The following is a 144179-nucleotide window of genomic DNA, read 5'->3' as shown; positions in this document are numbered from 1 at the left end:
CAACAGACAAATGAATGAGATCTACATGAGTAAACTGGGGGTAAACAGGGGAAATGGAGGGCAAGGGTGGGGGGAGAGCTCAGGGGAGTAGGAGGTCCCAGGTGGATCAGGAACAGAATGGGAGAACAAGGAAAGAGACACTATGATGAAGGAAGACCCCATGGGAATAGGAAGAAGCAGAGTGCTAGAGAGGTCCCCAGATATCCACAAAGATACCTCCACTCTAGACTACTGGCAATGGTCAAGAGAGTGCCTGAGCTGACCTGCTCTGGTGATCTGATGACCGAACACCCTAACTGTCATGATAGAACTCTCATCCAGTGACTGATAGAAGCAGATGCAGAGATCCACAGCCAAACCCCAGGTGGAGCTCCAGGATTCCAAATGGCAAGAGAGAGGAGGGATTATATGAGCAAGAGATATTGAGACTATGATTGGAAAAAGCACAGGGACAAATAGCCAAACTAGCAGAAACTCATGAACTGTGAACCAATAGCTGAGGAGCCCCCATGGAACTGGACCAGGCACTCTGGATAAGTGAGACAGTTGATGAGCCTGAACTGTTTAGGAGGACCCCAGGTAGGGGGACAGGGAACTGTCCTTGGTGCATGAGCTGACTTTTTGGAACCTAGCGCCTATGCTGAGACACTTTGCTCAGCCTTCATGCAGGGAGGAGGTGACTGGACCTGCCTCCACTGAATCTACCAGACTAGACTGAATGCCCAGGGGAGACCTTGCCTTGGAGGAGGTGAAAATGGAGGGGTGGATTTGTGGGGGGGGGAAGCTGGGGGGTGGGAGGAAGGAGGACAGGGAAATCTGTGTCTGATAATTAAAAAATTAAATTAATTATAAAATAAAAATATTTATTTAAAAAAATCCTACATCACCACAAATAAAGATTTCAGAGAAACTCTGTTGGGCTCAGTAAAGTATAGCTGGTGGAGAGTATAAATCTTTTTAGGGATTATTTAAGACATTGTTCTAAGAATTTTGATGGAAATCAGGATGGCAAATCTATTCTCGTGATGTCTCAGACAGAAATGAGAAACAAGATATTAGAAATTGAAGAAAAGGTCATCCACCTTACACAGTTGCAGAGAACTTGACAAAATTACTTTCTTGTCCCAGGACTGCAGAAAACATAAATTAAGAATGAGCTAGAATATACTGCATAAGAACTATCTAAACAAAGCATTTATGAACTTCCTGGAATCTTCTTGGCATCTACAGCAAAAGAAGAGAAGGGAAAAAATACTTATAGATGGACTTTATTATCTTAAGTGATGTGAATAACTATAAAACTAAAAGGTTTGATCAAACAACTATTTGTTAAATAAGTTAGTGTAGATAAAAAGAGCCATGGACTGCTGATCAAGACCATTGAGAATGATACTTTTTGGAGATCTTCAAGGCCAAATGGGACCTTAAGGGCAAATTTTCCAGAGAAACATCGATTGGATCTGAGCATTTGTTGCTCTATGTCACCTTGGAATTAAGCTCCATGAACTTTAGGTAGTGTACGTTAGCCATAGCAGACAGCTCAAGTATGTCCGGACACAACTGCTCTAGAAAGTATAAGCCAACAATCTTAAAGGCATTCTTGTGATGTTAGTTCTGCACTTGAGTAGAATGAGAGCTATGGCACTACTATGGGTGGTCTCCAGTAGAATTTATGAGATATCACATGAATTGCTAAACAGTCTTGTTAAATAAAAAAACTCAAAGCCAGATATTAGGGTGAAACCTAAAAGATCAGAGAAATAGAACTAGCCAGCCACGTTCTTACCTCTATGAAATCCTCAGCCTCAAGAGCATAAGTTACTGTTTCCTCACACCTTATATACCTTTCTCTGCCCAGACATCATGAGATCTCAAATGTTTGAATTAAAGGTATGTGCACCACATCTGGCTCTGTTCCCAGTGCAGCCTTGAACTCACAGAGATTCAGATGGATCTCTGTCTCCCAAGTGATAGGATTAAGTGTGTGTGTGCCACCACTATCTGGCCTCTACGTCTAATCTAGTGGCTGGCTCTGTCCTCTGATCCTCAAGGCAAGCTTTATTAGGGTACACAATGTATCACCACAATGAGATATATTGAAGAGCCAGAAAGCCTAGGCAAAGACTTGTTAGAAAGTAGAACTACCACACAGTACAGTTGGCACAGTCCACTGATGGGTTTTCTGATAGATCCTTCAAATGAGCTGGTCTTACATGTTGACCTCATACCTGGGTTTATGCAGGTGGATTAGCTTGGAGTTGAGTTCACTAAGGTATACCTGGAACTTAAGTCCATGTGATGGAACCTGGGATTTTCTATTCTAAACTTTGAACTTACTCTTTAAAAACTAATTTTTATTTCACTAATGGAATTCTCTATATTTTCATTTAAAATGATATAGGGGATAGATTCCTTAATCAGATAATTTCAAAATCAGGGTCATTTTGACATTCTTCTATGTTCATTTACTTTTCCCAAGGAATGAGTCAAACTGTCTATTTATTTGTATATCAGAAAATATCAATATGTACCCTTGATACTCTCAGTGTAATAGACAATGATGATGTATTCATTTAAAAGTATAGACCAGTTTACATTGGAAGACTGTCTTAGTTAAGGTTTTGTTGCTTGGAAAATATACCATGACCATGCAACTTTTATAAAGAAAATCATTTAACTGGGGCTGGCTTACAGCTCATCATCATCATGGTGGGAAGCATGGTGGCATGCAGGCACATATGGTGCTGGAGAGGTAGCTGAGAGTTCTACATATGGATCCACAGGCAGCAGGAAGTGACACACTGACCAGTCTGAGCTTCTGAGATCTCAAAGCCTAATCTCCCCCACAGTGATGCACTTCCCCCAACAAAGATACATATACTTCAACAAGGCCACAACTCCTAATAGCATCACTCCCTATGAACCTATGGGGCTCATTTTTATTCAAATCACCACAATCACTATACTTGCCCAGCCATCGCTAGATGTTAGTATGAGTTTTATCTCCTTTTCTGACTTTTGGCAGCCTGTGGAGGTATATTGTCTTATTAGAGCTTTTTTTTGTTGTTTGTTTGCTTGTTTTATTTGTTCTGTTTCCTTTTCCTGATTATAAAGGTGAATTTATTTCTCTGAAACAGGATCTGTTCTCAATGAACAGAGAAGACCAGAAAAGCTCTACAGGTGGCTTCCTAGTTGTGACCCCCATCCATAGCCTCCCTGCATCTGTTACTCTCCAGTGCTGGGAGGTGGGGTGCCTTTCATCTCAGAAGTGAAGGCTAGATTGAGGAGGTTGACTACCGTGAAACTCAGAACCTCCATGTGTACTGTTATTTTTATTTCAACTTATTTGGTGAGGGTTTCATTCATTGGTAAATATTCTGTTTTCTTCATGCCTGTAGTTATATGAGCCACCTAAAAGTAATTCATGTCAACTATTTCCCATAGCTGCTTCATCTTGAGGATATATTTGATTGATTTTTTTCCTTTAAGAATGTATTCCATTCTCATGATTTCTTTCCAGTGTTAAGTAATTTGGATTATATTCTGGACACCATGTATGTTAATTTGTAAGGAATTTTGAATCTACTGTTTTTATTAAATCTCTCTATCTCGTGTGTGAGTGTGTGTGTGTGTGTGTGTGTGTGTGTGTGTGTGTGTATGTGTGTGTGTGAATGTGTTAGGCAAATAACTGGAAATGGTTTAGGATGATTCTGTTTACTAAGAGACAGCTAGAGTCTCATGTCTAAATTTTTGTCTTCAGGTCTTTCTTCTAAGAGTCTGGGCTGAATATGAGCAATTCAAGAATCCACCAGTGCGTGGAGAATATATTTGTAGATTGCCTCTTGGCACTTTCTTTCCTAAGTCTCCTCACTCTTTGATTGCTTGACTTCAGTTTGCTGGTTCTCTAGGTAGAAGAAGGTCACCAGGGTATTTCACTCTACTGAGTCTCCTTTCTCAGCTCCACATGCCAAGCCAGTTGCACTTAGCTTAGGGATAAAAACTTCAAAAGTGAGAAATCTACTTTGAATGAGAATTTCCCGTCATTCAGTGTCCTCTCATCTAGTCTCCTCTCACTCACTTCATTTTTTTAACAGTTGTTCTTTTATTTTGTCTAGAGTTTTCATTGTTTCTAAAGTGAGAGGCTCTTAGAAGTGGGGAATTGCACATCCATCATTTATATTTGTCTCAAGCTAATCTTTTTAACTGAAGAAATATGTGGGAAAAATATGTGCTATAAAAATGTGCATATTCACAAGCACTATTTGGTTACTTATGTGTATGCTCATCAGCCTTTGGCTACTGAAAACTACTCACCTGACCACAGCTTTGGAAATGTAGTAGTTTTCTCATCTGATCCAATTAAAAACTCATTTCAAAACACTAATAAGTTAATTTTGAAAAGAAATGGATGTTTTCACTTTATGGTACTGTTTTTCAATATATATATTAGTCCACACTCACTATGTTGTGAATTGCATATATTTTTAATATGTATCTAGTTCTTATGTCTAAAACACATTTTTGACATCCAATACTATAAATGTAAAATTGTATTTCTATAGCCTTTTCCTTCCAGGCTTGTGCTGTGACTCTACATACGTCTTTTTTGTGTATTTCAACATTATTATTATTATTATTATTATTATTATTATTATATAAAACTCCCTTTTTGATACCTATTTTGCCTGGTAATTGGATCATTGATCTTTTTATTCATATTGGTTTGTACACACACATTTTTTAAAAACTTATATCTTATAGTTACTTCACTATAGTATCCTGTAAATAAAAAATGACATTCAAAATTAGTCTTCTTATATTTCTAAATTTTAAGTTAAAAGTTTCCACTTGCCCAAAACTTAGCAGTAGTTTATTATGACACACAAGCTAGTCTCCAAAAGTTTAAATTATCTTATTTTATTTAGCAAATTCCTTGTGGTTACCAGACCTTTGTATGGGGAGTTTATGAACTTACTGGCTAGTTTTATATGAACCTAACACAATCATCAGAGAGGAGGGAGCCTCAATTGAGAAAATGCCCTATAAGATCAGATTGTAGGCAAGCCTGCAGGGCATTTTCTTTATTAGTGATTAATGGGGGTGGGACCAGCTCATTGTGGGTGGTACAATCCCTAGGATGGTGGTCCTGCATTCTATAATAAAGCAGGATGCACAAGCCATGAGGAGCAAGCCAGTAAGCAGCACTCCAATGTGACCTCTGTATCAGCTCCTGCTTCCAGATTCCTGTTCTATTTCATTGCCAGTCCTGAGTTCCTTTGATGATGAACTGTGATGTGGAAGCATGAGCTGAATAAACCCTTTCCTCCCTTAGTGGCTTTGGTCGTGGTGTTTCGTCACAGCAATAGTGACCCTAACTAAGACATATGTCATCCCAACCTCAGATGTTTTAGTGAACACATTTGAAACTTATGAGTATCTGTTTAGATAATTACATGGTTATAACCTCACCCAACAAATTTAACAATAATACATTTTCATTCGATATTCACTAATTGTGTTTATCATCTGAAACCATAGGTTCCCCATTGTCTCCATGTCTCTTTTTATAATTTTGCTATTTAAAATAAGCCATAAATAGGGTTAAGGAGATGGTTCAGTCGGTAAATGCCTGCCGCACAAGGCTGAGGACCCAAGTTCAGTCACCAGAAGCCATGTAAAGAACCAGGTGTGATGGTGTATGCTTGTGCTTGTAATCCCAAAGATGAGGAGGATAAAACAGGTAGATCTCTAGGACTTGGTGGCTAATTAGCTTAGCCTACTCCTACTAGGTAAGCTAATAAAGCACCCTATCTCAGAAAACAAAGTGGACAGCTCCTGAGGAATGAAACCAAAGTTGAATTCTGGTATCCTCATAAATATGGACATGCACGCACCCACATGAATAGACACACACACACACACATGAATAAACACACACACACACACACACACACACACGTAACAAAATAAAATAGGTCCCTAAAGCCGGGCGGTGGTGGCGCACGCCTTTAATCCCAGCACTCGGGAGGCAGAGCCAGGCGGATCTCTGTGAGTTCGAGGCCAGCCTGGGCTACCAAGTGAGTTCCAGGAAAAGTGCAAAGCTACACAGAGAAACCCTGTCTCGAAAAACCAAAAATAAATAAATAAATAAATAAATAAATAAATAAATAAATAAATAAAATAGGTCCCTAATGAACCTTCTTAATGCTGCAACCATCTAGTACAGTACCTCATGTTGTTACCCTACCATAACTGTAATTTCGCTAGTTATGAATCATAATACAAATATCTGTGTTTTCAGATGTTCTTAAGTGACCCCTGTGAAAGAGTTGTTTGATCCCAAAAGGGTGGTGACCCACAGGTTAAGGACCACTGGCTTGTTTTATCTTATAACTTTCAAATAACATGTTTGTTAGTATTATATAAACAATGGAGTGGAATTATTAATGTATTGAGTCTTTTGCTACATACCACGGGACCACAAAGCATTTTCAAAATTGCTTCCCTGTAGTTTTTATTATTGTGGTAAGAACATTTACCATGAGATTTACCCACAGGATGTTTTAAATGCAGAAGCAGTACTCTTTAACCACAAGAACAACCTTGCACTGTTGACCTCTCAAAATGATTCATCTTACATATGCAAAGCTTTACACATGTGTAATACTTGCTTCCCCCTTCTCCCTCTCTTACAGCAACTCCTGGAAGATTTCACTCAATGCTCTGTATCTATGAAACTATATTAAATACCTCAATATATAAATAGTTATCTTTATTATCCTATGACTAGCTTCCTTCCCTCAATATGTTGTCTTCTAGGCATAATCATGTTCTCTGATGTAGCAGTATTTTTTTCACTTTTCATTTTAAACCTTGAGAAAAAATACATTATAACGTAGTTAGTTTTTTTTCTCTTTACTCTTTCGCGGCTTACCACCCAGATCCCAAATAATCACAAGGAGACTTATTGTTTTTTGTGAATGCCTGGCCTTAGCTTGGCTTCTTTCTAGCCAGTTTTTCTTAACTTAAATTATCCTATCCACCTTTTGCCTCTGGACTTTTACCTTTCTCTGTTTCTGCATATCTTTTCTTTCCTTCATACTCCATACGCCATGTCTGACAGTGTGGCTGAGTGGCTAGCCCCTGGCATCTTTTCTCACCCCTCTCGCTTTCTTCTTCTCCTCCCATTTATTCTCTCTGCCTGACAGCCCCCACTATTCTCTCTCCTGCCTAGCTATTGGACTGTCAGCTCTTTATTAGACCAATCAGGTATTTTAGGCAGGCAAAGTAACACAGCTTCACAGACTGAAACAAATGCAACATAAAAGAATGGAACACATCTTTGCATCATTAAACAAATGTTCTACACCATAAACAAATGTAACACATTTTCAACTAATATTTTACAACATTACATGTATGTGGTGTTTCTAAAAGAAAGAAAACAATCTGAAATGGTATACAGGATATGGTTTCCATTGACATTGGAGAAAAGGGAAAATTGTAAAGACAGAGAAATGCTTGGTCATTTGTGAAGGGTGAACAGGAATAGATGTAGCATGAAAGGCATCATCTTTTTAGACTCTGAAACTACTCAAGGAAGTTTATTGAGGTTTCAATACACATTTATCACACATTTATCAAAACCCAACAGTGGACAGTGATGCAAACTAAGACCTCAGGTTAAAATACTTTAGTGTCTGATCATCCATATTAGAGAATGGACCACAGTAAGCCAAGGTGTATTAGGATAGAAACTGTAGGCAAATTGTGGAGGAGAGAAGAAAATCTGTATCTTCTGCTTAATTTATTTATAAATCTTGACTGCTCTAAGGTATTATCCAATGAAATAGAATGTGTTCTTACTCAAAGAGAAATTAAAATTTAAACTACACAAATTACATCTCTTTAATCCTTACCTACCAGCCTCATTCTAAAAAAAATAAGTAAGAATTTGAAGAAAAACCCTATAATTTATAACAGGAATGGAAAAGACATGTAGATACTATCTAGGGCCCTGGGGTAATGTTTAAGCAATTAAGAATACATTTATCTTTATTCTGGAATTCATGTGTAGAAATCTGTACCAGATTGAAGGTTACTTGTGTCTAAAGATATTGTTGAGGTTAAATTTGCCATAGCAACAGGCAATAACTCATTTTTTTAGAAGTATTCATTTCTGTCCTTTCTGATGGCATCTGTTTCCACTGGATTTTTCGGCTTTAATATTCTCAAAATTGAATCCTAACGATGCAGTCCCGGGCACTTGGAAGAACTGATTTTATGCAAATCCTGCTAACAGAGCTTACCTCAAATTTCTTGTGAGGTTTCTACACAGGGTTTCTGTGTGTAGCTTTGCGTCTTTCCTGGAACTCACTTACCACAAATTTCTTGCAAGTTTTCATGGGTAAGGTTCCTCTCATGTTGAGCTCACGGCCACAAGGGCAAGAATCAGAAGGATGGCTATCAACAGAAATGACTCACTGTTGGAATAGATCTGTAAGCTCTTAACATCCAGGAATCATATGATAGATCACATGGGGTCAAAAGATTAAAAAGAAGAGTAAGACAGTATTAAAAATTACCACATCATTTTTTGAAGTCATTGCTTAAAAAGGATCATATAATTCTCTAATTGTCTAGAACAATGAATTTGTATTCAGTAGAGCAAAATAATATACTAATTTGTAGATTTCTTTTTATCAAAATAATCCCTAAGTACTATGCTATTATCATTTAATTTGTTTTGTTTTCCACCTATGATTTTATATTAACTAGTATTTACTCAATCTGTTAAAATACTATATTTAGTAAATTATATTTCAAACGTTATATATTTAATGGGTAAGATACATTTAGCACAAGAAATTGGCCCGTGTATTTATGGCTGCAAATACATCTTAAGATTCACAATCAGCATGCTGGAAATGGAGTACAGCCAGTGTGCCATCCTAGTCTAAGTGGAATAGCTAAGAACCAAGAGAGTGGCAGATCCAGTGCACAGCAAGTTGCTCAAGTCCTACAAAGAGGGCTTGTTTCAGTACATGTCCCCAAGCCACAACAGACCAACATCCAGGCTCAAGGAGCCAGGCAAGAGGAATTCTTTCTTTTTCAGTGTTTTTGTTCTACTCGGGGCTTCAACTGTTTGAATAAAGTCCAACTTCCTTAGGGAGAGTTTGCTGCCCTCAATTTAAAGACTCAAAGCCAGAATTATCAATGGGGAGCACTGCTGGGCATCCTGTGCTTCAATCACACTAACACACAAAATCAACTCTCAGACCAGCCATCCTTTATTTCATTGACTAATGAGCTCCAAGGGTTGGGGGAACATCATTTTAATGGATGTGTTAGTTGTAGTTCTTGAAAACTGATAGTTATAATTGGAGCATGACAGGAATCATGAGTTGGCCAGTGTGCCAAGTTACTACTTCTTCCTTGATAATAAAATTGGAGTTGGCTGTATGAGTGCACAGAAGTGATTGCATTTTCACACCCAGTATCGTCTGAAGTGGCTGTTTGACCAAATCATATCTAATGTAAAATTGTGCTGGCTAGTATTATGTCAATTTGACACAAGCTAGAGTTGTCTACAAGGAGGGAACCTCAGTTAAGAAAATGCCTCCAAGAGAACCAGCTGTAAAACATTTTCTTAACTAGTGATTGATGGGGAGGGCCTAGTGCATTGTGGGTGGTGCCATCCTTAGGATGGTGGTTCTGAGTTCTATAAGAAACCAGGCTGTGCAAGCCATGGGGAGCAAGCCAGTAACCAACACCCCTCTATAGTCTTTGCAGCTCATGCCTCGAGGTTCCTGCCTTCTTTGAATTCCTGTCCTGATTTCTTTTAGTGATGAACAGCAATATGGAAGTGTTAAAAAAGATAATAAAATAAAACAAAACAGCAACAGCAACAACAACAACAAAATCTTTTCTTCTCCAACTTGCATTTTGATTATGGTGCTTTGTTGCAGCAATAAAAACCCTAAGACAGGAATGAAATGATTGCTGTTACGGTCCCCCCTGGGCCTTAACACACTGTATTACTCACCTCCATCTCCTTTTCCTATTCGATGAACATGTCTGTGACCTATCCTTGATGAATAAGATGAAATTAGCCTCCCAAAAGAAAAATGAAATTCGAGAACAAAGAACACAATATCCTGCCTAACTTGCCTGCCATTGAGCAGGAGGAAATACATACAATTATTTGCACATTAAGCTAAGAAAAAAATATTATTTCTCTGTATTAAACTAAGCTCCTTATGGTTTTGCCTCTTCCTCATATTAGCTTAATATTTATCCTAATTCCTCCTTAGCATAATCCTTCTATTGCTTAGAAATCAATTATTACTGCATGTTTCTCGGTAGTTTCTTTCCTAATAGTAATTATTTTATTGCTCGTTCTCCAGTTATATCACCATTGGTCAGGGAGATGGTGGTTTGAGGATAGAAAAAAATGGTCTTACACAGGCCATCCATCCACAAGAGCTGCCAGCTGACTCAAATAAAGAGCTGCCACCAGTGGATCAGACTTGGTGCCTTGGTAAAGGGATTTCTGGGTAAGATGGCACCTAAACACAGCCTTGTGTACCTGAAAAGAGTTAGAAAAAGAAAAACAGACTGTACCCAAAGAGAGAAAGGAAATCTTCCGTTATTCACAGAGATTGTGATTAAAAAAAAAATACAAAGAAGACAAGTAGTAGATGGACTCAAAGCCAAGTTCAACACAGTTCTAACCACACAACACCCCGCATTGGTGAGGGGAAGCCTAACCACATCCAGAAGTTGAGCCAGTTGGACTTGATAAAAAGAGATGGACAATTCTTCTCTGACCACAGTCCCATAGTGTCAAAAAAGAGTTATGAGCATTAGTGAGATGGCAGAGCCCCCAGAAGATGGGTCAGAAGAGATATCAATATCATCTTGAAAGGGAAAATATTATCTAAACTGAGCCAATGTGAGAACCTGAGAATGGAGAATAACTACAAGTGAGGGAGCCCGAGTGTATTCTGCGAGGGCCCCAGAATGAGAGACAATCCGAGGGGAAAGGCCAGATACAGACAAGCCAAATGTGCTTTACGTTAAAAAGAAAATTAGGTTCTGAGAGTAAAATGCATAGAGAAAGGTACACCCCCCCCACACACACACACCCAAGAATGCTCACACTGATGCTAGAGTTTGCTAGCCCTGGTGCAGGCGAGTGGGTAGATCAACCTCTGGAGCCACCTACCTGTTAAGATCTCAGATTAGGGAAGTGTATTGTCCCCAGGAGTAAAAGATGTTATGGGAATTCTTAATGTCATAGGTGGCAGCCTGGCAGGATTTCTAAAGAACATTCAGGGCTCATGAGGTAAAGTGAGTTGTAGTGCGGTGACCCTCCCCACTAGAAGTGAAAGAGGTCCCATTGTATTGTGCTTCAGATATGTTGCCCCCAATTCTGACTCCTGGTTAGCAAGAAAAAGGAAGTAAGATTTGTCTCTTGAGTTAATTTGTATCAGTCACAGAAGCTGTGGGAAGCTTGGTAAACTTTCCTTTGGGGAAGTGAGGATTATAGACTAAGGGGCAGTCTCAGCAGGGTACCTACGGGTACCTAGGACTTCCTGACATCCTCTATAGGGTTAAAGAAAAGAGCTCACTGAAGGTGAGCATGGCCTGAGCAGCACCCCACCCCCCTGTCCCCAAACCTAAGGCTATCATTCAGGGTTGTAGAATCTGACAATTCTGAAGCTTCAGAGGTCAGTTTGACACCAGAGCTGCCCTTTGGCAGTCTGTTTGACATCAGAGAGTCTTAAATATGCAAAGGCCGAGGCTGGAGAGACAGCTCCAGGCTTCAGAGCATTTGTTGCTCTTGCAAGGGACCTGTGTTTTGTTTCTAGTGTATGTGGGGTAGCTCAGAAGTACCGGTGTCTGCAGTTCCAGGGAGCTCTGATGCCTCTGGCCTCAGAGAGCACTTTCATCATAGGCACACACACACACATACACACACACACACACACACTTAAAAATACTGTAAGTAGATCTTTAAAAGTTAGACAAAGTCAGGTCCTCTGCCTGTGCAAACAGATCACTGCTGTGGTTACTTGACTCTCCCAACACACTCAGAATTCACACACCAGCTAAGCCTTAGCCACACTGGGGGTAAGATCTGTTGAGTCTCAGGATAGTGACAGAACTTGTCAGGCCCACAGACTGTAAAGCCAACTGTGCTCAGCAGAGGCCCCTGGTGTCTAAAGAAGGGAAGCTATTAAGTGAAGAGAGCTCTAAGGGTTGCAGGACACGTGTCCAGTATAGACTCAGTCACAGCACAAACCGTAGCAAAGACAAGAGTCCACAATGTCCTCCCTTGCTCTGCATATAACCAGAACTGATTTTCAAGGAACAGGAGACCATTGTCCAACACTTCTCTACTTGTGTTGACTCAGAGCTTCTGTGACTCCCATTTCTTGTACAGCAGTTTCTTTAAAAATACATTGATGACTCTGTTTTAACTGACACATAGCAACTTCTTGTCCTGTTAGTGGTGATGGTGACATGTCAATACACTTGAGATATTAATTCAGGATGATCCACATTTCTGTCGCCTTACTTTTTATCACTTTATTTTTTTGTTTGGAACATTTGAAATACATTCAACTGGCAACTGGTACTCAGTTAATTTTGTCAACCACAGTTTTCTACTATGCTGAAGAGAGAAAAACATGTTTGCTAAACCCTGACCCAACCATGGGCTAAAGCTGAGTTCAGCCTGACCCCCAGGCCTGTACAATACTTACAAGAACTTTTGCTACCCTGCATTGTTCTGTTTCTGTAACCACAAGGCGTTCTGTTCCCCATCAAACAGAAAGACCTTGGTGACATAACTCTGCCTTATACTGATTAAAAGTTCATATCCTGTCACACTTGCTAACAGTTGTCATGGCTGCATTAATAAGTGGTACCAAACTTGTGGTTTTTACCTATATAGCCCCTGTGCTCTCTCAGCTCTGGGTGCCTCTAGATTTGTACTCACAAGAGTCCATGCACCCAGCTGGATCTGCATGGTTCGATAAAAACTTCAAATTCACAAAGAACTCACCCTGAAGCTGGGAGGTGGTAGCATACTCATTTAATCCAGGCACTCAGGAGGCAGAGGTAGGCAGATCTCTGAGTTCGAAGCCAGTCTGGCCTGCAGAGTGAGTTCTAGGACACAGCCAAGGCTACACAGAGAAACTCTGTCTCAAATAAATAAATAAATAAATAAATAAATAAATAAATAAATAAATAAATAAATAAATAAATAAATAATAAAAAGAGCTTGTCCTGGTCTCCTTCTGTTGGTTGAGAATAGCCTGGCTACAACAATGCCATACACACACAATAAATACGTATAAAAGATGAATGTCTTCGCTATGCATTAGACTAAAATAGAGAATCTTGTTCAGTAAGCAAGAAAAAAATATGACTAAAGATGTTCCCACTGGCAAAAATTGACAATGTGTGCATCAAAATATGTTGATAGTGATACTGAATAAATTAACAGTGCATGGCTTCACATTCCTACAGACAAGACAAAACAATACAAACGTTTAAAGGAAAAATAGATTTTGTGTAGTCGACGTCATGTACCTACTGTAACAGGGAGCAATGGAGTAAGTTGAGTAAAGAAGTCTGCACAAACCTTTATGTGAGTTTTCTGCTATAAGGTTCCATGTGAGGTCACCGATTCATACGTAGCACAGTAGCTGCGAAATCACAGTGAAAGTCTGCATAGCTATGAAAATGAATGTGCTACATGAACATTACAGAATTTCATAAACCCAATTTAATAAAGCAAATAACAAAACTATGCATGCTGGCTGACCCATTGAATTACATTTAAAAGGATTTTAAAAGAGAAAGCATAAGTAAAGATGTAAGATCGAAAGCTTTTTATGCTTTCAATCAGGAAGAATAGCATGTGGATATTAATACAGATTTTAGCATCATGACAGTCTGTAGGGGAAGAAAGGAGAAAATTAACAGGGACATAAGCAGTTTTCAAATGCAGTAGTGGTATTTTATTATTCAAGTCAGGATGTGGGGATCCATTATGACAGTTAAATAATTATTTAAAAATCATTTATATGTTTGAAATATGCCAGAATATGTTTTGAGAGATTGCTCCAGTTATGAATAGATTGTTGGCAATGTGTTTGGATGAGAAAAAAGCAGCTGGGAAATTACCACCATCGTTCTGCCGGGAGGTAATCCTGGCTTCAGCTCAAGGGTTGGCAGCAGACACCAAGAGAAGTGCATGGTGAAAGTGTGTATTTTGGAAGGTAGAATCAATTGATTTTCCAGAAGAAATGGTGCAAATGCTGATTAAAGGGGAAATTACAAGATGATTCCAAGTTTTTTTTTTTTTTCAGCCATGCTAGCCATTGGGTATCTTAACTGACTAAATTCAGTATAGAGAGGCTGAAATCAAAGAGAGGACATGAAGTTCTTTCAAAAGACCGACTCTTGGTTTTGGTTGCATTTTTAAACTGTCTTTTTAGTCTCTCAACTTTTATTAGGTTTCTCCTTCTGGTAACTGTGTGAAAAATACATTCATTTCATAGTTTAGGCTTTTTTTAAATGTAGGCATTTATTGATTAAAAACTATTCTTTTTCACCCAGTAAGCTTGGGGATACTGTTTCCATTTTAGAGTGAATGAGTTGCAGGCTATAAGTCCAAGGCTGAAATTGAGGTTTGTGGATCCTTTACTTTTGGATGATGTTTGCCTTTAGCACTCTGAGCTTATCTAATGTCATTTTTTAGTCTGTAGCATGTCCTGTATTTTGGCCCTATCAAGACTGGATTCTGTCCATTCACTTTGTTCCTTGAGTAACATACTTCTTTGTTCTCTATTAATCAATTGATTGATTAATTTTGCCATTAAAAATGTGATCATTTGGTTTGTAAATCTAGAAGTCAAATTCTCTCCATTCCATAGTTTTGATTTTTGTCTGTATGTAAATTATTTAACACTGTGGTGGAGCATGAACTTATATACAGCTGTTGTTTGTGTTTTTGTTTTCAATGTTTATTTTTATTTTATGTATACATGTGTGCTCCTGCACCTATGTGTGTGTGCCACGTGCCTAAGAGAATCCTCCAGGACTGGAGACACAGGTGACTGTACCCCATCTGATGTGGGTACTAGGACTGGGATTCAGATCTTCTGCTAGAACGGCAAGTGCTCTTAACCTCTGAGCCATCGCATCAGCCCTTCATTTGTTTCTTTAACAGAGATTTCCTTGAATGTGAAGAGGGAGTGAGAGAGCAAGAGAGACAAAGAAGAGGCCAACGTTAGTCTGTGCAGTGGCTGTACACTGACCTCCTCTTTTGTCATAAATGGCATGTTTGCATGGTGCCTACAAACCAGACAAAAGGGAAAATTGGCGTTGCCTATGTCTTTGGTTGTGGTGTGTTCTGTCTTGATCTGTTAATGACTTTCTTAATTCACTCCTACACATAGATGCTGTTAAATACCCTGATTCTCTCCCCTCAGACCTCCGTCTCTGGATTTAGGCAGGCATTTTCTATTTCAATTGTAATCTTGCACTGCTTTTGAACAACACCCTTTGTTTACCAGGCCTGGGTAAGTTTTAAGTTAACCAAACAAAGAAAGTCACTGTAGACTAGTTCTTTATGTAGCCCACAGATGGGTTAGAATTGACATATCGAATTTGCTTGGTTGTGCACATAGTTTTGACTATTTCTCCATTTTCTGACTGAGGTGGTTGTCAATCACTAAAGTTGTTTCTCTATAGCTTGCAAGAAGAGTAGGGATTATAAATGGTAACTCAAGACAAAAGTCCATGATAGGTGATACAGAAACAATATGTTTAATGAGGTTTTAGAAAACTTGTTGATGGAGATTTCCTCTGATAGAGGTTAACAAAAAGGTTGACATAAGCAAAAGACTGCCAGATGTAGAATAAGCTAAATTCCCTGGAGATCCTGCCCAGGTGTTTGTTTTAATGGCCGTGTCACAAAGTATCTTCATTGTAAAATGCAGGCAGAGTCTTTCCTCTCCTGCCATTGTTCTCTCCAGCCTTGTGCTCCTACTGTAGGATGATACAAGTATGGAATGATGCTCCATGTCCTCAGGCTTCCAGACTCTAGAACACTGAGTCTAATAAGTCACTTTCTTTATCATTGTCCAGCCTCAGATACTCTTTCTAAAGTGGCAATAAAGACTAAGACAGCTCTAGTCTCTCCATTTAAGCAACATGGTGATCTAACACAGGGTATGAAAGCCTTAGAAATGTTTCCTCTTCTCTCAGTTACTACTGATCATAATTAACATTCTTGTAAAGGTATACTAAAAAATAAGCAAAAGATACAATTAAATAATTAATGTATGTTGGTATTGTAATAATGATGATATTACATTCTTTTACCCAAGTGTTGTTATAATTTTCACTGTAGTACATAATTTCTACCATACATTTTACTTTTTATTGAAAGTAAATTTTATTGAAAGTAGATTTTCTCATACAATGTATTTTGATTACATTCCCCCCAACTCCTCACAGATCTTCCCCACCCCCATCTAAATCCAAACCATTTCTTACCTTCGCTCATTAGGAAACAAAGCTCTAGTTTTTTGTTTTGTTTTTTTTTTAAGTCAAAGTAATGTGTCGAAGTTAAGCAGTGTTTTATAGACTAAGAGTTTTATAATGCCCATAACCACAAGAAAGAAATATACGAGAGGAGAAAAGATTTGGCACATTTGTCCCTGAATCTATGAGCAGAACAGAACAGTTCTTCCCAGTTGAAAAGCATTCCAACTTGGTCCTCAGAAAGCAGCAAATAAAGACAAAATAACAAACTGAAGTCAATACTAGTGAATTATTTAGGTTTGCTTCAGAGAAGTTCATTTTAATGTACTGCAAGTTTAAGGAAAACTTTCCCTAAAAGACTTCATATTTCACTAGACAGCTTGAGGTCTTGACCTTATATAGGGCAAACCATTTTCTCTTGTATAAGAGGTAATCAGAGGTCAAGAGGTAAAGGAAACGTTCTCATAACATTTTCAGCACTTAAAATACTCAAGACAGCTGGGTGGTGGTGCATGCCTTTAATCCCAGCACTCAGGAGGCAGAGACAGGAGGATCTCTGTGAGTTCGAAGCCAGCCTGGGCTACAGAGTGAGTTTCAGGAAAGGCACAAAGCTAAACAGAGAAACCCTGTCTCAAAAAACTAAACAACAACAACAAAAAAAAACTTGAGATATAATGTCAATTTAGCAAAAAAAAAAAAAATGTTTGATGGGTTAGGGATTCAAACCAAGCCCCCACTCCTTTATTGTTAGGTGAAATAGACAAAGACCTACAGTCACCAGGTAATGTTGATCTGCTTGAATTCAAATCAAGTAGTTCACCATCACTAAGAGTTGAGCATACCACTGGCAAACTCATACAACACTGTCCCAGTGAATGGCAGCTTTAAAAGGTTCAACTTCATTCAAATTAAAATTCCCTAATCCAGACGACTTCATCACATGACAATGTAGATCATTCTGGAATAGATCCCTACTATTTCACCATTATGATTCAAAATTTACTTCCTTTGATATCCTCTGCTTCTTTTCATCTCCTTGTTCACCTCCTGAAAACCATCTTCAAACTTATACATGCACAACCACTTATTATGAAATAAATCCTAGAAAGCCACAAGGCAATCAAAGAAACACTTTATTTTTTTTTCTCTCAAAAGTAAAGAATATTTTTTAACACAACTGCAATCCCATTACAAGACCAAAACATAATAATTCAATTGTCTTCAATTAGTAGTAAATCTTTAAGGATATAAATAAATTTATATATTTTATTTGTGTGCAGTGTTATATTCATGTGTACATTTCTGTATCCTTCCTTATTGTCCTTTGTATTATATTTATTGATGACAGCATTCACACTTCTTGTAGAATTCTTTGTCATCAGAATTTCATATTTATACACACAACTTTGTGACTTCATGATTTATCTGTTTTCTGTATTTTTCACCCATTTTGACTTCATGGTCTTGAAACGATTCAAGTTGATTTCTATATTCAGGAGTTTGGGGGTTCAACTGGCTTAACAGTGAATAGAAATATCTATGGTATAGACATGTGTGCTGTGGATATCGCTCTGTATAAATAAAATGCTGATTGGCCAGTATCCAGGCAGGAAGTATAGGTGGGACAAGCAGAGAAGAGAATTCTCGGAAGTGGAAAGCTGAGGCAAAGAGACATTGCCAGCCACCACCATAAGAAGACGTTAAGATACCAGTAAGCCACAAGCCACATGACAACTTACAGATGAATAGAAATGCGTTAATTTAAGGTATAAGAACAGTTAGTTAGAAGCTGTTACGGCCATACACTTTATAAATAATATAAGTCTCTGTGTGTTTACTTGGTTGGGTCTGAGTGGCTGTGGGTCTGGCAGGTGAGAGAGATCTCTCCTGACTGTGGGCCAGGCAGGACCAGAAAAACTCTAGCTACAAATGGTGCCCAGCGGGTTGGCAAAAGTTTCCACATAAAACCTGAAAAAAAAGTTTCTAAAATGGAGCTAAAAACAGCTTCTTAGTTGTCTCTCTCAAATTAGCGACAGCCTACAGATTTGAGCTACTATGGCGGGTTCCTGGCATGCATGTTTGACCACCAGTATGGAGAAAATGAGGTGTCTACAAGAGACACATTAAGCTGCGTGGTTGATTTAGCCTATGCTAGGGAAAAAAAAAAGAGGTTTCTGGGCTACACGCTGCTTTGATAGAAGCATAAAACCACTGTTTCTAAGAGGTAATGGCTCCCAGAGCTGTCAATAAATGTACCACCGCTGTATTGGGAAGCTGAGGTGGGTGGAGCCACCAGCCAAAGCTGCTATTTTAGCCCTAGTAATGCTGCAGTTTAAAACAATAGATTTACAATAAGACAGATTCAGATGGAACAAGACTTTAAATGCTTTACAATGTGTGTAAAAATGTACGTAGGCTTAGAAGAAAGAGAAAAAGAAATATATACAGTTATATAAAGAAATAGATAGTTTTTAAAAATAAAGCCTTTAAAGAGACAGTAAAAGTAGTATAAAAAATAAGCCACATAAATTAGTTTTTAGAAATAAAGCCTTTAAAGAGACAGTAAAGGTAGTATAAAAAATAAGCCACGTAAAGATGGATATTACACAGAGAATCTAGATTGTATTGTCTTTGGGATTTTTAACTGCAAAAAAACATTTGACTATAAAAGTTGTTGAGTTAAACCTATATATATATGTATGTATACAATACATATACAATATATATACATATATATGTATATATATATTAAAGATACCTTGACTTCAAAATTTGGATCTAAGGATATGTTGCTTTAGAAAGGAGGTTCTGCTTTTGTTTCCACAGAAAGCCAGAGACTATGGATTTGTTACAGATTAAGATACATCAGGTTTGACCAGCCAAGAACCCCTGAAAGGTCTCCGATGACACCATGGCCCAGGTGATCCAACATACAGAACAATTTCAAGGCAACTAGCTCAGATGATACACCCTCATGGACTACTCCATAATCCTAAAATTTTCTTTGTATCCCCATAAGATACAGTGCTCCCCTCCAGCAGGAAGTAGTAAAAAAAAAGCTACGCCCAAATTCCCAAATATACAAAGTTGGCTTTAAAGATGGAATTAGCTCACTCCTTCTCTAAACCCAAACATATTCCTAAAAAAAAAAAAAAAAAAAAATGTTGAGAGATTCTTGTGTCTGATATCAAAAGAGCCCTTTGGTGTGGGACAGAGAAAAACCAATATTTTTATTTAAATCAGGTTGATTATAAATGCGATCTCTTTCTAAAGAACAAAAGGGGATATGATATAGATATAGTAGGATGAAAGGGTAGCTTATTGAATCTTTTAAAGAGCAATTTGTTTAAAATGTTTTACATTGCTATGGATTTTAGTTTATTGATATAAATTTAAAGTTAATTTTGTTATACTGTATATGTATTTTTACTCTTGTTTAAGGTATTATGTTTATACAACTCATTTAAATTGTAATGGAACAAGTAGTCTTCTATGATAGTCAAACATAGTCATGTTAAGTTTTCTAGGTATACATAGATATATTTCAGATAGGTAATCTTCAAATACTTCAAAGACCTACAGAATATGGCATTTAAAATGTTTTAAAAAATTTAGAGTTTCTGGACAATGAGACATGTCTGCTCCTGGAAGCATGAATTTACTTCAGAGAGGAGAATGAGCATCAAAGACACTCTATACAGAGTTTATCTTTACCTTGGTAAAAATAGCCAATAACTTTTCTTGCCTGGACTGCTTGATCGACCTGACATGAAGGACCCATAGAAAGGTGACCAATGAACTTTGCTTGGCAAAATAGTTCTTCAGGTTCCTGCTTTGCAGAGGAAACTGCCAAACATTCTACAGGACACAGAGAGAAGTGACTGAGAGACTCTAGGCCCATGGCCTGAAGACAGATGACCAGACTTTACAAAGGAACTTTGGATGACTGTCCAGGCTGCCAGCTGTCTCTGTCTACTCTCGCAAGACTCTCAAATATTGCTTGTGTCCTTCTCCTATTTCTCAGGTAATATTGTATCCTTCTGAGGTCTTTGATGTAGTTGAAGACTAGATAGTTATAATTTCCTTAGTTATGATAAAAGATAAGTTAGAAATGAAAACATAGACTCACAAATATAGGATAGATAGGATATCTTCTTTAATTTTGCCAAATACAAATAGACTAGATATTGTAACTGTAATTTTTGCTTGATAATTGTTCTGTTGTGTGTAATTTTACTATGTGAAAGTTAAAACCTTCCTTTAAAAAACAAGAAAAGAGGAAGTGTTGTGGATATTCCTCTGTATAAATAAAATGCTGATTGGTCAGTAGCCAGGCAGGAAGTAAAGGTGGGACAAGTAGAGAAGAGAATTCTTGGAAGTGGAAAGCTGAGGTGGAGAAGATGTTAAGATATCAGTAAGTCACGAGCCACATGGCAACTTATAGATGAATAGAAATGGGTTAATTTAAGATATAAGAACAGCTAGCTAGAAGCCTGCCATAGCCATACAGTTTATAAATAATATAAGTCTCTGTATGTTTACTTGGTTGGGTCTGAGTGGCTGTGGGACTGGCAGGTGAGAGAGATCTGTCCTGACTGTGGGCCAGGCAGAACCAGAAAAACTCTAGCTATACATGAGAAAGTCAGGAATGAGGATTAAATCACAGAAATAGAGCAAATATCAATTTTACATTCAGTGTGGGAGGACTGTTTCCCCAGATGGCTATAGTTTGGATTCGAAGCATCCCCTGTGTGAAGCATGGCCTATGTGTTTGAAGGCTTGCTACCTGGTCTTGGTATTATTTTAAGAGTGTGGAACCCTAAAGATGTATGTGGGACCTAATAGTAGGGAGTTAGATCTCCTGGGGTCTGTCCTTCAATTGGACTTTGGTACCCTGGATGCTTCCTTTATCTTTCCCCTGGCCTACATGAGACAATTCTCTTCTTTGACCCTGTGTTCCCATCATGAAGTGCTGTGCTACCAGAGACCCAAACCAGAACTAAGGGACTATGGAACTGCAACCTCTGAAACAGTCAGTGAAATAATCCTCCATCCACTTCGATGTGCTTGCTGTGGGTATGTACTGAGGGCACAAATCTCAGTGTGAAAACTCTGACCACCAAATGAAGATTTATATTTCAGAAATTTGCATAAATTTTGGATTGGTGCCCCCCATCTCTGGGCTTTTGGAAAGGTTAATCTTATTATTTCCCTTTAACTGGGAAAAATAGAAAACATATAGTAAAAAAAAAATATGTTTTAGAAATGGTAAACAGATCAGCTATGAGGACAATTGGCTGCTTTTCCAGAGGACCCAGTTTAAATCTCCAACACCCACATGACAGCTCACAGCTATCTGTAACTTCGGTTCCAGGGCATTGAAGGTCCTCTACTGGCCTCCTTAGGCACTGCACACATGTGATGCACAGACATGCATTCAGGCAAAATATCTACACACATAAAACAAAAATATTTTTTTTTAAAAAAAAAGAAAGAAATGTCAAATAGATGTCACATTTCTTTCACATTTGCATTAGTGAGTGGTGTCATATCCACGGTGGGATTTCTGCATGGGCTTACTTAATTTCTTTCTCAGATTCATGTACTACTGCCTAGACATAGACTGATAGATTTCACAGTTCTGAATCTAAACATTTACTGATCTCATCTAATTTCTTCTGAAAATTTGCCTCAGCTTATACTTTGAAATTCATCCTGATTTTTGGAAACCCTGTTCCTTGTCCAGTTTCTAATGAGAGAAGGCTTAGTCTCCTTCACAGGGGCTCTCTCCTTCTATTATTATAATCACCCAGTGACGGAGAACAGTTATAAACAAAGTAGATTCGTAACTTCGCAGTTTCAGGTCTTGAAAGTGTTAGTTGAACACTGATCTGTCAAATTCAAATTGCTTTCCTTTGGTCACAGTCTCAGCTACTCTCTGAGGGCGAACTTCTGTGAGGTCGTTTGTAGACAGAAGCAGAACAAACAGCTTATGCTCTCAGTTCTTTAGAAGTAACAGTAGACGCGGGTAGATTTATAACCTGCTACAGTACACAGGGACTGATAAGGTGAGAACGACCCCAACGGCCTTTATCTGACCTTCCAGTTCAAGGATTTAAACAAAGAAATAAAATTCCCTTTTTACGGAGCCATAAAGAGGTTCCAGGAAGCACATATTCCAACCCAGATGTGTGTGTGTGTGTGTGTGTGTGTGTGTGTGTGTGTGTGTGTGTGTGTGTGTGTCTAAGAGAGAGTATTTTAAATATTTAACATTTTATCCCCAAAGGCAACAATGTTTTTTAGTTATTTCGTAAAGTGGGTGTTGTTTGAGGGTTTTCATACATTTTTCCTTTTTTTGTGTCTACAAACAAATAAATCACTTTTCTAGCAAGTTCAGCTTTTTATTGTAGCAAATTCAAAACCTGGCTGGCTGAGGACTGGGAAGGTTTATTTTCCTTTCCCTTTTTTGAATGAGGCCTTAAGTCTAAAATTGCCCTCAGTGATAGATTCTTTTTATCCCTAATCCCTCATAGAAAAACCTCTGTGAACTATAAATGACCAAGGCTTCAAAGAAAGAGGTGATGTCAGCTTTGTAAATAAAATCCATCCTGGAAACCAGAAGCAGCCATGGATACCACCCCTCCAGCTGTTTTAAAATCAGGGGCAGATGTTTATCTTGTCATACTAAGTATTTCGCCATCAAGGCCTCGAATTATTTTCTTTCCATTTAAGGTGAATTTTTAGGTTGTTTCTTTTATCGAATTGTTTTTGAAAATGTAGAGAAAAAAGTCATTATGACTCCTAATTTTCTTCAGAATTACCCATATTGTTTATTGCCTGAAGCCCATGAAATGATCAGCTCCAAAGAATTCCCCTGGCAGAGACTAATAACATCCTAATCATTTGTACACTTCTATATTCAGAACTATGTGCTGCAGCGAAGCTCCCACTCACACCCAACATGAGGTTCATACGCTGGAAGTGTCACGTATCACAATGATTAGCACAAGAGCCAGGCTGGGCTCCTCCTTCGTCTTCAGACTTGGCCTTTCAAAGAGGCACCGAGAAGAAGCTACAGCATTGTTTTGCATATCAGCCAAAGATTTTTGTTTCAACTACATTCCTCCCCCAAAGACAGACAGAATCATGTTTTAAAATTAAGGGGCAAACAACGATCAGATAAACCAGAAGAGGGAGAACATACACAGAGCTTTAAAAATCAAAGAACTTTGCAGCCTTGTAACTCCAGTGCTTGGTCAGGAAGATCTAGAGTTCAAGGTCATGACTAAAAAAGATCTTATTATTTCAATGAATACATTCACATTAAAAGAGTTTTGAAATGGTACACAGATTGTTCTCTTCTATTGCCTAAGAATAGTTGATAAATTGGACACCTGGATCAATTTTGAGGGTTGACTGGAAACTGTTTAATGAGTAAAATGTTTTTGGACTCGGGTTTGTATGAGGATTTGTGAAGATTGAAGCAAGTGGACAGCTTCTTGCCTCTTATTAAATACAATGCTTTAACTGGCTTAATTTATCAATCATTTACCCATATTTAACTCATAAATACAAATCTTATAAATATATCTTTGATCTTTAAATTTCATGGTTTATAACTGGCTTCCAATCTTTTAAGAGATATATGTCACTAGTATAAAAATTTCCCATCTACAATGAAAACTTCAGTCGCTGGTAAATCACAGAGAACAGTCCTATCATTCCTGAAGGGACCGCCTACTTATTACCACTCTTAACAGGGCTTCATCTGAAACCACCCTCTGCTGCTCCACACTTCCTTTTTCTGAACTGGGAATTTTGCTTGGCTGTTCAAAGCCCACTGTAAGGTTTCCACTGGTGTGACTTTTCCCAGAGAGACCTGAAATTATGTCTATTTACTCCAGATAAGGCACCAACAACAGACAAAAAATAAAAAATAAAAGTAAATCAAATGGTTACATTCAAGTCTAGCTTGGTGAAACAGATGATAAATAAATGAGTTTATTTGTTTCCATTTTTGCTTTGTTTTGCTTTGTTTATCGGTGACTCAAAGGCAGCCTTGTCACGGAAAGTCTCATCCCAGCATGAGTGACAACTTAAGCAGCAGCATTCCCTAAACTCAACTTACTGATGGCTTCACTGAAGAGTCCCCCTGCTTAGTTTTTACAGAGTGCATATAGAACCTTGGAGAGGAGCTTGGTGATTGTATAAGTTTCCTTAGCTTAATGACTCTATGAACCTTCCTTCTCCTACCAGAAGGAAATACTTCAATTTGGAGGAAATAGCTGAACCGTATCACCGGATAAGAGTGAAGGTGGAGGATGGGTGTGAAAGACCCCACATTATGTTCCACCCATTGTCACACAGTAAAAGCTCTTTGCACTCAGAATCCTCGTGAGGCCGGGTTTGGAGACTGACTCTCCTCTTCTTCATTATAGCTTTGAATAAACCTGTTTCCTTACACAAACTTCTGCTGTGGATATCGTTCTGCATAAATAAAACACTGATTGGCCAGTGGCCAGGCAGGAAGTATAGGTGGGATAAGGAGAGAGGAGAATTCTGGGAAATGGAAGGCTGAGAGGGAGACACTGCCAGCCACCTCCATGACAAGCAGCATGTGAAGATGCCAGTAAGCCACATGGCAAGGTATAGATTTATAGAAATGGGTTAATTTAAGATAGAAGTAGATAACAAGAAGCCTGCCACAGCCATACAGTTTATAAGTAATATAAGAGTCTGAATGATTATTTTATACGTGGGTTGTGGGACTGCGGGGACTTGGTGGGACCTGGGAAGAAGCTCTCCAGCTACAAATTTCTGTCTCCCAGGTTGTTTTAGAGTTGTGAGAAGAATGGCCTCAAGGTTCCTCTAATGCAGACATACTCATCCCCCATGAACAAATCACCGTCTTTAAGTTTTTTTTTTTTCCATTCTGGAAATTTCCTGTAAGGAAAACAATGCAGTGTATGATATGTGGTAATTGTCTTGACTTAGCATGTTTCCAAGTTTCTTTTACGTTGCAGCATTATGTATAAATATGTCAAGCTTCATGATCACTTGATATTATATCGAATGGAGACACTATGTTTTATTTATCCATTAAAAATGGACAAATACATGTGTTGTTCCCACTTCCTGGCCATTAAGAATAATGCTGTTGCTAACAGTCATGTACAATTTACTATATGCATATACATCTTCATGTCTCTATCAGTAAAGGTGCTGTTTTTAACTTTTTGAAGAATTGCCAAGTCATTTTCCATAATGGAGATCACCATACAGACCCACTGATAATGTAGGGTAGCTCCAGTTCTTCACATCCTATCCAATTGTTACCATCTGTCTTTTTTATTACAGCCATCCTAGCGCATGAGACATGGAATCTTTCTGTAATTTTGATTTGCATTTCCCTAATGACTAATAATAGTGAGTGTCTTTTCATGTGCATATTGCCATTCACTTTTCCTCTTGAGTTAAGAGCCTATTCATATAATTTCCTCATTTTAACAAATTTATTGAAATCGATTCACATAATATATTACTTCCCTGATTTAAGTATACAATTTAATTGGTTTGGGTAAATTCAATAATTAATTTTTAAAGATTGTGGTAAAACAGATACAATATATAATTGTAAAACAAAGAATTTGTCAATTTGGTCATTTTTAGGTGTGCATTTCGGCGGCCATTCATTCAATTCACAATGCAATGTATCTATCAGTTTTATTTCCCAAATCCTTTCATTATCTGAAAAGTAACTCTTATAACAATTAGGAAATAACTATCTGTTACCCTAATAACCTTTATTATGTCCTAGAATTGGTCTATGTAGTTACTTCATGTCATTGAAATTATACATTACTGACGATTGCACATCTAGCTTATTTCACTGAGCATAATGTTTTCAATGTTCTTCATCATGTAACATGTGTCAGAATTGTATTTTTTGTATGAACATATAGTGTTTTGCTTACTTCAGTCATCTGTTAAGATATGCTTGTATTGTTTCATCCTCTTAATGATTGTGTTTTGTACTAATACAGTGAATATTAGAGCAAGAGGATCTGTCCAAGCCTCTGCTTTTAGTTCCTTTGATCAAGAACTGGGTACTTGCTGCTCCTATAGATGACCTGAGTGTAGAGTCTGATTTCCCCTTGTGTTAGCTGTCCCACAAGTACATGGAATTCTAGCTCTAAAGGTTCTGAAACTATTGATGCCACAAGGACCATCCTCTAGCAGCTCAGAGATTGAGGGGGATCCAATGGAGTCTCTGGACTAATTACTCAACTTGACTTTTTTATCTCAGGTAGTAAAACTTAATTATCTGGGGCCAGCAAGGGAGAGCTAAACTTAATTCTCTGGAGCTGGCAAAAAAGGGAAAAATACACACAGAGACACACACATACACCTCCAACATGTCAGGATCTTACCTAGCATGTTCATGAATGGCAAGCCTTCAGTAGGTCAGAGAAACTGAAGAGTTGATGCAGAGTAGGCAAACTACTGGACAGACAAACAGACACATGAGGACTTTTCTGAGGGCCAAAGCTTGGTTCTTCATTTTATTATTCTTACTGTTGCTTGTTCTGCTCCACTTCTTTTCTGTTCTGTTTTTCTACCTTGGTGTTTCCCTTCTTTCTCTCTTGGTGTCGTCCTTCTAGCTAACTTTATTTTTTCTTACACCTTATATATCCCAGCAAAATCTTTCAAGCACTATAAAAATTATAATGTGGTTACATTCTATTTTGAAGTGAATGATTACAATGAATACAAGTAAAAAACAACATGTTTTCCATATCCCTACATGATTAAACATTTTATATTACAGGTGAAACCCAAGTTGTCCCAAGAATCTACATACACTCATACCCAAGCAACTTGTTGTAGATTAATAGAGTGTAATCAAGCAAGGTATTTTTTTCAGCCAGTTCTTTTCCTGGCAAACTACATTTTGGGGTTACAAAGAAAGGATCAATCATTTTATCTCAAAAGGTAATCTTATAATAAATCTTAGAAGAATCACAAATATAAAATTTTATATATGAAAAACAACCACTCAGTTTCTATTTTAAATCCTCAGGGTGCATACCCACTCTTCAACAGTATTTTATATCAGGAAACTGAAGGCAGAAATGGGGAATTAACCATCACACTTGATCCCCAACACATCCTAGCAAGAAAGGTACATCAGCCAGCAATATCCAGGCTGTCATTGTCCTTGTTCCCTGACCTCAAGGAGTCCCTCATTCAGCTATTAAAAGTATGCCTTTTAAACTTGTTTTTCAAGATTTGTTTTCACCTCAAAGCCCTTAACAAAAACATCTTAATCTAACCTTAAGTCACTGTTTAAAGCTTTGTTTTAGCTATGGTGCACACTGAAGCTGGGGTCTTGGGACTCAACTGTTTTTCTTAACCTAAGCCGTAGTCTATACGGCTCCTCAAGAGAAACTAGTTGTATAATATATCCTTGTTTTATTTTTCTGTCCTCTGCAGCCTCTGTTTTATCAGGGTGGAGGACAACACTTTAAACATTACAGATTAAGAGGAAAAAGAAGAAATCATCTTCATAATAATCCACAGATTAAAAATGCCCAGTAGAATGGGATGTTTCCATGAGACAATCACACTACTTTAAAGGCAGTAGGGATCTCTCTATGCCCATTCACACCATGCCAGATACCAGATTAAAAATGGTAGTGGTAAACATGTGAAGACCTAGCAGTAGCAAGGGACATTCTGGGGCCAAAGCTCTTAGGGCCTTGTCTATCCAATATTCACCCATCAGTGCCTTGCATGATGATGGGTAGATCCCCTGAAGTCAACTGCCACCTGCTGCTCCTCTGACATGGCCACTAGCAAGAAATTTTTTCTGCTCCCTAAGGATACTGGCATACACATATACATGCCCACACATACATATGTGTAATTAAAAGTAAAACAAATCTTTAAATACTTTGAGTGTACAGACAATTTTAAGCATGGATGCTGTATGAGACAGCATTTTTAGACTATGCTTTTAAAACACAGTTTTAAATGAAAACATAATTGCATCACTCACACATTCTCTTTCCTTTCTCTAACCCTTTCCCTGTACATCTGTTGCTCCCTCTTGAAATCATGGCCTCTTTTTCTTAAATAGTGTTACATATTATTTATGTACATATAGATTATATTACATCATGTTATTGTTACATATATGTGAGTATTCCTATCTTAGTCAGTGACCTATTGCTGTGAAGAGACACCATGACCACTGCAATTATAAGAGAAAACATTTAATTAGGGTTTCTTTATAGTTTCAGGGGTTTAGTCTATTATCCTCATAATGGGAAGCATGGATATATACAAGCAAAAAATGATAGCTGAAAGTTCTGCATCTTGATTCAAAAGTAGCAGAAAGAGAGAGAGAATGGGCCTAGTTTGGGCTTTGAAAACCCCAAAGCTCACCCCCAGTGACACATTTCCTAGAACAAGACCATACCCATTTTAATAAGGCCTTGACTCCTAATCTCTCTCAAGTAATACCACTCCCTAATGACCAAGCACATTCAGATCTATCAGCCTTTGTGTGCCATTCTCATTCAAACAATCACATTCCACTCTCTGGCCCCTACTGACTTGTAGCCATATCATAATAAAAATTGAGTTTAGTTCAACTTCAAAAGTCTTCATAGTCTATCATAGTCTCAACAGTATTTAAAAGTCCAAAGTTCAAAGTCTCTTCTGAGACTCATGGCAATGTCTTAACTATAACCCCTTTTTTTTTAAAAAAAGCAGATCCCATGATCACATACTTTCAACATATACAAAGGCACAGATTATACACGATCACTCCAAAAGGGAGAAAGGAAGCATAGTGAGGGAATACTGGACCAAAGAAGACCAAAAAACCACTAGCAAACTTCAAACTCTCTATCTCCATGTCTGATGTCAAAGTACTCTTCAGATCTCCAACTTCCTTTCAGCTTATTGACTGCAACAAACTCATCTCTTGGGTTGTTTCCATACCTTGTTAGCAGCTTCCCTTGGCAGGTATCCCATGACTTCAGCATCTTCAGCATCTTGTTGTCTCTCTCATGAAATCCAGGCTTTACTTCCACAGCTTCATGCCATGGCCTTTCTGGGCCTTGATGCAGGGACACCCCTGACACATGCCTGGTTGCAGAGGGAGTTTCAACAACCTCTTTCTTTTATACTTGATTCTAAAGCCAGAACCACATGGCTAGAGCTGCCAAGTTGTTCCTCCATGCTGGAGCTGAAATATGACACACTTGTTCAATTACACCTGCATCAGCTTTCTGTTTTTGATGGTTTCCTTCACTGCTTAAACTTTTCTTTAGTTCCTTATTACAAGTTGAAAGCTTAGCTGGGTGGGACCTTGCCCCGAGGTCACCTTTATTCCATTTAGCATCAGGCTTTCTTATAACTTTTTATCTCCTTGAACACTGGAGTTAGCTTCACTATACTTCCTGGTGTTCATTTTCTCCTTAAACTGTACATTTTGTTTTTTGTTTTTTTTTTTCATTGCTCCCTTTCATTATAGATCTGCTTAACACTGGCCACTAAAAACCACATGACACAATCAATACTAGGCTCTTTTGAAGTCTTCTCTGCCAATATCATTAATTCAAAACTCTGCAATTTAGCTTCAGGCAGATTTTTTTAGACAAGGGCAGAAAACAGCCACATGTTTTCCAAAATATCACATGAATAGTCTCTGGGCCACTTAACTGATATTATTCCTCTCTTAAATCTCGTGAGCCAGGCTATCATAATCTACATTGCCTCAGCACCACTTTCTTCCGTGTTTCTACTAGTATGGCCCATTAAGCCCTGTTTAAAGCATTCAATTGCTTTTATAGTTCAAAGTACCTTATATATAAATACAACCTGCTCAGTCCATTCAGTTTTTGTGCATGTATATATAATTTCATGGCTAACCACTTGGTACTTGATATCCAACTAGGGGTGTTCATCCCTAGGGAAGACTATTTCTCTCACAGCATTACTTAATTGCCCATAGTTCTTTGTGTATGGATGGGGTTCAATGAGATTTCTCCTTCCCACATTATCATAACTGTTGGTGTTGTACTTCTTCATGTCTTGTTTAGGTATCATGTTGTTGAGGTACCATGAATGTAGCTTCCCTGTCATTTCTAGAAGACATAATCTCACATCAGCTTTCCAGGTCTTCAGGCTCTTAGAATTATTTCACCTTTCTGTTTGCCATTCTCCTGAGCCTTAGTTATAGGAGTTGTGTTGCAGATATACCAACTGAGGAATGTACAACCACTTATACTCTACTTTTTGACTGGTGCTACACATATATACATAGTTTAAAAGAAGTTATCCCACTTGGGTTGACAGCGTCACCCCCTAAGAGCCATAGGCTGTTTAACAAAACAAAACAAAATAAAAACAAAAACAAAAAAACAAACATAAGAACCCCATTTCAAGTTGTTTGTCAGGGGAGTCTAAGAAACTTCTATAACAATATTGGCTATTACCATTGCCCTTTGTTGCTTCCCAGAGGTGGAAAGTAAAATCCTGTTGCTAAAGACACCATGCAGTTTGGACATAAGACTTGGGGGGACCAAGCTGAATCTGAGTTGAAAATGTCCTCTCTGTGGATTAGATTCCATAGTACTGGAAACTGTTATAATAAAAACCTTCCAAGGGAAAGAAGCAGCCACTTGTCTAGCTGCAATGCCTATGAACCACAAGGAAAACCAGAATGACACAATGAGGGTGGAGTAGTGGCATGCACTTTGGCAGTAACCAAATGCTCTTGAATTTAACTGAACACTCAATGGGAGTAAAATCATTCATGGAACTGGAAACACAGCCTACTGCCTAGGGCTAGTGAAAACACAGCTCTTGGGAGAACTTACTATTACTACCTTACTAAACCAACATAATATGTAACTACATTCTAAATATGTACCTTTACACTCTCAGATTAGTGTCCTCTCGCACCTCATCAAAGAAATTTCTCTTTGTAAAGGATAAAGAACGTTATAGAGTCAGCTTTCAGAGGAACTGTGAAATTGCTTTTAAGGTGTGTGTAACCCTTCAGGATCCAAACAGAAGTGTACCTGCTTTTTAATTTCTTCATATCCTCATCAATGTGTATTTTCCCTTTGAATTTTTATATGGTCTTGTTTGTTTGTTTGCAGTCTCACTCTATGTCAACCTAGCCTGGAGTTAAGGCCTCATTCACAAAAGGGAAAGAAAAATAAACCTTTCTATTTCTCAGTCATCAGGTTTTGAATTTGCTACAATGAAAAGCTGCACTTTGCTAGAAAAGTGATTTGTTTATGGACACAAAAAATTTTTTTTAATGTATGAAAACTCCCAAATGACACCCATTTTAAGAAATAACTAGAGTTCCAGTTCATCTGCCTTAGCCTCAGTTCTGAGATTAGACAGATGTTACAACACCTGGTTCTGTTTTTCTATTTTTCAATGAGAGTACAGTACAGAGCACAAAACAGCACCTCATCACGGTTTTAGTGTGCAATTTCTAGTGAGCAAGGATGCTGCTCATTATCTGCAAAGGGTATTGTTCTGTGTTCTGTGCTTTCCTTCAGTTTCTGTTTTGAGCTTCATTAGAGTTCCGTGATCTAATACAATGGGGAGAAATATTTCCCTTCTTCCCATTTCTTTAGAAGAAGTTGAGGAAAATACTATTTGTTTACTCTCAACGTTTGGTTCAACTTACCAGTGATGCCATATAATCCTAGATTTTTATTTATTGAGTATTTTTAATTCTGATTTGATTTGATTTGTTTTATCATTATATTTCTATAGACATTACCTACTTACTCCTGGGCAGATTTATAGAGATTGTATATATCTTTAATATTCATCTAATGTGTGACTCCATCTTGAGAGTTTCTATAGTGGACAATTCTCTTACAGCACCTTTCATATTCATAGTCAGTAGTAACTAGTCTGCTTCTCACTTTAATACTTGCCATTCTCTTTTTTTCCTCTTAGTTTAACAACATTTTTTTCAATTTTGTCATTTTTCAGAAAATAGACTTCAGTTGCGTTGACCTTTCTCTTGCAGAATGCCCTGGTTAGTCACTCTACTGACCTGGGACGTTCTTTTCTTTTTCCTCCTGATTATGTTTAGTTGGCTCATCTTTTTTTATTTTCTTGGCATTTTTATTATTGTTGTTTTGGGTTTTTGCTTGAGAATTTTTGAAAATGTATACTTCCACAGTTTTCCTCTTAGTAATTTTCTAACTCCTGCTATGTTTTGTTATGATGTGTTTTTGTTAATTGTTCTAAAATATTCTGTAATTTATATTTGGTTCCTTCTTACATGGTTGTTTTTTAAATGTGTTATTTAATTTCTATTTATTTGTAAATTTTCCAGTTTTCATTCTACTTTCCTTATTAGGAAATATATATCATCCTATATAGGAGAAGAGTCTACATAATTCCAGTCACTTTAAACACATTATGATGTGTTTAAAATGCTGTCTACCCTGGAGAATATTGTATTACTTTATTAAAAACATGCATTCCACTTCTGTTGGGTAGTATTTCCTCTATGCCCATTATTGTCTCATTTACAATTTATTCAAGGCCTGCATTTTCTTAATGGTCTTACATCTGTCATACTCATTATTTAAATAGGGTTGAAGATTGAACTATTATTTGACTTCTGTTTAATCATTTTTCAATTTTGTCAAATTTGCTCTATATATTTTTGGTCTCCTGTGTAAGATTGCATATGTTTATAACTCTAATCTCATCAAAATATAACTTCCTCTTGGTACATTTAGATTTTTACTATTAAAGTCTACTTCATTTAAAATGAATATAGTCAAGTTAGCTCTTTTGTTAATGCTTGAATGACATAGTTCTTACTTTTGATCTCTTAGCATATTTATATTAAATTGAATCCATTGTAGTAGGCAATCATATAGAACCTGGATGTTTAATTCAACCTGTGGTCTCTGCTTCAGAGAAAAGAGATTGGTTCATTTAATTTTATTACTATTAAGAATAAAGGATTAACTTCTCCCATGCAGCATTTGCTATTTTACTCCTGAGCATATACCCAGTGAAACTCTAGACCTACAATAGAGATTTATGCAGCCTTATGTTTATTACTGCTTTATTCACTATAGCAAAGAATTGGAACCAACTCAGCTGCCCATCAACAACTGAAATGATAATGAAACACACACACACACACACACACACACACACACACACACAACTATAGAGCTCTAAAGAAACTAAAAAATCTTCAGGAAAAATGAATGAGCCTAGCTTGTATAACATTAAGTGAGATCACAGGATTTCAAGAAAATGAATATTCTCCCTCATATGAGGAATCTAGCCAATATTGTATGTATATATTTAAACATGTGTGTGTGTGTGTGTGTGTGTGTACAAGATAACATGCAGAAATATAGGAAAGGCTAAATATTAGGAAATGATGCACTTAGAGCAGATAATACACATGAGTTACAAAAGAGGACATAAAGCTAATTGTTTTACTGGTTCTAATTCTGTCATGAAATTTTTGGTTTGAGTGGTACATGAAAGTATAAAAATAACTTTGATTGTGAAAGTATAAAATACTTATAACTTTAGAATCACCATTTTAATTATATATGAGTTCTTTGAAATGAATAGATTTTGAATCTGATTAATTTTGGTGTGTGATTTTTTTTATTTCCATTTTTTAATAGTAAAGCCTATTTAAGGAAATCTCTTATGGTAGAGAACAATAAACAGTCTGTCATTGTAGTTGTGATAATATAAATGTATATATACATATATGTATTGATTTGTATTAACATAACAATTACTATATTTTTAGTTAATGAGGCAGCAAAAGTTTAATAGTTAAGTATATAACAATATACATATCATTAAAATAATAACTAAATCACTGGAATTACTGTACAACTTTGCTGTGGAGTGTTGTTCTGTATGCTGTGAATGTGTATTGCTCTGGTTGGTTGGTAAATAAAATGCTGATTGGTCATTAGACAAGCAGGAAGTATAGGCAGGATAAGCAGACAAGGAGAATTCTGGGAAGAGGAAGGCTGAGTCAGGAGTTGCCAGCCAGACACAGAGGAAGCAAGATGTGAAGGCAGAACTAAGAAAAGGTAGCAAGCCACATGGCTAAACATAGATAAAATATTATGGGTTAATTTAAGTGTAAGATCTAGTCAATAATAAGCCTGAGCTAATGGCCAAGCAGTTATAATTAATATAAGCTTCTGAGTAATTATTTTATAAAAGGCTGTGGGACTGTGGGTGAGAGATTTGTCTTGACTGCAGGCCAGGCGGGACACAGAAAAACTTCTGAGCTATACAACTCACCTGAAAGAAAGAATGAGCTTGCATGCTGTCGTAGGAGCTGAGTTCATGCCCTGTTGTATATAGATGACACTGTTTCCTTGTTCTCCTCCACACCTCTGGATCTTAAACTCTTTTTCACCCACTTCCACAATGATCCCTGAGTCTTGGGAAGAGGAGAACGTGATATAGGTGTTCCATTTAGGGCTGAGAATTCTGGTTTTTCATTCTCTGCTCCTTGGCTAGTTATGGATCTCTGTGTTAATTGCCATCTGCTTCAAGTAAAATGTCTCTCGTGGGGGTTGAGAGATGTACTAACTTATGGGCTTAACAATATTTCATTAGGAGGCAGTAGTACTCACTATTTTATTTTATGTTTTATTGGTCAGCTACTTCTTTCAATATCAAACACTGGGCTGAAAAAAATAGTGACATGAAATCATAATTATGATAGATGAATAATAAGTTACTGTGGAAAAGCAGTGACCAGAGTTAGAGGTCATTTTAGGTTGAGAGGGCTGGAGAATTGAAGGGCTGTTATCTACACTGAGCAATCTGAGTGGGATATAACAAACCAAATTAAGGTTTATTAGTAGAATGGTAATCCTGTTCACTGTTTTATTAGAAAGATATGCAGATACAAAACATAAATATGTATAAGGCCCTCCTTTACATATATTGCCAGTACAATTACAGGGAATTCTTGTAGCCCTTTTGTGTGATATCATATTTATTTTATAGTGGATAAATTAAATTTTAGGGTATTTATTAATTATTGATGATTACAGTATGAAGCAAGAATAATATCAAGTGGATTCTGTAAACATTTCAAAATATTTAACATATTTTATATAAATTTCCTGAAGCATGTATTTTAAAACTGAAGTTTTCAAAGGGGAAGGTAAAAACAATATTGAGAGGTTGAGGTTCTCCTTGGGCAAAAACTGATTTTAATTCATTAGAGACCCTGGAAACTGAGGGGATGGCTCACACCTGTGATTCCAGCACTTAGGAGGCTGAAGCAAGAGCATTGTAAAGGCCATCCTGATCTATATAGTCAGTTTTGGATAGCTCGGATTGCTGTGTAAGACCCTATGTCAAAATTAAAGAGTAGAAACACACAACTATTTCCACATTTTTGTTTACTCTTTTTCTTGAACTTTCTGGGTCTTTACAAAGACCCAGCATCTTTGTAAAGATTCAAGGTAAAACATCAACTTCAAGTCATGAAGAGTCTAACTTTATTACTAGTATACTTAAAAACCTAATCTAGAGCCTACTGTTTGATTTATGATAATAGGACTGTCCTAAGTTTTAAAAAGAATTAAATTTAGAAGTTCAAAGATAAAATAACTTCAAATCCGTTAATTAGATACAAAAGATTGTATAATCACTGAAAAAAAAAAATTCTGAATCAGTTACAGTGGCACATGAACGCGGGGGCAGCGAGAAACCATGGAACACAGCGCTCCGTGAAGAGTAGAACAGTTTATTAAACACCGGGCCGCTAGGACAGTGGCGCACAGCTGTAGCTGCAAATGGTTGTTAGGTTTGTACTGGTATTTGGCATGGGTTTGTACTGGTATTTGGCATGGGTTTGTACTGGTATTTGGCATGGGGAGGCTGCTCGGGAGCTGGAACAGCCAGGTGGTCAGTGTTGGGGCTTTTTCAGACCCATGAGGTGCTGAAAGCCGTGGCTAACGGCTCTCAGCCTGCCATTAAGGACTTCTGGAAAACACTTCAGGTTTGTTTCCCAGCAAAACCCAGCTCAGGCGGGGGTTCAGTCATTGTCATCAGCACCGCTACTTTAGGGCCCGCTTGGTGACCTAACAGTGCGTAGCATAATCTTTAGTTCCTGGACACCATGGGCTATGTAGTAAATTATAGGCTACCCTGGACTGCATGATAAGACGCTAAATTTTTTTGGGGGGAGCGGGGGCAAGAATCTAACATTACTACCCTAATCAAAAAAAAACATTTGTAAGTATTTCAGTGCTTTGGGGCATTGAATAGTGTTTTTAAGTACGTGTTTCCTTTACTGCAGTCTGTGAAATTATTAAGTTGTTTGTTATACATTCATTTGACTACATTTCATGAACAGGTTATTTTATATGTCATCAATGAGAGACAAGGCGAAGTTTATAAAATCACTACTTTCACTTACCTCATTAGGCTGAAGAGCTTCTATGAAACCTTCTATGAAATGCCAGAGGGCAGTAAACAGATGATGAAGGAAGGGCCTCACAAGTTAACCACATGTATGAAAAACACAGGCTTAACGTAATAATTAAAGTTCAATATTAATTGGACTGCTTGCAAACCGGAGGAAGGAAATTAATATGTCAAAACTGTTATTTCATTTAGAGAAATAAAAAAAAAAGTTTAAAAAAATGTGAAGCTTCAAGGGGCCAACATCACCTCTCCAGTAGTATGAACCCTGACTTGAAACCAATTTAAAATGTTCTTCTCAAGTTTTTCATACAAGCTATGTATTTCATGGTTTCACCCCATTTTTGGGAGGGAATATCTTAGCTTCTTCATTTTCACTTAGGATTTTAATCCAATTATGCTTAAACACCCTTACCTAGATCTCAGCATGGTCCTTCCTAAATAAGCTGCTATAGCAGTTCTTTCTGTGCACCTTCATGTGTTGGCTTTCTCGGGTTCTTGATGTGCTAGCATTGGGCCAAAAGCTTCCATTTCAGTCCTTACCCATCAGTCCGTCTCAGATAGAGAACTTTGATTTCTTTGTTTGTGTTTTTTGAGTGCCCATGACTTCCAGTAATTTAGTTTTTTATCACTCAGAAGCACTGTGTAGAACTCTTGTTGGACAGTGTCATTTAAGCTTTGAATTTGGGGTTGTTAAGGATGTGTTTATGTCCACACCAGGTTTGTTGAAGTACAAACTAAAGTGTTCTCTAATACAAGACTCCTATTAATTGCAGTGACTATTATTTTAAGAGTGCAGGCTTTGTGTGTGTGTGTGTGTGTGTGTGTGTGTGTGTGTGTGTGTGTGTGTGTGTTTTCTAACATTCCTTTTATATTTAAACCTATCTATTAGAAGAGGGAAAGGAATGGAGTGGAGAAGGGTGTGAGGAGTCATAATTTAGTGGTCTTCAATAGATACCAAGTGATGAAGCTCATAATTACCCATTGACTTAGGATGGTATCTTATAGCTGTTTGGATTTTTCTTTACACTGCCTGGGTGTATGTATCTGAACAAAATAAAAACCACTTGCCCATTTGTTGAGAAACCAAAATCACCTTTTTTACACTATTATGAGATATGTCATGCTTTACAAAATCAGGTTTTTATCATTCATTAATTCTTGTTAGTTAAACAGTTGTTGAAATGAAAAGCATCGGCTCAGGACCCTTAAGACCAAGTTCTCAGCACAAAGATTTCTTTGCTCCAGAGAGATAGAGGCAGGGAAGAAGAGACAAATACAGGAGACAGAGGAAGATGGAGAAGGAGAAAGGGACAAGGGAGAGGGGGAAGGGGTATTTGTCCCCAATGGACAAAAGACTGCCTCTGGGTAGAGAGGAGACAGACTTGGCACATAGGCAAATGGCGGTATATAAAGGTAAAATGGGAAGCTTCATGTATGGATGAGGTGTTTAATTTTAATTAGGCACGTTAATTAGGTGAGCCAAAGGAGGCTTTTTACTGCTGGACTTCAATACTTTGAAAGCTGGGATAGCTGGACCTTGGTAGTCAATTCAGTAGGAGGGACTGGTCAAATAAGGAAATGTACTGAGGGGAGTAGCTTCAGGAATATAATCTAGAGGATTTTAGCGAGGCAAAGGGAATGGGGGAAGGGGAGGGCCAGGCCTGCCAGAGCCATGTTTATCATGCTCAGGATGGCTAAAGTCCCTTCAGTTGTAGTACCAGTATTTCTGACGTAGGGGACTTTTTTTTCTCTTAGTTTTACTAAGATAACATGGCCTTGAACTCTCTCTGTAACAGAAGGTGTTCTTAAACACCTGACCCTTCTGCCTCTATATCACGAGTGCTCGGACTACAGATGTTCACAGTCATCCCTGGCTCTGAAGTTTTAGAAAATGCTAGCCAAATGATGTTTCAGTGCTTGGAAGAAACTAAGGAAGAAAAAAAAAACAATTTATTTTAAGATAAAAAGATAATACCATTGGTCAACTGTCAGAACCTTAAAATGATGAAATTCCTTTTCTTAAAACATGTTTTCATGTTGTTATAGTATTTTTGTTGATTCCATGAAGAAGGTAAAATAGATGACATTTTGAAGCTCAGGGCTTACTGCTTTTGTACCATCTCATTGTTAATGTTAACACATATTTGTGGAATTGGACTGAAATAAATTTAACTGAACAGAGGGAGAAGTCAGAACAGTTCCCCAGTGGCAGTTTCTCTCAGGCTGAAAACTGAGGCACTCTTTTTAAAAACGAAAAAATAAAAACAACAAAACAAAACCTCATTGATTACAAAGTGTCGGTTACAATTTTAATATTGCCTTTTTTATTTCTCTTTTAAATTCAGATTCTAGTGATGTACTAAAAATCAAATGAATAAGAAACTCTGGCCATCAGGCTTTTAAGAAGCTCCCCAAGGTGATTTCTCACTACATGAAAATTTGAGAACCGCTTTTAAGATATTGTCTATGATGGAATGACGTACCCTGCTCCTTGACAGTAGGTATGGCAATAGGAATAAGAAAAATTGAGCATTCACTGTGTATGTGTGTGTTTGAGTGTATGCCTGTGTAAAACATGTATTGTATGGTCCTAAACTGAATGCCTGTATTCAACTGTTCTAATGTCCCATAATTTTTGTAAGGTTCATCTCTCCTTTCCTGTATGCTTCTGCCTCAATCTGTGCCCATCACACCTTTTTCCCAGTGTTGATAATCTTTCCCTTAACACTAGCCATGAGTGATAAGGGAAACATTTTTGTTGTTGTTGTTGGAGAATAAGCTAAGACAGCTGTGCTTTAGATTTGGAATGAGTGAGTTTATTGAGTATGCAGCAACTAACAATAAAAGAAAACATAAGAAGTAGTGAATAGATCTAGATAGATGGACAAGATCAAGTCAAGTACTGACAACGTCCACCAGAGAGGCTGAGTAAACAGGAGAGATATCTGGACAGAAGAGAAGTGATTCTCTTCACAGATTGGTTTCCAGTTTCCCATTTCCAGGTCAGGCACTGTTATGCCATGGGATAAACAACAGTAGCTTTAGTTAGAAATGATTTGTCTTCTAGATGTTCTCAAGGGCAGTTTATTAATACCCTTAGTTGTTTTCTGCTGTCTTTCCTGTAGTCTCAAGATTTCCTGTGTCCAGGCCTGCCGGGTGGTCAGGACAAATCTCTCCCATTACATCTCCCAAGTAAACACACAGAGACTTATATTAATTATAACTGCATGGCCATGGCTCAAACCTTTTGCTAGCTAGCTCTTATATCTTAAATTAGCCCATAACAATTAATCTATGTATCACCACATGTTCTGTGGCTTTACCTGTGTCCCATTACATGTTGTTCCTTGGGCGGCTCGTTGGCATCTCTCCCAGCCTTCTTTCTGTCTCTCTCTTTGAATTTCCCACCTGCCTCTAAGCTGCCTTGCCGTAGGCCCAAACGTTATTTATCAACCAATCAGAGCAACAATATTCGAAGCGTACAGAAAGACATTTCCCCATTACTTTCCTTCTAGTTACAGTGTTGGGGGGCCAGACTGCTTAAGGACAAGGAGTCTTGGGAGACATGTTAGATCAGTATGTTCAACCTGAGACAATAGGGCCTGTCTTGTTATCAGAGTCTGCTCTCAACAAGTACAAATAGCACATGTTAATTTGCCAAAAGAATTTATGTTACAAAATACCCTCTGTATACTCCACTATACTCACCAGGAACCTCCCCTGCTTTCTCATCATAGTCAACATGTTGGATTTTAACCATCCTAATAATTGCGTAGTGTGAACACAGTGTTATATTAATTTGCAGCTCCTAATGACATATGGTATAGAGTATCTTTACTTGTGATTATTTCTACTTGTATGTACTTTTGTAAGATATCTCTTGAAGTTTGTTGACCTTTTTAAATTGGATGGTTTATGGAATAAATAATTCTTTACACAGTTTGTATACTAGTTCATTATCACAGAAGATTCCTATACCTAAGATTATTTATTGTTACATGGTTGGTGTTTAATCTGGAATGTTCTTTCCACATTATGGCCCATTGGTCCAAATTCTACCTAACATCCAGGTCTTAGCTGAAAAGTCATAACTTTTATATTACAGTAAGTGTTAGTGGATTAGCTTATTCAGTCTTTTTCTCTGTGGAATTTTGAGGACATCTACTATAGTTGGTAATATAATACAGCTGTGATGTTTGCATAAGCGGTTCTACCTTTAAAATGAGAAATGTTGAGGAGAATTTTCATCATTTTTCTCCTGAGAAATATTGCTTGAAATGGATTTGAATTTAGTAAACATTCAGCAAATATTTATGGAATTGTACCACAATAAGTTATTAAGCAAGTTTACATTTTGTCACAATAAACTTTAAAAATGTATTATGAGCCAGACTTTGCTGAAAAATAAACATTTTTGTTGGAGATTCTGCATACTGATCAGCAGATTAGAATTCTGTAATTGTAGAGAATAGGAATGTTGTAATCAAAAGTCAAAATTTTGCTCAGTTACCTTTAATTCCCTTTGTATCCATGCACCTATCACTTCTGCATCCTTGACTATCAGTAAATTTGAGGAGTGTATTGTTGTGGAATATTATTTTAAGATGTGTTACATTTGTTTATGCTATGAGACATTTGTTTTAATGATGAAAAGATGTGTAGCACTCTTTTATGTTGCAATTGTTTAACTGTGTGAAGCTTTGTTACTTTGCCTGTCTAAAACACCTCATTGGTCTAAAAAAAGAGCTGAGCATCCAATAGTGAAGCAGGAGAAAGGATAGGCGGAGTTGGCAGGCAGAGAGAATAAATAGAAGGAGAAATATGGGAAGAAAAGGAGATCAGGGAGCAAGAAAAGAAGGAGGGGAAGACATTAGGGGCCAGTCACCCAGCTACACAGCAAGCCATGGAGTAAGAAGTAAAGAAAGATAGATAGAAATAGAGAAAGGTAAAGGGCCAGAGGCAAAAGGTCAACAGGATAATTTAAGTTAGGAAAAGCTGTCAAGAAATAAACCAAGCTAAGGCTAGGCATGCATAAGAAAGAAGAAGCCTCTGTGTGATTTATTTGGGAGCTGGGTGGTGGGCCCCCCAAAGAGTAAAGAGAAAAGAGTAAAAAAAAAGCAACCAACAATACTTTGGTGCTCAATATGGGGCTTAATTTCCATAGGACCTGAGAAAGCATAAAAAAAAAGACACTTCTCCTTTAAGAAACCCAACCATATACCACACACCTTTTTTCATGATAAATAGAAACAAAAGAAATAAAGTTAAAAAAAAAAGCCTGCTGCATCACAAAGGCACACACTCATGCAAGCACTGACATTCTAGAGCTTTTGGGGATTGAATGCAGTTCCTGATCAAACATCTCTGACCAGGCTGAAAGTTTTAGTCTTAGATTTCAGGACCCTATAGCAGGAGCAGGGAGGAGCCAGCCAGTAGAGCTAGTTGGAGAGCCCAGCTGTATCTTAGCAGTTTAAAGTTTCCTCACATGGTCAAAAAAGACTAAAAGATATGCAGTAAAAGAGGTCCAGACAGAAAAAACAAAACAAAAACAAAAAAATTCCACCTCTAAATAGGTTCCAGAGTGTTTTACAATGTGCATACACTTAAAAAAGAAAGAAAAGGGGTATGGACAGTCACAGAAAGAAATGAATAGTTGAAAAATAATAAAGTCTTTAGAGAGAGAAAAATAGTAAGAAATGAAAAAACCATGTTAATAGCGAATGGCCATCTATTGCCTTGGGGTTTCTATTGCTGTGATAAAACAACATGATCAAAAGAAAGAGTTTATTTTACCTTACAATTCCACATCATAGTCCATCACTGATGAAAGTCAGGGCAGGAAATCAAGCAGGGCAAGAACGGTAAGGCACGAGCTGATGCCATGGCCGTGAAGGAGTGCTTCTTACTGGCTTACTCTCCTTGGCTTTCTTTGCTTTCCTATAGTACTGAATACCACCAGCCCAGGGATGGCACCATCCACAATGGCCTGGGCCCTCCCATGTCAGTTACAAATTAAGAAAATGTCCTACATGTTTCCCTGTAGCCTGATGTTATGGAAGCATTTTCTCTACTAAGGTTCCCTCTTCTCAGCTGACTCTGGCTTCTGTAAACTTGACATAAAACTAGCCAACATAACTATATAGGAAAGTCTGGTTTATATTTTATTTACAAGGTTGATGAGAATATTATATTATTTCAAAATGAATGTTATATGTGATAAGTCATCTTACCAAAAGAACTCTATTTGAAAATCAATAGTGTAATTGGAGCAGTTATGTAAATATTATTTACTTAATTTTTCTATAAATAAGGTGACCTTGGAATTAAATTAGCTAAAGTTACATCTGCCAGTGTTCCTCAGAAACTATTAGATACATTATTTTATTTCATTTAATTGACACACCAACTAGGAGAGCAATTAAAGATGAACATTAAAATATCTCAGAAAGGAGTTCCAATCAATTAAAATGCGTATTGACTATCAACAACCAACACAGAATTTTTTTTTGGTTGTCCTGGAGCTTTTTCTTGTAGACCAGGCTGACCTGGAACTCACAAAGATCCAATTGCCTCTGCCTCCCAAGTGCTGGGATTAATGGTGTGCACCAACATCAGACCCAACACAACAAACTCAATCACAGCAGCTGCCTCTACAGTGATACTCTGAGAACACAAAAACATTAGCATTCTGGACATCCATTATTGATGGTATATTTCCATTAGAGGAGAGTAGGCTGACCTTATAATTAATTATCAATTCATTTCATAGCTTCTATTGAATGTATTTAAATATGAATTGTTAGCCCCCTACCCATATATATTCATCCCAGTTTTTATTCAATGATATGTCTTTTAAAAAGTAAATGGATTTTGTAAGAAGAAAGGTTCTTTCATCTAGTAATTTAGGAGAATGCTACCTTAAACAAGTTTCATCTTTACATAGATTCTACAGCACATGCTCTATGGGAAGACAGTGAGTTGCACTTTCCACAGAAGACACCATACACCCAGGGAAATGGAAAACTACAAAGATATAACATATACAAACTAATCAATGTAATCTGTCCTAAGCAGTGTTCCAGTGAAGAGAACTGAATTTATGGATTATGTTTAACCAATGTTCACTAAGTACCCCATTCATTTTCTCCAAGGCATTGTATACATTTTTTAAAAAATAATTGCTTCACCACTGTATTTCTGTCCTACTAAAAATATCATTTTGATTATAGATTTAAATACTATTTTTAAAATTATATAAATGAGCATCTAGATAAGGTGTTGATGGGTTCTGTTCATGATCTACAGAAAAGAAGCTTTCAAGAAGTTGAGTCTCACAGGTAGAATGGGAGTGTTCACCAAGTTCTGGAGAGCAAAAGAAGAAGATATTTCCCAAGAGAACTTTAATGGAACTGTATTAGAGAAGTGGATAAAGAACTCTCTTTTGTGTATTAGAGATCTATTTGTGTATTATGACCTATTAACTTCAATATAAAAATAATAAAAAAAAAATCTAACTATTTCAAGTCAAAGCCATCCCAGGAGAATAAAGAAAGAAAGAAAAAAAAAAAAGATCTCAGAAACTCCTTTTTTTCCTAAGAAAAACATCCTCAGTATTTGTTTGGTTTTTTTTTTTTTTTGTTTGGTTGCTTATTATGTCAGTGACCCAATGAATTCAATCAAGGTTGCTCAGAATGATCATGAATGGTGAAACATCCATCATTTAATGTACGTGGGCAAATTAAAATCAGTTATATCACTCAGCATGTGTCTTTGGGGAGTAGCTTTATCAAAAAAAAAAAAACCTTTTTGTACTTGTTGTTTTATTTTTAAATTAATTTGCCAAGTAGCAGAGAATTTCTTTTCTAGCTAATCCTAAAAGACCACGATCATAGCACCATTGAGTCCATCTGACTCTGGCTACATGAAAAGTGGTGAAGCTGCCCCAGATGCTGAGAATAAGCGACAGTTGAGGGATCACTCTTAAATAAATCATGTACAATCCCTTTCTGCCTAAGGCTTAAGGAACATTGTAGAAGAGAAGGCAGGAAATATAGAAGAGCCCGATGATAGGGTGAAAGGCTTGGGATGCCGTCCTCTAGACACAGCAACCATGAACTAGCAATGATGGTTACCTGCACTGGCCCTGCAGAAGACCTGTTTCAACAATTAGTCATGGATGGGGAAGAGCTTACAGGATCCTACCCCTTACTGCTGAACTATTAACTGGCTGGTGATAGATTCTAGCAGAGAGGAAACCATTGTCTGCAGTTGTGTAGCCACTGCTGAGCCTGCCGGTTTTTAAATGACAGCTCTAGATAAACACACACAGTCTAGATAAACACAGTGAGCCACAAAACAGAGTGAATAGATACGAGTGTGGGAGAAAGACTTGGAGGGAAGAAGGAAATGGATAGGGCAGGAAGGAGACAGAAGAAGATGGGGAGTGGGAACGGTCAGTACGTATTATGTAGATGTGTGAAACTGTTAACGAACAAATTAAATTAAAAGTATTTTTAAATGATAGTCATTGCTTTCTTTTCCAAAAAGGATGCAGTCTTATTCTATGTATCAGTTCTATCAAAAATTCCTATAAATTAGCAGCCTTGTATTTCACAGTCCCCAACAATTACAATAACTATTCCAATTAATCTAAAAGAAGCTGCAGGGCCTTTTCAGGGAACATTTTCTCAAGAAGTGTATAACATCTGTGAAGAATCCAGAGGACTAACTACAGGAATTCCCTCTCATTTTCTCTACTTTATGTATCTTAATTTCCCCCTTCCCACTCTGTATCATGCTTGTTTTCTTTCTCATATTATTGTACTAATGCTCCAGGGCAATGCTGAATAAGAGTGGAGGAAGCTACCCTTTTTTGTTGTAGGAATTTGGTTGGAACATATCTAGTTTCCTTATCTTTATTGGCTGCAGGTTGCTGTAGGGTGCGTAAGTAAAAAACAGACTCTTCTATTTCTAATTTCTCAATATTTTCACAAAGAGTAAGTGTTGGATATTGTCAAATAACTTTTCACACTTATTAACAGGACTGAGCCATGATAGAAAGACAGAAAAAATAATGGGACATGAGAAAGGAAAGGAGTCCCTTACCCTCATGTCTGGTCAAGTTCCTCACCAAGGGTATAGGACAAGGGTAAAAGAGGCATCCTTTAGTTCAAAAGAAAACAAGCTATACTGAAGGGAACTCTGTGATCGGGGCACTAACAAGATAACCACCTATGGATTTAGTGGGTGGTAGTATCCCAGAGCAAACGTCATTTAGATCAAATGAGACAATATTATATGCAATTGCTATCACTCAATTCCAGCTATACAAATGAAGGCAATCCCAACTGGTTGATATTTGGTCCTGATCAGAGACTGCCCTTGTAGGCTTAGTGGTAGTGACTACAGTCATTTCTGGTTAGACACAATCATATCATTCCATTTGCAGTTCAGCAGGTCCAGCAACACAGTTTTCTGTTTGGGGACACTTTCTAGACCAGACTAGCATTGGGAACCCTCTCTCTTTCTCATCAAATAATCATGTCTTTCCTCTACACTAAGGGTGAAGAATAGCAAAATGGCTAGCAAAATTTAATCTGAAGTTCACCTGACTACAGACAGTAATTTTTTTCTACACAGATATTTCAAATAAGAATAAACCATGCCTAAGACCTAAGTGTGTGTGACCTTTGAGTTGAATCTTACTCTTCTCCCAAATGTAAAGTGGTAATTTTCTGATAATCTCACCAAGAATATTACAGCAATTGTTAAAAGTCAAACATATGTCTTTTCTTCATTGTAATCTTTTCATATTAGGATTCCATTTGTCTGGGTTCCTCTGGGATCCTCAGTCTTTGTGACATCCATTAAAAGATTTCAAAAGAGACACAGGGAGTTGAAGAGAAGATCAGGGCTTCTTCAACTTTTCCATCCATGACCTTTTTTTACCTGAGAAATATTTATATTTCTTCTATATAAACATATAAAATAAGTATATTGATCCTTTATTGGTAATAAATCACAAAAATACTTTAAAACAGATTCTGTATACATCTAATTTTACCATTTATTAAAGACAAAATCAAATTTACATACTAGTGAAATGGGCATGTTCATTTTTACATAAAGAACTGAGTCTTGGCTGAATATGTAATACTTCAGGATATAGGTTATTTTCAAGTATTTTAATACTATAGTCAAATCAGTATAACATTGCTTTGAATAAATATGAAGTACAAGAAATGGCAGATATGTGCTTACAAACATTTCAGAAATTAGTAGAAATTCTTCAGCCTGAACCCCAAGCCAATTTTCATTTAGTGATTTAAAAAAAATAAAACTGGCATTGTGACTCAAAGTGAAATTTTTAAACTCAAACAGTTAACTGAATAAAATCCAAAGATATAGTAGTTAGTTACATACTGAAGAATGACAGTTGGAAAGTATTAGAAGTCTTCGTTTTCTGGTAATTAAACCATTATATTGCTATAGGAACAGTAAACACTTCATGCTCAGTAAATTCACTGCAAACCGTACCACACACTAGTCTTTAGTCCAAGTGAAGACACTTCAAGCCATATTCATTAGCATTGCTCCTGTGAAGGATTGAAAGATGAAGGGTGTATGTAATGTGTTTAGAAAAGCAGAGAAGCTGCACAACATTACACGAGACAAACACTGCCAGAAACACCCAGTTTCATTATGTGTTTGGTCTTGAAATTTTCTTTTACATTCATTTTATTTATTACTTAAATGTATATGTGTGTGTGTGTGTGTGTGTGTGTGTGTGTGTGTGTGTGTGTGTGTGTTGGGTATGTGTATGGGTGTAAGGGCTATGAGAATGTCACAGCACACTGTGAGTTTACAAGACAACTTTCAGGAGTCAGTTTTCTCCTTCCACCATGAGACCTGGGTATTGAATTTAGGCTAGCAGGCTTGCATGGTAAATCATTCTATCTACTGGGCCATCTTACCACACCAGTTTTTGTCTTTTGCATGTTGTATTCAGAAAACTTTTAGTATTGTCAGGTGTGTGTGTGTGTGTGTGTGTGTGTGTGTGTGTGTGTGTTTATGTGTGAGATAGATAGGTAGATAGATAGATAGATAGATAGATAGATAGATAGATAGATAGATAGATAGATAGACAAACAGACACACACGCAGAGTCAGACACAGTTAAGCCTCCATGGGTGTTGTAGAATATTATTTTAAGATGTGTTCCTTTTGTTTATGTTGCATTTATTTAACCCTGTGAAGCTGTGTTATTGTGCCTGTCTAAAACACCTGATGGTCTAATAAAGATCTGAACAACCAATAGCAAGGCAGGAGAAAGGATAGGTGGGGCTGGCAGGCAGAGATAATATATAGAAGGATAAATCTTGGAGGAGAGATCTAGGAATGAGAGAGAAGGAGGAAAACTTCAGAGGCCATCTAACCAGCCACCCGGCTACACAGCAAGCTATGGAGTTAAGAGTAAGATTTACAGAAGTAAAAGAGGAAAAGACAGATGGAAGATGGACTAATTTAAGTTAAGAAAAGCTGGCTAGAAACTAAGCCAAGCTAAAGCTGGGCGTTCATGATTAAGAATAAGCCTCTGTGTGATTTACTAGAGAGCAGAGTGGTGGGCCCCCCAAAAGAGCGAAAAAAGAATAAAAACAAACAACACATGGGGTCATGATCCACAGCTAAAGAAGCTGTGAAGCAGATGATACGTAGAATTCATTACAGAGCAGAGCATATGACTAATGAGTGAGAGTGGACACTGAACAAAGGGATCGTGGCATCAGAGAGCATTTTAGATTGGCTTTATGTTATTTCTCTGAGGGACATTGCCCTGTCCAGTTGGTCAGGACACCTATTTGTTTGACTCAGTGATGATATGTCTTGTTCTTTGGAAGAAAGCTTCCTCCTGCTGCACTCTAACTTTGAAGAGGTTTAGCTCCCGGAGTTAGATAAACATAATCATATTAATGACCATCTGAGTAGTTCAGGATGTCTTATCTTCTAGAAGGGCCAGGAACCTGGCCTTGGTTCCATTCTTCTGACTATTCATTAGGACACTTCAGTTCAAGTTCTTGGTTTATAAATTTTCTTCTATCTAGCTACCTCAGGCTTTTGGTCTTTTGGCCTGTGTCATCATCTTGTTATCCCATGGCCTTGTCCAGTGCTCCTCAGAAGCTGCCTTAGGATTTCATTTACCAAAAGAAAAGGGAAATTCCTTAGAAACTCTTTGAACAAGAGAACTTTGGAGGCCACTGAAACCGTCAATGTGTGCCTGTTACAGACCTAAGCACAACTCTCTATCTGGACAAACGGGAATACATGTCTTGGGTATAGAGTATCTTTTCCCCAAGAGTCCCTGTCCCTGTCTCTATTTCTCCCTGTCCCTGTCCCAGTCCCTTTCTTTCTCTCTCTCTCTCTCTCTCTCTCTCTCTCTCTCTCTCTCTCTCTCTCTCTCTCTCTCTCAGATTCTTAAATTTATGATTTTTTGAAGTCTCCTCCAAAAGCCTCATCCAAGATGAATATTTTAAGACTGGTTGACTAATTAGAATTTCCTGATTATGGGTAGTTGGAATATTATAGGTCAAGAACCTAAATTCACTTAGCTTTGGCTACATTTATCCCCAATGGGTGTTTTACCACTCACCTGTGTATCTGATTCAGAAGAAGTTGTCTTGCTTCCTTTGGAGTGAGAACTATAGTTTACATTGATGGAGAGGGGGAACCTGTTCTTAATGAATTCCATACTGACATGTCTTGACATTATTCTCTCCAGTGAAGTCTAGAATCTGATCTTCCCTGAGTAGCAGTCTCTAAATGGACTCCACAGGCTGTCACAGCTGACAGGGTGACACTGTGTCTCTCGTTCCTTGCCTCATTGTTGTCAACGAGATCCTATTTCTTATGCGGTCTACAGACGTCATGGCTCAATTTCTTCACTCTTTGACTTGAGTGTTGAACTAACTTTTTGTAATTAGAATGAACACAGTTATATGTTATTACACATTTGAACCACATATGGCCTTTATCTAGTTGGGATTTGTTTCTAGTAATTAGACTCAAGAGAGTCACATTCTTGCTTCACCTTTATTATATTTCCATTGACTTATACCTCTAAAATAACTAAACTTATAGATTGTAGATTAGTTCTTATCATATTCTGTTTTGGACCCATATTTCCCAGCACCAAGAAAATAATATTTTCTCGTGAGTAGCATTTAGTATAATTTCTCAGCCTCAATGTGGCATGTTCTCTGAATGACAGAACTGCTTCTCTTCCTCTTTCTATCTCATGAAAGAAGCTGTTCCACTGCCTACCACCAATATTTCCTTTCCTCTGATATGTTTTGATTTCATTACAGTCTTCTATAGATTCAACTTCCAGTGCTTCTGTAACAAAGTTCTTCAAACATTGGAGAAAAAGAAAGCAAGTTTATGTGGCATTGGATAACCAATTGGTGTACTCTTCCCCAGAAAAGACTATTTCTCCTGTTCTCAGCATTCCTCAGTTGTTTGTAGTTCTTTCTGTAGGAATGAAGCCTCAGGATATATATGTAACAATTAATGAAATAGAGTCCATGACCTTGAAAGACATCCAGGGGGAGGCATGTGGGAGGCTCTGAAGGGAGGAAAGGGGAAATGGTTCAATTGCATTATAATATCAGAAAATAAAACAAATACGTTTTTAAAGAAAGCAAGTTTACTCTCTTTAGCTTGGGAAGTTACAAGACCAACTTAGTCCTTCTGGACCACGTTGAAGAAGAGTGCTTCTTTCCAATTATTTGTTTTCCTACTTTGGCCAGTTCTTGTAACATACTCGCCTCTCCAAGATTGAATATCCTTATCTACAAGAGCCGAGTGCCGGTGATACTCTGTGTCTAGGCACATAGCTTCATAAACCCACTGCAGAGTTTCCTTGTATTTTAAGCTAAATTGGGAGGCAGAAATTGATAAAGGAAATGGACTTATAGTTTGTCCAAATATGGAGGAGAAGGAACACTAATATACTCTCCACCAAGACTCTGGACACCTTATAATTTAAAGAAAGCCATGAGAGAAAGGCTAGAATCCTTATAAATTTAACTGAAATAGGCTAAATGGTCCTTGCCTCATGGAAAGAAGACCTGAGCTCCAAGTTGTCTGTGAGTGTATTATTTTAAAGAGTTTTAATAACTTAAGGTTTTTTACTAATTAAATTATTATTTGTCAGTGTCATAATTTATATAATACATTCTGATCACACTTACCGTACCCTGTCTTAACGCCTTCCCACCATCATCAATCCTCCTCTCTCTACCAGTCCCTTCCCACATTCATGTCTTGCTTTTGTTTTCGTTTTGTGATCTCTTCAGTTTAAACAGGGTATTTAGCATGGGCATGGGTATGGAGCTATATGGACTCACCAGCTGCTAAAACACAATTCCCCACGGAGGGGTGGGTACCCATGAGCCTCCACCCACACCCCCCATACATGACTGAATATTAACAGGCCCAGACATGTACACTCAACCACAGCTGCTGTAAGTTACAATAGCCATGTCAAATTCAGAAGAGTGTTGCACAGCCCTCCCCATCACCTGTGTCCAATATTGTTTTTGCTCCCTTTCCATGACGTCCCCTGAGCCTTGGAGAGGCTGATACAGATGTCATGTTTAGGATTGGGCACACAGTAATCACTTATTCTCAGCATCTTGAGTTACCATGAATTTTGTGATGCACTGTCATGAATTGCAAAAATAGGCTTCTCTGACCAAAATGGAGAGTGACACTTGTCTGGGGTAAATAGCACAGCTATTCAGCAAACAGTAGTAAGTTCGCATGTGCAGCCTAGGTTTCCCCTAGGCATGGGCTTTTAGGTTTACAGGATAAGGATTGAATTATTTCTGAGGAGCAGACCTCAAATTCAACCAGAAACAAGATAAAAATGTCCATAATATTTATGTTACTATTGTACCAATAGGTACATCTTCCTTGGAAGTTTCATTACAGCACACAAGATCCATGATTGAATAAGATCATGGATAACTATTTTCCCTAACCTACCTGCATAGTACTTTCTGGAATTATGAAAGTTAGTTACCAAGGAGTTTCCAGATCAGATCAGTTTCAGGTGGATTTCTCTAGGTCCTACAACCAAGGTGTATGCTGTCTTAGCGATAGAGTTTTACATCTAGTTCAAGAGCACTGAAAACAGTCTGTGTAGTCTGTGTTGTTTGGGGAATATGAGGCCTTCCTGATCAACAATTTGTGTGATTACCCCTGGTTCTGTGACTTGTATTATCCATGCATTCAGGGTATAACTCCCCATGCAAGTTCTTCATATATGTACATATAGACATACATCCATGTGGCATATAGTTCTTCCAACATCATTCATTTTGGATAAATCCCTTTTACCAGTCCTTTCCTATGTACCAGTGGTTCTCAACCTGTGGGTGGTGACCCCTTTGAGGATCATATATCAGATATTCTTCCCTCAGATATCTACAATTCATAACAGTACCAAAATTACAGTTATGAAGTAGCAACAAATTAATTTTATGATTGGGGATGACCACAATATGAGGGGTGCAGCATTAGAAATGTTGAGAACTACTGCTTTCTCCTCTTCCCTTTTCCCTGTTTAAACTTTGCCACCCCCAGTATCCCATTCACACTCCTACTTTCTCAAATGTTGTATAGCTACACGGTTTCTTTCTATCTTCATTGTCTCTACCAAAATTCTAAGATAAGCATAGACCTAAGAATTCAAAGCTTTTATCTACATGTGTGAGAGACTATGGCACTTCTCTTTCTAGGCCTAGGTAAACTAACTTTATCTATCCATATTCCTGCAAGTTTTGTAATTTCATTTCTCTTTACAGCTAAATAGAATTTTCTTGTTTATGTATTATATTTTTATTATACATCCATCAGTTGGTGGTTATCTAGGCTGGTTCCTTTAACTAGCCAGGCAGATCTCTGTGAGTTTGAGGCCAGCCTGGTCTACAGAGCGAGATACAGGACAGGTGCCAAAACTACACAGAGAAACTCTGTCTCGAAAAACAAAACAAAACAAAAATACAATAAGACTAGACACAAACCCTCATAGCAAGGCTGGGTAGCTCAGTTTTTAAACAGGACCTTTGCTTCCTTGATGTTTAGTTTTTAGTTATTTGTAAGTGTTCAGTCTAATCATGTGAGTCCTTCATAGCAAAGGATCTTTCCTAGCTGCAGTGTGTGAGAACAAAGAGGTCATGATAGCTGTCTTGGATGGTGTAGTTATTCTGATTCTCATCCATGTCATTGATGTCATTTTATGAAAAAGTTACAACAAGATGAACAAGACACTTAGGATTGTCAGCTTGGCAGGATCTATAATCACCAAGGAAACAAGGTCTTGTGTATGCCTACATTATATTAACCGAGGTGAGAAGACTCACCTTATCTGTGGGCAACACCATCCCATGACTGGGCTCCTGGACTGAATAAAAGCAAAAGATTTCTCCCAGGCATTCATAGGTTTCTCTCTGCTTTCTGACTGGATTGAATGTGACCAGCAGCCTTGTCTTCCCACTGTATATATTCTCCTCCATGATGGGCTTCCCCTCAAACTCTAAGGCAAAGAAGCTCTTTCTTAAATACTTCTTGTCATATATTTTGTTACATTAATAAGATAAACAACTGATATATAAATTACTATGAGGAGTGGGCCTATTGGTAGGATAAGCCTTGTCATGTAGTCATTATGTCTTGGAAGTTGCAACTTATTTTTAATTTTATAGGAGCTCTCAGTTCAGAGACTGCCTTGAGATGCAAAAGAGATTTCAAACTTTTAAATAGTATTGGAACTGTTAAAGGTTATTAAGACATCTGAAGTCAGACAGGATACATTTTGTAATGTGAGATGGCTATGAGCCTAGAGGGACCTGAGATGGTCAGTTATGTCATAAAAATGATGTTTTGACTCGGTCACAGATTTTTCATTTTGAAGTGGTAGGTAAGTGCATAAAAATATATTTGATGGTGAAAAAGAACAATTCAATAGGAAGTTCCACAGATTCAAAATGGTTATTAAGTTTATGGGATTTCATTGAGGTGTGTAGACTTTGGGTCTGATTTATTTGACTGAATAATGTTTTCTATTTGTAAGTTTTTATAGTGAATTTTATTTAAATCATGCTTTATGCTATTAAGCATGGTGATATTTTATTTGTACTGAAATGTGATTTTATTTGTATGTTAATATATAAAGTTGCCTGGGGGTCAGAGCTAATAGCAAGCCATAGCAGATGCTGGGCGGTGTTGCACGCCTTTAATCCCAGCTCTTGGGAGGTAGAGCTAGGTGGATCTCTGTGTGTTCAAGAATACAGCCAGCGTGGAGACACATGCCTTTAATCTCAATACCAACCATAGAAGACCTGGAGGTCTGTACAGACAGGCAGTGATGAGGAGGTAATGTGGTTGGGTTTACAACCAATGAGAAGGCAGAACAGAAAGTCAATAAAAAGGACAAACACACAGAAAGTAAGTCTCTTGCCGAGAGGTAGGACAGCAGTGGCTGTGAAGGGTAAGGTTTTTAGCTCTTATCTATTGCTCTGACCTCTTGGGCTATTAACTCTGCATTTGGCTCTGTGTTTCTTATTTAATAAGACTGTTCATCTACAATTAAGTGTCACATTGACAAGGGGAGAGTTGTGACCATTAGTGTTGCTTGCTAACATGAAAAGATGTAGAAGAGACTGAAGAGATACTTGACTGAAGGGACCAATTTCTGGGTATACCTGCTAAAGATTATCTAGATTGTTTATTTGAGGTGAGAAGATAAACCTTAACTGTGGCATCACCATTCCACAGGATGGCTGCTGAACTGAATAAAAGGAGAAAGTGAGTTGAACATCCATTGCTTTCTCATTCCTGACTGTAGATGTCGTTCTCCTGTGCATACTGCTGTGCCATGATGGACTTCTCTTCAACCTCTTTGTTGAGCTGTTTCTTGGTATATGTTCTGTCACAACAACAAGAAACTTAACTACTATGGGGAGCCTTGATTACAAGGTCAAACCTTTTCAACCTATTGGTGTGAGTTTAAAATGCTGAGACTGAGGAAGTTTGTGATGTCATTTTCATATCTCAAGATAATTTTGTGGAAACAGAGTAACCCACTTAAAGAAAAATGAGATAATTATGAAAAAGTTCCTTATTTACTCACTTGCACAATATTGAACATGGGATTGGATAAATTGCCAGCACAGATAAATGCATGCATGCCTGACAAAAAATAATCTGGAGGTAGAGAGTTTATTATGTCACTTTTAAAAGGTCTGAAATTAAATGAGAAACACACTAAGTAAATTTTGTTTATTATTAATTTTATGTTTTAAAGATATTTTTATTGAGTTAGTATACAAAATAAGTTTTCAGTGTGACATGGTATGTTTGCAGATGTTTGTCAGTGTGACATGGTATGTTTGCAGATGTTTGTCAGTGTGACATGGTATGTTTGCAGATGTTTGTCAGTGTACTTGGCTCCAAGTTACCTACTTCGTTACATTCCATTGTACTAATGATATAGGAGACTGCTAATTTTAAGGAAGTATAAGGATAAAGCAGTCAACTAATGTGGAAGATGTGTAGTCCAGAGATGCTTTGCCTGCAAGTCAAAGGCAATTTAATCTGACAATCTCAGAAGGCACAAGTGTTATTTAAAGGTATGGGAAATGAATTGAGCCAGAATAAATCAATCCAGATTTCTTCTACTTCAATGTAATGCTGAAGATATTACATGTACCCCACTGTGTTACTATTGTCCTTATCTTGTGTGTGCTTCAAATTCTAGGAGACTGCTGAGCCGTGGAACCCACCTTAGGGCAATTACCAACATCAAGATCAGGCAAACAGTCTTCATTGGAAGACTAAAGAATTAATCGGAATTATCACATAATATAGGTCCATTCCCAAGATTTATTAGTTCCTTTATATTCAGATTGGTTAGGCTGAGATGATAGTGACCTTTGCCACCTGTTCTTATCCATCAATAATGTCTTGGTGCTTGTGCAGATTTTCAATTCTGCAATTGTGCTGTATTTTAGTCTCTTTCTGAATCAGCTTCTGTTGAGTCTTCTGTGTGTACTGGCAGATTTTCCAGCAATCAATCCATTGTCTACTGTGTAACTAGAAATGCCTACTCTGATTATTAATCCTGTCAATTTCCAAAGCCAAGCGACCCATGTCCCACCAAAAAGCATTAAATTTTAACAAAATAATCCAGTGATATAGGGTTTGTGTGGTGAAGATCAAAAAGGAAAAAGCAGACAAACAGAGCTTGAGAAAGCACTGCTACTCATAATTCAGGTTTCACAACATCATCATGGTGTCAAATCTTATGATGTTACTATAGCATTTACCAAGATATGACACTTCAATATGACAGCGACATTTGAGCATTTACCAAGATATCAACATATGAAAAGATGCCAGGGGAGTGTGTATAACAGCAAATATTGGCCTTTTAGCATCAGCACAGCCATTTCAACTCCTGCCTCTCTGTTCTATTTTAATAATTGAAATAGAATTACATTGCTTTCCTCTTCCCTAGCCTCCCTGCAGCCCCTTATAGCTACCCTTCCTCAAACCCTTCCAATGCTGCCCAATTTCAAATTGATTTCTCCATTATTATTATTATTATTATTATTATTATTATTATTATTATATTGTTGTTGTTATTATTATATGTACCCACATGTATGTATGCATAAATGTATGTAAACAAAATTTACTGAATCTATTTTTATTGTTTATATACATACTGCTTCAAGGCTGACCAATCTGTGTTGGACAAACAACAAATGGGCTCATCCCTGAGAGATTGATTCTCCTTTTCCCTACAGTCATTATTTTCCCCACGAAAATGCCTCCCTTCCACACTAACACGTGTATTGATTTTGCCATTGCTCTGGTCTTGTTTATATTGCCATTTCTAGGTTTCACAGCGACTTCCTATTACTCTAGCTCATAGAATTTTTCTCCCAGAGCCGTAGACACAGGAGCCGTGATGTACGTGTATCTACTGAGGCAGCACTCCCCCACTATCTGTTGATTTCTACCTTGTATCCAGTTGTGATCCATTTGTTGTAAAGAAAGGTTTCTTAGGCCTGGCTGGTGGATCATGCCTTTAATCCCAACACTTGGGAGGCAGAGGCAGGTGGATCTCTGTGAGTCTGAGGCCAGCCTGGTCTAAAGAATGAGATCCAGGACAAGCACCAAAGCTACACAGAGAAATCCTGTCTCAAAAAACCAAAACAAAAGAAAGAAAGGAAGGAAGGAAGGAAGGAAGGAAGGAAGGAAGGAAGAAAGAAAGAAAGAAAGAAAGAAAGAAAGAAAGAAAGAAAGAAAGAAAGAAAGAAAGAAAGGTTTCTTTGATTGGAGTAGAAGCAGCATTGATCTGGGGGTATAAGAATACAATTTTGAATGTAATAAAGAAGTATGACTGTCTAGCAAAGTGGTGATAATAGATTCTTTTCTAAGGTCCATGACCCCAATAGCCCCAGGAAACTGGCTAGGTTTTCATTACCAGGCATTATATACCTTCTTTTGAGTAGGCCTTAAGTCCAATTAGATAGCTGTTGGGTGCCACTGACTTGTGAGTACCACTTCCTGTACCTTTGTGTATACCTTGCCATGTTGGTAATTACTGTGGTTTGTAGGTATTGCAGCTGGGCATGGCTGCTTGATTACTTCGCTCGTTTGGCAGCTGGCATAGAAAAGAGGCTTTCAAGCCAGATTCGGCTTAAATTGTCTGAGTCCTGTTTTCTAAGTGTGTGAACTCTTCAGCAATAGGAGACCACTCTAAACCATCGAGAAGCAACCAAGGGCTGCATCCATAATCTTCATTGTTTGGGAATCACATGGACTACCCTCATCAACCATTTGGAAAGAGGTTTCTCATGCTTGGTACTGAGATTTTTGTTTCTCTGTGGTTCTTCTATGGCGTCAAAATGGCTTAACTTCCTTTAATCTATCTGTCTGTCCATGTGGTGTGTGTGTGTGTGTGTGTGTGTGTGTGTGTGTGTGTGTGTGTGTGTGTTGTGTATAATTTTTGGTAACTATAAAATAATGATTCCTTGAGACTGTATTAAATACCCTTCTTGTTATATATATCTTTCATCACTCCTTTTCTGTATTGACTTCCCTCCTCCCCAGTTGGAGCCTCCTCCCCATTTTCTTTCCCCTACTTCGTATAACTATTTTCATTCTGTTGCTTGACAGAACAATCTCACCAAAATCACTTAGGGGAGGAAAGGGCCGATTTGGCTCATGCATCCAGGTCACATTCCATCCTTGAGGGAAGTTAGGGTAGGAACTAAAGCACAAACTGTAAAGGAATGCTACTTGTTGGTTATTTTGAAGGCTCATGCTTCCCTAGAATTCTTATATAGCCCAGGCCCACCTTCCTAGGAATGGTACTACCCACACTGGGCTGGACCCTCTTACATTAAATAATAATCATGCCAAACTCCTACAGCTCTACATATGTACCCACAGGCCAATGTGGTTCAGAAGTCCCTCAACTGAGATTTCCTTCTCAGGTGACTCTAGGCAATGTCAAGCAATGTCAAGTTGAAAATCTAAAGTTGACTAGAACATGCTCTCTCAGGATAGCCAATGTAGTGAGCAGAGCCATCTGTCCACACACATAATGAAACCATGTTCATCATGCTTTCACATCTAGAATACCCTGCCATTGTGGACTATTCCTTAAAAAGTCATTCTTGGTGCTTAAGATTCAGAATGCAAAGCGTTCCTTTTCTTGAAGAATTTTAAATTTTCTCCAATGTAAATTAGCTGTTTCCCAGCATATTGAGTACATTTGGTTTGAGCACATTTATATATTATTCCCCTAAGACAATATTCCTTTTAAATCTTGATATTATTCTTTGATCATACTGTATCATCATATAGCTTTAGAGTTCTACAGTAAGCAAAACAATGCAGGGTGAGGGAGGAACACTTATTGAATGTTTGAATTAAGTAAAGGTTGAATGTGCTTGTGTTTCAGTTTTACAGTTTCCTGGGCTTCGTCTGCCTCTGAAAAAGCTTGTGTGTGTGTGTGTGTGTGTGTGTGTGTGTGTGTGTGTGTGTGTGTGTTTAAATTAATGGCATCCAGATTTAATTAGAACAATTGATTTTATTTTAATAATCATTAAGGTTAAGCCTCTAGTTTAATATTGACTTCACTTTTACATTTACTATAATAATTCTCTTTTGTAGTTATCAAATTGGAAATATTCATCATTTTCCCTGCAGGAGTAAATAGAAGATGATAAGAACACAGCAGATGCATTGAATTTTTGATGCTTTAGTTGTTGGGGGATGGATAATTCTGCTCTACTTTGTTGCTATGTGTGAAGTGGTACACATTACAAAAATGTCATTCCAATTGTCTAAGGGGAAATGCCAGTATTAAAGACAAATTCTTATCTCTCCATCTTAAAGGTTAGCTTGCTTTTTGGAAGAAGCAGGTGGTGCTCTGGAGTGGCCATTTAGACACACCTACTACACTTATTATTTGTACTTCTCACCTATACACAGAGAAGGCTCCTTCTTCAATCATAGCTCTGGCTTCAAACATCTGCCCTCTCTGCTTCCTACAGTGAAGGACATTTTCCTCTTCTGCACCCTAAAGTCCCTAAAGCCCTCTCTCAGAAGATGTGATCTATGGATTTCACCTTAGTTCTAGGGAAGTACCGCTTCATTTTTCAGCCATTTCTTTCTTGCCTTTTCAGTTCTTGCTTCAGTCCTCCTAGTGAAGCAGTAGAAAGGATGAGAAGGCATCTTAGTGCTGTGTGATTGTGACCCACCACAGGCTTGGAATATCTATGACTATGTGAAGGTAATTGAGCAAATGAATAAATGGTATTTTGGTGAAGTGAGTTGGCCAGGACATGTGGGCACCACATAAAATTTCAGAAACTGGCACTCACAGGTGTGCAAATGTGACCAAATGAATGTCATCAGATACATTTGCTTTCTATATTTCTAGGGTCAGATAGGAAGGAGATGCTTACAGAAATGGCGTTTTCCTGAGACTCAAGATTTAGCAGCTATGAAGAATGGATAGCCAGCCTTTGTGGGACATAATGTTCACTTTCCTGTCTATGGCAGGAACCATTATTGCTTCAGTGAATCTTGCAAACAAGTCTCCCAGCTGAAAAGAAAGTTCAAATTTAAAGGAATACCTATGTTTCTGCCCGAAAGTGTCTTTTCAGATTTGAAGAATTAGCTGGAAGTGAAATCAAAAGAAATGCATTATTGAGAGCTGGAGGGAACTCAAGACCAGTTTCAAGAGGAGCATGGATTTGAAGGACAGTCGCACAAGCAAGCAGCTCATTCCCAGTGTCAATCAATGGGAAGGCTCATCTCGAGACAACAGACAACGGACAAGGAGAAGAGCCCCCACCTGAACTCTCAAAATGAGCTTTCATTTTACACAACACAATGTATATTCGTGATTGGCAGGAAGAAGGCAGAGACAATCTCCGTGGAGAATACATCCTGGTGTGAAGGACACACACCTTCTGAGCAAGGTCATCTGGTTAAATACCCTGGCTGTTTATTCCCCTTCTTTGCCACTGGTGTTCAGGAAAGCCTTTTCCATTGTCCTCAATCTAGCTGTGACCTGAAGTTCTTGACTGTGCTCACACTTGGACCAGGCTGGTAAGCAGTGAGGCTGCAGCCACCAAAGAGGGAGGTCCAAAGGATAAACAACAGTCCAAAAGCCCCTGGATCTGGATTTTAAACTTGTCATATTTTTTTTTAATTTCAAAAAGCAAGCTTTTGCATCAAATATTTATGGATGTTGTCTTTTCTTCATTAAAAGTCCTTTATTTTTTGGAAACCATAGCATTTTGAACACCCTGATTAAAATTATGTACTAAATAAAATAAATATTTTCATAAACATAAATTTTGGTATACAATTTCATGATATTCTCAGAACTGTAAACCTATTCATGAATAATAAATAAGAACCCTGCCCTGGAAGGAGAATATGAGTTATAAAAGGATGAAGAACTAACTGCTACAATACAGAATTCAAGGATTTCAAGCACAAACAGTACATCTCATGAATTAAGCAAGAGCTCTATTCTGGAGACAAGGCTATGACCTTACCTGTCCCTGACATAGCTGAGCGTGTCTCAGGCTGCCTCCCTGCAAAGGTGTCTGGATAGGGGTTGATGTCAGCCCCATCTCCAATATATTTACACAGTACATCATGGGAGAATGTCAATAAGAGAAAACTGAAATTCTATAAGTGCTATATAGTTAATAACAGACTGAACAAAATCTCTACATAGAGGGAAGGAGAGAGAGAGGAGGAGGAGGAGAGAGAGAAATCTACTGATTTTAAACTAAATAAAGAAAATAGAAGACTTTTTAAAATGTATTTAATATGATGGATAGAATGGTGAATTCGCCAAAAACAAAACAAACAAAAACAATAAAAAAAAACACCAAAGTTGTTAATATTGAATGATTGAAGCTAAAATTCCTCAGGGCACAGAACTCTACCTGCTTCTCAAGTAAAATACAAAGCCACAATTGAATAATTCTGTGATATCAGTGAAATAATTCACAGAGAAGTCTTGCAACTTGTTCAGAGCCTTGGAGACCTTTCTTTGCCTTGAGCATGAAGGGGAAACAGCTTGAACAAGCTCAGCAGCCTTTCTCAGGAGCCACAGGTGAAATGCTACCACGCATTCCTCAGAGCCTTGTCATGATTCCGTCTTCTCTGATGGCAGATATTTCACCTGCAGAAAAACCTATTTGGGGGAGTGAATGTGGCCTCTGCCTGAACTGCAGACTTGTGTAGTGACTTTATGCCTACCCACTCCTCCCCCATCTAAGGCTAGATAGTAGCTCTGAGAGACCTTGAGGCCCAATGCACTTTCAAAACAAAAGCAGTAATTGACAGGGGAAGGATTATGAAAAAGCAGTACACTGAGTTGTGGACAAGAAGTACACTGAGCTCTATGAACTATGTTCTTCAAGAAAAGAAAACTGCCTTGAGCCACTGGGCCATCATACCAATACAGGTATGATGGCCAAGGTAATTAAGTCACAGGATACAGACTTTCTCACTATAGGCCTACACTCTTGATTTAGTTATTGCTGCCAACTATTCAACTCAATTAAAGGCTGGCAGAAAGTACATACATACACAGACACACACACACACACACACACACACACACACAGACACACACACACACACTCACACACACATTGTGGCTTCCAGAGAAATATCTTAACTGAAGCTGAGGCTGTATGGATAGATGAGGAACGAGATTGCACACAACATCCAAGGGAGAACGAAAGCTATGTCCTAGACAGGAAGTTGAATTTAAGAGAGAATTCATGGAAAATAATCGTGCCCAAACTTGGAGACTATCGATGAAAACAGAAAGAGTTCAGGTCTAGAGGAAGAGAGAAACCACAGCCAAACTCAGAGCTGAGGTTTGCCATTAGGATGCAATCATGGGCCAAGTTGCAGTTACTGATGAAGCATATGCATGTCAATGATCTCACAACATAAACATTGTCATGTAATGCATTATACATACATGTGTCCATAAACAAAACTAAAATACAAATGTATAGTATATGCAATTACTGCACTAATAATTTTTGAAAATGAAATGATTGAGATGGTTCAGTTGATGATATGTTAGTCCCACAAATATGATGGCCTCAGTTTGGATGCCCCAGCATCCACACAAAAGCCTGTAATCACAAAGTTGGACTGGTGTAAACGAGAGGATCTCCAAGGATAGCTGGGCAGCTGGTCTAGCCAAATCAGTGATCTTGAGATTCAGTGAGAGACTGTGTCTCAAAAAAATAAGGTGGAGAATGATAAAGGAAGACACCCAAAGTCAGCCTTTGACCTCCACACACAAGTGCACACACATTACAAGAATGCATACTCACATACCAAAAATGACTCTTAATAATGAAGGCAATCTGTATCCTGATTTATATGCCTGCTGTACTATAATTTAGTTATTTATTTTAAATTAACTTTCTGTACTTGTGAATTAAGACACTAACTGTAAACCACTCTTGACCAGCTTCTTGAGAGTAATATTAAAGAAATCATTACAAGGATCTTTCAGAAGGATCAGAAGTGGATGAGGATGACAGTGATGTTGATGTCCTGACTCTGGATCAGAAAATATATCTCAGTTTTAAGTAAAACAAGTTCTAAAGTAAATAAATTGTTTTAACAGAGAAACTTATAGAATAATGACACATAAATAGTTTTGTACAGTGGTTTGATATGGTCATGTTTCATCTTAGAAGCTCAAAAAGTGAAAATGTGACAGTAAGCCAAGGTAAATTTACCATTAGGGAAAGATGTCCCAAAGTAGGCTCAGCACAGTTAAGTGTATCCCATTCTGAAACCTAGAGCAGTTTACTGGGGTATCGTGGTCTTCATATCCTCTCAGTCTCCACCAACTTGTGATCCACACAAAACCACCTCCTGTTTTGTAGGTTTCATTCAGAGTGGACACTATAGCCAGATATGTAATCTTTCTGTCTTTTATACCATATTTTACCGGGCTTGTGTGCATTTACATATGCTCAGGTGCACAAATACTTGCTGTTATGCTGTTAACACCTACAGTAATCTATAGCTAGAGTTTTCCTGCCTGGCCCATGGTCAGGGCAAATCTCTCTCACCTGCCAGTCCCACAGCCTCAGACCCAATCAAGTAAACACAGAGACTTATATTGGTTACAAACTGTATGGCTGTGGCAGGCTTCTTGCTAACTGTTCTTACAGCTTAAATTAATCCATTTCCTTTAATCTATACTTTGCCACATGGCTCGTGGCTTACCGGCATCTTCACAAGCTGTTTCTCATCGTGGTGGCTGGCAGTGTCTCTCTGACTCAGCCTTCCACTTCCCAGCTTTATTCTCCTCCTTGTCCCGCCTACACTTCCTGCCTAGCCAATGGCCAATCAGTGTTTTATTGATTGACTAATCAGCAACACATTTGCCATACAGAACATCCCACAGCAGTAATCAATAGAATAACATGTTCACAGCCAGGTTTTCAGTATAGGGGCAATAAGCTCTATTCTACTAGGAAGCCTAGATGTATGGTAGAGTCTACCATCTTAACTAGTGTACACAGACTTCCCCAGAATCATACAATGATAGAATCACCAACAATTCATCTCTCACAATGAATCTCAATAGTCAACAACTCACAGCTCCAATTAATTTAGATATGACTTTTCTTGGAAGTTATCTTCAGTCTTTCCTGTGAAAGAATCCGATCCTCATTCTCTGTCTTTACTATAACCATGTTAGTTACATTCAATATTTATTATCTAAGCTTTTGCTTTCAATATTATGATAATTTTCTATGCTAGACATTACCATTACCTGCTTATAGAATTGGTGAAAGTTTTACAACCCAGTTTTATTATCTGCGTTTCTACTACAACCAACTTTTCTGACTTTTTCAGTAAAAGCATATGGACTATATTGGTTCCTAAGATTTTTTGGACATTTTAAAATAGATTATATTACATAATATAATAACAATTAGAGTATGAGATAAAAGCTTGTTTGTGTTCATGTATGAGTGTCCCTCAGTGAGTCTCTATGTTTGAGTTTAACTGTGAACTCACACTGGCAGAGACTCAGATGGTTCCTGGCAGGACAGAGGAGGCATTCTAATTTCTAAACAGATACACTTGTGTTCCTCTATTTTTTAAAGGTAAAGATAACCAGAGATCTAGGGTCTTTCTTCCATACAGGGGAAGACACCCTGGAAATAGACTAGATGAACATATCACAAACAACTCTACTCATCTGTTGGCCTTTCTCTAATGGGTTTCTGTAAACTTTTAGACTGCCAAAGGCACTTTGAGGAAGAGATTACATATTTACTACTACTTGGCCCAATAGTAAATTATTATTTCTTTACAAATTATTATTTTTAATTATTTTGGAATAAAAGGACACAAAACTAGAAGTAGGTATGAACCCGAATGCTTGGTAACCCCAATGTGTGTTCCTATGTTTTTTGTCTTGTCTTTTCTAAACAGCAAATAACACACTTGAGCTATGCCCATGTCCAACTACTAAGTACTCAATACATCTTTATTCAGTAAAGGCTAGGCGATAAAAGTTGGCTCTTAACTTATAGAATTGGAGTTTCAGAAACTATTGCTCCCAAGCAAGAAAAATATTAGTGAATAGCTTCAGAGTGCTAATTTTGAACCTTGACAGCATGCAGGTATTTTTCTTTTTACAAGCACCTCCAGTCAGCTTTCATTATCTGACCTTCCTAATGCCCAAATGAAATCCCCACATCTTAAAGTTTTAAATATGCAGCAGCATCTGTCAGTTACATGAAACAAGGGATAGAAAACTGTTCCAATATATATCGCACAAAATTGTCGTTCAATAACGACATGAATAAGTAAGAAAGTACTTTTGAATAGGACCAGAAAGTGTTAAGTTGCAAACAGAAGGAATATAACTAATAAATGAGTAAATATTAAAGTATTCTTTTCTAGAAAATTAACCACATAGAAAAACTGAACTGAAAAACGATGAATTGGGAAGATACAGAATGTGAAACTTAAAAAGAATATCAAGTAATAAGTGGCGAACCAAAAAAAGAGGCTATCCAAACCTTACATTTAGGGTTGGGGTAGGGGTGGTTGGCTCGGTCAGTAAAATGTCTGCCATGATAGTAAGAGGATATGAGCTTGGATCCTCAAAGACTGCCTAAGAAGCAAAACTTTTCCTGCCCATTCTAGCATGTCTATTGGTATTATCCCTGTTCAGCACATTTTGTGAGACTTTATGGATGTATCTTTTGCAATTACTAGGAGAGACATTCTCACAAAACTCCCCAATCCTCTGGCTCTTACAATCTTTGCAACTCCTCTTCCAGTGTTTCCTGAGGCTTAGGTGCAATAATGTTTTGTAGCTATGTCCATTGGGACTGGGCTCCAAAACTCTGCATTTTGATTGGTTTTGATTTCTGTAGTGGTCTCTGTTGCAAAGGGAATTTTCCTATATTATAAGCATGGAAATAAAACAAAAAAGCAGGAATGACAGCGTGTTCTAGGACAACAATGCTAGAAGGTGGGGATATTGGACAACCACCTCAATATGTTCAGTGAGCTTCAGATTCAGCAAGAGACCCTGTCTCAGGAATGAAAGAGAGCTACTGAGGAAGGACACCTGATGTTGACTTTGGACCTTCATGTGTACACATGCAACTGCGCTGTGTACAAACACCCTGAAATGTATACATCTACATACAAACTAACCATTCTACCACACACATACCCACAACAATAACAGTAACAACAACAATAACAAAACAAAACTGAGTAGCTCTTCACAGCAAACCACCACTGGACACATTGCAGAAATCAGCGCTTCATGGGCTTCCCAGCCCTAACAGACACATCTATGTTATCTACATCACAGCTCTTTCATCCACGGCTCAGGGAACATCTCAGAAGAGGAGATGCAAGGACTGTTAGAGCCAGGATGCCAGGAAGTCTGTTCTGAAATGGCCTCTCCTAGAAATGCCTGTATAAACAAGACCAGAACAAAGGCAATATCAATGGATGTGTTAACACGGAAAAGGGAAAATTTCATGGGATCCCACCTGCTAGACAAAGAGCTACAGGCAACTAATGGCTGTTGGGAGAGGGGGAAGAATTCATCTCTCCCATGGAAGAGACCTCTTATTGTTTCTCTAATATACAGTGCTCAGTCTTGAAACCATATACACACTAACAAGAAAAGCAGACTCAGCGGGTTTTGTTTGATACTTGTTACATACACATGTAACAAATATAATCAAAGAAAAAAAGGCACCCACTTGAGAGTGGCAGGATATGGGAGGGGCTCAAGGAGGTAGCTGGGAAGAAAGGGACCAAGGAAAGTGCTTCCATTCCATTCACTTAAAAATGCCAATAAAAAGGAAATTTTGTCCTCTTTTTAAAAAGATAAAGCTTTAAATAAAGATAATTTGATAATTAAAAGTTAAGTCAAATTCTTATTTTGCTATATTTATTCCAAAGTGCAACTCAAATTTTTTGAGACAGGGTTTCTCTGTGTAGCTTTGGAGCCTGTCCTAGAACTCACTCTGTAGACCAGGCTGGCCTCAAACTCACAGAGAACCCCCTGCCTCTGCCTCCTGAGTGTTGGAGTTAAAGGCATGTGCCACCACCACCCGGCAGCAACTCAGATTTTACATATTAATAAAACTATGATCATTGGTGATGTAAAGTCTAAAGCAGAACAATTTCTATGAAAGAAAATGTGAAAGAAATTATCTCATCCAAAATAGTATTAACGAGTATGAATTCCCACTGCTACAAAATTAATTATCACTGAGAAATTCAAAATCTGTGCAATTATTTGTTGAAACAAATATAACGTTAATTGAAAACCTAAAAGCTCTACTCTACCATGATGCTCAGGTAAGGCCCATGTTTAAATATCAATGTGAAAAATGAGGCAAATAAAAGATATCAAACAAAATCCAATAACAAATTTAAAATATCACAGTTAGCCAGATATATTCCAGAATTTCATGCAGCTGAATGCGTCAGGCAAAGATTGAGAAGAAATACAACCAGACTTGGATTTCCTTGTGTTAAGCATAGCAGGTTGTAGAGTAGGGCAAGTGTCAGCCCATGCTGACGACAATAAAGGGATGGAAATTAAACATTTACCTACTTTTCTTCGACTGCATGTGAAGGTAAAGCATTCCAAATCTAGAAGCAATGGGTAGATCAGAAAGAAATCCAATGATGACGTATGATGGTAGATGATGAGTAAGGAAGCCTTTGAGTATGGTGGACAGATGCAATGGAAGGAAACACTGGAGATTAGCCAGTGAGTTGCTGAAGCTGTCCAAAGCTATTAGCAAGTGTGAATCTCCTGAGCACCACACACCAATGCTTACAGCTTAGGAGAGGCACCAATATCACCATCATTCTTCTTTTGGGAGCAGAGTTGGGCTCAGAATCATTTTCAATTAGTAAGAAAGAATCTATAAAAACAGGATCTTTAGCATCAAAATATGGCAGAGAAGGCACCTCCTTCACTTCAGTCATGTTATGCTGACCCCATGTATCCTAATAAGAAGGTCACTTCCCCACATGTCATTGTTTCTTCTACCCCAAACACAAAGTAAAGCACATGCTACATAATATTTCAACAGCATGTTTCAGAAAATCCAAGTGTACCAAAAATAGCCACAGGATGAAAACCTGCTTCCAGTTAGAGAAATTTTAAAATGTCAGCAAGACCAATGTAATGGGCGTCCTTGAATGGAGTAATGATTTTGGTGGAAACTATGGTGAGGTCTTAACAAAACAGAATCTGCCTCTTAGTTATCAGCAACAACAGTAAGCACACAGTTTTTACAAAGTAGCCGTGTTACCACCTAACATTACATGAATGTTGATGGAAGCTGCAGTTTCACTCTTTCATTAAAGCTTGTGTGAAATTCTAAAGGAAAATTTCAAAATTAAATTAAATTAATCACACTTACTCTAAGAAACATTTCTCAGACTCAGTTATTATAGAAGAATTGCAAATTAAAGTTACAGTGAAATAGCATTAATCATCTATCAACTGTCACATGTAAAATAACAGCATGGTCTGTCAACCCAAACTGTGCAAAACAATTTATTGTATAAGTGTGAAATTATGCACTGTGTGGGAGATATACACAGCAATTCCTAAAAACATGACTTATATGTTTACATATTATTCCTCACTCTTACCTCTAGAAAAAATTAGCATACCCATTCTCCAAGAGAAATTTTACTATACAATAGTACCTATAATATAAGAAGTAGAAATACATGAAATGTTCAAAACAATGGAACGTTCTGGATAGAAAGATCTACACAGTCATATAGTCGGCACCTGCAAGAAGGGATGGGATGGATCCTTGATATGAACTCATCACTAGAAGATCTCATTAAATTTTCAAAGCACAGAACTCGTCAGGGAGCATGATATCATCTGATGCTTTGCATGGAAGAGAGGGTACGGGGTATGTGGGCTATATTTTCCTAAATAGAATCAAGAAAATATATGCTGGATCAATAGTTAATCTCAAAAAGAAAAGAGTACTAGGCAAAAGAATGAAAGTCAGACTTTGAGAAAAGTTGGCAGGTGAAGGCCTTCACCTTAGTTTATGTCTTCTTGAAAGAAAAAAATAAGCCTAGGAACAGGTAATTTAAGCAGAAGTTTATTTAGTAATGCAAAGGGATAGTACATTTCAGAGAGACAGTGAGAATTTGAAGTAGGCTGACCAGACAGTAAAATAGTAGCGTGCTGGCTTGTACAGTGTAGACTTTGAGAAGATTTAATGACTATTTATGTGGTGGGTAGCATATTCATAGGGCAAAGGTGACCCTTTTTCTTTTCCCAAATTGCAATTGACTAGATTTCCTTTCAAGATATATCTCCCCATGATTCTCTTTAAAACCCATAAAGAGGCTGGAAAGCATGGTACAAATAAACTTAAAATAAAACCACTGTATCTTGAGGTTGATGCTAACTCTTTGTCAAGGTACATATAGACAATTGATTGCCTGTCCATGCACCTTAATTTTTGATATAGTGAAGGAAATCTAACTGCAGCTTCATGGATGCTTAAACAGCAGCTTCAGGGACATTTCATCACAAGGGGTATTTTTTTGGATCATTAGGAGACTTGGCTACAAAGGTAAGTTCACATTCCTCTTAGTTGTGTCATAGTTAAGTTTCTACCTATATGTTCTCAAAACTCATCTAAACGCATATTTATGTAATATCATAACCACAAAGCTAAGGGACAACAAGAATTTGACTGTATTTGATCTAATATGGCCAAGGTTCACAAAGACATTCAAACTTCCATTTATAGATTTATATACAGTACTAACTTATTTGAAGTGGTATGAAAATGCTCATAATTAATATACTATTATTGTCAGTATCCAATTTTTAAGAGAGGAATGAGAAAACAAAAACAATGAAATTAAAAAGAATCTATGCACTAGGCAGTGGTGGCACATGATTTTAATCCCAGCACTTGGGAGGCAGAGGCAAGTGGATCTCTGTTCAAGGCCAGCCTGATCTACAGAGTGAATTCTAGGATAGGCTCCAAAGCTACACAGAGAAACCCTGTCTCAAAAAAAAGAAAAGAAAAAAAGAAGAATCTATGTATATAAAATTTGAGTTAAAAAATCACTTTATTTTTGCTTTTCCTTAAAAGTACATAAATTCTATAAATGCATGCAGGACTATCTAAAGGCCATGACAGCCCTACAGGAAAAGCTATACACAGTGACAAGTTAATGCTTTCTAAACAGCATTTTCTGGTTAAAAGGCAACAGAGTGCTTTGGGGTGAAGGCTGACTCCTTATCTGGGGCAGGGGATACATGTTGTGTACTGTGTTTACCTTGATGTGCTTGGTAGCAAGAAAGCTTCAAAGCCCAATAAGGTCATACAAAAGCATTCCATATTCAAATAGAAGACTCAACTAAAAGGGAAAATATTAATGAATCTCTTAAAACCTTGAATATAATAATGTACAACCAATGAGGACTATATAATATAAAAATACAATTCAATGTAAAAGAAAGGAAGTGATAAAGAAGGGAGAGGAAGGAATCAGAGAGGGAGGGAGGAAGAAGGGAAGAAGGAAGGAAAGAAGGAAGGAAGGAAGGAAGGAAGGAAGGAAGGAAGGAAGGAAGGAAGGAAGGATCAAAAAGTTACTTGGTTGTGCTGGTTACTATGTTGCTTTTAAATCATGTCCTTAGATTATTTCATGTTTCATTCAAGGTATAAGGTCTCCACTTTTCTACTCTGAGTGCTGTCTGGAGTCAGTGACTGATTCCTAATGAAAAATGTAAAGCTAAGACATTTTGTGTGTAACTTGAGAGACTAAGTTACAAAAGGTCCAGTTATTTCCTCTTCGCTCATTTTGTGCCCTTATTTGGATTCTTTATGAATCCAAATTCTGAATGAAGTAACTAACTGTATAGAAAAGTTCATGTGGCAAGAAACTGGGGTCTCCTACCAACCCTCAGAAGGACCCCAGGACTTTAGGCACAGCCACGCTCATGGATTTTCTGGAAAGAGTATCTTTCTCACACAGTCAAATCAACTGATGACTTTAGTTGTGATGCTTCACAGCGTCACACAGCCTCATGAGTCATCCTGATGCAGAACCTTCAGTTGTACCTGAGAAACCGTGTGACACAGTAAACGTTTCATACATAAGCACTTATGGTCTGGAGAGAGCTGCTACACAGAAACAGACAAATGCAGATATAATTAAAACAGCTTAAACCTCAGTCATAAAATTAGACTTAAAAAGGAATGAAGATACAATGCTTCATAATTCAAATATGAACAATAATTTTCAGTAAAGACACAGTGATAAGGTAAAGCATCTTTTTACAAAATCATTCCAGTTAATAATGGCATGGGGGAGAAGGAGGAAACCCATAAGCAAAACACATTTTGTGAGGCTCAAGGTAATCACTGATCTAGACTACCATCAGTAACAGATGCAGCATTAAAGTAGATAGGGAAATGTGCAATTGTGGTACTATGCTGTCGTTAAAGGAACCTACTATTAATCCTATCAGAATACACCACATCCAACTTACAATGTGTTCTTCATTATTTTTTTACCATCCAAAAGGAAAAGCCATTTTTGAAAAAAAAAATGAGTTAACTTTGAACTTAAACATACTGTGGCACAATTTCAAGAAATAGCTAAAAATTTCATAAATTATGAGAAAGCATTCTAGTTCCATAAGCAATGCCCATACTTTCATCACAGTAGATTAAGTGTGTCTTCATATAATGATGGATATATTGGACTTCTTTCAAAATATGGAAAGAAGAACTGGATCTACTGTATCCTGACATGGCCAACCATACATAGCCATTGCAAAACAATAACACCAGGTATAGGAGCTGTGCCTGAAGCTCAGTGGGAAGTCTAGGCTTAACCTGTGTATTTTCCTAGATTCAATTTTGAGCAAAAGCAAAATAATAATAGTGATAATACATACACAATTATCATCAAATTTGGGACAGTCATTTTAATAGTAGAGCTTATTTGAATAAAGAAAGATTCAGGGATCAGGCAACACCGTGAGCAAGTAAAAGTTGGAAGTACCATCATGGGGCAGACAGTCTTTATAGCCAGAATAAGCTTATAAGACATTGAAATTCTGTGGAAGTGACTGGCTGAACTTCAGCTATTCATCGTAAATATCATTTCAAGTTACGCTGTAGATCATTACATAGTAGCCTAGGTTGGCTAATTAGGATCACAAAGCACTGGGGCAGCTTTATATCAAACTCAACTTAATAACTGTTATCAGTAGTACTGGGAGCCAATGAGCAGAGAAGAAAAAAGACTGTGTAGCCTTCTGTTCTGCAGCCCACATGCCATGGTCACCTACAGCTTTTTACTTATTGCCTGCTGCTCCTCTGTTTCATACACAATTCATATAAACATTAAAATTAAAATCCACATTTTCATAAGGAAAGTAATTCAGACTGATGGTAGGGAAATTCCATCTCCCAATAGCAATGAGTCCTTATATAGTTTGATAAATAAACCAGTAGAATCACAGTATTTGAAATCTAACGAACGACGAACAAATAGCTCAAAGCCCTTCCTTCTCAGTGGTAGACTAACAGGAACTAAAGGAAACTCTTTTACATTTAATATTTTTGCGCTGTTTATTTTTTCACTGCGCAGTGTTAACACACATAGGCTTTCTATTTAAGCACTTGTTGGGTGAAGATAGGAAGCCACCACGACAATGCAGTTAAGTTTGAAGAGTGTAACCTCACCCAGCAAATGCATTCAGACACTTCTTCTAAGTAACACTTTAGGTGCTAGAAGTTTGCACCCTAGGACTCTGTTTACTTTCATGCTTGTGTACAAAATTGCCGTCTCCCAGTCCACTACCATTTGCCACTAGGGCTTCCACTCTTGTCTCTAAGAAGCTTGAATATTTCTCAAATGCTAGCTCTCATAGAAAAATGTTCATGTGCCAGACTTCTACCTGGGCCTGCTTGATTCCAAGATAGGGAGACTTTCACCAACAACTCTCCTGTATTACTGCATTTGCCAACAGCACCTCATGTGTGGGTCAATGTCCAGCTTTCACTGTCCGCTAGAGCTCGGAAGATACAGATAAGTGCACAAGGGAGCACTGCAAGCTGGCCACTTGGCCGTGCTTCTTAGCAAGCAGGAAAACTGAGTTAATCCCCTAGAAAGATATGTCATATACACAAAGTATTCTGTACTATGAAAATGTTCAATTTGCTGTGTAACAAGGACTATATACTCTTTTTTACTTTTTAATTTTTGAGATTATAACTACAACATAAATACAGCTTCCCTTTCTTATCTCCAAACCCTCCTGTATAACTCTCCTGTTCTCTTTCAGTCATGGTCTCTTTTGCATTGTTATTCCATGCATATATGTTTATGCGTGTACACATACTCCTAAGTACTCAGGGTGTATGTTTCTTGTGTGTATGTGTTCAGGGCTGACCATTTGGTATTGGACAAGCAGCTGGTGTGCTCAGCCCTGAGGACGACCATTTCTCCTGCTATCAGCATTCTTCAGTAACCTGTAGCTCTTTGTATGGGTTTGAGGTCTCTTGGGCTTCTCCTGTCACTTTGTCATGTCTACTGCTGGTGAGACTTTATGGGTGTATCCCTCACTAGGAAAAAAATACTGCTTATTTTCTTTCTGTCATACAATTTCATAAAATCAATATTCTTCATTGTTTGAGATCATGACAAAACGTCTTTATATAGAATTAGTTTTACTGAAGTATTTAAAAAGTGGTGCTGAGCAGCGAAGTATTTAAAGGAAATATTTGCACATAACATCCTTGTGAAACTCATTTTGTTTTAGATGTTATAAAAATAATTTCCATTCTAGTGAAAACTCTTTACAATTATGCCTAAAATTGCATTGTTAATTTATAAATTAGCATTTAATCCAGAGTGAAGTTTGTTTACAATCTTGTCTGCCTTTGATAGCTCAAAAAGGGAAGAAAGGAAAGCTAAAGGGTTAAAGAGAAAACCTTTAAGTTTAGGCAGACTACAAGTACTCTGGCTTTTCAGGTAAGAAAGACATTGTGCTTAAAAGTTGATGGAATTTTAGACATATCCAACCACAGAGACAGTGGAGCAGAGCCCTCCTGGGCCTGGAAGCATGGAATGGATTGGCTGCAGACAGGCAGCAGGAATATGTAGAGAGAAAGAAAATATCCCAAAACAGCTTTACAGTGAAGGAAATTGATTAAATTCTACCCTAAAAGCACGTGAATTTTATGGCACACAATTAAATCTCAATAAAGCAGTTTAAATTCATAAGCTGTTTGTAAGACATTTCACATTTCAGCTCTGACACATAAACTTCTTGAAGTTGTTGTTCTTATCTCTACAAATAATAAAGGGCTGAATCATTCCTTGGGTTCATGAAACAAATGAGTGTCAGCCTCAGATCTGGAGAGGTGGGGCCTTCAAGAGAAATGAAGCCTGGCTGGCACGTTTGCTCATCAATTTGCAATCACATTACATTATGGGGTAGTAGCTATTAATTCCTACGAAGGTGAGACACTGAGGACCTCAGCATTTGGGTCACATTCTCTTAGGCTTCACCAAAGACTCCAAAGTGTGTCTACTTGGGGTTCTGCAGGACAAAGAAAGAAAAATCTAATATAAATTGAACTCAGAATTCTTCATAAAAAATGGCTGAACCAGAGAAAGAAAGACTCATCCAGAACTTTGTCTCAGCTAAGGAAGAAATGTCTTTGCCGTTAGAGCTCAGGATTCAAGAATGTACATCTATAGTGCAGTAGGGTTGATAGGAGGTACAGGTACAGAAAATCATGTACTCCACCTACACTCTCTCTCCCTGGCGACTAGTTTTAAGAGTCAATGGAAGCCTAGGATCACAGACAACACAAAGTTCCACACAAATTGCTTCTATTAAGCATATGTATCATAATTTTGTTTACTGTTGAGTCCCACTCAACCTGTTGAACATTCCTGAAGAGGGGCGTGTGGAATTGGACAATGATAGCTATGAAATATAGACGTAGATGAAGAAAAAGACAGAAACACAGGATAGCTTCAGTAGGGTTCTGGGTCAATACCACAGACCTAAGTTTTATTACTCACAGCCTTTAAGTACCCAAAGCAAAGGGGGCAAAAAGACCTCCTGCTTTGAAGGTCATCATGGTTCAAAGTACAAAGTACAGTTAAGTGTAAACACCTTCTTAGTACTCAAGACATCTGGTGACTATGCCTTATAGCAAAGCATCCTGTAATTAGACCTTGAAGTAAAAGACACCTGGTAACCACGCCTTCGACCAAAACTTCCTATTATGCAGGCTTGGGGTGGGGGGAAACAAGCTCGGACTCTCTGACCTTGAGTCAAGATGAAAACAAGCCACAAGGTGGGGTCTCTGTCAGCCCCCACAGTTTACAAATTAGACACAACAAGATAGATGATCAAGAGACCCAGGATAGAACCAAGCATGACTGGAGGGAAAAATGTTAATGTAATGATAATTTTCTATACCCATAGATTGAGGCCTAGCCCAGTTATCATCAGGGAGGTTTCATCCAGCAACTGATGGAAACAGATGCAGACCCCACAGCCAGACATTAGTCAGAGCTTGGGGAATCCTGCAGAAAGGTAGGGAAAGGATTGTAGGAGCCAGAGAGATCAAGGACACCACAAGAAAACCCACAGATTCAACTAACCTGGGCTCGTAGGGGTTCAAAGAGACTGAATGAACAACCAGGGAGCCAGCATGGGACTGACCCTAGGCACTCAGCATGTATGTTATAGTTTTGTAGGTTGGTCCTCTTGTGGGAGTCCTTACGATGGGAGCGAGCAACTGCCACTGACTCTTTTACTAGCTTTTGGGACCCTACTCTTCATACTGGGTCACCTTACACAGCCTTAATACATGGGGATGTGCTTAGTATTATGGTAACTTTGATATGCTTTGTTTTATTGGTATCCATGGGAGACCTGCCCTCTCCTGAACCAAAATGGAGGAGGAGTGTATTAGGAATGGATAGGGCAGAGGGTGTTAGGGAAAGGGACTGGGAGGGGAAAGTGAGGCTGAGATGTTAAAAATATAGACACGGTAAAAGATGATACCCCCAAATTGACTGCTGGCAATGGTCGAGAGACAGCCCGAACTGACTGACCTACTCTTGTGATGGGATGGCCAAACACCCTAATTGTCGTGCTAGAAACCCCATCCAATGACTGAGGGAACTGGATGCAGAGATCCACGGCCAGGCCCCTGGTGGAGTTCCAGGAGTCCAATTGGCGAGAAAGAGGAGGGTTTGTATGAGCGAGAATTGTTGAGACCAAGGTTGGATAAAGCACAGGGACAAATAGCCAAACGAATGGAAACACATGAAATATGAACCAATGGCTGAGGGGCCCCCAACTGGATCAGGCCCTCTGAATAGGTGTGACAGTTGATTGGCTTGATCTGTTTGGGAGACATCCAGGCAGTGGGACCAGGTCCTGTACTCAGTGCATGAGTCAGCTGTTTGAAACCTGGGGCCTATGCAGGGACGCTTGGCTCAGCCTGGGAGGAGGGGACTGGACCTGCCTGGACTGAATCTACCAGGTTGATCTCAGTCCTGGGGTGGGGGAGGCTTTGCCCTGGAGGAGGTGGGAATGAGGCGTGAGCTGGGGGGAAGGGGAGGGGGGCGGGAGGGGGGAGAACAAGGGAATCTGTGGTTGATATGTAGAATTAAATTATATTGTAAAATAAAATAAAATTATATATATATATATATATATATATATAAAGATGATATCTAATGAAGAAGTAGGACAATTAGTGCAGCATACTGTAATAAAGTTGGTTTTGATTCTTCTGTTTGAGGGCTGTTCACTGAAATAACAGTTACTTGAACACAAGTACTGCAGTACTGCGACAGTGATCAGATAGCCTGAAGTCACTAAGAGACTGATAGCTGGGGCATACATATGCAGGCCACGTAACCTGGCTAAAACCACAGAGCAGCTACTAAGGACGAGAAATATTGAGACAGTGCAAGATTCCATCTGGCTTCTCATAAATACTACACAGTAGAAGGTATGTGGATTATTTCCTTGTCTTCTACTTCCATCAGGTCTAGGCTAGTCACATGAATTCTAACATCACCTCTGATGTAAAACATATGATGTGCTGCACATTTTATACATAAAAATCTACAACAGAACATACTATAATCTGTAAAATGTTAAAGTATCTAGTTTTTCATTCATGTGCAGTTTCTTATATAAGTGTAAGTTGTGAACATGTTTTCCACTTGTATTTGCCAAAAGAGAATGTTGGATTTGTTAGTATTTATTGTACACCCATTAAGCCAACTTCACTATCTCTGCCTTCTTTTCAATGATTAAACATTTTTCTAATTTTACAAACACACTAAATGTGTTAAAACCATATTTTTGTTTTATTTACAAAGTGTTTTCTTAATTGTTTGCTATATACATCTCTTTATTATTACTTTATTTTATAGTGTTGCATGCCTCCATCACCACTCTGATTGACAGTGAGCTTATGCTTTTTGCTGAAATTTGCTACAGAGAAATGCCACCTCTGTTGCTCTGTTCCTCCAACATCTGGTGCAGAGAAAGTATTCAATAGTAAACTTTTATTTAATGAATTTTTAAAAAGTCTGTGCAGGTGTGTTGTGAGACTTCAGTCCCTCAAGAAATACAAACTGTGTTCATAAAAACTCGAACAAGGAAACTAGTTGGGTTTGTTGCTTATATGTTTTTTTTTTCTTCTCCTTCTTTGATATGTCTTGACTTATGACAGGTAGAGGAACTCTGAAGAAGTGAACCTGTCTGTTCTAGGAGAAAAAGAACAGCAGCCTAAAGTCAGAAGGATCTTGATTCTGAGTTTGCTTGTTTGTGTGGCCTTCTAACTTCCTGTGGACCAGGATGCATGGCCACTGCAATACAGCATTTAGGATATGTCTTAGCTACCTTCCTAGTACCATGAAAAATTCAATGACAAAAACAATTTATAAAAGGAAGCATTTAATTTTGGGGATAACAATTCCAGAGTATAGTAGAGTTCATGACCATTATGGCTGGAAGCATGGCAGCAGGCAGGCATGGCACTGGAGTAGTACTTGGCAGCTTGCATGTTAAGACAAAAACCAGAAGGCAGAAAGAGAAAGATAGATAACTGAATTGGTGTGTTCTCTTGAAATCTCAAAGCCTACCCCCAGTGACACGTCTTTACCAATAAGGCCACACCTCCTAATCCTTCCAAAACAGATCCACCAACTGGGTACCAGGTATTCAAACACATGAGCCTATGGGGGCCATTATCATTCAAACAGAGCATCATGCTTTTATCCCCCTAAACTAGAAAAAAAAAAGAAAATACCAAGTAAATAAAGGAGATATCTGAAAAAGTTCTGCCTTTGAATTTACCAAAATTAATAATAGATATAAACACAAGTTCAAGTCTGAGATCATGAATCGATATAAACAGTCAGTACAAAGTAAAAGCACAAAGCAGGTCATATTGAACTGTAGAAAATCAATTCAGTAAGAAGATGTTGAAAGCACCTGGAGTCAGGATTGGGAAAAGCTACGAAGAGCAACAAGGGTAAGGATGACAGTGGGCTTCTCAGAATTCATGTATAAAAAAGATGGGTGTGAAATTTTTTCTTCTTTAAATTGCTTTTATTAGACAATTGAAATGTTAGTTATAAGTGACTGGTCTGTTTTCACATAAAGGTTCTGGGGGCACATTGACAAAGACATCCATTGAGCAAAAATTATTATAGGCACATAAACATTCTGGGATTTGAACATGAAACCACAGTACCCGTTATATGACTCTAGTCACTTCAAATATTCTTCAACTAACAGTCACACAGATTTCCCACTTTGAATTGTATTGAAACACTGCAACTATGTTAGGAACGAAATGCTATCATTGGTGAGGGAAAAATGTGGGCACAGAAATCAACCTTTAGTTATGTCCCAGGGTTCAGTTTTAGCACCTTATAATTCCATCAGATTTCTGTTCCCATAAATAAACTTATCACTTATAATTTTTTAGTGACAGATTCACTCATGCAACATCAGCATTTTATTTGGTTGGTATTTGCTGGGAAAACGCTTTAGTTTGACTCTGTACATTCATTTGTCTTGGAAATTTTCTATTATCATTAGTGAAGTGAAATGAAAGATATGGAAAACTAACATGCATGGTTTTCTACTACAGCAAATCATCATTATTACTTTTCCAAGCAGTATTGCATTTTTTGCTTTCCTTGGATATTTATTGTTTCTTAAATAAAACGTCACTTTTTTTCCAAATAGGATTGCCTTGCAGAATGCCATTGGGGGATGTCTGAGATTAAGACTTCGTTTTCAACATTCTGTCTTCTTCTTAATAAGTGAGCTCTTTTTCAACAGATAACCTAGAATATGAGCTATGTATAAAAATATGGTTATAACAAAACTTAAATTGCAGTTTACATGTCTGGGTGTGAAATTTTAAGGAGTCAAAAGAAGAGAGACCATCTACCTATTCTGTATCCACAACTACAGTTTAAAAGTAAGGAAGTGAGAAAAAGTAAACACTTCATTTGCTAAAATTATGTGTGAACAACTTTAAGATATGTTAAGATAGTTTTATCAAGCATAAGGAAAATACTATGAGTAAGAAACTCAGCAGTACAAAGATATGATGGAGATCAAACCAAGTCCTCTGTTGAAACAGCTACAAATGAAGTCTAGTTTTCTACATTAAGAAGAAGATAAAGGAGAGAAAATCATGCCCAAAGCAATCAGGGAAAATTAAATAATAACAATTAAGGTACAATTTAAAGAATATAATAAGGGCAGAGTGCAAAATGGAAGATAGGCATGTAAAAGCCAATGGTATTCCTATATAACACAAGTGAAATTACTATTTAAACTTAAAACACAGTGCATACAGAAAGGAAATAAACTGTGAAAACAGAGCAAGCTATACACAGGGAGCTAAAGCAGATGAACAATGGAAGAAGAAATGGGTAAGTTGTAGGATATTTACAGGTTGGTTATACTCAATCCTATTAAAATGTCAATTCTTCTCATCTTGGTGATACTTTTAATGTAACAACCACAATGCCCAGCAAGTTATTTGGGGGATATCAATAGCTATTTTAAATGTACATGCTGAAACTTAGAATCTACAACAGCCTAAAAAGAGCAGAAGCAGTACCTTAGGAAAAATCCCCCACCCCACTACCTAGTCCATGGCTTATTATAAAGCTTTGAAGTTGTGGGGAATAGACAGGTAAATGAACCAGAGAAGCTCGGAAATAGGTTCCCAGTTGGGGAAATTATTTCTTCCTGTGTGTGTGTGTGTGTGTGTGTGTGTGTGTGTGTGTGTGTGTGTGTGTGTAGGGGTATGCACGTGAATATACAAGTGCATGCACAGACACCTGCATGGGGAAAAGTCAAAGCAGGATTTGTTGTGTCATCCATTATCACATTCTGCCTCATTGGCTTCCAGAATGTCCTGTCTCTGAGAGCTCACTGTTTTGGCTAAGCTCCCTGGTTGTCAAGCTCACAGGATCCCCCCATCTTTACACTACAATGCTGGGATTATAGGTACATGCAGCCATCCTCATGTTGGGGATTTAAACTCAGCTCACCGGGCTTAAGGGGCAAGTATTCAACTACATTGAATCATCTCATCAGATCCTCAACTTACCATTCAGAAAAGCAAAGGTCAATTAATCAACAAAATTACAGTCTTTTCCACAATTGCTGGGAAGGTCCAACATTCAAGCAAGAAAATAAAAGGAAGAAACAAAGAAATCCTGTGGTGATATTTTATTTGTGCTTTAACAAATAAAGCTTGCCTGAAAATCAGAAGAAGGAGCTAGCCACTAGTTAACCATGGAGGTCTGGAAGTCTGTACAGACAGACAGGAAGTGATAGAGCTGGGCAGAGAGATGAAGTGATAAGGTGGGGTGGAGAGAGAAGCTTGCTCTTTTTCTGTGGAGGATTACGTAGGGGTAAGAACTAGTGGCTGCTGCTTTGCCTCTCTGATCTTTCAGCTTTTACCCAATATCTGGTTCTGGGTTTTTTATTAATAAGACCATTTAGAAATTTGTGTTACAAAACCCTTTCTAAAAAAAACCAATAATAATAATAATAATAATAATAATAATAATAATAATAATAATGACTATTATTATTTATTTATTTATATGAAGAAGTAAGTAAATAAATAAATAAAAGGAGCCCAGACACACATTTTCCATCTCACCTATAAAATAACCAACATAAATCATCCTCCTAAGTATAAAAGTGGACCTCTAACTCTTGTAATAGAAAACAAGGGAGAAAGTTTATGTGACCTCAAGTGTGGCCATTGAGTAAAAACATTGAAAAGTGGGAGTTAATTAAAATTTAGAGATAGGAAAACATTAGTAACAAAAATGAATAGAAAAATCACAAATTAAGAAAAAGACTTTGTAAAATTTACACCTAATGCAAAAAAATTATTAAAAATCAAATGGATATTAAGAAGAAAATGGCCGGGCGGTGGTAGCACACGCCTTTAATCCCAGCACTCGGGAGGCAGAGGCAGGCGGATCTCCGTGAGTTCAAGGCCAACCTGGTCTACAAAGCAAGTTCCAGGAAAGGAGCAAAGCAACACAGAGAAACCCTGTCTCGAAAAACCAAAAAAAGAAAAAAATGGGATATAAAGTGGGTAATATACCAGTTGCAGCAGAAAGAAGACACAAAGTTTGACAATAGGCTTGTTAATAGTTTCTCTGGCTTATTTACTGTGAAGAAGTTAGAAATTAGCACAATGTGGTGGCAAATCTTCATTGTCAACCTAACAATATTTGGAATTATCCAGGACACTCACACTGGGTATATCTTTGAGTGAGTTTCTAGAGACTTAGTTTAACTGAGGAGAAGAGACCATGCTGAATGTAAATGACACCATTCCCTCAGGCTGGGGAGCCAGATTGAATAGAAAGAAGAACAATGAATAGCCAGGGGACTGTCAGCACCACCCCCTTCCTGTGGACACTTTGAGACCAGTCACCGCCCACATGCACCTGCTGCTATGACTTTCTCATAGTAATGGACTGCATTTATTCAACCCATAAACCTAAATATGCCTTGAGAATATTACCCAAGGTACAAAAGAAAGAGAAAAAAATACATGCCTGTTAGAATAGATGAAACCCATAAAACTGACAATTCCAATTTCTATCAAGGATATTGAGCAACAGAAACTCTCATTCATTGTTATTGAGGATATAAAGTGGTGCAGCCTATTAGGCAGGCTGGCCTAATGTAAAAAGTCATACATTGTCTAACTATAAATCTAGCAATCAAACTTAGTAAACATGCAAAACTTATAAAGCATATTCAATAGTGTCAGGATAATGTCAAAGTAAACAAAAAATGGCTTTCTGTATACATGAGGATGTACAAACAAAGGTAGTGGTGATCCTAAAACTGTATACCACTCAGTCACACATAGGAGTCAGCTCTCTTCCGACACAGAAGAAAGGAGACTTCCTAAGAACACATTGCTAAGTGTAAGAAGGCAGTATGAAAAAGCCGCACATGGTATGGGTCCGTTCACATCCATGTAGAATGCTCAAGTACAGAAATGCTGGACGTGTCAGTGGCCACAGCATGCTGTGAGTGAAGCAGTGAGCACGTTCTGATGCAGGAAGTAACTCTGTACATACTACAATGGTAGGTTCAGGACATTATAGAATTTTCAAAACCTTTAGAATTTTACCATATAAAGAGTGAATGGTTATAACATGCCTAATTTAAAGAATAATTATAAGATGTGGAAGCATTGTAGACTTGGATAAAGTAATATCATTGTATAAAAGATGTATGAACTAACCCCATGGAAGGAGGTGGGGAGAGGTGTTGAACACAGCCATGCTGAAATGTAGAGTCGAAAAGGCTAAGGACAAAAGAGAAATTGACATGAATTGGATAATCTAGTTGATGAAATCATTTTCCACAGGCATATGGTAAATAATGCAGATATTGCCATTAATGTATAATAGTGTTGAACAATTAACTAAAGGAAAGGCAATGACTGGGGCTAGGTTTGTCATGGTTGGAGTGAGAAACAGGTGGGGAGGGAGGGGACACAATGACCATAGCAGAAGATTACATTTGAGGCATCTGATACTCACAGGTTGAAGTAGACGCCACTGCCCTCTACAATTGTCAGCACACCAAGGACTCATATTTCAGGGTTTACTATTTTCCAATTGGAGAAAATAGGACTCTTTGGCAAGGAAAGTCAAAAGTTGAAGCCAGAACAACTTACAATGTCATGGAATTAAAAAGAATCTTAAAAGCAAGACAAAGCAAAGCTAAACAGAATCCAAAGTTGTAGAGATATAGTCACATGTGAAGGAGATAGACATGGGGAAAACTGGTCCTCAGGCTCTCAGTGGTCCAAACTGGGATAATTACAACAACATAGTAGAGGCAACATTGGACCACAACAAAATAGAAAACAAACATCCATAAGTCCATGCTAAAATGAAGCAGGTATTGTACACTTAGCAAATTTCTCATGCAGAAGATTCCTAAAAGATTCTGAATGATTACTCTAGTCTAGGTGTGAAATACCAGAAAAAGCCATTTCGGCAACATTCTGCAAAATGTCTGAGTGATCTTACTCAAAATTTCGACATTCATGAAATAAAGGCGGGATGAGGAGAAGAAGGAAATGTCCACAGTCAAGAGGAGCCTTGGTGAACAAAGAAATGCATGTAAAGGTTTTCTTGGTGAGAACTGGGGACATAATGTGGTATTTGATAAAAATAACAGAATATTGAATAAAGCATTGGCTTCAGTTAATGAAGTTCATTTGTGTTCATTAACATTTGATGAATGTGTCAGAACAGATGCTAATGATGGGTGGTGTTGGGTTTGACTGTAGCATACTGCCTTCTCAACTGTTTTACAAACATAAACTATTTTTAAAAAATATTTGAAGTCAATGAAAATAACTACAAAAATATGGATATGTTTTAACACAAGTTAAAATAATAGTGAAATGTGGATGCAAATAGCACACAATAAACAGAATAATGTACACCTAACTGGGAAAATACATTGATGAATATGCTTACATTTGCCTTAAAATTATCAAAACAGTTACATAATTAAAAACTATTACAGACACATGGATAAACAGATACAGAGTGTTTGAAAATAAATATAGTATATGACTTAAAATACTTAATAATGTACATATACATAGGAAATTTATCTTTAGATTATTGATTATAACTTTTATCATACTATCACTGTTCAGTGTTGGAAGATGTTTACTGAAGTATTGTTTACATTAAAAAAATATTGAGAGATTTTATAAGAATATTGGTCAATGTTAGAAAATCCCACTAACTGTGTATGATTGGGTTCTATATCCACACATTGCCTAAAAATAAGCGTTTCAGTTTGAAAAAAAAAAAAGTTTATCATTGAAAATGGTTGTGATCAAAGTTGCATGTATCAAATACTTCCAAGTAAAATGGTAGACAACAAACTATTATTTTTACATGGATTCTCTTGGGTTATTTGGATTGTAATTGATGGTTGTTTTCTTGTTAAATTTCTTGACTTCACCTGTCACTTATTATTCTGAAATGTGAACATGTAATTAAAATTAATGTTCTATACTTACTGAATTGAAATATAGCCATCAGCCATCTTTTATTAATAATAGATTGTATCTATAAAATTTCCAGCAGAACCATCATCCTAAAATAATGTATCCTTCTCCTGAAAGATCAGATTCATCAGAATGTAGAATCCTTAAGGTCACCAGGACCAGAGGTCTGAAGGAGTAATTTACCTTTGGCATTTCTTTATCACCTTCCACAACCACCTATGTAACTGTAGGTTCTGTCCCAAACCTTGCACCTTACATCATCTGTGCACACATCTAGATCCTAAATGTTAAAAAACAGTGAAGGTAATGATTAATTATCATATCCTGAAATTGGAAATACATAGAAAGATCAGAAACAGGAGACTCCAACCTCATCCATAAAGGGAAAAATAGAGGTGGGAAGTTAATGTGAGATGAATTAGGTATGTAGGGTGTATTAGTTACATTTTTAAGTTACTAAAATCCTGGATATTCATTTTATATTAAATTATAAAGAGTATATTGCAATTAAATCTAAGCTGGGCACTGGAGATTATTATCAGAATTTGTTAAATGTGTGAACTTACAGGGTAGGGCTTGAACTTAAGGGTCTATGACTTAGATACTTGAAAATAGAGCATAACAACAAATAAATTGAAAAAAACTAGGTAGAATAAATTGAAAATTTCATTACTATATGTAACTAAAATAACAAAAGATCAAGCTGAAAGGGTTTTGATTTAACAATGGACAGTGAGGATAATTGATGGGCACTTCTCCTAGAGCAATGATTGTCAACCTTCCTAATGCTGTGACACTTTAATACAGTTCCTCATGTGGTGGTGACCCCATCCATAAAATTACTTTCATTACTACTTAATAACTGTAGTTGTGCCACTGTTATGAATTTTAATGTAAATATTTTTGGAGATAGAGGTTTGCTAAAGGAGCTGTGACCCACAGGTTGAGAACCACTGGTGTAATTCATTACTTTTAACCTGTTTTAAAAAAAATAACCCTTTTAGCTAGCTAATATTAAAAAGTGTGTCAGAATGGCTGAGTGGGTGAAGGTCCTTGCTGCCAAGCCTAACCACCTGAATGTGAACCCCTAGCGCCCATGTTAGGGGAAAGAACAAATTGACTCCTAAGAGCTGTCATTTGATACACACACACACACACACACACACACACACACACACACACACACGCAGGCACATGCACACACATGTGTACACACACACATACACATAGACACACACATACACACAAAAACACACATGCACATACACACAAAATAAATAAATAAATATTTAAAAATTAAAATTAAGGGGTAGAAGTTACTTAAGCTTTTTGATGTACAGCAACTGGATAGGTAATTTTTAATACGATGTCTAACCTCAGGAAAAGTATATAAACATGTAACTTTATTAAAATCCATCATGTAGCATTATAAACATTATTTATAGAATTTCTATAAGCAATTTTATGAATAGTATTGCAAATTGAGCAGACACATCCTATTCAAAGTTCAGGATTGACTTACAGAATCTGCTGCCTTTGAGGAGGGTAGTGGAACTATAATTAACAAGCAAATATGTTAACATAGAAGTTAGGAGAAATCTTCAAGACAACTTCATTGAACCATTTCAGCTTATATATAAGAAATCTGTGAAGTTGAGGTTTTTCAGTGAGTGGTGGAGATACACATAGCAAAAAGTATCCAATGACTAGCATGGGACAGTCTCCTCCATAAATGCTTTCCTGCAGTAGAAGCTCAACACCATGATTCCAAAATCTCCCTGTTCATGGTCACAGGTAATACTGTAGCCATTATTTTTAAGGTCATTATTGTTTGACAAATAGGTAGCTTAGAAAACATTACTTTGTTGCATTTCAGAACAGAATATAAATTTTCCTCAGAGATACTCTCAAGTATTTTAAAGGGTGAAATAGCTAAAATAAACTTTGCATTCATTTTGACACTAAAATGAAAATGAGGTCAACTTTTTAACCATGTGAATTATTCTGGCCAGATGGAGAAGGTGCAAATCATTATGCTTAACATCATCACTTAGCTCACCAGGTACTTCATAGTTAGGAGGAGATTGAATTTCAGGGCTTCCTGGCTGTGCCTGAGGATTGATGGAGCTTCTCCGTGAGTATAATTATAAAATCTACAAAGGGCAGAATTTAAGCACTGGAAATCATCAAATCCAAATCCTTAAATTTTATGATTGAAAATTGTTTTTTTCTCAAGATATCAACTGACTTGTATAAAGTCATCCAGTGAGGAATAACTCCCCATAATAACTGAAACAATCAAGGAGGCAATTCGTAGGCAGTTGTCTTGCTCTATAAGACATCCCGTACAGAACTTCATGCCAAAGTCTCATTTTTTTTTGTGGCATCTGTGCTGCATCTCACATTAGTAGTATCAGTGTATTATCAGTTTTGCTGACTGGTGATGCCTATGATCAGAAACACAGACATTCACATGCCTTGTGCTGGGACTCACTGAAACCAAACAGTTACTCAAGCTTTCTGCTTTCACCTGAGCCATGCTCCCAATTCTGAGTCTAGAGCTTTGTAGTATGCTTATAGCCAAAGCTGATAACCTCTGCTTTTTTTTAATCTTGGAAAATGGATTCAATTGTGTGTTCCATCTTTGAAGTCATAGAAGATAGTTACACATTTGGGATTTAATTAAATTTCACAAATGTTATTGCCTTTGAAAGCCATAGCCTGGGCCTGATTCTAGTGAGAAAGCCTCCTTTATCACAAATATTACACTCTATTATGGGAAAATAGAAAGCAAAACAGCTTATCAGTTCAATTATTTCATAAAGGCACACATGATATGTCAGAAACATGGAATACCTTAAACATGGGGGGAGTACGAACTCTATGGAGTTGATGGGGCATGAAATAGATCTTCAGGAGCACAACAGGGCTGAATGGACTCAAGCAATACAAAGAGGAAGGATTTGTAGAGAATGCTGCAAAATAAAGACTGTGAATGCAGAGGACAGCAGGGAGATCATGGCAGTAAAATAATAAAAAGTGTATGTTTCAAGGGAGGTTAGTTAGGGGCATCATAAGAACTCAAGGGACATGAATGATGAAAGGCTTTCTCATTTGCATATTTTTCTATTTTCATTATTATTATTAGGTAAGTTTGGCTTAATCTAAAAACAGTAGGATCCAGACCCCATTTCCCACACCTATCACCTCAGAAAACATAGAGGCTTCCAAAGAGAAGATTCCAGGCCACCATGAATAGTATAGTGAGATTCTGGCTCAAAAATTAGTAAACAGGGACTGGTATGTAGCTCACTTGGTATTCTGCTTGCCTGGTTACATGCAAAACCCCAGGTTCAATTCCCTATATGATAGAAAGCAGGTATGGTGGTACTTACCTGTAATCCCATCTCTTTTGTGGTAGAGGCAGAAAGATCAGAAGTTTAAGGCCATCCCTGGCTACATAGTAAGTTTTAAAGCCTTATGGTACCTGACTTATCAATTTTGATAGGTTGTGATCATCACATGTTCCTATGAATTTTCCAGACTTGGAATGGACTAGGAGTCTTCCAGAAGCCTGGAAATCACTCATGGTTTGCCTGAAAGGAAGTCATTGGTTCTTGTTGGTAGTGGTGGTTTTTGTTTTTCAAAGGTTGCATTTATGTGTGGGGGTGTTTTGCCTGCATGTGTGGATATGAACCATGAGTGTGCCTGATGCCAGAGAAGAGTGTCAGTTAATCTGGCTGAAGTTGCAGGCAGTTGAGAGCTGCCATGTGGATGCTGGGAACCTTAGTGTTCCTCTGTAAGAGGAGCAAAGTGCTCATAATTGCTGGATCATCTCTCAAACCCCCTTTTTGTGGTATTGTTAGAGACTATTCCAGTTTGCTTTTCTGTTGCTGTGATAGAAAAACACCACAATGAAAAGCAACTTGAAGAGGAAAGAATTAATTCTATCATACACTTCCTTGTAACAGTCTCTTAGTGAAGGAAGTCGGGGCAAAAGCTCAAGGCTGGAACCTAAAGTCAAAAACTGAAGTGTAAGCCATAAAGGAATGCTTCCTAGTGGCTCTTTACTGGTTGAGTAAGGTTATATTATTCCATTTTACTTATACATCCCAGGCCTACTTCCATAGAGATGGTACTGGCTACAGTGGACTAAGTCCTCCTCATCAATTAGCAATCAAGAAAATGCCCACACAGTCATGCCCACAGGCCAACCTGATAGAGGCAATTCTTCAGTTGAGCTTCTTTATACAGCATGTTTGTCAAGTTGACAAGCATGATTAGCCATCACAAGAAAATTTCCTGATCCAGGTTTGCATGGTGATATGTTACCATTTTGGTCTCTTAGTCATGGCCTTTTCTTTACAATAGAGAGACATAAAATCAGATAAATATCTAATTCTCAGCTAAAAGGTAACATTAACCAAAATGCCTAATTATCATAAAACTATCACTTACCAATGAATCAGAAATACCATAATTTTTACTTTTAATACTTCTTTTTACATTATCAGGATCCTAGAAAATACACTTTCTGTAGATGAGAACAGCCTTTTAAAAACAGGAGTGTACTTTGCAGCATGAAATTATGTTTTTGCAGATCAGTGAGACTAAAGGGGGACAAATGTGACAAGAAAACAATTCTCCAGTCAGAGAAAAGAATCAGAATCTGCATTCAAGCTGCAGATATGTCAGAGTCTTAAATCTTACCTGCCAGGAACTCTTTCTTTCTTTTCAAATTAGGTCTAATGGCAAATGCTTTACCTAGTTTTGAGATTTCTAATAAGATCCCAGACAGAATGTATAAGTAGCCTGCCTGCAGGTAGTAAATACTGTGAAGTTTAGTGACTATATACAAACATCTAAGAGTGGGCAGTATAGATAAGCAGGGTTTGTGCCTTCCTGGGGAAAGACACTGGTTCATTCCTAGATTTTTTTCCCCTTGCATTAAATCTGCTGTTCTCTCCCTGCACACACATACACACACATACACACACACACACACACACACACACACACACACACACACACATGTCTATATCTTCAAGACTCATGCTGCTTTCTAGTTTTTCTTCCTTTCCCCTGCTGATATTGCTCTCAGATACAATACCTGTGAAAAACAACCTGATAGAATTTCTCCCTGAGGAAAAGGAGCACAGAAGCAAATATTTGTTTCCACTCTTCATGTTTATTTGAATCTTGATTCTTATTTGAAGAAATTCTAAAGGAAGTTGTGGATAAGTAGATGACAAGTAGACAATAGATTATTGGTATATGATGAACTGTACTGGTGCTGTTATATAGATGTAGTAACATAACTTTCCAAGAGAAGTTGTAACAGACCCCACTGTCTTCAAAATGGCTGTCTTAGTTAATTGTAGCTGTCAAAAGCTAGAGTCACCTAGGAAAAGGGAATCTCAGCTGAGGAACTGTCTAGCTCAGATTGGCCAATGGGCATGACTGTGGGAAATCATCCTGGATAGTGATTAATGTAAGGAGGACCCAGGCCACTGTGGGTAACACCATTCCTAGGCAGATGAGCATGGACTGTCTAATAGAGGGAGCTGAGAACAAGCCAGGGAATGAGCCAGAGAGCCAACCAATAAGCAGGATTCTTCCATAGATTCTGCTTCAATCATTGCCCTAGTACCTGCCACGGTTTCCTTCAGTGATGATTATAGCCTGAAAGTGCAAGCTGAATTAACGCGTCTCTTCTGAAGATCAGTTTATCACAACAGCACAGACAATAACTAGGACAATAACCAAACTGAAAGTAATTTTACTTGTATTTGGCTTTTGGCCAGGGCTGCAGAAAAGCTTCCATACAAAGCCTTCAATGAGGTTTGCTTGTTCTTGAATACAACAAAAGTCAGGAGGAAATATGCAAGGTTATCTTATGAGGATGCACAAACTCAAAGTAAATGGTTTAGTTATAACATGCCTCAATGTATTTGAAAGTGAGAGCAGACAGGAGGACAGGTTTAATGCACTAAGAGTAGTTACATACAGCTCGACATTTCTATTGTCTCAACTGGCTATAAAATGATATGCTGATTCTGACTATTACAAATGCAGCTGCTATGAACAGAGTTGAGCAGGTGTCCTTGTGGTAAGATTAAGCATTCTTTGAGTACATACCCAAGTGTGGTATAGCTGGGTCTTGAGGAAGATTGATTCGCCGTTTTCTGAGGAACTGCCACACTGACTTCCAAAGTGACTGTACCAGTTTTCACTCCCAGCAATGGCGGAGTGTTCCTCTTGTTCCACATCCTCTCCAGCATGAGTTGTTGCTTGTGTTTTTGATCTTAGCTATTCTGTCAGGTGTAAGATGGAATCTCAGAGTCATTTTGATTTGCATTTCCCTTATGGCTAAGGATGGTGAACAAATCTTTAAAGGTTTCCCAGCCATTTGAGATTCTTCTGTTGAGAATTCTCTGTTCAGATCTGTACCCCATTTTTAAATTGGATTATTTGGTTTGTTGATGTCTAGTTTCTTGAGTTCTTTATATATTTTGGAAATCAGCCCTTTGTCAGATGTGGAGTTGGTGAAGATCTTTTCCCATTCTGTAGGCTGCCATTTTGTCCTATTGATGGTGTCCTTTGCCTTATAGAAACTTTTCAATTTCATGAGGTCCCATTTATTAATTGTCAGTCTTAGTGCCTGTGCTATTGGTGTTCTGTTCCGGAAATTGTCTCCTGTGCCAATGAGTTTGAAATTATTTTACACTTTCTTTTCTATTAGGTTCAGTGTATCTGGATTTATGTTGAGGTCTTTGATCCACTTGAACTTAGTTTTGTGCAGGGCGATAGATATGGATCTATTTGCCTTCTTTTTTATGTTGACATGCAGTTATGCCAGCACCATTTGATGAAGATGCTTTGTTTTTTCTGTTGTATAATTTTGGCTTTGTAAAAAGTCAAGTGTCCACAAGTGTGTGTGGATTTGTGTTTAGATCTTCAATTTGATTCTGTTGATCCACCTGTTTGTTTTTATGCCAATATCATGTAGTTTTATGACTATAGCTCTGTAGTAGAGCTTGAAATCATGGATGGTGATACCTCTGGAAGTTCTTTTATTGTACAGGATTGTTTTAGTTATCCTAGGTCTTTGTTATTCCATATGATGTCCCTCAACCAAAAAATGGATAAAGAAAATGAAGTACATATACACAATGGAGTATTATTCAGCTGTTAAAAACAAGGACACACCATTTTGTCTTTCTAAGTCTGGGTTACCTCACTCAAGATGATCTTTTCTAGTTCTATCCATTTGCCCAGAAATTTCATGATGTTATTGTTTTTTACATCTGAGTAGTACTCCATTATGTATATGTACCACATTTTCTTTATCCATTCTTCACTAGAGGGACATCTAGGTTGTTTCCAAGTTCTGGCCATTAAGAATAATGCTGCTAGGAACATAGTTGAGCAAAAGTCCTTATGGTATGACTGAGCATGCCTTAAGTATATGCCCAAGAGTGGTACCATTGGGTCTTAAAGCAGATTGATTCCCAATTTTCTGAGAAGTCACCATACTGATTTCCAAAGTGGCTGTACAAGTCTACACCCCCACCAACAGTGGAAGAGAGTTCCCCCTTGCTCCACATCCTCTCTAATACAAGCTGTCCTCATCAGTGTCAGTAGCCATTCTGACAGGTGTAAAATGGTATCTCAGAGTCATTTTGATTTGCATTTCCCTGATCACTAAGGATCTTGAGCAAGATGTAAAGGATAACCAGACAACAACCCACAGATTCAGAGAAGTTAACTAACAAGAAGGATGCTAAGAGGGATGCATGAATTGCACAGGGAAGGGGAAATAGATGACATCTCTGGAGTAAACTGGTAGCAATGGGGGAGGGAATAGAAGGGAGAGAATGGAGGCTGAGAACATAAGAGTACAGGATGGTTGAGCTGGGGGAGGGATGACGAAGTGGGAGAGCAATGAAAGAAATAACATGATAGAGGGAGACATTATGGAGATAGGGAGAAACCTGGTACTAGCAAATTCCCAGGAATCCACAGGATGACTCCAGCTTATACTGCCAGTAGTAGTAGAGAGGGTGCCTAAACTCACCTACCCTGGTATTCAGATTGGTGAATACTCTGTCATCATAGAGCCTTCATACAGTAACTGATGGAAGCAGATGCAGAGATCCACAGCCAAGCACCAGGTTGAGCTCTAGTAGTCCAGTCAAAGAGAGGAAAGAGGGATTCTATGAGTAAAGGATGTCAAGATCATGAGGGAGAAGTCTACAGATACAACTGAAATAAGCTTATAGGAACTCATGAACTTTAAACTGACAGCTGTGGAGCCTGCATGGGACCAGACTAGGCCCTCTGCATATGGGAGACAATTGTGTAGCTTGGTCTGTTTGAGGGGTGCCTGGCAGTGGGTCAGAATCTATCCCTGATGCATGAGCTGGCTCTCTGGAGCCTATTATCTATGGTGGGATGCCTTCCTCAGCCTTGATGCAAGGTAGAGGGGCTTGATCCTGCCTTAACTGAATGTACTGGGCTTTGCTGACTTCCCATTGGAGTCTTTATCCTTTTGGAGGAGGGGAAGGATGTGAGTCAGGAGGGGGAAGGGCTAGGAAGGAGCAGGAGGAGGGATAAGAGGGGTATTGTGGTGATATTTTATTTGTGCATTCCAATAAAGCTTATCTGAAGAGGAAAAAGCCAGCCACTATATTAAACATAGAAGTCAGGCAATGGTAGCACATGCCTTTAATTCTAGCATTCAGGAGGCAGAGATCCATCTGGATCTCTGTGAGTTCAAGGCCACATTGGGAACAGAGCCAGGCATGGTGGCACATACTTTTAATCCCAATACTAACCATGGAGGTCTGGAGGTCTGTACATACAGACAGGAAGTGATATAGCTGGGTAGAGAGAAGAAGGAAGAGGGCAGGGACAGAAAGGCATATAGGCATGGGTATATAGGAAGTAGGTCTTTCTTTGGCTGAAGATTTCTAGTGGTAAGAACATGGCTGGCTTCTTTCTGCTTCCCTGATCTCTCAGGTTTTACCCCCAATATTTGGCTCCAGGTCTTATATTGACCATTTAGCAATTCATCTTACCAGGGAGCTGGTGTTGGTATGTAAAATGAATAAAAAAGTTTCTTAAATAAAAAAAATAAAAGTAAAAAACAAGGACACCATGAAATTTGAAGGTAAATGAATGGAACTAGAAAAAAATCATCCTGAGTGAGAAATACAAACATGGTATATACTCACTGATAAGTGTATATTAGCTATAAAGGATAATCATGCTACAATCCAAGACCCAGAGAGACTAGGTAAAAAGGAGGGTTCATGGGAGGATGCCCAGATCTCTCTGGGAAGGGAAAATAGAAGCAATTTTGTGAGTAAACTGAGGGTGGGTGAGGATGGGAACATGAGCAACCAGGTTGAGGGGGGGGATATGGGGCAAATACTGAAAAGAGACTACTAGAAAGGAGGAACATTTCAGGGTCAGATAAAAACTTGGCACAAGTGAATCTCCCAGGAATCTATAAAGATGACTCCAACTAAGATTCCTAGAAATAGCAGATATATAGCCTGAACTGGCCATCTCCCATGACCATATTAGTATCTAGCTCAAATGTCATCAGAGAGGCTTCATCCAGCAACTGACCAAAACAGATGCAGACCCACAGTCAAACATTAGGCAGAGCTCAGAAAATCCTGCAGAAGAGGTTGAGAAAGGATTGTAGGAACAAGAGGGGTCAAGGACACCATAAGAAATATCACAGAATCAACTAACCTGGGCTCCTAGGGGGTCACAGATGCTCAAATGACAATCAGAGACCCTACATGGGACTGACCTAGGCACTCTGCATATATGTTACAGCTGTGTAGCTTGGTCCTTTTGTGGGACCCTAATAGCTCAGACAGGAGCTGTCTCTGACTATTTTACTGGCTCTTGGAACCCTGCTCCTCATAGTGGGTCACCTTACTCAGCCTTAATACATGGGGAAGAGTTTAGTCTTACTGAAACTTGATGTGCCATGTTTTGTTGATACTCATGGGAGACCTGTACTTTCTCAAACAGAAATGGAGGGGGAGTGGAAATTTGTCTAATATTGGAGATGTGATATCTTTTGTTAAATTGTTTAGGTGAATATATTGTGCTTACATTTAACAAAAAGGAGTCTTTTCTTTAATCTGTTACTTTTATGAGATCAAGATCTTTGCCGATGCAGCTTTGTACACACCCAGTCCCCTGTATCAACACACACACACACACACACACACACACACACACACACACACACACATACAGAGGGGCATAGGGGGGTCTGGGAGGAGAGAAGGAAGAGAAAACTGAGGCCAGGATATGAAAGAAAGAAAGAAAGAAAGAAAGAAAGAAAGAAAGAAAGAAAGAAAGAAAGAAAGAAAAAAAGAAAGAAAGAATTTTTTTTAAAGAATGGCTTGCTGATATAAAGTGAAGCAGTTAAGCTACAAACACCACAGGAAAAAAAGCAACAAAACTTTTGGGGGCTTTTGAGTCACTAGATGTTGTAGCTGAAGTTTTTCTGGTCCTACCCAGCTCCTGCGGTCCCTCACTCCTGCAGCTGCTCAGACCCAAATGAACACACAGAGGCTTAATACTGTTTATAACTGCTCAGCCTTTAGCTCAGGCATACCACTGACTAGCTCTTACACTTAAATTCAGCCCATTTCTGTTCATCTATATGTTGCCACATGTTCTGTGGCTTTACCTGTGTGCCATTACATGCTACTCCCTGGACAGCAGGCTGGCGTCTCCTCTGACTCAGCCTTCCTCTTCTCAGAATTCTCCTTGTCTGCTTATCCCACCTATACTTCCTGCCTGGCTACTGGCCAATCAGCATTTTATTTGTCAACCAATCAGAGCAACATATATTCACAGCATACAGAAAGACATCCACAGCAAGAAGTTATAGAAGGTAATTGTCAAACCATGGAGATGCTAACTAATCAAATATTGGCTTCTACTAGATATCCTTCCTGCGCCTACAACCTCTTGTTGGGACAAAAGGCATGAAGAACGTTCCATAGATTTTTAAGTTAATTCTCCTTTTCCCAGCAGTCATTACTTGCCTATTGTTCTTTGTCTAGGGGTAGGACCCCTCAAATTTTTCTGTCCTCCACACTAACACGTGTTAATCTTGCCATTATTTCTGGTCTTGTTTATACAACCATTTCTAAGGCAGACTGTTTCACAGCTGACTCCCTAGAACTCTAACTCATAGAATCTTACTCTCCAAGACAGATGCAGGAGCTGTGATGTCCATGTATCCACTGTGGCTGACTCCCCCCAAAACACAATCTTTTGATCTTGGCTTTGCACCCAGCTGTGGACTATTTTCAGTGATGAGAGACTTCTTTGATTAGAGGTAGGAGCTGCAATTACCTGTGGTATAAAAATAAGATTTAGAATATAGTAAGGAAATATGATAGCCTAGGAAAGCAGTATTAGCAGATTATGAAGGTCCATGACCTCAATGCCCCAGGAACCTTGCTAGGTTTTCAGTACCAAGCATGATTTCCCTCCTATTGATTAGGACTTAAGTCCATTTAGAATGCTGTTGGTTGCCACTGGCATGTGAGTACCACTTATCACCCCTTTATGCATACCCTGCCATGCTGGTAATTATTGGGGTTCCTCGGTATTGCAGCTGGGAAGGGCTGCTTGACTGCTTCTCTCCTTTCTCTCCCTTCCACACTAACACGTGCATTGATCCTGCCTGCTTAGGTCTTGTTTATGTGGCCATTTCTAGGAGAGACTGATTAACAGCAGACTTGCTGGTAATCTGGCTCTTACAATCTTTCCATGATATTTGTTGAACCATGGATGCAGGAGCAGGGCCTGGGCTTCCCACAGTTTGTTGATCTCTGCATTGTGTTCCATTGTGGTTTTGTGGGATGGTCTCCATTTTCTGTAAAGAGAGGTTTCTGTGGTGAGGGGTGGTTTGCAGGTTTTGGTGTGATGCAGAGTGGTTGGATACCTTGAAGAAGCAGAGGCAGGATGACATTTATTTCTTTAAAAAAGAGAAATGAAAACCTCTGTGTTTATCATAGCTTTTAGATTGTGTCTTGCCCTAAGAGACTCCATTTTAAAAGTAGTCTTTACTCCATTTTGAGGGATAAGGATAATTTATCCCCTGAGTGAACCCAGAAACTGCACCATCTGTCAAGGAGAACTTATCTAGCACAGACTGATAAATGAGTTAGTCCTGGGAATAAAATGGGAGCTACCCTATAAGTTTATTCAGAGTAGGGAATAGCTTGATCTTAACATATACATCAAGCTACAAAAATATCTCTCCACCTCAGTCTCTTTCTCTGTAAATTAGATGTCATTAAAATGCTCAGAGTTGTTATAAGGATCAACTTATTTTGGTATGTGAAACATTTAGAGTAGAAAAATAAGTCTTGAAAAATTGTTATCAGGCTGAGGATGTAGTTCAGTTGGTGAAGTGTTTACATAGGAAGTGTGGTACGAGTACCAACATGACATAAATTAGGTATGATGATAGACTCCTGAAATCCTATAATTAATTGGGTGGAAAGAAGAGGATCAAAAGTTCAAGGTCACCCTCAGCTACATAGAGAGTTGAAGACCAGCCTGGCCTACATGAAACGCTATCTCCCCGCTCCCCCCCAAAAATCCCGACCTTTGTTTCTGATTTTGTGTAGTACTTAATGACTTCTGATATATCAATAAGGAAATCAGTTGTGTTAGCCCCGTGAGGACGGTTGTGGATAAGCTGTTTTTCCCTTACACTCACCAAAGTCACCCGTACCATGCTTTCCTTTGGAATGTTCTGACCAATCCCTGATTTCTTGTACCAGTACTGCCTAGCATGCCCCTTTTTGTCTTCTTCATGCTCTTACTCACTCTTGGGTTTAGTCCTGGGATGTTTTTATCTGTGATTGTACGAAACTAGTTTGATTAAGTATTTATTTATTGGATGACTAGAGAATTTAAAGTCAATAACATTGCTTGGTTCACTTTGGCAAACTTTCACTTTGTCCCTCCTTTTATCCTGGTCTTCCATGATTCTGCCTCACTCAAAACAGCCTCTACCATGGCCAAAAGGTTTCAGTGGCATTTCATTGGTCTTAAGCACAGCAAAACTCCTTTTCATATTACTTAAAACTCACACTGTGTCTAACCCAGGTACAAAAATATAAAGCTAAAAACCCATTCAAAATGAATGATCAGTCAGCCTGGTTGACCAATCATGTACATGGAAAAGAAGCTGCAGTTGGTCTTGCTATAGAATTTTGAATTTCAGAGGAAGGGGCAAAATTAACAACCATGTGCTCTCTAGACCAAGGGAGTCTTACCTTGCTACAGTAATTATCAGGAGACCAGTCAGTCTGGAGAAGTGATGTAACTCTAGAAAAATTAATTCTATATTGTAATAGAAGCTATATTTTGGGACATGATCTTGTCTGTTGAGATAAAAAAAAATTTCTTAACACATTGTAAGTACGTTTGAGCAAGAGAACAGGTGGCATATTGATGAAGATTAATCTGGGAGCAGGAGAAAGCTCAAAGGAGAAAGCTGATGCAAACAGATATTTTGGAAGTCTATTGAAAAGGTCTCAAGAGATAGAGAAGTGAGATAATTCATTTTCATTTAAAAACCCAAGTTTGAAGTCCTGACTCTGTGAAGTGGCAAATAACTTCAAAGTGAAAACAAGTCCTTTCTAGGCTGTGAAAGTATTTCAGAAATCAGTCGATGTGGACATGTTTATGAGCTGTCCAGAATCATCATTTAGAAGATAGTGATTTTTATTTTGTCCATTCAGTGTATTGGATTAGTAGGCACTTGGTCTTTTTTCACTGAAAACTATTTCCAGTATTTTTATTAACTTTTACACACCTGTCATCTACTTTCCAACATTTTCCATAAGCAAAGGCTGCCTCTGTGTGCCTTCATAATCTGCATTTATTAGCTGTCTCTGCTGATACTTGCAGTAAATAGCCATACTCCCTAGATGACAAACCCGCCTTTCACAGTTTGGAACACACAGTTATTAAGATGCTGAGTTAAGATGATTTCTGGTGTGTAGAATATTTATTAAGATATCCCAAGTCTCTGAAAAATTTCAGCATGAAACAAATAACCTTCGTGTGGCTTAATAAAATTAATCCATCATGCTCCTGTGGCTGAGTCCCTTGCATTATTGGGTTATCTATAAAAGCATTTCCTTCACAGATATTACAGAGAGTTCTGACCTTGAATTCCCTAAGAGACAATTGGCAATGCTTCCATGTTATTGGCTGAAGCTAATTTATTCATTAAATGAAGGTAGAGCCATTTGGTCAACTACCAACTCTCCACAGATCTTTCCATGTCTTCTTTTCCAAACAAATTCTGGATATCATACTGTCTACTGTTCATTCACATCCTTGATGTTGGCATAGAAAAGTAATGAGTATTTAATTCTTCCATCTCTCCTGATAACTATCTCATCTAATAACTCACCACCTTTGAGTGAATTCAGTCTTCAAAATCACCTGCAAAGTTTCTATTTTCTTGTATGTCACCAGCAGATTTCTGGGGACATTTGTAATTTAACAAAAAGAATCATAGTGCAACTTATTGTTCACTAACACTGCTGTCACATCCTGGCAGACCTAGACTTTCACATTTGATTTACACAGCCTCTAAGAGAATGTTAGAGTTGTACCTGTTTCACAGATGACTGATAATGAAATTGAGAGGCAGAAAGTTAAAACAAAACAACAACAAAAAAACCCACACTGCTGGTTCACAAATTCTTGCTCCTAAGGTTGTGTCTATCCCACAAACCATTAGAGAAAATGAACTCACATATTCTTCATTTGGTTGTATGTAGAGATGTGTGGTAATGTGCTTAACTTCATTTCTTTTTAAATTTTAAAAAAAAGCTTTGTGTGTGTGTGTGTGTGTGTGTGTGTGTGTGTGTGTGTGTGTGTAGCTCAGAGAACAACTTTTGGAAGTCTAATCTCTCCTTCCCCCATGGATTCTTGGAATCAAACTCAGGTCAAAGTACATTTACCCACTGAGTCATCTCTCTGACCCTGAATTTCATTTTTAACTGGATGCATCAGATCAACATCTTTTTACATGAAGGTAGAGCTCTTAATTCAGATTTGCTCAGATGTGCAAACTTTGCAAAATGCAATCATCACTTAGCCCAGTCTTCTAACCATTGGATGAGTAAGGTCTGTGACAAGTAAAGGAAGATGTTTTCCTGCTTCCTCCTGCTTTGGCAACACTGCTACTCTCCTGTTAGTGTGATTTGGATAGTTTGAATAGCTCTATTCTTGTGTCTTCACTTATACAGAACAAAGCAAATGTGTACAGGTTATATGGTGCCCCTTCATCATTTGGAAACATCACTATCGCAAATGTAGAGAAGATATTCAGGCAAGTCCATTTAGGTCAGATGAAGGGTCCACCTACAAGCTCTTCATTCTGATGGAATGCAGTGTGTGTATCCTGGAGCTATGACTTCCAGGTACTTCTTGCATTCCCATAGGACAGCCTCATAAAAAGGCTTTTCAAGGGGAATTTATTCTGAGACTGAAGTTCACTTATTGAACTCCAAATATTGTTGTAGTAGTACATGGTTCCATGACAAATCGTGGTTAGAGAAGCATATAACTAAAGGATGTGCAGGCATTCTAGAGACTGACAGTGCTTTTCCCACCCACAGTTTTCATTTTGAGGAGCACACAGAGCTCAAAAACTCTGATGGAGAAGAAACAGGCAGAACATTAGCTGGTAAGATATTAGCACTGCTGAGAGGCAGCAACCTGAAGAGAAGAACCAGGTTCCTGATATGAAATTCAAGCCTCTGCCATCAAGATGTTACATGTCTCATCTTCCTCTTGTCTAGGAAAAAATCGCTGCTTTTGTTACTGCCTGCCATGCTGCATCACTGACAGTGTTATTATTGCCCATGGTCTCTTCTAGTACACATCAATCAGGATGCACAGACTTGAGGCAATATGTAGAAACTATTCTAAGTAGCTCTGCCAAACCATCTAGCTTACTGCTAAAGATATGTAACAGACATGATTAAGCTGACCCCAAATTGTCTCACACTGTACCTTCCTCTAAATTACATGTAAGCACAATTTAAGTTCACTGTAATCTCACCTGTATCCAGATCCAGGGGCGGTCTGTATACGACTTCACTAGTTAAGAATATAAGTATAACACAAATCATTTAAAAAAATATTATTTTGTAAATGCAAGTGTTATACTTGTCTGTGTGTCTGTGCAGTATGTTTGCCTGGTGCCTAAAGAGGCCAGAAGAGAGTGTCGGATTCCCCTGAGAGTGGACAGACAGTTATGAGCTGCTATGTTGTTGCTGGGAACAAACCCTGCCCTCTGCAAGAGAGCCAGGGCTCTTAACTGCTGAGCCTTCTCTCCAGCCCTCAAACTGTTCTCTTAATATGCATAACACAATATTTATATTCTTTCCCATCTTAATAGAAAAATGCTACTATTTGCTCTGTATATAATACAGCTGAAGTATTATATTAGAAAGTGAAAATGGTATTATTAGTGTTGAATTTTTTTGAAATAATTTCAATAAGTATGTTTTTGTATAGGAATGGGACATAGATTTAAATCATTTATTTATGAAAGTATAAATTTATTTTCTTCAACAAAATTTGTAAGTTAAACTGTAAATTACCATCTTGTGAGTTTGGTGATACACTCAATTTTAAATATGTCGGTACCCTCCCCTCTCCATATAGCAAATAATAATAATAATAATAACAGTAAATGTAATAATAATCCAAGAGAATTAGGTGGTGTTTAAAAAATGAGTAAAACCCACATTATTTTCTTTGCTTCATGGTTACTTTTATTGTGTTCAAAATGATAGAAAGAAAGGGTCACTTTCAACATTACATGCAAAGTTAAGAAGCAAGAGAGAGAATAGATTGACAGATATGGCTAAGGTAAAAGCACACAGAGCAGCCCAGGGATGTACTATACTGCACTAGATGGAGGACACCCTGTCCTTATCTTTATCTTGGCTAACACACACACACACACACACACACACACACACACACACACACATGCATGTGCAATTCAGAGTTCCTCTTCCATCTTCTTGTTTTCACACACAATAGAGACTTCATAGAAAATGACATATTTGGAATTTTAGGTTATTTTTCATATAAGAGTAGGGAGAAAGAAACTGAAGAGATCAGAAAAGAAAGAAACATGTTGCAGTTGGCTGTTCACATTCACAACAGCTGTCTACGTGCATGAGCAAAAATGGCTGTGGAGAGTGCACTAAAATTGTTTACCCTTAAGCACACCTCTTCTCCATAAAGGTAAAAGTAGTTCAGAAATATCCTGTAAAGATTCCTCAAAGGTCACTGTTGCAGTTGTAGAAAGAAAGGAGAGCAGAGGGTGCAGCATCTATTGCTCCCATGATTGTTTATTATGTGTTAGTATCACTTCAGGAAATGACAGTGTTGATCCATGTATTCCACATCTGTCACATAAGATACTAAATTTAGTTTTACTTTCTTTTCAGCTCTTAAAGTATAATCAAATTCAATATCTCAATATATTTTTAAACCTGAAATATAATTCCTGCAACATAAATACCTCAGAGATAATTTTTAAACAGTCCACTGAGTTTTTGTTTTTAGATTTTATTTTCAACTATGTATATGTATATACATCTGTGTGGGGATATGTGCAAATTCCCCAATTCCCAAGAAAACTGAAGGCAATTACAAACGATTATGAGCAGTCTGATGTAGATGCTGTGAACCAAACTTGTGTCCTGTGCAAGAGCAGTGTGATGATTGGTTTTTGTCTGTGTGACATCAGCCCACTGTCCAGGGAGCACATGTAATGGCACACAGGTAAAGCCATGGAACACATGGCAAAATATAGATTAACAGAAATGGGCTGAGTTTAAATGTAAGAAATAATCGGTGGTAGGCCTGAGCTAATGGCCGAGCATTTTTAATTAATATAAGCCTCTGTGTGTTTACTTGGGTCTGAGCAGCTGTGGACCAGGTGGGACACCGGAAAACTTTCAGCTCCAGGAGACTCTATTGTGTTAATGAACTTCCTTTTCTCAGATTGATCCACACATTCAAAGCTATTTCTGAGAAGCTCTGGATTCTATGGGACACACAAGCTGAATTTGAAATTACCTGGGAGAGCAAGAGGCCTGGCAGAACAAAGGTTTGCTTCCAGCTGGGTCATGTGAACCTTGAGGGAAATGACCAGTCGTCTGTTGCTCCTGGTGTCTCCCAGCTTTCCACAGATTCAGTCTCCCATCTTCAGGTGGATACATACTTCACGGTGGGTACAGATGTAAATGTGCTACCTTTTAAAAGAGTGCATGTCTACTTTGCCGAAGATGTAGCAGATCTCTCCAGGTACTGCTGTTACTCTCCAGTGTCCTCATCCACAAGACATGGACCTGTGGCACTTTGAACTCTGACACTTAGTATTGTCAAGACCCAGGACCATGTGCCTAACCTCTATCAGGAAGTTTCTGCATTCTCTGCAACATGTCTATGAAAGAGCCAACTCTAACTGGAAGATCTAAGTTGCTTCCTTAACTACAGGGATTAGTGTGACTTCCAGGAGACATCCTCCTACCTAGAAAATGGTTACTACACACCCAAGCAGAAGTTCATCAGTCTGAAGCCAAGCAAAGGACCTATATGCTCCTGTTTTGCCAGATACATCTCTGGGTTTCAGTTTATGTCTTTAATAAATCTAGTTCTGGAGAGGCTTCAACATGAAAATGCTTTCATGTTTTCTGATCATTCAAATACTTTCCCTGAAATATATCTGATCCTACTGTTGCATTCCAGTTTCATCCAATCCAAAGTGGAAAATTAGACAAAACATCAGCCTGGTTTTTTCTTCACTTCAACTGTTTTACTGAGCTATTATAGTGGGACATAGTATTGCTTTATTAATAGTTTTACTATCTTGTTACATTTTATATTGTTAATATTGAATATATTGCTTCCATATGACATAAATTTTCTGTGTCTAATGTTGTTTAAATATATCTCTGAACTACAAGAAATTCATTTATGTGAATTATTGAGTTTTTATGATAATATTTAATGTATAGTTTAATAATAGAAGGCATAAAAAATAGAGCAAAGTTTTCATAAATATGCAAGAGGTCTGCATTTATTCAAACTCTTGTTGCAAAATTAGCCTATAAATTCTTATAGAAGCCTGTGTTTCCCCCATCATTAAATTTACAAATATTATGTGTCCAGAAAAAAATTAAGGAAAAACCACAAAAAAAGAAAGAAAGAAAAAAGCATTATAACTCCAAGAATCAAAGGATGAAATGAAAAGGGCTTCAGTATCAGTAACTAAAATATATTCTTGCATAGGAAGTACCTTCCAAGATATATGTGCTGTACTCAGGACAGCCAATGTCTGCAGGCAATTCAATGTGCTCTTCCATAAAGTCTTTGTCACACTCTGTAGGGCACATAGCAGTGAGGTGCCACAGGCATCAGATAGTTCCCCAGCAGGCCAGTAGGCAAGACAGAAGCCTTAGGCAGATGAATGTTTTCATTAAGCGGCCAGGTTTTTGGGTCCTCCTCCCCAAGAACAAAAAGTCTGACCCAAATGGGCTTTTTTGCTGCTGAGATCTTTTTGGAGACACTTTTATCTACCCTTCGATGGTCTCCTTTGGTGGGAACCAATCAGCCTTCCCATCTTTTGTCCAAAGTATGCAGTCTGAAGGAAGGAGCAGAGTTCAGCCCATAGCACAAACATAAAAACCCAGACCCTGCAGAAGAGAAAGCACTGACTCTAGATCCTCTCTTCGTATTAAGAGTCTCTTTCTCTGCTGCCTGATCCCCTAGATGCTAACCATAGTATTGCTGGAAATCTCAACCTCATTTAGGAAAGAAGGAAATGGAATTCCAGTGAGTAGAAGCAACATGCTTACTCATTTAGCTGGTGCCAAAGTAAACCATGAAATTCTGATGGCTTTGCCACTTTCGCAGCATAAAATATTTCTAACATTAATTACAAGTGGCATTCACTAACATTTTAAAAATCCATAGGAAACAAAATTGAGGTTAGTTAAGACAAACATAAGGTAGTAATATTGAGATTCATGAGAGTGGCCATTTATCTAGATGTCTTTTGTTATTTTGTAAATATTTTTGTAATTATTTTTTTAAAGTTCTAAATGACTAGTAATAATATGTAGGAATATACCTGAGGCCCAGAGGATCTAAGACACCTACCTATGGCTGCTCAGCTTCACGGCGGCAGACAGGCATCCTAGCTCCAAGTGCTGTGCTACCATGCGTATCAAGTACTGCATTGACAGAAAATATAGGGAAGCAGCTCAGAACCCTACTGCTTTCTGTCTGTCAGCCAGTGAGATTGATCTTCAGTCTCAGGAATGCTCTGCTGAAATGGGGAAGAAGTCTGCTGGATCACCAGATTTCCCTAAACGAAATTCTGCCACAAAGCCTTAAGGATCACTGTTTAAGAGAAGCAGAGGACATATAACAAAACAAAATAAAAAAGTCCAAAGTTTGTGGTGCTGAAGAAGAGGAGAAATTAGGGAAATGGAAGAAATTCTGGAAACAGAGTTTCTCTAAGCAGATATAGGAAGGAAGTACAGCCTGATTGATTTTGGAAAAGGAATTGGAGACACTCAAGGAGCTGTAATCATGTGTCACAAAGCAACAGAGACACTCTCCAAGAAATACATCTCAGGGCAATGTGTCAACAGCAGACTGCACTTACACAAAGCTCATGGAAAACATCTTTAAGGCTATGCTGCCCCTCAGTCAGCACATCCCATTTCACTAGTAAAGTAATAGAGGGCATCCTAGAAGAGGACTGGGTGACCCAGGACTGCGTGCTGTGCAATTACACTGTCAGTGACAGTTTGTCAGTGACAAGTGCTCTCACTGTGGCCCATCACAGTAGGTCTCCATCTGTGGCCTCACAATCTCCATCTGTGGCCTGCAGTGTTTCCCCTTTCGCAGTCTCCACGATATCCACTCTGCCACTGCTGTGAGATGGTCTGTTTGGCAAATGTGTTGCTAATTAGTCAATAAATAAAACACTGATTGGCCATTGGCTAGGCAGGAAGTGTAGGCGGGACAAGGAGGAGAATAAAGCTGGGAAGTGGAAGGCTGAGTCAGAGAGACACTGCCAGCCACCACGATGAGAAACAGCTTGTGAAGATGCCGGTAAGCCACGAGTCACATGGCAAGGTATAGATTTATAGAAGTGGATTAATTTAAGCTATAAGAACAGTTAGCAAGAAGCCTGCCACGGCCATACAGTTTGTAAGCAATATAAGTCTCTGTGTTTGCTTGGTTGGGTCTGAGTGGCTGTGGGACTGGCGGGTGACAGAGATTTGTCCTGACTGTGGGCCAGGCAGAAAAACTCTAGCTACATGCCACTTTGAGGGAAAATGCCCTTCTGCCTTGGCATGTAGTTTCCCTCTACATCCAACTTGTTTGGAGTTCCAAATACCCTCAGTTGCTGCAGGTCAGGGGTGCTGACTCAAACCAGAGTTTCCTCTGTGGCTGCGACCGTCATGGTTGAGAGGGATCTACTTCTGAGCTTGGTCATCAGTCTCAGTCCTAGAATTCCTCCTCTTCTGACCCAGGTTATTTTGGTGAGTATTTAGTTCTGTTGTCTTCAGTGTGGACCAGCTCTCTTGCTTTATTCTTGTTCTTCAAGATCATAGCCGTGGTGGAAACAGACACAGTAGACAGCTGAGCAACTGCCACTCATTCTTTACTTTCTCACGCTTCACCACTTCCCATCTTGTATCCAGATCAGCCATTTGGTGTCTTACTGGCAACATTACTCTAAGGGGTGTTTCCCAAACTTACATGCATTGGAGTTACATGGACCAATAGTTAAAGCCACCTTTCATGGGCTCCAGTCCAGACATCCTGTTCTTCAAGTCTCAGTGAACATAGGATATCCATTTTCCCCAAGTCCTAAGTGACACAGACAGGGCTGGTCCAGCTGTCCTGTGAGTGGACTGTCCACTCAGTGTGGAGATGCTCAGTCCTCATCTGTGTATCAAGTGTGTGCAATTTTGAAAGTGTATTGTGTCAACTGATGGATGAGAAGAGCTTAACTTATAACAGCAAACAGCTCACATTTTCCAACATTATTTGGACTCAGATTTTTTTCCAAACATGGAAGTTATAATCCAATTATAAACAAGTTAAGCAGATAAAAATGTAAAGTTCTACCTTTATTTCTATTTTTTCAAACATTTTGCTTTTTTTCCTGTTATAACTCTGGTGCTTAAAATGTTTTGTTTCAAAGGCCCAGGCTCATAAAGCATCAATTATTTTGTTAACAGTTTTAGGTGTCTGAGAAAACAAGTAAAACTATTTTAGACTGAGTGTAATGTGCAGAATGAAAAAGGAAATTGAGACATTGAAATACGTCACCCATGGAAGGCACAACACCCTGTACCATATCATCATGCAACACAGTTTGACAAGATTTAGAACCTCAGCGGAAACTGTTGGGATATCTATGAGGGAGTTTCTCTATTAGCTCAGTTGAGGGGCAGAGGATCTGTCCTAAATGAAGGGAGCACCTTTCAGTGGATGGAGTCCCAGGCAGAATAAAGGGAAAAAAAGGAGCTGAGCAACAGTACTCACTGCTTTTCATGATTGTGATGCACCACACAGCCTCAAGATTCTGTTCCCATGATTTCTGGACCATGATTGATTTGATCAGTAAACCGTGAGCCCAAATAATTCCTCCCTTCCTAAAGTTGTTTTTGGTCACAGCAAAAAGACAAGCAAGTAATATGAATAATGTGGTATTATACCATACCACAGTAAAGCTGTATCATATCATATACCACCCACCCTACCCAACACTGTGGTGTGTAACACCAAACCATACCATATCAATATAAGAGTAAACGGAAAATATAAGTCAATGAGGTAACAGTTGATAGGAAATTTCTTAGTTTAGTGGAAGGAATAGGCAAAAAGAAATCTACATTAAATATTTTACTGCTAAATGTTCAACCATTTTTTCTTGAGATTAGGAGAGAAACATGGATGTCTGTTATCATCCTTGTATTTCAAATACTAGTTCAAATAGCAAAAACTGAAATTATAAACACTTCATAAAATGGAAATAATTAGATAAAACATTCATTATGCATTGATGGCATGGTAATTTTAGAATTTTTATGTCTGCTAAGCAAGGCCATATGGTAGAACTTCAAAATTCAAGTTTAATTGTATATACTGACAATATTTAGAAATAATTTTGTATGATATGTAAAAGCATAAATATAACTAAATTAAAGTTAAAGAAACCTTTGAAAAGATGTGTGCTCAATTTTTATGGAACTAATTTATAAATTAAAGGTTAAATCCAATACTAGTATTTATGGACACGGATAAGCTAATTCTAAGTTTTAGATAGCAATCTAAAGACTAAGAAAAAATTAGACAATCTTGATGAAAACTAGGAAGAGGAACTTGATTAACCCATAGAACTACAATAAAGAATGTAAAATGGGGTACATGATTGACAGACAGGTCAATCATGGGACACAGTGGAGTCTAGAAACAGATCTGCCTGTGTACAGACACATCAATACTAACACAGCATACAAAATAGGGGGACAAGGTTTGTAATAAATGGTGCTGGTTCTACCTGACATCAGTGTGGAAAAAAAATGAACAACTTCTAGATCATATCACACAAAACAATAAACTTCAGGTCCTTTGAAAATATACATCAAAGAAGTAATTCATAATTTATAGCAATTAATAATTTACATGACAGCAAACAGATTTTGTAAAAATTACAAAGTACAATAGAAAAATACAATTACATCTTATTAAAATAGAAAGTTATTTGTTCAGGATTATAAGTCACTAAGAGGGAACAATAAGTTATTTCTAATAAAAATGTCACCTGCAAATTATTATGCCATTTATCTTACTTCAGAATAAGCACCATTCAGTGGTCATTACTATTTTAAAAATATATGACTATGCACTAGGAAGCCATTTCTTACATAAGGTACACAAACATACAAATTATAACCATAAGAGAAAAGGGAAAGATACAATAATTTTAGCAAGGTTTGATAGTTTCTTCAATAATTCTACTGGGGAAAGTAAAGGTAAAGATACAAAGGAGAAAGTTATTTGCAAAAACTATGTGATAATTACTATTATAGTAATTTCAACTCAATATATACCCAAATCTGAGAAAATACTTCAGCAGTGAGATTTCTATGTCCCCATGGATGACCATATTTAGAAGGATTGGAAGCACCTTGCACTGCAAAGGAAGTGGAACAGCCTCCACTCATCATCAACCTTCAAGTAAAGTAGTGTGCTCATCTATAAATACAGTTGAGCAATTCCCAACATATTTAAACAACACTTAAAATGTGTGCAAGCCAATCCATCCTCAGATATATGCTCAAAGAATATGAAAACATATCAAAGGGTATATAATATTTATAATAACCCAGAACTGAAATAGTTCAACTTGCCATTAATAAGTATTATATATATTTATACATGTATTTGCATATAAATATATGTAGCCTGTATACAGAAATGGTACCTATAAAGAACTGAGCACAATCTACACATACAGATTCAATACAATATCATCACTATGCATTTGAACACTCCTTAATTCAACATTGTTTCTCTAAGGGAATAAAGAAGTTATTGATACTCAAAGCATGGATGAATTTATAAATAATCATGTTGAAAGAAAGAAAATACAGTAAGACATATTTTAAATTCTTCTTAGGTAAAATTTTATGTTTTCTTTTTATATTTGTTTATTTATTTAATCTAGTGGTGGGTGTCAGCAAGCCACAACACACCTGTGGATGTTGGAGAAAAACTTACGGGAGTTGGCTCTCTCTTTATAGCATGTAAAGTAGTTTCTGGAGAGTGAATTCAGGTCATCAGGCTTAGCAGTAAGAACCTTTACCCATCTTGCTAACCCTTCTTAGGTGCAATTTTAGACAATGTGAACCAATTACATATTACCATAAAGCAGAATAGTAATTAAATTGAAGCATGATATGATAGACATTGACTGTGAAGGACTATGAAAATAATTTTCATGATGACGAGAATATTCTGTATCCTGATGGTGGTAGAGACTTGTGTATTTCGTAAAACTCACTGGACTATATATGTGCTTAAAGTAGATTATTTCATTGTATGTGTAACCACTATTACATCTTGGACTTACTGTATTATATATAAGGAAACTGGAGGAAAAGTTAAAACCAAAATAAATTTTAAAAGAAAAAAGTTTTAGACAGAAAGTAAAAATAGTTGCTGGAGAGATGGCTCAGTAGTTAAGATCACTGATTGTTCTTCCAGAGGTCCCAGGTTCAGTCCCCAGAGCCCAAATGGCATCTCACAATTGACTATAACTCCAGTTTCAGGGAATCTGATGCCTACTTCTGGCTTCACAGGCACCAGTTACACACACACACATACACACACACACACACACACACACACACACACACACACACACATACATATACATATATATATGTATATATATAATAACTTACTTTTTTAAGAAAGTAAATATAGAGATCCTTGTGTTTTTTTATTATTAATTGACTCCCCTGCATGATATCAGCCTTAAAGCTTGCTATCTAGCCTCACAGTTATCTTGGTAGCAACCTGACTAGTAGAATAATTCATCTTCAAGAGGGCCAGCCCTCCAAAGATGTAGACATGGCTCTCACTCTCACTTTCTCCTGGGATGATGCTACTACCTCCATATGATGTTATGCATCTTTAAAGCTTAGGTGTTTCGTTTAACTCTTCCACTCCCTCCATATTGGGTCCACATACACTTTGTGACCCACCTGAGCTCCTGAGACAGAGGGCTTTGTTTCACATTTGACTGCACCATGTTTAGCACATGTCTGCTTATCTTGTCACCAGGTCATAGTTTTGCTTTGCCCCAAGGGGAAAATGTAAAAATTGTTAGGAAAGAATGAGTGGAAAGGAGAGAGAGACACAGAGATAGAGATAGATAGATAGATAGATAGATAGATAGATAGATAGATAGATAGATAGATAGATAGAGACAGAGAGACAGACAGACAGAAAGAGAGACGGAGAGAGACACACAGAGAGAAAGAGAGCAACCCACATTATGACAACTGGCAATTCACTACAAAATGGAAGTTATTCCATGAGCATTATTGCATTATTAGTATTTAGAATGTGAATTTAGAGAGTGCACTAGAGGGTCTCCTACAGATATAAAATGAATAATCCACTGAGAAGAGAGACAGAGGCTACCTTGCCCACCAGAGCTCACAGAAGACTTTTGCTCTTTCTTGTTTCCATAGAAACTTATAAAACTCTGGCAAACATGATGTCAGGTTCTCTAATACAATTTTCATCACAAACTCTGTTCAAGAATCAGATTTTGTGTTTTCCTGATCAAGATATTTATCTGATGTATGAAAGTAACTACTGCCCTCAATTTCATGGACTGGTCAAGGTGTAGCTCACTGAAATGCAGACTAACTCTGAAACTATCACTGTAGAAGGGTGTATTCTGACTCTCTGGATCCAGTGACGTCTGACTCACAGCTCTAACACAGGAGCACTCAGGCTGTTAATAGCACATTTAAGCAGAAACAGAAGGAGAAAGAATCGTAGCAACATTGAACACTGAAAACTAACTTTCAACATCCCAGAAAGAAGTTCTTGCTAACTACATGACAAAGAGAATTGCCTTGAGATACGTCAATGGTTTTCTCATGCCATCCTGGGATAAAAGCAAGCCAGTCTGCCATTCTTTTTTTATTACCCTATTCTCATTCAGAAATGATGCATTCCCACAGCTGATTTTGTAAAAATACCTACAGAAGTCTCCCTTCCCGCCTTCAACCAACCAGTGTGATGTTCAGTCCTGGATGAAGTGGCAGGGATGTGTTCCGAGTTTATGCTGACTTGTGTCCTGTGTATTGTTGTGTTTGAGGAACTTGAGTCTTCTCTGTGGGTAAAGGAACATGGCATGACCCAGGTATATAAAAATGAAAGATGAATGACATTTTCCTGGAAGAGGTGAGGGCTTATCTTATCCTCAGTACCTGACCAGAGGGCACTGAAAGAGGGAATTAGCATCCTGGCATGCTCCTGAGATAGACAAATAAATACTACTGCAAACCCCAGTACATCAGATCACCTCCTGAAACCTCAGTCTCTTTTCTCAGTTGTGAAGTGCGGGCTTTGAGTTTGATGATTCCCCCCCCCCCCCGAACGCTTAGTATCCTGTTTCCTGCAGAGACAATCAGTCAAAGGACTTCAACCCAAGAACAATCCACACTTCTCTGTGGTTCACCACTGCAACGCTTCTGATCTTTTTGATGAATCGCTGTCACTCAGTTACTATTGGCTAGAAGTATTTACCCTGCTGGGAGCATTTACTAGAGAATATTTTTGCTCCTCTACCCCCGCCTAGGAAACAGAATGATACCCTTAAGTGCAAAGGACAGATAATATGTAAGCTATAGAATATGTTTTAAATGATGTCACAGAAATTGAAAGTAGAATAGAATACTGTTAACCAGTGACTGAAGAGAGTCAGAGAATGGAAAACGGGCAAAGGCTGATTTCTTAAATAAATAAAAAAAACATATTGAATTATAGCTAAGTCGGAGTAAAATCCTAGTTTGCTTATCATGGTAGTGAGAAGGATGATGAAGGACAATGCAAAGAAGGAATTTTGAAAGTTTTCATTGTGGAGAAATTTATCTGGAGAGTTACTGGCCTAGCAATTGGCAAATATATCCAATTTTATGTCTTTAAATAGAAACTAAGGACAAATTTTAGATTTATGAATAAAAGAAATATATTTCTAAAATACTGACTTTGGCAAGTAATCAAAGTATGAATCAAACCTGCAAAGGTTAGGCTACTTTAGACCTATTTGTAGGGTGAAATTGAAACCTAGAAAAGACTTTCAGTTGTTCTCATCCTACCTTTCTGGACATCATTTCACTCAGTGTTCTGCCTCATATCAGACACCAGCAGTACAATCACAGTCCTTCAGACAACCATTCATCCCAGGAGCATTCACAACCTCATAGCTTCCAACAAAGAGACTAGCACCAGTGTTTCAGGAAAATCCAAGCTTCTTGCACAGGACTCTCACCTCAACAACAAGACCTGAATTCAGAGTCCTTTCATGAGTTTGCCAAGGCCTAAGAGACAATTATCCTATAATGGAATCCTGTAGAGTGATGCAATTCCAATACCATGGAATCTTGGTCATTGAAAGATAACCTCATCACAATCACAGGAATTTAAAAGGTAGTTGGAAGAAAGGCAATATTAGCCTCATACATAATTTTGTTTGGTCCGTTAGACTATCCAATCTACCCTGTGCTTCCCAAATCAAATTTCAGGGAGTAGGGCTAAAATAAATGACCTGTTTAGTTATCAATGTTCCTTTTGAAAATGAGAGAAGCAAAAGGAGAAAGACAGAGAGAGAGAAAGAGAGAGAGAGAGAGAGAGAGAGAGAGAGAGAGAGAGAGAGAGAGAGAGAGAGAACACTTAACTTTGCTTCTCAAATGTTAACCCTCCTAGCTCTGAATGTGACCAGCAAGGAGATTCTTACCTAACAAACTCAAGCACACATAGCCTTGGGTTTGGGTTCAGATCATTAAATGACTTGGATGACACAGAAGTGTCAGTGAGTTCCCTAAGGCTGTTCTTCTTTTATTACAGGCATTCACAAAGGACTGCTGCTGGGGCCAGATTTCACACACAGGGAAAATAGAAATTAGGATCTTTGGTCAAGGAAATCTATCAGAGTGACAGAAAGCCCTCAGTCCTCCTACCCCCTGGGACTTCTAACTCTTTCAACAACAGCAGTTATGAGAGTGCATTTAGGGAATGAAGTCCTCTAACTCAGAAACTTGATGCGATTGAAAGCTGGCAATTTAATATCTCCTTTTCACACCTAACAAGTGGCCTCAAGTGGTGGTGTTCTGTGTGTACGTGTATGTTGAGACTTACTGCACAAGCCATTAACATTCCCTCACTGGAAATATGCAACTTACTATTTTGATGATGTATATACAGTTGTGTTTTGTTTTAAATTAATAGAGGAGGAAATTAACAACTACCTATATCTTGGTGTAAAGTTTCAGCTTAACAAGAAGAAAAGGCTGCAGACACCTGCCATATCTCCATACCAACATTCAACATGGCAGTGTGCTATGCCAACTGAGAAATAGTTCAAGAGTGGCACACCCAGTGTTAAGCATTCATACCATAGGATAAATATTTGGACCTTTCTGCATCCTCTGCATTTCCATGCCAGTTATGCTTCAGCTTGCTTTTGTTTTCAAAATACCACCTGGGACTTTGATATAAATTGATTTGAATCTGTACACAAATAGGAAAAGTACTGTCATTTAAACAACACCTAGTCTCATAAAGCATAAGCATGAGATTCTTCTCGGTTTACTATTTCTTTCAGATTTTAAATTAATGTATTCTTTGGGAATGTCATGGTTGCATACAATGTATTTTGATCATTCCCACCTCGCACTCTGTGGATTTGTAGTGTACATACTTTACACCTCTTTTATCTAATGTACTTTAAGATATCTTATTCTTATTGATGATACTAAAAATAGGAGTTTTAGTTCATTTTCAGATGGCTTATAACTTTACTTTTAAAACTGATTTTGTTTTTGATTATATGCATGTGGGGGGAGGCTATGGACTTGTGGGTGCAGTACCAGGAGAGTCCAGAGAGGGCATTGGATCACCAGGCACTAAACTTGCATAGAGTTGTGAACAGTGGTGTAGGCACTGGAAACCAAACTCAGCTCCTGCTCAAAAACAGTAAGTAGTCTTAATCCCTGAGCCAACTCTCCACCTACTGCCTTTCCTTCGTATTTCTTATATATGAAAACAATTAATTTTGTATCTTGACATTCTATTTTTCAAATATGTTGAATTTCTTATAAATTCTAATAACTTTCAGAGAACTTGTACTTGTTTGATACATACAAATGATATGATTTGAGAATAAAGTTAGTTTAACTTCTTATCTGATATGCATGATTTTATTTCTGTGTGTGTGTGTGTGTGTGTGTGTGTGTGTGTGTGTGTGTGCACATGTACATTGTGGAGAGGCATGGTAGCAAAATGTGGAAAATCTTGTCTTTTTCTTGATCCTAGTAGAAATGTTCATTATTTCAACATTACATATAGCTATAGGCCTTCAAAAAAATCTTGTTCTCTCATTTCCTCTTTCCCTTTCTTCCCTTCCTCTTATCCTTTCTCCCTTGTTCCTTTCTCTCTCCCATCCACAAGTGGTGTAGAGTAAACCAGAGCATTTGACATGCTAGTGCAGTGCTCCACAATGGAGTTACATCTCAGCACTAGATCACTGTTTTTAGTTTGACTTTTATTTTCCTTTTTGTCTTTATTTTGTTGAGCACTTTCAATTTTGTCAAATACTTCTGCTTCCTATTTAGATTAAAATGATCTTGGTTTTGTCTATCTTTCATTCTACTTTTCATTAACTAAATTTGTTATTTGATAATTTCACACATGTACATAATTTATACTGACCACTTTCAACCTGACCCTCTCTTATGACCTTAGCACACCCCTCTTTCATAGACAAACCATGAAGAAAAACATGAAGAGCAGCAGCCTTTCTGTGGGTAGTTACAATAGTCTCCACATACATACTTGGAAACCTAAACTACTCATACATTATGAGTTCTACACCATGATCAGTGGTAATTAGTCCAACAATGACAGTTTTGCTTGATGTTTTAAAACATGTAATGAGAGAGATGATGCCATAGTTAGACATCTATGCCACCAAATGAAATCTCCAATGCCAGGAATGTGCTACATTTTGTTCAGTCATTAATCAAAGAGGTACCATGGAATGCCTCAAACCACACAGTCTATGGCCAAGACTACTGGTTACTCACCACAATGTGAGAGTAAGGTTCTTCTGTTGAACATAATACTTATTTGTGTCATCAAACACAGAGAAGTCGAGCTGGTGCTTACTAGAAGTTTCACCCTCTACTGACACATACTCATGGTGCTGGAAAATATTATGCATGCTGCTAGAGGAGAAAAGGTGATCATCAATATCACACAGATACAATCTCTGTAACCTACAACAGCGACCTGCCTGTAAATACGCTGGCACAATAGTGGCACAAATGTTATGGGAAAAACCAACCACGTTTTTAAAAGTTGGATTAAAGACTCACTCCAGCAGTTGGGACCCACACTGGACACTCTTAAAGTGGCCAAGAACCTGAATTTAGATAGGTCATGAGCCTAGAGGAAAACCTATTTCTATTATTTTGCTAAAGGAACATAGCAACAGAATAACTCCTAATGGCACGTTGCTATGCCTATAAATCAGAGCCTTTGCCAACCCTCACCTGAGAAACTTCATCCTGTAGTAGATGGTAATTAACACAGAGATTCACAGCTGGAAAGTATGCTGAGAGTGAGAGACTTCAGAGCTCTTGGGCCTAAATGTCTTAACTCTTCCCCTCAATGCCCAGAGATCTGTGCAGAAATTGTAAGGTTATTAACGACCGTAAGAAACAATGGTGCACCTATGAACTCACAGAGACAGTGGTGGCATGCACGGTACCTGCACAGGTTCAAGCCAAACAGGGTCCTAGCATTGCAAAGAGAAGTGAACATGGGATTCCGCCCCAACCAAGAAGCTATTTTCAGCTGATACTCCTTTGCAAAGGGAAAAAATAGTTTTCTGAAATGGAGTCTTACCAGGTATTGACCACTCTTGAGGGCAACTCACATGTTCAGTAGTTGGCCAACATAAAATGAATTCCACAGTATATTTTGTGGGCTTTGTGTTTTGTTTTGTTTGGATATTTTTAGTCTTGATTTTGTTGTTGCTTGTTTATATTTTTACTTTACATGGTGGAGTGGTTTAAAGACAGAGAAAAAGAACAAAATTGAGTGGACAGAAAGGGGAGAGGATATGGGAGGAGTTGGGAAAGAGGAAAACCTAATCAAATTATGTTGTATAATAGCCAAGCACTGGGCTGAGCTCACAGTATCTGGACTGACAGCTAGAGAACCTGTATGGGACTGACTTAGTTCCTCTGCATGTGTGTGACAGTTGTGTAGCTTGGCCTGTTTGTGGGGCTCCTAGCAGTGGTATCAAGACCTGTCCTTGGCTCTTGGTCTGGCTTTTGGGAATCTATTCTCAGTGCTAGGTTGCAGTGCTCAGCCTTGATGCAGGGAGAAGAGCTTGGTCCCGCTTCAACCTGATGTGCCTTACTTTGTTGACTCCCGTGGGAGGCCTGCCTCTTTCTGAAAGGAGATGAAGGAGGAGTGGATGAAGGTGGGGTAGAAAGGTGGTGGGGGGAGGGAATATGAGGAGAGGACGGAGGTGTAAGTGTGGTCAGTATATAAAATAAATGAAAAAATTTAATTCATCTGAAAAAAAATAAAATAAACAGATTTAATACATCATAAAAATAGACAGAAGTCTTGCTTTGCCTTAGAATTCAGGCACCATAGTCATTGTACATGGTCCCTCAGGCCTTAGCCATGCTCTGGCCGCTGGCCTATTCACCTCCAGTCCAATTTTCTACCCCTTGTCCTGGCACCAGCAAGAAACTGTATCAGATCTTGGCTTCCAGTCCCTTTGTTATAGTCATTCTGCATAGTCATTCAGACCCTGAATTCAAAGAGAGACCTCACCCGCCCCTGAATATTAACCCCTGTACCTCCTGGTGCACATGACACAGTGCTCCATGCACTCTACTTACCCCAACCCTGAGGCTTCTTGCAGCTCAGGAGCTCAGACTCTAGACTCCAACACAAGATTCCCCATTAACTGCCACACCTCAACCTATTTAATCTGGGCCCCACCCGATACTCACTCAAGCCCCCTTCCCACCATCAGTTTGACTGGTATCCCTGCTAGGTGGTCTAATAATTCATATAAAAAAAGACAACCCAAATCCTAAATCCAGATGCTCAGACCCCATTACAAAAGCACAGACACTACAATGAACCAAGACAAAATGTCCCCTCCAGAAATCAACCCCATAAAAATAGTCTCTAAGGAGAACAACAATTATGAAATTCAAGACACAGAATTCAAAAGAACAAATATAAACATGTTCAATGATTTCAAAGCAGTCAAACAGAACACAGATAATCATTGGGCAAATTGAAGAGGACGAGAGTGAAATTATTGCAGTCAAAAAATCACAAGCAAACTGCTGAGTGAAATAATGAGGACAATTCAGGAAATGAAATTCCAATTCAATAAAGAGATAAAACACTAAAGAAAGTACAAACTGAAGCAGGATATGAAAAACCCAGCAGATCTCATCCGAAGCTCAGTGGAAAGCCTCATAAACAGAATGGATTGGAGAGAAGACAGAATATTGGGATCTGAACACAAGACAGAAGAACTGCATCACCAAAGGAAACACCAAAGGCAATGAATACAGAAACTTTGAAGCCCTAAACACCAAACTTATGAATTATGGCAACTGAAGAGGAATTCCAAGCCAAAGGCACAGCCGATGTTTTTAATAAAACCATAGGAAAAAAACATTTCTAAATCTAGAAAAAGAGATACTTAACCAGATATAAAAGTCTCACAGAATACCAAATAAATATGACCTGAAAAGAACATCCTTATGACCTCCTACAATTAAAGCATTGAATTCACAAGCTAAAGAATGGTACTGAAAACTCCAAGAGAGAAGAGCAAGTCAAATATAAGGCAGAACCATTAGGACAGCAGCTAATTGGTCAACAGAAACAAGATTGGCTAGAGAATACGTATTCCACAATTGCAAAAGTCACAACTGCCAACCCAGAAAATGATACTCAGCAAAGCTGTGTATTAAAATTAAAGGATAACTTTAAAAATTCTACAATTATAAACAGACTAAGGGAAGATATGGACACAAAGCCAGCTATACAAAGCCAGAGGCCACTGGAAGGAATTCTTAGGACTAAAGAGAAGGATAAACAAATCTAAAGGTCACAGAGAAAAAATAAACAATAATGGTAGAATTAATCAAAACAGCCTGAAAAAGAAAAATATCACAAAATAAATAGAATGACAAAAATGAATATGCATCTTTCTATAATAGATCTGGATATTAATAGTCTGAATCCACCAATAAAAAGACACAGACACCCACCTATCATCAAATATAGAGAATACCTCAAGGTAAAACGATGGGAAAAAGTAATAGATGCAAGGAAATAAGCCTTATATTCTAATATTAGACAAACTAGACTTCAAACTGAATCTAGTCTGAATAGAGAAAGTAGGTATCTTCATGCTGACTATGTTTCCAATTAATTGAGACTATTACAATTTTATATATATATAGTGGTTTGAAAGAAAATGGTCTCCAAAGGGAGTGGCACTATTAGGAGGTGTGGCCTTGTTAGAGGAAGTGTGTCACAGTGGGGGCAGGCTTTGAGGTCTCTTATTCTTGAGCTTCCCTCAGTGTGACAGTCAATCGATTTCCTGCTGTCTTCTCTTCAAGATGTATCCAGCACCACGTCTGTCTGCATACCACCATGCTCCCGTCATGATGCTAATGAACTGAACATCTGAAACTGTAAGTGAGCCACCTTCAATTAAAATGTTTTCAGTATAAAAGTTGCTGTGGTTATGGTGTCTCTTCACAGCATTAGAAAACTCTAACCAAGATGATATATATACACCAAGCACAGGTGCACCTGATTCCCAATTTCACAAAATGTGTACTATGTGATAAAAAAACCACAGATTAACTGCAATACATTAATAGTGAGGGATTTCTATATTCTATTATAGCCAGTAGATAAGTCATACACACACATACACACACACACACACACACACACACAGAAAAAAGTTAAAGAAGATCATATATCAAATTGAACTAATATATCTATTGAACATTCCACCTAAACACTAAAGAAAACACATTCTTCTCAGAAGCTCACATATTATAATACAAAGCAATCCTCAGCAAATACAGGAGGATTGAAATAGCATGCTGCACTGAGTGCAATGGAATAAAGCTAGATATCAATAGGAAGAGAAACAAAAAAAAAAGTAAGTGCATGGGGATTAAACAGTATTGAATAATGGATAGGCCACTGAAGAAATTCTGAAGGAAATTTTAAATGCCTATATTTGAATGAAAAGAAAACACAGCAGGTCAAGGTCTGTGGGATACAATGAAGGAAACATAACAGGAAAATGTATAATCCTTAATGTTTTCATAGTGTTATACATGACTTTGACATATATATGAATATATTACATATACATATATATTATACTGTATATGTAAAAAATACTTTCCAAACATGTAATGGCTTATTAATATAATTTAAATAAGGATTGAAATATAAGAGTGCTACCTTAGTGTTTGAACTACTTTGGTGACAGTGAAGACTCACGCAGAAGGGGGGACTACGTAAATACCATTAAAATTCTCTCTACTTGAAAACAACCTTGACAGTAGAGAAAGATACCATGATAGAGAAAAAAAAATGAAGCAGGAAGCACACACAATTATCATTATGATGCTCCAAACTGTGAAAATTAGAAATGAAATTGGAAGTTCCCTAATAAAATAGTGGTGACATATCAGAACTATACTATTTGTAAAGGATTATTCTTTTAATGGGATTTATATGAAGAAAATCTAGGACCAATGAGTGCTTCTTCAAGAACAATTGAAAGTCAAAGAGAATGAGAGCTTATAAGAGTTTTGAGGAACACAATGAGTTGATAGATTAAGAAAAGCAGGAGAAGTAGATACTACTAGAAATTCAAATTAGCAAATCCATTGACTATTGATTTGATATCCTCACCACTTTCTATAATCCTGATGGAAAATAGGGAAATAGATGAATTTGTTAACTAATCACATTTAAGACCAGACAGGGAGGACTTTGTGTTAAGCTGCCTGATTGTGATGGAGAAGAGTTAGCAAAAGAAAACAGATTGTTCCAGGCAGAAATTGAGGAAGAGCTTTGGAAATTCACAAATATAGGTCAGGGTACCCAACAAATTCAGAGGCAAAGACAAGTGATATGCTGAAAAGCAACAAGCCAAGATGAACACAGCTTCAACCACATGGCACCACAGTGGGGGATGGGAAAGCAGAATCCTCATTTCATTAGCAATCCTTCCAAATACAGATGGCCCTGGTGAAGAGAGCTTACCCTCAGGACAAGCTGATAGTCATTTCAAGCTTCAAGTCCAGTTGAGTTTGTTGGTAAGACAGTTCTTGCTCCAATACTAGGATCATCAGTGGAGAATAGTCACATTTTAAAAAAAAATTCCATGTGGAGAGTGCTGCCCACATGTGTGGTGAGTCTTTCTTCTTAAGTTGATTTTCTCTAAAAGTACCTTCATAGCCATCCTGAGATGTGCCCTATAGATGATGCCAAATCCATTCAAGTTGACAAAAAAATTATTATCATGACCATGTTGTTTTTATTCTCAGTGTGCAAGGGTGGCTTAATATAAATCAATACATGTCATACTGCATAAATAGACTTAAAGAGAGAAATTACATGATTATCACAATAGATACAAGAAAAAACTAAACATACTTTCATGATAAAAATCCCAAAGAAACCATGAATAGAAGGAACACAGCAACACAATATAGTCTATATTAAACGAGCCTATAGTTTATATTATACTAAATGGGAAAATGGGAAGCATGTCCTTGGGAATCCAGAACCAGACAAGGCTGTCTTACCATGATACCTATAGTCGATATAGTGCTTCAAGTTTTAGCTAGAACAATAAGGTGAGACGAAAAACAGACAGGTATGACTAGAAAAGGAAGATAGGAAATAGCTCAGTTTCAGACAATGTAGTTGTATATGTAAAAGAACTTAACAGTTCAACTAGAAAGCTCTTATTACACCTAACCTAATACCGTCAGTAAAGTAGCAGAATTCAAAGCAACATACAAAGGTCGGTAACTTTTATGTGTCAATAAACTTGTGAGAAAGAATGTTCTCATTTAGAAAGAAACCTTTACATACTCTCTGGGATAGGTATACATCTAGTTACACATTTTGAAAATTATCTTAGTTTACGTGGCCAAGAGATTGCAAATAATGGTAACTGAATATATAGGTGTGTTTAAAATCCCTTTTTAATATTCTTAAGGAGTTGAACAGCAACTTTGAATCCATTTAAGATCTCTGAAGCTCAATCAGGTAATGTGCTGTCTGGGGGATTCATACATATTTATTGATGGACTGAGCAACTGAATGAGCAAAGAGATGAAGCACCAGAGGACACATGAACTCAGTCTGCTGGCACTGTCTGCTCTTGACTCATAACTCTTGGAAAACACAAGGAGGGATGCCAGTGTCTGCGGCACCCTGCTCGCCTAGGAAGCCCACAGCTTCAGCCAGTGTGCTATCAGCGCCCCCTCCAAGCATCATTGCTCAGGTTGCTAATTTATGGCCCACTCTCCTCCCACCAGATGTCAAGGTTCTCTTCTCATTATCTTCCACTAGGCTCTTGGCCCTCAGTCAAGCCTATTCCATCAGAGAGAAAATTTCACTTTGTTAACCCTGGTTGAAAACTCACAAACAGCTACTGTGCATTCCCTTCTTCCCTTCTGCCTTCCCTCCTTTTCTCCCTTCCTCCTTTCTACTCTCCCTTCTTTTCTCCTTTCCTTTCTCCTTTCCTCCTCTTCCAAGTCCTTCTCTTCCTCTCTTCCTCCTCTCTCTGTCTCCCTCCCTCCATTTCTTCCTCATGCTCTCTCTCTCCCTCTATCTTCTATCTCACACACAAATACAAATGCACAAATATGTATATAAATAGAAAGGTAAATGACATGTGTGATCACCACCTTAGCTTTGGCCGTCTTTGTTCAACTGACATAGCATTAAGAGTAAACTACAGAATCTATCCTTGTCATCCCAGAAATCCTCCTAAAATTCACTGGAAACAATAAAGCACTTGTTGTTCATATTTTTTCCAAAGAAGGTGTTGGGTGAAGCAAAAAGCAGTGAATGCAGCTGCTCAGTTCCTTTTCTCCACTCAGGCAACCAGCAAACTCTTCCACCACAGTGGTCAGATATTTCCACCTCAACGCAATCAAGATAATCCCCCACAGGCATGCCATAAGACCTTTTCTTCGGAGAGTCTAGATTCTCCCAAGTTAACAATTGACACTAATTTTCACAACTGGTAAAAAGGGAATCCTAAATTATATGGTAAGTAGATGAGCAAACAACTCCTCTTTCCCTGTCAATCATTTTGAGCACCTCCTGGCTTGTCCTGCCAATCATTTGGATTTTTCTGAGAATCAGGTTCTTTAACTCTGTGCATTGCGTTTTGCTTGAAACATGGAATGGTAGGAAATGCAAATTAATTGCTTACATATCTTGAGATTATTATTTTCCCATAGTTACCTTTTTGTAAGTCAACCTGCTGCAGTGGAAGCTCATACATCCAAGAATATGTTAGGCAAGATTGGTCTCAGAGGGTTTATAAAATAAAAATACACAAAGTCGGGAAGATGTGAGGGAGGGTGGATCTGGGAAGGGTTGGGAGCATGAATAAATATAATCAAACACATTGGAAGAAACTAGAAACTGTCAAAGGACTAATTTTTAAAATGTTTTTAAAAAGAATTTGATAAATGAACAAATATTTTAAGTATATAGATTTTTCAAATGAGAAAAAATGATGTTTTGAAGTACAGGAGAAGATACACAACTTCTCAAATTATAAAAATATGATTGGAAAAATAAACATAGACTGTGGACCATAAAGTCTACAGTTTTGAAAGACTGATGATAGTTTCTTAAGGTATGAAGGTGATAGTACACATACATGCTGTTGGTAAGCATTCACAAGTCTGTTAGTCTATACATTTGACTGGTTGTTCATCTCTATGTTTGTGGTAATCACCACTTATTGAAAAAGAAGCTTTGCATCTTTAATGAGAGGGTTGAGAAGTATATGCATCTATGGGTTAAAGAAAAAGCCAACAGGAATTTAGTACTATATTCATTTAGTAGCATAATAGTGGAAAGTTCTTCCCTATGGTCTATGATCTGTCTAGCCACAGGTTCCTGGTCCTGATAATGACAAGTATGAGTTTCATCTTGTGGAGTGATCCCTAGAACAATCAAAAAGTGGTTAGTTACTTCCATGACTTTATGTCATACTTGTACCAGTGGGCATATCTAGCCAGTGATGATTGTAGCTCACAGAGTTCACAGGTGGATAAAATAGACGATTATTATTCTCCTCCAGTAGCAAACATGGCACATTCAAGCACTAGGAAAGCTAGTCAGTTAAGAATGAAGCTTCCAGGCATCACCGGAATGATTTATCCGTATTTGATGACTCAAGCAAGTGTGTTATCTTCAGCAATAGTGTCTTACCATCAAATTCTGGAGGCTAACCAAGAGTAATGGTGATAATCGATAATATTTTAGGAGTCTGTGTGATCCTATTAACCAGTAACTCAGAAAGAGGTAACCTATTCCTGGAATTGGGCTTTTTCCTTGTTAACTTGTAATGCCTCATAAGGGTGCTGTCACCCTTTTACATGGTAACTCCATTTAAACACATTTTATATGTACAAATAGGCTTAGGTAGTCAAACACATGGACCTCTGGGGGACATTTTCATTCAAATAAACCCATAACTACATCCATTGACTTTCAATTTTCATAATTTTATTTTCTCAGCAGCTAAATTATATTTCATTGTATAAATGTACCACAATTTGACCATCTCTTCATAAGCTGATGGTCACTTAGGCTGATTCTGTTTTCTGGCTATTGTGAGTAGATCATCAATGAACATGGATGAGCTGTTATCTTTGTAGTAGGATATGGAGTCCTTTGGATATATGCCCAAGAGTCATACAGATGTATCCTATGGTAGATAAATTTCAAGCTTTTTGAGAAAACTCTGTAATGATTTTCATTGTGGTTACATCAGTCTGCACTCCCACCAGCAGTGATAAAGTGTTCCCCACGTCCACACCAACATCTGTTGCCATTTGTTTTTTGTGATCTTTGCCATTCTGCCCGAAGTAAGATGAAATATCAAAGTAGTTTTAATTCTCATTTTCCTGGTGGCTAAAGATATTAATTTTTTAAAAAAATATTTCTCATCCATTTGTATTTTAGCTTTTGAGAGTTCCATCTAGTTCTATGCCCCATTTTTAATTGTGCTATTTGTCTTCTTGACATTCAGTTTGAATTCTTTGTGTATTCTACGCACTAAGCCTTTGTCAGATGCATAGCTGATAAAGATTATTTTCCCATTCTGGAAGCTGTCTCATAACTTGCATGATGTTGATGATGTCGTCCTTTGCTGTACAGATGTGTTTCGGTTTCACAAGGCCCCATTCATCAGTTGTTGGTCTTAATGTCTACACCACTGGAGTCCTGTTCAGAAAGTTCTTCTCTGTGTCTGTAAGTTCACCCGTATTCCCTACATTTTCTTTATCAGATTCAGGTAAGTACATCATATGCTGAGGTCCTTGTTCCATTTAGAGTGGAGGAGGGGCTGCTTCACGATGAGACTATGAGGTTGACAAGTGAATGTATCACATGGAGGAGGGACTGCTTCATGATGAGAGTGTGGGGCTGATGAGTACATTACATGGAGGAGGGGCTCCTTCGTGATCAGAGTGAGAGGCTGACAAGTGTACATTTTGGATGAGTGGTTGTTTCATGATGACAGTGCAAGGCTGACTTTCTCATCCTCCACTCTTGGAGAGAGGAAAGGTGTCCTATAAAGATCTGTAAGAGTACAGGCCCCTTCCCAAGGTTAACACTAACCTCCATGGCAATTGCTTTGCCCATAAAATGTCAAGCCAAATGCAAATAAAACCATCCCCACTGCCAGTAATCAGAGGTATTAGACAGACAGGAAAATACAGCTTGCAAAAAGAGAACTGAATAGCAAATGTCCTCACAGGTAAAATACAAGATACATAAAAAAACGTGACATAATGTCTTCAGATGTGGCCAGAATCATCCACTGTAGACATACATCAGAACTGCACTGAAGAATAGAGGCCTGGAAGCCAGGACACTGACCTGAAACCAAAGGTTTTGTCATGTGTGTCATTAAAGAACATAAGAGATGTCAGAAATGACAAATGGACTGCTTAGAATCATCAGGCAAACTGGGAAAGAAATCAAATAGATGTTTGCTAAAAAGCATGTGCATATAAAAAGGACCAGAAACTCAATGCAGAGTACACATAGACAAAGAAAGAATTAGTAAAGAAATTGGTGTGAAATAAACAACAAATAATGTATGAAAATATGGCTTATTAGAAACACGAAATATGAAACGTAGAATAAAAGATTAAAACCAGGTGCAGTGGCGAATGTCTGTAATCACTGCATGAGAGAGGGTAAGGCAGGAGGACCATTCTGAGTTTCAGGCTAGCCTGAGCTACATAAAGAACTTCAGGCCAGCCTGTGTTATACAGAGAGCCTACTTAAGAAACATAACTAAATAATAAGAGGTTTAGCTTTATACTTGTGTGATCTTCTGGTGAAGTAAGTAAAAATACCCTAGGTTCTGGGCTTTTTTTTGATACTGTAGCATTTGTGTTTTGTAAAAACAAAACAACAAAAAAAGAATCATGAAATTTGAAATTTAAGAAGTCTACTAAGCTCCAAGAAAGCAAACAAGAATGAATCTAGCGCTAAGCTTTTAATATTTAAAGTGTATAGCATATAAGGTGAGATGTTATTAAAACAACTAGGAATACCATAGGACCCATAGATGATGTGCTAGAGATGGGGGTAAAAAGCAAAATATTCAGGCTTTGCTGTGTTGTGTTTGCAGGGTACAGGAAAATAAACAAGGAAACATTAAAAAGTTTGTGTGTGTGTGTGTGTAAACCTAAAGGAAGATGTTTCTGAAACTGAAAGTTGACATTAATAACATATATATTCTCTTTCAAATATGTATTATATTAGCATATAAGAATAAAAAGTTGGGGGTATTTAAAAGCTGAACTAAACAAGAATAAAACTCCCACAGAGTAGAAAATGAATTATGAGATGTTCCAAAATCAAAAGAAAAGAGAAGTCACAGAGTAAGCAGGGGTCTTACAGGATGTGAAAATAGCTGCTTGCTGCTGTAAAGAACTGTGGAAGAGGAAACCATCACCATGGCAAGGCTCCCTTCCTGGTATCACACCAGCAAAGAGGAAAGGCACCTGCCAGAAGCTCCTTTAAGCATGTGCACCAGGAACTCTCACACAAAGTTCCGGGAGTTCTTGAGATTACACTTTGGACAACAACTTGGTATTAAACTCTGATGGGAAACACACATGTCTGAGAAACCAGTAATTCTACTTTTACAGAAATCTTTAAAGTTCTCCTCCATCTGCAAACATGTTTCTGATTGTACTCATTTCAGAAGAATCTATGATGTTATAAAACAAAACCCTGAGAACCACTTGTAGATAGATGTCAAACAATCACATTCTACTAGGGACTGCAGAAATCTAACATTAAATACATTCCCAGTATACATCTGACCATGGGAGAACTGCATAATCCCCAACTTTTTAATGTATATGATAAAGTGGAAAATCATTAATAAAATGCTTTTATTTCTATGAATTTTAAATTAAGTTGTACTTTAGAAAGAAGTAATATATTGTAGGCAGAGTTTCTCTGTGTCTTGGCAGCTGCTCCCAAACAATGGGAAAAAAAATACTCAGCCAATAGCTCAGGTTTGTTACTAGCTAACTCTTACTTTTAAAATCAATCCATTTATATTAATCTACATTCTTCCACATGGCATTACCTCTCTTTCATCTTGCACCTCCTGTTTCCTCATCCTGTCTCGCTTGTGACTCCTCTGACTCCATCCTTCCTCTTACCAGTGTCCTTAGTCTGGTTTTCTCACTTAACCTTATCTTGTCCAACTATTGGCCAGCAAACTTCTTTATTAACCCAATCACAGTAACATATATTCTACACAATGTAAAGGAATATTCCACAATATATGATCAAATACTTTAAAATTTAAAGGGATGTTAAAGCAACCACAATGTTAATAATTTTTAAGGCATAGGAATAGCAATTATGATGGTTGTTAAAGACTTCAGTTTTCATAAGTCACCATGCCATGATAAAAGCATCCATATCTTCTTTCATATACACATCGCTTTTGGAATATGACAACAAAATACCATCTTACTGCTCAACTAACCAATGAGAGGGCAAACAAGTCATTTAAACAGATTCCATAAACATTTCATAAAATTCCACCCTTACAACTTAAAAAAAAAAGAGAGAAGTACTAGATGTAAACAACTGAATCTGAGAAAGTACGCTTCAATCCAACTTTCCAGACAAAATATTTTTTCGTTGAATTTTTTTAATGATCTTAAAGTGGTCCAGAATTAAGCATCATATTGGAGTCATTGTTCTAAGCTAAAGAAACTATGTATATTCATATGTGTTTTGTTTTTGTTTTTTTGTTTTTTTGTTTTTTTTGGTTTTTCGAGACAGGGTTTCTCTGTGTAGCTTTGTGCCTTTCCTGGAACTCACTTGGTAGCCCAGGCTGGCCTCGAACTCACAGAGATCCGCCTGGCTCTGCCTCCCGAGTGCTGGGATTAAAGGCGTGCGCCACCACCGCCCGGCTATTCATACGTTTTAAACAGGGATTATGACCAGGAAACTTGACTGGCAATGTGAAGAAAGAGCTGCATTAAATCTTCATCTCACAGTAGAGGAAAGAAGTCAAGTTCAGGATTTTTAAAGTTCCCTTTAATGAAAACAGTTATGAAACATATCCTGCTGATACATGTAGTCAAGTGCATGGGTACCAGTTTGATGTTTGATGGGCACGCTACAGTTACACAGATTTCTCACAAAAAGTTGAAGCAGTAAGGAAATGAACTGTTTTTATTCATCTACTTAAGTCTTGTCATATTTTTAGTATATTTAGACAGAGGTTTTGCTGTTGTTTTTGTTTTTTCAAGACAGGGTTTCTCTGTGTAGTTTTGGTGCCTATCCTGGATCTCATTCTGTATACCAGGCTGGCTTTGAACTCAGAGATCTACCTGGCTCTGCCTCCCAAGTGCTGGGATTAAAGACGTGTACCACCGCCACCCAGCCTACAGAGTTTAATTTGATTGTTGTTTCTTTAGAGGATTAAAAACATGAGGGGAAAGGAAAATTGAAATTAATGATTTTCATTCTTTAATTTTATAATAATTAAAACACTATTAAAGAAATTTAAAAGCTATCATATTACTATAAGTGAAACATGATTTGAGAATAGTATTGCATGCTATATGCACTTCACAAACTTCTGAGGTAGTAGTACAGAGGGACAATATTAAGAGGAACAAGACTATTTACCTGGTGAAGTAGGTGATTATAGAAGGACAGATCTAAGAAAAATGTTCTTGGCTCTTCAAACACCCTGTAGAAAAGTTAGAAATCCAGATAAGCCAGGGGAAAAAAAACCTGTGAAACTCTAAGTGATGTAATTTTCTAAAATTTTCTCAGATCTGTGCTACAATAGCTTGAAATTATTCTAAGAATGCGAAGTAAAGAAAATGCCACAACTTGGTTTATAATATTCACAAGTGAGGGTCGGTTACAGCTGTTTCTCCTTTCTTTCTCTATTCCCCATGTCCATTTTACTTTTATTGTTTTTCTTTTTTCAGGTATTTTTGATCTACATAATTGGAGAGGAATTTCTGAATATAGTATGAACCTAGTATAGTGAGAATATACAGACGAGGGAGTCCCAGATAATGCAGAGATCACAGGGCCAGGAGGTGGGAGGGAGGCAGGCAAGGAGGTGCTGGGGGCGGGGGAGACTAAGAAGGATAGCTGCTCTTTCCTGACTTTGCTTTCTGGCTTGTAGGCACGAAAGCAATCTTTCTAGAGCAAACAGGTCCCTGGACGTCCAGGACAGCTCTGCTCTACATACTTGTTCCTGAGAATGGGCCACATACCACCAGCTATCTCAAATACCCACCCTACATCAGCAGGGGCTTTCTTATCACTTCTCCCTTGAACTTTGCTTAATCGACTTATTTTCATTTTCTAAGCTGTGAGGGTCGCAGAAAGCTGCTCCCTTGGTCCAAGTCCTACCCCAAACCCCCAAATTTGTCCTCTTGGGCTTTCATTCATTTAAGAAGTTTACCAATAGCATGTGATGGGTAATGTAGGATTTAGGTGGCGGGGCCACCACAGACAAGGGAAGGTCGGAGAAGCAAGTTAAATCACTCATAAAAACTTGCGGTTGTGGTTCATTGCTAAATGGATGTGCTGTGTTCTCACACCTGTGACGCCGTCTGGCTGAGCTCAGCCAGCTGAGGATCTCCGGGGCTTAAATGGTATTTCCATGGCCGTAGTTTTCACCTAGTTCAGGATCAGAGTACCGCCTGGCTGCCTATTCTGCTCGGCAATATAAAAACCTCCTGTAAGACTTTGAAGCAAACTGCAAAGATAAAAGGGATTTCTGAATCATTAGGCAGGTCATCTTTCATTTCTTTGACAGTTTAGAAATCCATGCTTATCGTTTTCCCGGGGATATGGAAGCTCCCAGAAAGCAAAAGAGAACAGTTTTAAATGATTTCTGAGGACAAAATGTATATTATCATTTCTCCCGTGTCTCATCTTGGTAAGTGATAATGCACGTGTGTGGAGGGCTTCTGGCTGCCTCTGTGGCATTTTCTACAATATCCCAAATGAATATGCATAGAGGCATACAGTGAGTGAGAAAGGAAAAGGCTGTACAAGGAAGCTGATAGAAGTCCACAAAAGTTTCTGGGTACTATCACCCAGTTTGGCTTCTCATTCTTCTCAAATATCAATAGCTGTTTGAGATAAAATGACTTGGCAATTGCCTTGTTAAAGTGGTTTCCTCTGGTGATGTGTTCTGAAGCCTATAGCTACTTTGAATTTTGTTCAATCAATGTCAATCAATGTGAACCCTCTTCTTCCCATATATAATGTTTTCCAGTATCTCTAGAATTTACTATTAATATTGGTAACAAACTCATAATTATGGAAAAGAATGAACAATCACACATTCTTGAAGAGAAGAAATGAAATATTTTTTCCACTTAAAATTACTCAATGAACAGCAGTTTGGTTAGGAAGAGACCCCTTGCTGGGTATTGCAGAGATTTTGAATGTGACCTAGACATAGTGATCTTTTTAATAAAGTGTAGATATCCAACAGAGGTGAGAACAACTCCAAGCAGGTTGTTCTAAATCTGTTGTTTTGAGTTACTAAATTTGACCGGAAATGGGGTTATTATTTTGTTGTGGTGATGATCATACCATAAAGTAAACCTGAACACTTTAACCACCCACAACTGCGCTAAACGTGGTGGACACCATTGCAGAATGTGGTGCATACTGTTGTATGCATGGGTGCTTAAACTTCATCTCATTCTATCTGTAGAACTTTTCAATTGCTCAAACTGAAACTCACTCCTATTAAGCACTCTCTGTTGCTCTCTCCTTCACCCTCCAGCTGCCTTTCTGTTTTCTATTTCCCTAAGTTTGACTACTATCGGTACCACCCATGAGTGGCATCAAATGGTATTTGTTCTTTTGTGAGTGGCTTATTTAAATTAGTGTCCTGGTTATGGTTTCCATTGCTGTGATGAAACACTATGACAGAAAGCAAGTTGCGGAGGAAAGGGTTTATTTGGCTTACACTTCCACATAGCCCATCACTGAGGGAAGTTGGACAGAGCAGGAGCTTGAAGACAGAAATTGATGCAGAGGGCGTAGAAGAGTGCTGCTTACTGGCTTGTCTTCCATGGTTTGCTCAACTTGCTCTTTTATAGAACCCAGGACCACTAGCCCAGGGATGGCACCTCCCACAATGGGCTGGGCCCTGCTCCATCAATCACTAACTAGAAAAATGCTCTATATACTTGCCTATTGCCCAAACTTTGGAGGCATTTTTTCCTTTCAATTGGGTTTCCTTCCTTTCAAATGACTCTAGCCTGTGTCAAGTTGACATAAAATTAGCCAGCGCACTTAGCATTATGTCTTAAAGGTTTTTATCCAGGACATAACTTCTAACAACTATTATACTACCACTATTTTGTTTCACCCCCATCCAAGCTCACCTTCTTACCAAAGAACACTTCATACATGCATATAATATGCTGTGAAAACACCCACCCATAATTCTCTCCTTTCCAATTCCTCCACCTATCCCCACCACCGCTATTCCCTCCCAGTTTCATGTATTCTCTGTTTTTCTTTTTTAAGGTCACAGAGTTTCTTGAAAATATGAAATTATTTCTACCCCTTCTCTCCCATCTCTAAACCCTTCTCTCTTTTCCCAACTTCCTCTAAATCTATAACATCTTTCAAATACACACACACACACACACACACACACACACACATATATATATATATATATATATATCATGCACATTCATATACATGCATTCAACCTACTGAGTATATTTATTGTTGCTTGTATGTACGTGTTTAGGCTTGACCACTTGGGATTGTTTAACCTCTCAGGAAAAGTTTGAATCTTCTAGTCCTAATCTTCTAATCTTCATACATTTTCATTTTCATGAAATGTGAAATGTTACCATTATAGTGACTTTAATAAACTATCTAATAAGCAATCACTGCTAACATGGAATTCATTTATACTAGATCTGCATGTTGTTTTTGTAGCAAGGTACTTTTATGCCCTTTGTCTATTAATGTGTGTGCTTCAATAATGTGTTATGGATTAACTGTTCTGTGTATATTGATCTTTCATTTCAATGAGTCACATAATAAATGTATCCAAATGAGATGTCTCCTCCTTAAGTGATGGGTGGACTGATCCAGTTGCTGGCATTCAATACTAAGACATTAGCTATATACATCAGGGAGCTGACAAATGTTGAAGCAATTTCCAAAAATGGCAACAAAAAACACTGGGAATTCTTGATGATATTTTTTCTATTTTTTCAAACAAATGTCATACTACATTTAAAATGTGAAAATCTTCTTAGTATGAGCATGGATTGTATTTTCTATATAATAAGTTATAGGAGACATTTTTCGATAGGCAAGGTCAATTAATTTCTTGCAAGGTAATAACCTAAAGTCAAGAGAACATATCCAACAAGTCCTTGTTGTGCATGTTAATATTCAATTTACAGTCTTGGTGTTACTATCTGATAATAATTCAACAGTGGAAATATCACAGGGAGATCAGCAGACAATTATGTCAACCATGACTCATTCTGATGTGCAGATGAAAACAATGTGAAATTATTCTGAATTTGAACACAATATTGTTTTCTATTTTTTAAAAACATTTTGTCTATCAGGAAAATTGGTGGAAACATGTTCATATATCTGATATATTTCATTATGCTTTCTTATTTGAATCCCATGAACTGCTCCAGCCCATCCTTCCTCTCCTTCTCTTGATGGTCTTCTTCCTCCCCCAAGTATTTTCTTCTTCTGCTTCCATGAAGCGTGTTCTCCCAATAGCCTCTTTCACTACACATACATAAAGAGAGGGAAGAGAGAGGAAGAACAGAGGAATCCCTGAGTGAATGTGTAAGGAGAAATGAATTCTGGAGGGAATGTGTATTGAGAATCAACCTACCTCAACACCCATCTATAACACACTTGGGCATATATCCAAAGGATGTTCCATCCAACCATAAGGACACTTGCTCAGCTATGTTCATAGCAGGTTTATTTGTAATAGTCAGAAATTGGAAACAACCTAGATGCCCCTCACCAAAGAATGGATTTAAAAATTGTTGTTTACACAATGGAATTTTACTCAGCTGTTAAAAATAACACCACTAGAAAATTCGCTGACAAATGGATGGAACTAGAAAAGATCATCCTGAGTGAGGTTACCCAGAGTGAGAAAGAAAAACATGGTATGTAGTCACTCTTAAGTGAATATTAGCCATAAAGTAAAGGAGGGCCATGCCCCAACCCACACAGACTCAGAGATGCTAAGTAACAAATAGGGTTCAAGCATGGGTGGTGGGTGTGGGGGGTGGGAGATGCGTGAAGCTCACCACGAAGGGAGAATAGAATTGACATTGCCAGTAGATGAGGGGAGGGACCTGGAAGGAGTAGTGGGGATTGGAACAGGAGGGATCAGATGACAGTAGAATGGAGGGAGAGAGTACTGGAGAGACAACTGGAATCTGTGGGCATCTCTGGAATGAGCTAGAAACATAGAGCAATGGAAATTCCCAGGAATCTATGAGGGTGACCCTAGCTAATACTCCTAGAAATAAGGGATACAGAGCCTGAACCGGCCATCCCCTGTAACCATGCAAAACTTCCAGTAAGGGACTGGGATACCGACACAGACACAAAGCCTTCAACCTACAATTTCGTGGTAAAGATGGCACAGAAATTGTGGGAGTGACCAACTAATGACTGGCATAGCTAGAGACCCATACCCTGAGAAGGAGCTCACCCCTGGGGGCCAGGGCCCAGAAGAGGCAGGATACCCCAGAGACCTAGAATAGTACCAAACACTAATGGGAGAAAATAAGTCAATGAAATGGTTCCTAAAGATATTGTGCTATCCACGTAGATTGGTGTCTAGCCCAACTGTCATCAGAGAGGCTTCACCCAGCAACTGATGGAAACAAATGTAGAGACCCATAGGCAAACAGAAGGCGGAGCTTGAGAAATCTTCAAAAGAGGGAGAGGAAGGATTGTAGGACCCAGTGGGGTCAAGGGCACCACAAAAAAACCCGCAGAAACAACTAACCTGGGCTCATAGAAACTCATAGAGACTGAATTACACCTAGGGAGCCCTCATGGGAATGACCTAGGCACTCTGCATAAATGTTACAATTGTGTGACTTGGTCTTCATGTGAAACTCCTAACAGTGAGAGCAGGGGGTGTCTTTGACTCTGTTGCCTGCTTTTGGACCCATTCCTACTACCTGATTGCCTCATCCTGCCTTAACAGAAGAGGAGGTGCCTAGTCTCACTGCAACTTGATATACTATGGCTGGCTGATATCCATGGGAGACCTGGCTCTATTTGAAAATAAACAGGTGGAGGAGAAGTGGATGGGGGTAGAGGAACTAGGAAGATGGAGGGAGGGGCAACTTTGATTGGGATGCAAAAGCAAAAAATAAATAAAAAGTACTAACCTATCTATGTAAGGTGAATGAGTGTAAAGATCAAAAGGTACTATCAACAGCACCCTTGGAGTGAAGGAGAATGTTCAAGGTAGGAAACCTTAGGAAAGTTTAGTCCTCTAGGCTGGGCTTGGCTGAGTTATAAGTACAATCCTACTGGTCATAGGACAGCACATCTAGATTGTCATCGTTAGAGCTGTAGACACGAGGAAATCAGCATATGAGCCGAAATTGACAGTTGAACATGCAGAAGATGATGGTGGTACTGATCATTGAGATGTTAGGCAAGTAGATTCTGTACTAGGAAAACTGCGACAACATAAGAGATGGACTGAACATCCAGCTGTGATTAGACTGCATAGGGTTGGGGCAGTACACCTCCAGATTTTTCTGTTCCTTGCACCACTCATAACCATACGCTGCAATAGAATGAAAGCCACACAGCAGAACCCACTGGAGTTAGAAAAGCTGCCCTCTTCCTTCAGCACTGTGTTAGTCACAGGGGCCAAATGCCTGATGAGGAACATCTGTAGGGAAGATTATTTATTTTGCCCCATGGTTTGAAGGAATACAATCCATCATGATGAGGAAGGCATGGCAGTGGGAGTGGCTAATGGCTGTTGTGGCAGGAGCATGAGGCTGCTTGCTCACATCTTGGCAGATCAGGAAGCAAAGAATAGAGACAACTGGTCTCTGCTTCTTCATGTATTAGTCCAGGACCCCAGCACATGAGATGGTATGACCCACATTGAGAGTGTGTTTTTCTCTACCCATCAGTCAGTGAATGCCCTCATATTTTTATTAGGAAAATTTTTCTAACTGAAATCCCAGACTCTATTTCAGTTATGATTATGTAACTATTTCACAATGGATTTTAACTGGGTGATTCTGGTCTTACACATCTATAATTTTAGATAAATGCTTTTTGAGTTTTACCAAAATTGTAGTTGTAAAGGTCTCTGCTGGTTGAATTACATTTAACATGTCTATTAAAAGTTGAATGTAACATTGTACATAAAATAAAGGGAAAATTTATATGATCACAAGTGTTATTTAAAACTCAAAAATAAGACATGAAGACAGTAAGTAAACCATAAGCTTAAATGAATAGGTATTTCAAGTTTAGTGTATTTCGAGGCAGGAATGATCCACAATGCATTTCTCTGTATTTTCCCTATGACTAAACACTGCCATCACAATTTAGGTTAGCAGACTATTTGTTTACATTTAGATCATTATATTTAATATATTTATTATAATATGGCACATAAGTAGTAGAGTACATAGACTTCAGATGTGTTGCTAAGCAACTATAAAGTCAACAAGCGTGCCTTTTCAATCATTATTTTTAAAACTTGTGCTATCACTTTTCTTCATGACAGAACAATTTCCAGTTACTTTTAAAAGGTATCTCTGTGAATTTTAAACAATATTCGTTATAGTTGCCTACTTCTGCATACTACTTAAACAAACTATTCATTTTTTTTTACATTCTGTCCAGTTCCTCATTTAGTAAACTTGAAGACACGTATGGTCATCTATGGCTATAGTTGGTTTCTTATGTTGCAGAACAAAAGTTTACTTTATAAATAAGTGTACATTTATCATTTTTAAGGCTTCAAAATTTTAATGACTTTTTTCTTGTGTTAAATAATATTAAATATTATTTAATTGTGACTATTAACTTCTCTTTGGGATTTCTGACCTTTGGGATTTGCATATTATTATTGGAGCTGTTAATGGACATAGATAAGTTGAACATTATTACCTCTTCTATGACATCACGAAGAGCCAATTCTTATGTACTAGCAGGTCTTTTGATAGCCACAGATAAACCAATAAGAAGAATCTCCTGAGCTCAGAAGAAACCTCTCTTCAGTAAGCCAAATGACAAGTGTGAAAAGGAAAGGAAGAGGGTGAAGAGTCAGTGTTTATCAGAATGTCAGTCCCACGGCTTTGATGGCCGATCACGCCCAGACAAAGCCCGCATTGCCAGGGATTCAGACAGAAAACACCACTTCTAGGTGGCAGTTGCTCAGCAAACTGATCAGTTGCTCTGAAATGAGCTGGGCCTGGAGGTTTGCAGCATGGGGAGCTAGACCAAAGAGCTTCCTGGAAACTTCCCCATGCTCCTGACATAAAGTTGACCAAGCAGTTTCCGCGCATTGCTGTTACTTTATTGGGCATGTTGTTTACGACATGCACTAGTTTCTACCAATGCATCCTGGGTTGTTCAGTTCTTTATAAGAGGTGTTTATGGCCTGAGGGAACAGATGTGTTTATCTCATTTGGGTGAGGTAAGCACATGTACAAACAGTGCATGTTTATTAACATTACTGTTTATTAGTATGGAGATAACTTGCTTACAAAGTTAGCAATTTTGGAAAGAAAGCATCTATTCAACTGCTTTTAGAAAAACATAATTCCCAGTTCATTTGGGGAATCATGCTTTTAAGAACAGAACCAGTTCTGAAGATACGTTTTGCTTTGTCACTTCAAATCACAGCTAACTGCTCAGTCACTGGTATTAAGATGTATCGTGCCTGCTGGAGCCTCTGGGCTTTTATGTTTTGATTCTCTGTCAGACCCTTGACCGTATTAAGCGGTAACAATATAACATAACAGGCACATATACAGACACATTAATTTATTGTTTGCTTATTTGAATTGGGGAGAAATTCTCAACTTGCCTGTGTTGTACTCATAGCACTGTTGCCATTAGGAGGGGATGAAACAAAAGCCAAGAAGTGTGCACAACTGTCACCAAATCCAAGAGATAAGCCTCTCTCTTAGTATAACAGGTCAAGGCTGTCAGGGTGGGTGAGGGGGACCCACTCCCTCTTTTTCCCCCAGGGTACTCTTGAGGAGGGAGACATGAGAAATACGTAGATAGAAGTATAGAGGAGAGAAACAGTTAGAAACATAGGATAGCTCGAGAGGGTCTGGATCCTAATCCATCAGCCCCTTCTGTCTCTACTAAAGGGCTTTTTTTTTTTTTTTTTTTTTTGGTTTTTTTGAGACAGGGTTTCTCTATGTAGCTTTTGCGCCTTTCCTGGAACTCACTTGGTAGCCCAGGCTGGCCTCGAACTCACAGAGATCCCCCTGGCTCTGCCTCCCGAGTGCTGGGATTAAAGGCGTGCGCCACCACCGCCCGGCCTACTACTAAAGGGCTTTTAAGAAATGCCAAGGGGTGGAGCAAAAGACTTCCCCCTAGCACAGTCAAGTCCAGACTATCCCAGACACTTGGTGACCATCGAGTGGTCAAGCCATCCCCCAATGCAGCCCTGCTGTGTAAAGTAAGCTCAGCTCTCACTAGGAAACCTTTGTGGGCTCCCACAGGCCCATCTCACTTCATACATGATAGCTCTTTAAGAGCCCATCACAACACAAGCAATCAGAAAAACACATGCATTGTTCACTTACAACTCACCTGCAGGGATCTCATTCTCGCCTTCTTCTGGTTGACAGTTGATCTCTCCTTTTGCCTGTGCATGTTATATGACATGTACATTATAACTGTTCTCCTATAATATCTCTAATCATCTTATTTTTATCAATAGAAATTAATTAATTCATTGAATAATTTTAAGAATGTCCTTAACAGTTTATTTCTCCAAATTGAAAGCCCATGCAACTTAAAATGTTGATGTTTGTTTAAATTTCCTAACACTTGTTTTAACAGTTTCTGTGGTCAGTATTAGTTTTTGTAGTTGATCTCTTTGGCCACATGGAATGCTTCTTTTATGTAACTACTTATTAACATGTATTTTTAAGTACAGAGGGAAACTGTTTTCTGTACTTTCTAATATTCATTTATTTTCCAATATTTCCTAGGTAGATATATCTGTCTTGGGAAATCCTAATTCTCCTAAAAGTCTTGGGTCTTCCACATATCTGGGTAGGCTGATTTCTGCTTCATTTTTTGTCATTTCTACTGGGTGACGTGTGCAATTCCCCAAGTCAAGTCCTTCATGCCCTAAACTCTAAGCCCTTGCCTCTTCATCTCCCTCTGAGTGTGTACCACACCATCTTCAAATAAATTTCTATAATGTCAATACTAGAATGCAAGTTGTTCTTTATCATCAACTATTTTCTTACTCACCTCAGTTATTTATATACGCTAGATGATTACATGGCTCAAATAGGTTTTTTTTTCTTTCTGTCATATTTATGTGTAGTTTAGCTTCCTTTTGATTGGTGTTTGTGGGTATGTGCATACAATATGAAGTACATGAATGCATGTGGTTGGTGGTGAATACATGTGAATGTGTGTGTGTGTGTGTGTGTGTGTGTGAAAGAGAGAGAGAGAGAGAGAGAGAGAGAGAGAGAGAGAGAGAGAGAGCATACGAAGATGAGAGTTCACAATGAATTGTCATTACTCGCCTAGTTTTTGAGATAGTTTCTCACTTTGCCTAGAACTTAACCATTAGGCTAGGCAAGTTAGCCCGCAAGACCCAAGGATCTGCTTGTCTCTGCCTCCCCAGATCACAAATACTGGTGTTACAAGTACACACCACATGCCCAACTTTCTTACGTAGATTATGATCTTCATGCTTGTGTAGCAGGCATTTGATCAACTCAATGAGCTCTCACCTCTGTTATAGAATATTATTTTAACTCGGCAAATATGTGTTACATTTATTTATACTGTGGAATATTACTTTAACTGTGTAAAGGTGTGTTACATTTGTTTATACTGCATTTGTTTAATAATGTAAGGATGTATTACACTTGTTTGTGCTGCATTTGTTTAATTATGTAAAGATGTATTGCATTTGTTCCACCTTGCCTGCCTAAGGCACATGATTAGTCTAATAAAAAGCTGATAGCTAAGCAGGATGATGATGATGGCCAATAGCTAGGCAGGAGAGGGATAGGCAGGGCTGTCAGGCAGAGAGAATAAATAGAAGAATGAGGGGGAAAGGAGAGAAGGAGAAGAGAATGATGGAGAAAGGGAGGGACATACCCAGGGTAAGAAGCCAGGAAGCTGGCAGACAGACAGACACAGAAGCAGTAAAAATAAGATACACAGAAGGAAAGAAAAGTAAAAAGCCCCAAGGCAAAAGGTAAATGAAAAGAAACAGGTTAGCTTAAGTTGAAAGAGCTAGTCAGAAACGAGCCTAAGCATTCATAACTAATAAGAAGTCTCCATATCATGATTTGGGAGCTGGATGCCCTAAAGGAAAAGACCTGGTACACACCTCAGCCAATTGTAGTAAGCATTCTTTACACATACACTATAAATTATAAATTGAAGCAATAGCTTTTCTCTTCATCAATATGTCTCATAAATATAAAGACAAAAGAATAAAATATTTCAATTTAACCCTTCTATGTGTTGGTTACTGTTAGAAACATTTTCTATCTTTAAAAAATGTAGACAATATTTTTTGGTGTGAACTTCACAGTTCTCTTTCTGTAACTTGTCGTAGATATAACTTTATTCATTCATGGAAATTTGTATTTTATCTCTTATCTCAATGGTGTGCATCTCAATAATTTGCCTTAATCTATCATGGAGTCCAAAAATGTACTTTGCAGTCTAAAATCTACCAAATATCTATATAGCAAACTTCATATTGCAATCATTATGATTTTTTATTAATTTGAATTTTACTTGAATGTAATAGTCCATTTAGTTCTTTTAATAATAATAACTTGTGATCTTTATTGACTATATTTTCTGTAGATATTACATTTATTTTTTTACCTATTTAAAATATTGATGGGGATGTTTTATAATTTCCGTTTACTTATTCAGATACATCATATATTTGCTGGTTATTTTGGTAGCTCTTATTCTTGCTCATGTTGCCTTATTCCCTTGTGTTATTGGTTACTATTATTACTGTGTCCTATAGATTTACTATCAAATAAATTGCTGTGTTTCTTAAGGTCTCCAGTGTACTTGACACAGCCAAATCATCACACTTCCTTCCTTAATTTTCCCAGAGCCCTTTCAGCCACAATTACTCTTGCACTGATTTATGAATTAAACCATGTCAGGGAGATTTTTTTCTTTTAATTACAAATTTGATGACTTCTTGCCTTCCTAAAATTCTTCATAGTCCTCATTATAAAAGCAGACAGTAAATCCAGAAGCTTTATGGTCTTCACACCCACCACTATTCCTGCTTTATGTCCATATTCCTTCTTCATAATTACAGCCTCATTGTTTCACTGATCTCCATAAAGCTCCCTGAACACACATGAGGTGTTCTCATTACTATTTGACTGTGCATGAGATTTAACCTCTGCTAGAAGTTGTACCTCTCCCTTGTACCTGAAAACCTATCTGTAGGGAGCAAACCCTGAGTGAGTAAAGTCATGTGTGAGTGTATGCTGCTGACATGGGTACAGCCAAGTCAAGAACTGCACAGCCTCAGATTTAGGAAGAATACCAAAGGCTTCCCCTTGCCTAGGGGTGAGGCTCTAACAAATGCTAAAGCTCTGGTTCATGTATAGATGTTGATAGTATGAGCAGAAAATCTCCACCATAGCTTTCTCCTCCAACTTCCTAAGTTTATTGCCTGAAGATTACTTCCCTACAGAGACTGTTCCCACTGAAATTAGGATAAGATAAACCTGCCTCCTTGATATAGCAGTACGCCATAGACCCCAGCTCTTTGTTTATCTATATGTGATAACCTTGTCTCTCTGTTCAGTTGTATGCAATAACCTTGCCTCTCTTTTCAGCTCTATATAATAAACACGATGGCCTTCCAGGGGTCTGTGAATATGGTTTCTCCAGCTGAAAGCTCAAACTACTCGATCTCAGCTTTCCATGTCCCACAGTCCTTACTTGCAGAATCTCTCCAATGCATGGCGAGTGCACAGGCTACAGACTATACTATTCATCTTTCTGACCCAGTTATCAGTGTGCGTTCCTAAAATGCAATCACATCACACTGAATAAAGATGGCATATTCCAAGAAAAGTATTTTAGCGCTTTACTGTGGCTGTTTCCAAAAGTATAAAAGGTGTATTTGGAAATAAATAGAGAAAGTATTTTGTGGTAGAATTTGATTCAGTTTTAATGATTCAGTTATAACTAAAATATTTCAAATAATAATTACTGCTAATAAACGGGTGTTGCCCTAGCATTCTGTGCTTCTGTCTTTTAGTGTAGAAATGGAGAGTACTGATAACCTAGAGCATGGTTACAAGAGAGTGCCACTTCACTGCTTGCTAAGATGAATTTATGTGTAATGTAATATTTTGTCCTTCCTTAAAAATGTTTGTCAAGCTTTTGTTCCAGAAGGAAAACATGAACATTTTCCTCACATACCAAAAGATATTACCCTAAAATAATACTGGTAAGTGGAATTAGTGAAGATCTTCTAAAATTACAGCTCCTATTTGTCTTTTGCTTTAAAATACAATGTCTTCTAAAGGGTAGAAATTTTATGATTAAGATGAAGACATGGCACATCTAACCATGCCAAATATAAATGTCAAAATAATGCTCCCAGTAACAACTTATTAATAAAACTTCATGTGCAGAAAAAAAGCAGTTTTCAATAAAAGCAGTTAAACCTGAACACATGTCATGCACCCTCAACTTCACACAGCCTAGACTCAACAAAGAAAGAATTTCAACTGAAAAATTGCTTAGATCAGACCGCACTGAAGGCATGTGTGTGAGGAATTGTCTTGATTGTCTTAATTGATGTAGGAGGGCCCAGGCCACCGTGGACAGTGTCATCTTCTGGGCAGGAGGTCCTGGGCTTTGTGAAGTATCCAGCTGAGCATGAGCCTATGAGCAAACCAGTGAGTGGACCAGCAAGTCACATTCCTTTATGGTTGCTACCTTCAGGTTCATGCCTTAAGTTCCAGCCCTGACATCCTTCAATGACGGACTGTAACATGTAAGTGAAATGAACCCTTTCCTCCCTAAGTTCCTTTTGGTCAGAGTTTTATTACAGCAGCAGAATGAAACTAGTACAGTCACCAAGTTAACAGTCTGTTTTCCTGCATAGCTGCAGGTGATCTCCTCTAAAGGACACAATAAAGTATAGCAGAGAGAAACCATTAGCCCAAGCTCATCAACTATGGTACTGATATATTTTGTATATGTGTCTTAGTTAGGGTTTCTATTGCTGCAATGAAACACCATGACCAAAGAGCAAGCTGGAGAGGAAAAGATTTTTTAGGCTTATACTTCAGCATTGCTGTTCATTCCTGAAGGAAGTCAGGACAGAAACTCAAACAGGGTGGGATCCCAGAGGCAGGAGCTGATGCAGAGGCCATGGAGGGGTACTGCTTACTGGCTTGCTCCCCGTGGCTTGCTCAACCCCCCTTCTTATAGAATCCAGGACCACCATTCCAGGGATGGCACCACCCACCATGGGCTGGGCCCTCCCACATTGATCACTGAATGAGAAAATGCCTTACAGCTAGATCTCATGGAGGTATCTCCTCAACTGAGGCTCCTTCCTCTCTGATAACTCTAGCTTGTGTCAAATTGACACACAAAACTAGCCAGTATAATATGAAAGTACCTGTCTTTAAATTATTGTAATTTCCAAAAACATGTAAATCTTGCCTGTTGCCATTTATTTCATGTGTAAATGAACACAGGACTCAACATGGGTTTGGATGCAAAAATGTATGTCCTACCCACATGTGTGACTGCCAAATTCTTTGGGAGTTATTGGGCTGTGGACCACACGCCTCATGAGAGGATTGTCCTTGATGCCAGGCTCCTTTAGCTACCACTGAGCAATGTGCACGCAGCCTCCTCGCTCCTCTGTTACAGTTTCCCCCATCATATCACCATGGATAACTGCAGAGCAGATGTACAAAAAGTGACATTTTCACGCATTTGAGATGTCTGAATGATGTAGAAAAATCTTTGTGTACACAAATAATACTATTCCCAGTGGGACTGGCTATAAGAATGACTTCAATGGTTATAAAGGGTGACATTGAAGTAGCAAAAGCTATAATGTTACATTTGTAACCACGGATGGTACTCCAGTAACAAGCACTGGGATCAGCATGGACATACATGTATATTGCATGTTGGATGTGTGTATATGGAGGA

This window comes from Peromyscus eremicus, chromosome 10 (assembly GCF_949786415.1).
Source record: "Peromyscus eremicus chromosome 10, PerEre_H2_v1, whole genome shotgun sequence".
Classification (NCBI taxonomy): Eukaryota; Metazoa; Chordata; class Mammalia; order Rodentia; family Cricetidae; genus Peromyscus; species Peromyscus eremicus.
The sequence above is the reverse complement of the archived record's forward strand: the minus strand, read 5'-3'. Positions refer to the sequence as shown.